We start from the raw sequence: 111,318 nt of genomic DNA, 5'->3' as shown, positions 1-111,318 counted from the left end.
TCTATGCCATTTGTGATTCTACAGACTGCTGTTGAATCCTCTGTCAGCCATCTGATGGCTGAGTCTTAATGAAGAGTCTTAATCTTTTTGGTTTACTATAAAACAGTTCAATAACCTTTATCATCCTTGATTTAAGATGGGGATATAAAAGTACACAAAACTCTCAAAGTGCAGGAAATCATATTTATGTTTAATTTGCTTTCCATCCTCCCCCCCATTTCTTTTCATAATGCTTACAGTTCTGTTTCCTAATTTCAGTGTTCTTGGTCACTAAACTGAACTGATATATTTACAAACTATTTAATTCCAATGTTTCTGGGTAACAGGTCATTCATAACCCCTGTTTATATAAATTCAGCTTTTGTTTGTTTGTTTGTTTTGCAATGTGCATAATTTTATACTTACTGGCACTTTTATATGCTATTTTGACAACTGTGTACTCAATTCCACAAGGTCCTTCTGCAAATAGCTCTATTTTGGCTGAATTGCTTAACACCCTTTTCTTGAAGGCTTTAATCTCATAGGCAAATTTCTCCTTTCTCTATTTCTCTCCATTTTCCATTTTCTCAACTCTCTTCTGTTTCTTATCCTTAAACCCATTAATGAGAGCAACCATAAAAGCACCTTTCTTGGGGGGGCTTATTTTCTACGAGCCTTTGGTAAGAGATTTTGTCAAGTCCTTTGGAAATTCAAGCAGATTGTATCCATTGGACTTCTCCTGCCTGCACACTCATTGAATCCTTCAAAGAAGTTTCTAGATGGGCAGGTCAGGATTTCCTTTCAGAAAAGTTATGCTGAGTCTACCCCTCCACGTGATATTTATCCACTTATCTTTTTGCATTAATTATTACAGGTTGCACATTTTCTCCAGACTCACTTCAGTGTCCTGAATCCCTCTGGAAGAAAAGTTGTTTGACTGCAGTTTTACTGTTTCCAGAGCTCAGCTTGCCAGTCTGAACAGTATTGTGCTGTCAGCTTTTTTTCTTTTTAAGTTCTCTGCAACATGCATTTCAAGTTATCCTTAAATTACTGCCTTAAACTCCTGAGTTACAGAGCAGAATCCGTGGCCTGGGCAAAACTAAGAAATAGAAGAAGGAAAGGAAAGGGAAAGAAGAAACATTACCTGACCTACAGAGGATCTGTGCAAAGCCAAACCACCAAGTTACCTAGGATATATAATAAAAAGAGATTTTTTATTAATCTTTTTATTTTATTCAGAGCCAAATTGCCCCTGAACTTGCAAATTAAAAATCAGAAAAGGGATACAAAACTCAGAGAAGCTACAGAACTTACCTTAAAACTTGCATCTTGCTGCAACATATAAAAACCTGATGTTGCCATTAGTAAATGTGCCATACAGACATATTTTTGCAGTGTTGGTTTGTATTACCTTGGTCTATTACACTTCTTTATGTAACACTCCAGAAGTTATAAGGCAAGGGGCATTGCCTCTTAACCTCTACTCCTTCCCTCAGTTGTACTGATCCATCAGTAAGAATTTACCTTTTCTCCAGTTTGAATATTTCATTTTCATAGAACAAACCATTGTTCATTTCAACACCATTTCATTTTCCATTAACACCAAGAATTCTGTGAACGCTTTACAGCATTGTTAAACTTTAGAAGTTTTAATGAATAAATTTTTCACAAATATGAGAGAATTAGGTAATTTATATGCTCCAAGTCCAAAGTATTTCTACAAGTTCTAGGGATTCACAAGGGGAAGAGTTTGTGTCATGCACATTATCCAAACCAGAGCTGAGTAAACTCACCTTTAAGTCACAGAAATATGAGGAACTGCTCTTGTGAAAATGAAAATGCTCTACAAAATAAGGCCAAAGGAGGAATTCTGAAAGAGGAAACTTGTAATTCCATAATTCTACAAGGACAGAAGCCCTTCTTGATACATTTTCCAGGGTTTTTTCTCACAACCCTGGTCTGCATAAAGAACTTGGTTGAAGGTGGGTAGGAATCAGGTTTTCCATTTAAGAGAAAGCTGGCATTCTGAGAAGTTTTTTTTCCTACTGAAATGGAATTAAAACTTCCCATAGTAAAGTGTGGGAAACCAATTTTGTTTCAAACAAAAAATATAATTCTGAACGAAATCTGTGTTTCACTTTGATCCTGATCTTTTAAAACTTTCAAAGCTCTTTGTAATGTAAGTCCTCTTGAAATGTGTTCCAAAGTTATTAAAAGAAATTGTATCTTTTCAAAAAAATCAGAATGTTATGTTTTGATCTTTTTGAAATACTTTGCTTCTATTTAGCTTTTGTACTAAAACACAGTCTTTCATACTTTCTACAACTGCATGTAAGTGCATTGGCACAAAACTTAAAATAAGGAAACATGAACTTTCATCTACAGTATTCTTCAGGGAAAGCCTGTGTCTGATTTCAGCCACAAAACTAAAACTCACAAGAACAATCAAGAAGGTAATTGCAGGATATGATTTCCATATAGCTGCCTTGCAGAACTGGGAACACAGTTGTGGAAAGTTTTTTAAAGTGAGGGAAACAAAAACCTTTGGATGAGAATCAGCTTGGTGCTGTAGAAATTTCCTAGAAGAAAAAAAATATTGTGTAAGTATTATATGTGTATATACATAGAAAGTGTTAGGGGAAGATGATTTTTAAAATTGTTTTTACTTCAGGGAAGGACAGGTCCTTTAAATTCTTCTGTTTGGGGCTGCAACAGAATGATGAGAGAAGCTGAAATAATAAGCCATATACACAGCAAGCAGTGGTTGCAATTATTAGTCCTCTTTTGGGAGAGGAGAGGAAAGTTAAAATTCTTTTGTAGAAAGATGAAGGCACTATTGGCTGTCTCATAGTCACAGGCACAGAACACCTTGTGGAAAGGCTTGAGTGGGATGCAAAGTTTCACTGGATGGTATTTCCAGAGAAACAAGATCTTTTTGGAGCCGCACTTTCTCCTGGTGCTCATTCCCATCCTCTTGCCGTTTTTTCATCTCCTTGGGCATGTCAATTCCACCGTGTGTGGGCTCTGCTGTAAAATGGATTAGGAGAGGGATCTGGGTGTAAAAACCACAGATAAAAAGCCCGGGAGTCGGAAGTGATTGTTGTGGATGCTAAAGGGCAGGAAGTGTCTCAGCTGGCGCCCTCACAAAGCTGTACAGGCTGCACAATTACACCCGCAGAAAGAAACGTTGAAAAAGGAGAGTTGAGAAGAGATAAAAAGGAAGGCAGCCTCACAACATCTGACAACCAGGAAAATGCTAAAAAAAAAAAGGCTGAAAGGAAAAGTCGTGCATGTGTGAGGGTAATTGGAACCAAATAAACACAACGTCTCCTGCCCTTTCATTCCCATCCTCTCAGGGAAACAGCACTTTATGCACTCTTCCTAAATAAGCATTTTGTGAATGTGTCACTTATTTCTACCTCAAGAGGCAAGAAAAACATTGCGCTCTGGGAATTAACCAAGAAGTTTGTTTCCAGCATTTCTTCCAGGTTTCTGTCTTCCAGCTACTCACCTCACCTCTTCTCTCCTCTCATCTGCCTCCCCATGAGGCTCTTCCAGAAGGTTCTGTGTAGCCACACCTTCCTCACCTCAGCAGGGCCTGGCTTCCTTCGTGTCACAGAAGGTGAAGTGTCAGTCACACTACAGAGCAAAGCCTTCAAAAGGCATTTAAACTCCCTCTAAATGCCTTCAAAGGGCACTTGAAGTGTACCAGAGGTGGGAAAGGGGGCACGGGGAGATGCCATGAGCAGCAGCAGTGGAGCCCACCCCAGCTGGCTCCGTTTGAGGCTTTAGCACCTGGACCACGTGAATGAATCCTGAACTCTAATCAAAATCAACCTACTCCTTCACATTTGAAGGGAAGCACCAGGATTCCTTGCCAGCCCATTTTCCCCCCTCAAGGTCACTCCCAAGATTCCATAATTGCTAAGTCACTTCTTTGTACCCCACTCAGGCCTGCTCGAAAAGTGGCAGAAAAGTGAGAGAGGGGAAACATTTGATGTTTTGTGCTGTTCTGGGTTTTATTTTAAGGGGGGAAAGAAGCAATTTGAGGCTAATTCTCCACACAAGTTCATAGAGTAAGAGAACTGTTTAGGTGGGAAAAGGCCTTTAAGATCACTGAGTCCAACCATTACCCAGCATTGCCAAGTCCACCACAACCTCCCTGAGTGCCACATTCACCTGTCTTTTAAATACCTCCAGGGATGGTGACTCCACCACTTCCCTAGGCAGCCTGTTCCAGAGCTTGACAACCCTTTCAGTGAAGAATTCTAATAGCCAACCTAAACCTTCCCTGACACAATTTAAGGCCATTTCCTCTTGTTCTGTCACTTGTTACCTGGGAAAAGAGGCTGAGCCCCAACTCACCACAACCTCCTATCGGGCAGTTGTAGAGAGTGTTAAGGTCACCCCCTGAGCTCCTTTTCTCCAGGCTGAGCTCTCCTCCTTCAGCTGCTCCTCATAAGACTTGTGCTCCAGACCCTTCCCCAGCCCTCTTGCCCTTCTCTGGATGCACAAAGTTAGACAGTTAATGATAAAAGCCACTCAGCCAGGGCACATGGAAGACTCACTGCAGAACTGCCTGGTTTCAGTATGAAAACTAAATATTTGAAGACTGGGGGATTGGTGGGTTTTTTATGTGTTTTTGCTTGTTTGTTTGTTCTGGTGGTGTAAAACATTTGGGGCCAAAAATGCCTTTTATTTCAAAGCAGTAGAATTAAATTGCAGAAATCAATGTGAAATCTTGATTTCCCTGATGTTACTGGAGGAGCTTTGGAGTGCCTGGAGAAAAAGGAGGCAGCGAGGCAGCTGAGCTGTGCCAAGTGGAAAGCCTGCTTTCCCATCTCCAAAGTACAACCCGATTGCTTCAAATCCTGCCAGCCCGACGCGGGGCTGACACGCAGCATTCTGGCACCGACAGCTCTCTATAAAAAGCTCAACATCCTCTTTGTACTTTAAAGCCACGTTGAGGTTCCCTGGTCTAAATTAAGTCAAGCTTAGAAAGGCTCCAGAAGCCACAAACCAGCCAGGAATTTTCAAGCTGTTTCCCAGGTCCCACTTACCTGCAACAGGACTCGGAGCTGTTGGCTTGTGGTGCAGCTGATTCAGAAGAAGACAATATAAGGTATGTTTTGCCCTTGAGCACAGGAGACATCACCCCATGACCCCTTGCCCAGGCTTTGCTGGCACCGTGCTGGTGCTCACAGGGAGCTGGTGATCCCCCCAAGTCTCATCGCCACTCCCACCGCCCTCACCTCGGGAATTTCGCTTCCTCGTGGCTCCTCCTGGTGGCAGCGGAGAGACCCCTGACCGCAGGACCATCACCAGCCAGGAACTCAATGCTTCTATAAGATACCCCGAATTTATATATTTTTATAGGAGATCCACCACGTTCCCCAGAAAAGCGGTGCTCAGTGGAAAACGGTACCTGCTGCAAAGCACACAGGAGCACAGATGGATTTTGGCAAGCACACCTCTGGGCATGGGCTGCCTCTGGGGGTAAACTATTAATTAAACTACCATTAATGACTTGTAACCAACGCTAAGTGCATTTCTATAAACAGATATTGGTCCATATATAATCCCAAATTATCAGTCGTAGCACTTAATCTGAGATAATGAATTCTGCACCAAATTACTCCACGTCAGTCCTGTCATTTTTCTGTAAATTTTTGTATGTTTGAGGAGGATGCTTTAGCATATAATTGTGGTGAAATTAGGCTTGGCAAGGGATTACAGCAGCTGCAGAATCTCTTTGTAGGGCTAAGCATGTGATCCAAGTCTTCTAAAAGATGCTTTAACATGCCAAGATCAATACCAGAGGGGTAAAGCTTAGAATAAATGGGCCACAAAGGACAAATTCTGCTGGGTAAATCAGTCTGGTAGTGACACACTAGTGATGTCACAGCTGGTAATGGCAATTTGAACAGCCAAAGCAAGCCAGGATGTGGCAGCCACACAGAGACAGGAGTCCAAGGGCTGGCAGTGACAGTGACCTCTGAAGAGGCAGCTGGGAGACACAAGTTTGGTTTAGGGACATGGACTCTACTCTCCACCCTGACTGATAATCAAAAGAACCAGACAGGCAACAAGTAGATGAGTCTGTGCCTTGAAACCTGGTGAATCAAAAATTTAACTTAATTCCATAAAACCTTGATTTTGACATCTGCCACAGGGGCAAGACTCTTTTCTTTATGTTGCTTTTGACAGAGACTCTAAACTACTGTGGCACCATACTGTGAGCAGTAACAAAGCCAAAGTATTCCTGGTTAATGAATGGCCTCTAGTCACCGAAGAGAATGAGCCATGAGCTATGTACAGATTAAAATTATACCTTATACCTCTCACAGTTTAACAAATGTAACCAGACATTGCTGTGAATTTGTTTTCTTTTATATTAGGAAGTGTCAGTTCTTTGGAATCCTTACTATAGAACCAACTTTGGTAAAGGTTAGTTGAGAGGCTGGAACTTTAGTCAGAGTAAGTTCTGAGGGCACTAACTGGCACATAAAACCAACACACCACCTCAGCAACCAGTTAAAATCCTTGCTTTGCTGTTCTGCTCCCTCTGAAAATGCTCAACAGTGGGCTGGAAGTTTGCTGAGCACCATGGAATGGTAAACCTGCTTATCAGGTCACTCTCTAGCATACAGGGAACTCATGGTCATATCCTTGAACTAAGCTGAAAGTCTGCTCTAAGTTCTAGACACGTGCCCTTTTTCTTGTGAAGTTTCACAGTTATTTCCCCGGAAAGGAGGTGGTTTAATAAAGAAACTATTTCCCACATAACAGTAACTTCTACATTTTGTTGAGATGTGTTTAAAACTGGAACACGAAAAACTAAGGGCATGTTTAAGTAAAAGGTTTATTGTAAGAAAGAGAGAAAACCTTTCCATTTAAGATTAATCCAAGACACTATTTACTGTAAAAGTCACAACAGTGTACGATAGCCAAGCAGTAACAGCATGCACCCCCTCCCTTTTGGAAAGGAAAACTTACCAAAAGACTTTCTTCAAATGTGCATGTAAAGAGACACGAAGACAAATTATAGAAAAAGGTACCCATTTATTCAAGGTATGACAAGGATATTTACAGTATTCATTTGCTCAGAATAAGATCCATCCTCATGAGTTTTAAAGCAGCGATTATAAATTACATTTAAAAGGGGAAACGTTCCAAGCATGTTTCTGTTAGAGATATTTTTACAAGGACAGAAACACTTTAAGGCTAAGTTGTTTTGACCTTTGCTGCCACCCACATTTATCTTGGCAAAACCGTCTCAAAGACAACATTACCTTGAGGGATAAAGACTATGCTAAATTCAACATACAATTCTGTTCCCTCGGACACTTTTCACAACAGTTCACGTGTGACAAAAAAGTGACTTTTGATTTAAAACAATGACTCAATTGTAAGTGAGATGACCTGCCTATATCCTGGATTTTTCAGAGAGCTAAAACATCATACACAGCAACACATTAATCACCTCAGAAATACATCATCAGCTTCCCTGTCGATGAAGGTACTTCAGCTTACCAAGCAATTTGCTGCCAGCCAGGGCTCCATAGTCATGTGGTGCAATCCACCTTTCCCATCACATTATTTTTTGAGAGACAAGAACAAAACTTCCAGCTGACTTCTAAACTAGATGATGAACTCTGCTTTAAGCAGCACTTGGCTCCCACAGCACAGACTAGTGCCCTACCAGAACAAACAGGATGAGTTTGCTAAGCTGCTGTAGTGTTATTCTGTAGTCACTGTAACACACAACAGATCTACAAGGAGCAGTCAAAATTGGGTTATCTAAAATGGTTTATCTCTTGAGGTAGAGCCCACAAATCATATTTAGTCCTGTCTGTAAACTATACCACACATGCCATCAGGCAAATATAGCCATTTTTGGTTATTTATAGAATAAACCCACTGATTTTTTCAGATGTCATTCACTGTAAATATAACAGCTTTTTCTTTTTTTTTACTGAATAATTTTGTGCCTGTTTGAGAAGGAAGCAAATTTAATATTGACAATAGTGGATTGTAGCCATTTATATGGTTGTAATGAAAATAAAACGTCATACAAACAAACTGCACAGCAACATTCAAAAGAGTTGATATATGAGGATTCTTTTTAAGTTAAAGTTATTTTGGAAAATTTCAATTTTAACAGCACAATAAAGAAAAAGAAAACAACACCAAAAAAACAGTCATTAGACCTGTAAGGCTACATAGCTACTTGAAAATACTACTCTGGGGTAATTTGTTTTAGGATTAAGTTTGAAAAGACAGTGAAACAACAGAAACTCCCAAGGCCTATAGAAGTACAATTCACTGAGCAATCCTGGTTTCTTAGGTGAGGACACTACATAACTAAGTCTATTGAAAGTGCACAACGTTAACATTCCAATGACCTATTGAAAGTGCACAACGTTAACATTCCAATGACCCGTGCATTAGTAGGGGACATTTATTCCAGGTTAGCCAAGAATCCTCTGTAACAGCAAAGCTGTTGCTGTGACGGATAGAAGTTTTAAGTTATTTGAAGATAACCCAAGTGAAAAGCTACAAATATATGGAGATTGGCACTTGACCTTTAGTCGGCCCCAGTTGCTCGGTTTTCTCCCCAGAGACTCACGTACACAGAACTTTAAGTTTCCATTTTATTACTGTAAAAAATAAAGTCAATGTGTAGTTCCAGAGTAAACAAAGAAACCTTAGTTTCGAACTGTTTAAAAACAAAGGTCCAAATTCTGATAAGTTACATTTCACAGGGTTCACATCAGCACCTCAACCTAATGCATTTTTTTTGTGAACTAAGCATATCTTACACAGTTTTCATGTTACTGACAAGGGGCTACATTCTCCTCTGGATGCACATGTAACATGACTCACGGAGAACAACCTGGAGGGAATGCAAACCAGCTTCCACAGTTCCCTATTGAGTTCTACATGTTCAGAACCAACATTTAAGACCGAAGTTATTAAAGATTGACCTTTTGCATATTCCGAAACGGAAGGCAAATACAATCAACTAACATTTGGCTTTGAAACATTAAGATAACAATGTTTTATTTCAGCCACATATTTACAAAAATGTTTGTAACAGGACTGCGTAGGGTTTCCTTTTTATTGTCATAATACACTTATAGATGAATAGTCATCTTAACCTTCATGCAAAGACGCATCTCTTGTTACACAAGAAGTTTCCTGTTGGATTTTTTGCACTCTGAGGATAGCAAGCAGAGGGTTGGGTAAGTTTGGGTCACCCTTAAAAATGTAGGCCTGTTTGCTCTACTGCACCTTCAAAATAAGGAGGTAAAGCACAGGCACCGTTAATTCCACAAGGGTTCATTGCCTCTAGCATGTTTTCCAAAACCAACAAAAATAGTCTTGAACAGTTGTAACATGGGTTATTCCATGACTTTCACCTCTTCAGTTTACTTCCTGAACTCTGGAGTTACTTTCCTAGAAGCACACTTGCCGAGCTTCTTTTCTAATGTATTTTGTTGACTATACATTTTAAATTAAACTGTTATGTAAAGAACGTAACAAGCTTTTTCCTTTGTACACAACTTAATCTTTGTGCTGAGTATTCTTCAAAAGGATTTTATAAATAATACAGTAAGTTTAGAATCAGTCTTCGGCCCTCTCGTCATTATACCATGTTGTTGCTCTCTCCAACTTTATCTACAAGCTGTAGAAAAGGAGACAAAAAGGTTTTAAGCTGATGAAGTTTACGTACAGTGAAGCTACTCTTAAATATTACTTGCTACTTGCACAGTTAGTATGTGACTGGAAATGAGAGTCAAGTAGTACTCACCGAGGTCTCATGGTTTAGGATTGTGAAAATTAAAAAATCTTACATTGCAAATTGTGTTTCTGCATGACATGTTTGTCTCATATAGACATCAACAGTGCAACATGAAGATGCAACAGAATGAGAAAGGAAATAGAAGAAATGCAGATAACACTGCCAGCTTAATGGTTAAAACAAAACAATACAGTCTCAGCCACACATGCATTAGTAGACCAAGGAACATATTTCAACTGACCATTACTGTGGATTCTCTTCTGAGCCTACGTAGGCTTTGAATAAAACATTAACAATTATCTTTTTAAAACAAGATTTAACCCCATTATGATCAAATTAAATATGACTAAAAGAGATCAATTGACAAATGAAACACTCAATTGATCATGAATTATGAGCCAGAACTTGGCCTAACTGTGAGACTGGAACAGATGATCTTGAACACTCATTTTTAAAAAACAGCCTATCCATCTAAGTAATTCCCCCTATTAATTTTATTAGCAGCTACTGAAACTGTTGCTTTCAAAACTAGAGTTAAAAATGCTTGTGTTAAAACATACAGAAATTAGCACAGTAAAAGTAGTTGACTGAAACACCCTAGATTACCATCTTTCTGGCACCAGTTAATTGTCTTCAAATCCCTGATTATTTTGTTAAGAAAATGGAAACCTCCATTTGAAAAAATACAAATTGTAGTAATGGCAAGATGTAGCCTGGTGCAGTAAACCTTAACAAATATACCGGATGAATGATTATGGACCATGAAAGTTTCTGGATTTGCCATACAAGCTGAAACTTAACACTGTACTCTACTGTTTGCTTTTACAGGCCACTTTTTGTAAATACATCCAAACACTGCACAAAGAGAACAGCGTCCTCCTCGTCCTATGGGCAAAAGGAGAGGCACAGGGCAGTGGCAGGATTTGCCAATCTGGTCACCCAGGGCTAAGAGTGAAGCAGAGAAAACCCCAGAGTTCCAGGTCACAGTCCAGGGCTCCTCCCACTTCACAACACGTAAGCAGAGGCAGCTTCTGAAATGTGTCCTTCTGTTTTTACATCTAGAAGTCTCTCCCTGGGAATGAATGTGATCTGTGGGGTGCAAGCAAGAACTATACAGGAATGCACTCAAAGTCATTGCTCTAAAGTTATATTTGCTTTATTTCTGATGCATTTCTACTGGTGCTGTATGAATGGAATAAAACACGGTAGAAACTTCAATTGTTGCATGAAGTACTGAACACTTACCGAGCTTATACCAGGTAAATTCAAGAGATATCCAAGAACTGGAACTCTTCTAATAAAGCCAACCACCACAGGAAAGAACCCCCTTCAGGTAAGATAACAGAAGATTGCATTAGTTGTTGTAATTAAGCAATTCTCACATTGCTATAACATGAAAAAATAACAGCTGTTTTTAAACCAATTAATCTTGGAACTTGTTAGCAGCTCACTAGTTTACCAAATATATCAACAGACATTCAGCAAAGAAAGGAGAAAACCAGGAAAGAAACACCTTATTTTTAAACTGACTTAATTTCCTTCATAGCTGGCAACGCTCAGTCAGCTCATGAAAAAATAACTCAGGAGAGAATACTCAACTTATGTCAACGAAACTGACGCTCCCAACTGATTCCTCAAAATTACCACACATGTTTCGAGATAATTTCTTTTTACAATATAGGAAATACATTCTTGTAAGACCCAATATAGAAACAACTGAAGTTAGTTCTGAGTAATTAAAAGCATATTTGGTACTCTTTACACTAACTGAAGAAAATAAGGCATGACAGAGTTGCGTATTCACTTATTTCCCAAATTTATATAAAGTTAGAGGTTTGAATCATGGTGCCTGTCATAGCTGTCATAGTGTAGGCCTTGCACTGTCCACTTTGTCTCTGCAGCAGGAAAACAGATTTCCTATGGCAGTGTCTCAGCTGTTTGCAGCCAACTGCAGCAGCTCAGCTGGGGGTGGCATTCCCACTGATCCCGTGGTGAGAGATACATTCCCTGAGTACAGTAAGGACTAACGTGCAGTGAGACCTCAGCCACAGTGAAACAGTGAAGGTTGACAAGTCATCATCCTCTTCACCACACTGCTTAAAAATATTTCGTTGGGTAATATCAATACCAAAAAGTTTTTCTTGGAGATTTTCTCGTTTTGAAGATTGGATCATTTCAGTGGGCCAGCAAATTGTGATGCAGGGCACACAAACCACTTGTAGCGGATAGAAACAGCTGGTGTGGCCAAGAATAAGGAATAGTCAGTACAGGAAGGATAATAATGTCAGCCATAACTCTGGCTGCCTGTAATCTGAACAAGGCTCCAAAAGCAGCTTAGATCACAAGAGAAACTGTCCCATAACAGCCAGGGAAGTTTCTGCTATGCAACCAAGCAACAGGATCCTGAGGGATCGGATAAAATTATGCTCGAGGAAAGGTTCCATTTGTAATTTCTTCAGAAGGGAACAAGTTGCTGAAAACACCTGAACAAGACTGAAGCAAAACAAAAAGCTTTGTTTGAAGTAGTCTCCAGCCAACCTTGAGGCAAGGGATTCAGATTCTAACAACTATTAAGCAGTAGAAAAAATGGTCATAGAATCAAAATCATTAAGGTTGGAAGAGACCCTAAAGATCACTGAGTCCAACCACTGGTCTCCAGTGGTCTTGAGATGTTTTGAATACAGATCAGATAAACATTCCCACCTGGAATTATCTATCCCTTGTTGATACTCTTCAGAGTAAGGGATAGTTCCAGTGAACTAGAGATAACTATTGACCTCTTATAAACCCTCCAACATTATTTTACCCTGTAGCCCCTGGCTAGCACCACTAGATAATCCATAACCCTACCTGCCTAGACATTGTAATTTATAATTCTTTTGAGATCCATTAAAAGGAGGGTGTTTTGTTGGAAACACACTCTACTTGCTTTGTACTGGCTGATTAAACCCAAGTGCTACGTGACAAGAAGTGACAATGTATTCAGTGAAATACTGTGATTATCAAAGCACTTGCAGTGATAGAATTCAGAGTAACACAGAGTAGAATAAGAAACATATATTAAACACGAAAAAATTCATTTTCTGAAATCTCACTGTCTTCAGTAGGAGCCAAGTTAAGACTTTTTAAAAAAAACATTAATCTAAACTAAATAGAAGATCAGCAAACAATTTTACTGAGTGCAAAAAGAACACCATGAGAACAGTGGTCTGACTTTGGTTAACAGCAACTGTATTATTTAGCCAGTTGCTGAATATTCCAGCGTCTGTTACTCAATCAATAAGCACTAATGAAACAGTCTTCATCTGGACAGAAGTCCAAGAACAACTAAAAGCCTCCCTTTTTACTTCTTAGCATATTCTGTGCTTTGTTCTGTAGTGAGTACGGAAGTTCAACCATGGAAATAAAGATAAAAATACAGATATGTATGCCAGTTGTAACAAGTCAAATTCTTTCACCATTACAGTTGCATTTATGAAGAACTTAAATGACACATTGTGAAAGTTACAACATGTATCAAGTTTGCTGTTAAAAAAATTAGAATTCCCATTTTTTCCTTAACTCAGTTGAGATGACACTTAACCAAACCAGCAGTTCTGACTCTATTAGGGCACAAGTGTCATGAAACATGACAGAAAACATCTTTCCACTGGGCTGCCATAGTAATGAAATGGTTACAAACCTAAGGATGGCAGTAACCAAGTATTTTGCCACGTTTGTTAAAGACAAGAATAAACTCTCCACCAAAAAAAAATACCAAGTATCTGCTTTTTGTATGAGGAAATACTTAAACTTTGAACTGCTAACAATTTGGGCTCCCAGCTTTACAATTCTTTGGTCAGACATCAACTGAACAAAGTCAGTTTAGCATATGCCTCACAAACATTAGCAGATTTGAGTCTTGGAAAAATATTTATCAACTTTCCACCTCTAGCAAATGTAAATTAACAACTTCATTTAAAATCTGTCAAAACAAACATTTAAAGGATGCTGCTTTGTCAACTGTAACACAGAAGCACTATATGAATACATTTATTCCTAGATACACCAACACAGAAAGTTATTTTGAAACAGGACTTACCTGAATAATAGGAAGAACCCATAAATTTCAAGGATCATTCCTATTAAAGGCCAACCAATGAGAACTATGAGCACACCACCCAGGAAGAAGCCTGTTGCTTTCATTTTGTGTTTTTGAAAGAAGAATCTAAACGTTCTTTCTAAACCGATAACAAAAGACAATCCAGCCACAAATAAAACCTGGAAAAGACCAAAGAAAGAAAACAGCTAATTATGTCCCCAAGTTTAGGATGTAAATATATATGTGTTTTACAAAATTAGACTACATTTCTTGCACCAATTCTTTTAATACCAGAAGACAGATGGTGAGAATGAATTTACTATTGATTTTCTTTTTGTAAAGTCCATCCTACAGCATTTGTAGCTCTCAGCTGCTTAAAAAAATGAACAGTCTACCTTTGTGGTCTCTGACAAACACACTCAAGACAAAAGACCTACTGACAACAGTTACATCTGTCCTGTCACATAAGTACAATCATTACCACAAGTGGTGCTGAAGCTTAGTACCACTGACAGGAAAGGTTCCTTCAAACTAAGAACATAAAAGCACCTCTGTTCTGTAGCATTGACATATTCAACAGCTTGGACTGATCCACCTCATAATGCAAAGGCAAGAAAGGAAAACAGCTGAACAGCATTATCAGTTGTTCTGGGTTTTTTTACTGTGTAGAGTCTTTCTACTGTTTATTTGTTCCAGTATAGACTGAACACTATCACTCTTGTCCCAACCAGTTAGAACTATTTGTAGTGTCCTGCAGGAACAGGACTTGAAATTATTTCAGCATTTAAGCACAAATGATAGTGATAGTATCTCAGATTTTATTAAGGATTATAGATGAAGTTTAAGTTGATATTATTTAATAAATCACTTTCTTAACACCTCCTGCCCTTCCTAACTTCTTTAAAAAACCCCAAAAGAACCTTTCTGCAAGGATACAGTACCTTTTCTTGCATTATCTTTGGTTAACACATAGCCTGCTTTTGGCTCTTCCTACCTATGTTTTCATCATTTTCCCTAAACAGGATCTTGTATTTCCACCTTACATTAGGAAAAGAAAAAAATAAGCATTGTTTTATTTTTTACTCTTCCACTACACACTTGATGGATGGTTCATAGCAATGCTTCAGCTAATGCACCCAAAGTCAGATACACAATTTCCTATTTCCCTTCAGTGAATCTCAGTATTTGACTCAGAATGAACCTAATCAGTTTTGCCTGCAGACTTTTAGGCATCAGCAAAAGAGGGGGTGAACATCTACCAGGCTGTTCTTGGGCTGGCTGGTGAAGCTGAGAACAGCAGAGGCACAGAGATTAATTATCACATGCAGAAAACACCCTGTCATTTTATATTTGCTTTGGATTGGGAATTTTGTGTACCAGACCTAGGATTTATTTTCTGTGCTGCTTTATGCAACAACTTTGACTTGGTAAAAGCTGAAGATATTAAATCTCTCTATTATGAAGGCTCTTCTAAACCCAAACTACCAGTAATTCATACTTCTTTCTTTCCTTATAAAGCACAGCAAAGCTACATTTGCCAGCACACAGAGAACACATCACTATTCTTATCCAAATATATACTTACAATTGACAGTTATCTTACAAGATCACAAAAAAGCGCCTCAGTAATGACAGCCAATCTAAAAACCACATTTGCAGCAGCACAGCAACTGTAGAACAAGCTGCTTCTTGTCTAACCAACATCCCTCAGGCCTGACCCAAGGTATGATATTTAGATCAGTGTGAGCTGTTCTAACTTCAATCAGGAAAAATGATTCACTCACATCATCCAGCATAACTCTTCCTTTATACCAAATTCACCACAGCAGTTCTTGTGATCCAGCTTCGAACTGATAACAGACTGTTCTATTTTTAGTTTATCTTTAATGTATCACATACTTAATTCTAAGGACTGCAGAGAAGGCACTTACATTTCCAATAGCCAAAAGAGCTTTGTCAAAGAAGAGTATCATTCCAAAGAAGAGAAAAAACACTCCAAAGCCTGTTAGTCCCATTCCAATCTCTGAAAAAAGAAACAAATTTAGGCATGTAACAAAACATGGTACCAGGAAAAAAGTCATGCATAAAAATTGTGAACAAACTCAGGATGTCCAATCTAAAGATATTTTAAATTTAAATGCTTCCCCGAGGGTACAAATATAGTAAGTCTTGTAGACATCAATTAATTCAAAACCAGACAGATCTTTGGAAGCTGCTTATCAAAAAAGTCCATATTTGGAACCATGCACTGAAACTGAATGCAATCAAAAATCATGCATACATTCATATGGCAAAGACATCCCTTTTGATTTGTTGCTGGTGTGGAGAAAAGGATTGTTTTGTAAAGAGACAACAAAACTTTGTTTTCTGTTTCCAGTTCTTATCCCATTATCTTTATCCAGTAAGGTAAGTACCCCGGTCTTTTCCATCCTCCTGAGACTTCACATTCCACCTCCCATAACCTTGCACAGCAGTCCCACTCCCCCCAGCTTCTGGATGGAACTAAACTCAGATGAATCTGTAGGATTTTTCCAAGTTACACTTGTGCTGACAGCTATCAAACACTAGCCTGGGTCTCCAGACAGTTGCCAGTTTTCACCAAACTAGTAGATTAACTAAATATTGAGGGATTAATGTTCAATTATCATTTTCATGTTTCTTATTTCATTTTCCATAATTAAATGTTAGACTTTGATAAGATACATTATCTCTAGACTACTAGTGTTGCATAACAGTTTAATTTTATGTGATCTTACCATGCAGATTTAACTACCTTTTGCAGTTAATGTCTTGGCTTATATTGTGGTGGTCTGGGCAGTGCTGGGTTAACAGCTGGACTTGGTGCTCCCAGAAGTTTTTTCTAACCTAAACAATTCTATGATCTTTGAGTTTTGTAAAAGTTGCTCAAGAAATATTGAGAAGGCAAGAGAGTAGAATGGAAGGTTTGTGTGAAAAACTGGACTAGAAGTGTGAAGCTATGATTAAAATTACCACTTGACAATAGCCTCTAAGGTATCTTGAAGACCATACTTAGAAATACATCCTGCTTTCAATTTTAAACCTCTAAATCCTTCCTTTTGACTCTCACACAGGCTGAATGGGAGAGGAAAACCTGGAACAGCAGCAACACAGCTGCAAAAATCTTTGCATCTACCCATGCACTCACCCTTACATTATTGCTATCCCTGGGACCAGAGAATTTAGAAACCTTCAGAATACATAAATTCTATACCAGCCCTAATACCACAGACAGGCTGGCAGCCCAGGGTGTCTGTATATATATGTATTTGGAAGTTCCAAGTAGTTTTGCATAGTCTATCCTGAAACACAAAAAAAACCCCACCCACAGTGTCACAGCCTTCCCTGGTACTGTTGGCCAGAGCTACCTAAATATATTTTAATTACACTTTGGACTGCAATTGTAGATTGAGTTGATTGTTTGCTTGAAGAGCTCAGGAGCAAAGGAGAATCATTCTGCCTGTTTCAGAACTTCCATTTAGTTATTGCAAATAAATTTCCAAACAACTCAAAGAGGTTTGTTACAGCAACATTCCACTTCCCAGACTCCTGCAAGGGCTCAGCTTTCAGCAAGGCTGCAGGGCACGTGATGTTAAAACTGTAGCTCTACATTATCTCATGCCACTTTAAAGTGTTACTATGAGCATTTTAACAACCCACAATTAAAACCACTAAGTAACCTGCCAGAATCAATTTACTGCAGACGTTCTCAGCACTGGTTTACAATGAGAAACAGAATTGCAAAGTGCATTTTCAACGGATCTGCTGACTGAAGGCAATATAACAATTGCAATCTGCCCTTTTCTCCAGTACTCTTTGCTTCAGAAGAGCAGAAACAGTCTGTATTCTGGAAGGGAAACACTTGGAGGCAGGACTCAAAGGAACGAGCAGCTGCCAGAAAGACAAATATGCAGCCATGGGAAGTGAGCATTCATTCCTCCCGCAGACACAGCACAAGGTATGGATCTGGCAGGGAGGCAGAGGCCAACTCCCAACAGCTGCTGCAATCACCACTCTGACACTTCTGTAATCACTTCTGCTACAATGGGTTCAGATTCACTTTAGCAGCCACCCATATTCTCTAGTTAGTGGCGGGAAAGGGGGAAAAAAAGGAACACCGTTGTCATTGTCCCAAAATAACTGCTGGAGGATGATGAATGGTCCAGGACTATTATTCTCTGTTGCTAATATCTCAGCAGAAGGTATTACTGACTTGATTCATATCAGAATGTGGAATTATATTCAACTAATGTTCTCAGAGGAATTAAAAAAAAAAAAAAAAGGGCTGGCATTTTGTATAAAATCTTTTCAACAACAGATTATTAATATTTATAGAGGGAGCAAACTATTTTTAAATGCTTTCTCCTGTGCCAGAAGAGCTTTCCCACATTAGTCAAATACAACATTTTAATGCCTAGAACTGCAGACACATAAACTAGCCAGGTTGCATTTACTCTGTTTTGTTTTTTTTTTAATTTATTTTTAATTATTATGATTTCATGAGAGGAGTGAGCAAAACTTCATCAATGTTTCTGCACAAATCCCATAAGCCGTGCAAGAGAACTGCAGCACTGTGTCAAAACAGCTTAGTAAATATTAAGACTTAAAATTAAGCTACATTGCTTGTGAAAGTTCGGGGCAGGCAATGCACATTCTCTGCCTTTTGAGCACAAAATAAAATGGAAATGTGCACTACAGGCTCTCAGAAAACAAAAAATTACTGGAGCTTACAGATTATGAAAAGTTTCAATGTTTATCATTTTGCTAGCAGCATTTTTTAGTATTGAAAACTGAAGTTGCTAGGAAAAAAAATAAGTGCATTGTTTTGCAGTTACTGGTGGTTTATAACACCGTTCAATACACTGCTTAAAAATTATGCCCTAGACTGCAGCTGCAAATTTAATTTTCCAAGCATCAACCAATGCAGTGGTTCTCTCCAGGTATTTGACACACTACTCCACCAGTGACTCTATGGCTAACTCTATATTTTTAAAGACAGAAGTGAGTTTAAAAATGCCTGATGAAAAATCTTCAGAATTTCAGAAAAAAATGCGTAAAAAAACCCACATAAAGCCCCCTAAACTTCACAGTGTTTTATTTACTGCTCTTGGCTCTGACAGTTAAAGCCTACAGTGGAACTAGATAAGGTCCCAAATGAGGAACTAGGAAACAGTGAATCTCTTCCTGAAGATATTTTTCTTTTTTTTTTTTCGCCCAATGAATACTCTGGACAGGTTAGGGAATGAACAAAGCAAAGCCCACATGGATTTACTCAACCAGAAATCTCAAAAGTAACCCAAAGGGTTAGTACCCATCCCAGTAACAGAGCACAGCACTTGAATTTCTCAAGAAATCACTGACCCTGAATGCTGCTAAGCTTTGCTGCCTGTCTTCATCTTTGGCCTTGACTGGCACTCCAGTACCTCCATTTCCAGTATTCTGCTATCAAACTTAGCTATTTTAACTTTTTTTTCTACATTTTTCACACCCTCCTTCATAACTGATGCTGTGGTGCTTATCAGGCAAACTCCTTTCCTTTTGTGGCAATCAGGCCAGAAATGCACCATGCATGAGATGTTAATTTAAATCAAAGACCTAACAGTCTCCTTTACCTTGCAGCTTAAACTCTCATCACACAATCATCAGGGGTGGAAGGGACCTCTGAAGATCCAACTTCCTTGCCAAGGCAGGGTCACCTGGAGCAGGTGACACAGGAACACGACTAAGTGGGTTTGGAATGGCCCCACAGAGGGAGACTCCACACCCTCCCTGGGCAGCTTGTGCCAGGGCTCTGCCACCCTCAGTGTAAAGGTGTTCTTCCTCACATTGAGGTGGAACTTCTTGTGGTTTAGTTTATGGCCATTGCTCCCTGTCCTGTCGCTGGGCACCACTGTAAAAGGGCCTGGCACCATCCTCTGGGACGATCATCTGGCACCCGCCTTGGAGATATTTATGTGCATTGATGAGATCTCCTGTCAGCCTTCTCCTGACTAAACAGGCCCAGCTCCTGTAGTCCATCCTCACTAGAGAGATGCTCCAGACCTCTCATCACCTTTGTGGCCTCTGCTGGACCCTCTCCAGCAGCTCCATTTCCCTCTTGCACTGAGGAGCCCAGACCTTCACACAGCACTCCGGATGTGCCTCACTAGGGCTGAGTGGAGGGGCAGGATCACCTCCCTCGACCTGCTGGCCACGTTCTTCCCGATGCACCCCTGGATCCCTCTGGTTCTCCTGGCTGCAAGGGCACACTTATGAAACTCTTTACTTCGATTTCTTCATACTTTCCCCTTTAGCATATCTATTTCCAAGTACTTCTACTCACTGAAAATAAAACTATAGTCATACACAGGTAGTTTTTATTTCCCACTCCAGACTGAGTGTCTGGTCCTCACCTCGCAGCCCCCTCAGTGTCACTTGCAAACACCTGGTGTGATAACAGCACCAGAAATGCAGGGAAGCCACTCGCACCTAATTGTTTCCAGACCACTGACGCCCACAGGGAGGCACACGGGGAGACTCGAGCTAAGTGATACTTTTGTTTACCACTCGGCTTTCATTCATTTATTTATAAGGACCGGACAAGGAGCAATGGGTACAAACTGAAAGCGGGGAAATTTAGGCTGGATATGAGGATGGAATTCTTTATTGTGAGGTTGCCCAGAGAAGCTGTGGCTGCCCCATCCCTGGAAGTGTTTAAAGCCAGGCTGGATGGAGTTTTGAGCAACCTGGTTTAGCGGAGGTGTCCGTGCCCATGGCAGGGAGGTGGAATGAGGTGATCTTTAAGGTCCCTTCCAACCCAAACCTCCTGTGATTCTCACAGCGCTCGCAGCCCGATAAACGCCCACAGCGCTGGTGACAGAGCCCTGCCGAGGGGAGGGCCCGGCCCTTCCCTGCATCCCCACATCCCATTCCACCCGCCGCCTTCCCTGCCAGCTCCCGGCACGGCCGCGGCTCCCACAGCGCGGGGGTGCGGCCGGGCGAGCCCCGCCGGCCCGGGCTCATTCCCACCCCGCCGCTGTTCCCGGCGGTGCCCGTGGGATCAGCGGGATCCGCTCCCGGAGCCGCCGCCGCGCACAAAGGGCCCGCCGGGCCCTGCGAGCCCCCCCAGCCCCGCCGCCCGCAGCCCGGCCGGGCACCGCCGGCAAAGCTTACTCTGCGTGTCGGACAGGGAGATCATGGTGGCGGCGGGAGCGGGATGAGCGGGACCGGGATCGGCGGGATCGGGATCGGCGGGAGCGGCCACGTCTTCCGGAAACACGCACCCGCCGGGTGAGACGCGCCCGCCCATTGGGCAGGGCCGCCGCCAATCAGCGGCCGCCTTGCATCGCCGCGCGGACGCGGCGCCACGCGGTGATTGGCCGAGGGGCGGTGGCGGCGGAAGGGGCGGGGCCCGGTGCGGCTCAGGTGGGACCGGGATGGAGGACCGGGATAAGGGAGCGGGATAAGGGAGTGTGTCCCGGCACTAACTCGTGGGCTGGGCGGCATCGGCCCGGGCTAAGGCTAAACCCGACGTGCCTGAGGAAGCGGCACCGAGATGCGGAGAGTCCTGCTCCGCCTGCACGGCCCTGGCAGCCTCTGTCCCTTCCTCCATCCTTCCCTCTCTCCTTCCCTCCATCCGTCCTGCTCCGCCCTGCGCCCGATGAGCGAGTGCTTCTCTGCTTGTTCCTGGTATCCTCCCTCCCTCTGTCCGTCCATCACTCCCTCCATCCGTCCCGCTCCCCCCTGCCCCGCACCTGCCGTGCAGGTGCTTCCCTGCCTCCCTGGCAGCCTCCCTCCCTCCGTCCCTGCCTTCCTTCTCTGCCTTCCTTCCCTCCCTGCCTCCCTCCCTCTCTCCCACTCCGCCTAGCAGGTGCTCCCCTGCCCGGCCGTGCCGGCCCCGTTCCCGCTGCTGATGTTCGGGATGGAAAAGGCTGAGACGGCCCGTGTGTTTATTCAGGCATTGGAACGGGTTGCCCGGGGAGGTGGTGGAGTCGCCATCCCTGGATCTGGCGCTGGGTGATGCAGTTTTTGGGGTTACGGTGGTGGACGGTTGGACTGGATGGTCTTAAAGGTCTCTTCCAACCTTCCTGATTCCATGATTCTGTCAATATCCCTGTATCCACACCTCCCTGCTGCCGCTTTGGCTCTTTTGTGCCCTCCTCTTAATAGTTTCTTGTTGTTTTTCTTTTAAGGTGACCTCCCAGATTTCTGTATGGGGGATTTTGTACCCGGCTGAACTCCCGCTAAGGTGACACATCCTGCTTGTGTAATTTCAGGGTTCTGGGCATGATAACCCTCTGTTACCATCACTTCTCAGGGTTGGGGCAGGAGGGGTTTGGTATGGAGGCTGGATGAAGGAGAAGTAACAAGCTTTCCAGTACTGGGAAGGTGTTTTCTGTCAGTGCAGAGTGGGAGGTGATGCTGGTGACTCACCTGTCTGCCTCAGGCCGTTGTGTGTCTGCTCAGAGGCCTCTTCCCTGCCCGTGGGCTCTTTAGAAATGGGATAAATTCACAGGAGCTGAACTGTTTTTACGGTGGGGTAAATCTGCCAGATGGGCAAGATACTCCCACTTGCCTTTCCTCCACTGTGGTTTATAAGCTCTGAGTTCAACTTAAGTTTTATGAGCTCATGTTAAGTTTTCAGGCTGAGTCAGTTGGCACTTAGGGGTCTTTGTTGGCAGTGGTGGTACAGAATTCTAAGATATGCTGAGCTACTGCTTTTAGAGACAGGCACTAAATTAAAGACTTGTGGAGCTTTAGCAGCACAAAGGGAAACTTCCATAGGAAATTTTTATTCCCTTCCCACTGCTTGGATAAGAAAATGGCTCATGTTTCCTGGGCTCTTAGCCCAGTGATATTTGTGGGGTTCATGTTTACTGGGCAATAGCAGTAGTGTAATGCATTTTACAGTGTGTCTGTGCCACTCCTACTGATTTTCTGGATGTCCCTGCTTGCTCTGTACTTTGGGGACACTAATGTTTCCATATATGTTTGTGCAAGTGACAGGTGGTATAAAGACAGAACTGTGTAGCTCAAATTTTGTGTGTGACCTGGACACTGCTGAGTTATACAATAGTCAACTTCATTCTGAAGTGGGAACTTTTAACTTGTTTTTAATCATAACCTCTTCTGGCAAAGTCAGTGTTTTATTCACACGTTCTCTTTAATCTATATTTTCTCCCCGTTTATAGGAGTACAGTAAAATATTTGTTATGGTAGAATCAGCTGATAGTGAGGATCTGCTGAATTTGTTCCCTTTCACCTTCCCTTGGCTTCCATATATATGATAGTTCAGAATTCAATAACAGAGAGAACATCAAATTTCTTAAGTTTGATGTTGTTACCATATGATATGACAAAGAATGTTGTTCAAAAAGTGAGCCAATAAATAGAATTCTAAGTTAATTTCACTGATGATCTAATAAAAACTAATCCCCCTTCTCTGAATCAAACTACCTTTCTCCATCTTCCTAGCAGATTCTCTAGGTGTTATGGTGGCTGCTTCTTTAAGGGGATCAATATAATTTGTTCAGGCTTTTCTGTAAAATAGTATTTGAAGAGGCAAATAAAAAGATAGGTCAAAGGTATGTGAGTGAGTGGTCTGTGTATGACTCTCAGAAAATTTGTGGCTTGGATACTTATCACTTGGATTCATTTAGAAGGCTGTCAAGCTGTTCCCTTGGGAATTGGTTGTGAGTTTGTCCCTTTTGCAGAAGGGAAAAAGCAGTTGTCATCTAATGGGGCTTGTTTATGTAAGGAGATTAAATGAACCAGTACTTAAACTGTTATATTAACACCGATGTTAATGAAGAATCTCTTGCAGTAAACTTGTTCTAAGTTTAGAAAGTTTGCTTACAAAATATAGTTTTAAATTTATTGATTTTATTTTCTTCTTAGTAGCAGCTGCTTGGTTAAATAAGGTCTCCCAAGGATAACATTGTTAATCTCCAAAGATGACAGCTGTTGCAGGTAATCCACACTTAGTACTCAATATGTTCATTTTGCTTTCTTTAAGCTGACAGACACTGTCTCCTGATGTTACTGCTTGTTATTTGTATGAATTTAATGTATGCAGAAAAGAGTTTGTGGGGTCTATCCTATTATACTTCAGATTTGAAGGAAAAATTTCTTTTACTGGCTAACTTTTATTTCCTAGATAAAAACTAAAACAAAATGCCCCATCCCTGGAAGTGTTCAAGGCCAGGTTGGATGGAGCTCTGAACAACATGGTCTAGTGGGTGGTGTCCCTGCCCATGGCAGGGGGCTTGGAATGAGATGGTCTTTAAGGTACTTTCCAAACCAAAACATACTATGATGACAATCAAGCTTGTCAAGGAAGTTGCTTGGTTTTCAATATTCTGAAAACCTGCTTCATATTTTAAGATACTTTTAACTCCTGCTGAGGTAACAGTGGGCATTTAGGAAGACAAATGTCCCTATTTTGTGCCATTTGAAATGAGGATATCTTTTTCCATGTCATACATTTTTGCTTCCACAAGCACGTTATCATATCTGCTATGGTTGGATCAAAATCTCTTATTTTGGGGGTTGTTGGGGGAGGAAATAATTTCTTTTTATGTTTTTCCAACCTGGCTCTGAAATAGTGATACACACTTGGCATTCAGGGATGCGTGTTAACTATTCTTTTAAACCCTGAGGACTGGATTCTAGAATGCAATCTGTAATTCCTACAGATGCATAATAGGATGTAAAGAGGCAAATTCACTTATGTAGCCCAAGATTTTAGGGAGTATTTACTCACTTTTTTTCAGATGTGAAGGGTTGCTTGTCTTCAAAAAAGTGGTTTTTTTCTCCATATCCAAACCTTGTCCCTATTTCCATCCCCAGAAGATTTTAACTGCTTCTCACATGTAAATGCTTTCTATTAACAACGTTCTCATGTTTTGCTCACCTTGGGATTGGCCTCATCCTCGTCTTCATTGGAACTCTTCCAGCATTAATAACAGGCTGCAGTGTGCTTTCCACTGCTTGACACGCAGCTGCAGGAAAGAAAATAATTCCAGATGTTTCTCTGGAGAGGCACTGCTCTTGAGAAACTGGATTTTTTTTTTTTTTTTTCTCTATTAGTCAACACAGGCAATGATAGTGTTGCATATCTCTCATACAGTGTATCAGAGATGACAGCTTACAGTGCACCTGTGTGTATATGACCTCCTAACAGAAGAAATGAGTTTTTAAGCCTTGACAAGTATTTTTACATGGCATGTACACTGTTAGATGTTATCATCTTCTCAGTGCCCCTGTCAGGCTGTCTGTTTCTCCAGATGCTTTTTGCTTATGTTTAGTTTTGGATTGTTCTCAGCCAACAAATTACATGCAATTTAAAACTGGGGATTAGCACGTTACTGAAATCTCTGCTGTGCCTTCACCTTGCTTTTCCTTGCAGTGCTAGAGGAGGTGCTGGTTTCTATTGAGAATGAGCTGCAAGCAGTGGAGATGCAGATACAGGAGCTTGTGGATAAACAGCAGGAACTCATTCAAAAGAAGAAGAGAGTGAAGGATCTGATAAAACAATCCTCAGGAGACGTGGAGGCAGGTGGAAGTAAAGACACTGAAACCTCAGCCGAGGCATGGAACAAAAAAGGTTTGCAGAGTCAAATTCAAATATCTTAACAGAGAGGTGAACTAATTCAGTAGGGGAAAGTGCATTCATAGAGAGTTTTGTTTGGATAATTATATTGTCCTATTTAATTTTCATCAGCTGGGTGACCTGCTATCCTACGTGGGGTAACGTTTGTACTCATTGGACATTTCTAAATACTAATCTGAGTTCTGGGCAGAATTATTACAAGAATGGCTTGTCAGAACTACTTCCATTCTTTCCTTGTTGCAAAGTCACAACTTGATTTGATTTGCTCTAAGAATCCCAGAGTAAATTTTTATTGCAATGCTTGTGTTCTTAAATTATATTGCAGGGCTAAGAGTTGGACTTGATTCTTGTGGGTCCCTTCCAATTCAGAATATTCTGTGTTTCTGTGGTATTGCAATACTTACATTCCCACTTTGTGCTCTAGAAATAATTGCTCCTGATCGTCTCAAGATTTGAGAATAACAGTTTTGCACTCTGAGTTCTTTCCTGCTTGAGTGGGTAGGACATTGGTGGTGTTTGACATGGGTTATGCAGCTTCAGTATCGTTCCAAATATATGCAAATTAGATGGATGCTGACTGCCAAATTAATGTAGAATACATTAGTATGGTGGAGTTAGTGCAAGAGGCAAGTGCCCCATGGTGGTCTGAGGGCTGCTGTCCTTTTGGAAGTGCTGTCTTTTCAAGTTCAACATTTAACGAAGCCTTGGATAGTTGGTGGGTCTTGACCACATTATGCCTTGCCAAATTTGACTCAGATATTTTAATTATTTTTCCCCTCCTTTTTTACTTCAATTGCAATCTGGAAATGTCTGTATCTATTGTATGTATTTGCTTTTTTTGCTTTTTTTTAAAAATGAAATTATTTTGTAGTTTAATCCATATTTATCTATATTTGAGACAACTGCTATGCATATGTAAGAATACTGATACTTTATAATTGTAAATTGATGCTATTGAACAAATTATTTGTTTTGGGTAGCTCTGTGCCTAATTCTCTCCTCTTGTGCTTTGAAAACCAACATCTTTGCAATCCCGTGCTGAGTGCACTTTGAATAAGAGCAGTGGCTAAATTTAGACCCAGTATAAAGCTCATGGAAGTCAGTGGGAAGCTTTTCTTGGGTATAGAGAGCCTGGGATCTTGGCTGTGCTCTTTGTAAACTTCTTTGTGATGTCCCAGAATTTAATTCTTGTATTGCATGTGGTGTAACCTGGGGTTCCCACAGTTTTTCTGCATTTTAATTTTAATGGTATGAAAATAGTTCATACCATTGCATCTGAAATTTAAGTTTTTACAATATTATCTCTTTAAATAATGCAGTCTTTAGCTCTTTATTGAAAAAAATACATTGGAGTGATTATTTTGGGGAAGATTAAACTTTCCCCCCACCTTTTTAGTAAATGCTTATTATTGATGGAATATATGGAAAAAAAATGCATCCCTGCTTCATTATACTATTTGTAATTGCTGCATTTGTATGAGGGAAGCGTTTGGACAACTGTTGCAGGGCTCAGGGTCTGGTTTGATTTATTTCCAGGGTGGGCTTCTCATTTCCAGTTAATTTTGGACTAATGAGTTAACATGGTCGTTAGGACTTTGAAGTTCTTCATCTGCTTGTGAGTTTTTTTGCATTAGTTCACGTTTATGTGCAATGAGAGCTTTGATCTGGGGGTGGACTGTGTTTACATTTTATAGAGTTTCCAAAAGTCCACCCTAGAAACTGGTTTAAATGGACTCAGGCTGTGTATGGCTTTTTCTGTGCCATTATTGAATCTTTAAACACTTTCCCAGAACTTAAAATTGTGTTGCTTCCTGATTTAGTTATTGAATATGTAAATTACCCTTCCTTCTTATATTTCAACTTGCTTATGAAACATGTTTGTTGTTGTGGGTTTTTTTTCCCTTTAACAGATTTTCCATGGTATGAGAAGATAAAAACTGCACTGCAGGGCAAATTTAAACTCCAGAAGTTTAGGTCACTGCAACTTGAAACAGTAAATGCTGCAATGGCAGGAAAGGATATATTTCTTGTCATGCCTACAGGTGGTGGCAAGAGCCTTTGCTACCAGTTACCAGCTGTCTGTTCTGATGGTATGTAAGGAAAAAAAAGGACATACATAAAGAAATGCATTTATTTTCTCTCTTTTATAGGTATTTGGAAAATGACCACTATGTTGGTGTCTGATATCACAGTATGGGGGGGAAAAAAGAACAACTACATGAGATAGATTTGCTAGAAATATTTTCTTTACTCTCTTTATTTTCTCTGAAGGAGCAATAGCTGCTTTAAATTATTTAAATCTAAATCATATCTCCAAGGCACATATTTTATCAAGATTCTACTCAATACATTTTATTATTAAACACTGAAAGAACTTTTAAAAAGTTTGTCACTATTTTTCCTTTCTTTCCTTTTTAATTCAATACACAGACTGTAAAGTATTGAAGTATGGATATCTATCATTTGTCTCTTCCACTCTGAAGCTTGAGCTTCAGATTATTTGGGATAATAACTTTTAAAAATAAGTATCCAGTTGTAGTTTTTAAGCTTTTTTTGGTGGTTTTATTTGATTGGTTTGGTTTTGGTTGGGGTTTTTTTTTACATAACCCATCCAATTGCATGGAACTTTATTTATTTACAAAGACCAAATTTACCATTACCTACCACTGCTTAGTTCTGTGGTAAATTTACCTCATGACTGAGATATCCAACTTGCTTTGGTTTGTATATTGATTTTTATACTCTGTTTGTTGCAGCTCAGTTGCTTGTGGTCTAGATCCTAAGAGGAGGTGCATGTGATGGACATTTAATAAGAATTATCCCAGTGTGATCTGGCACTCACTTGTCAGCTATTTTGGAAGGGAGTCTGCTGCTGTGTATGAAGCTTAAGCTTACATTTGGCAGTTTCTTGAGAGCAGGGCTGATGCATTAGTAAAAAGTATTAGAGGAGATATTTGTGACATGTGAAGCGTTCAGTTGGCACAATGATTGATTGTTACAGGTTTCACACTCGTGATATGTCCTTTGATATCTCTTATGGAAGATCAGCTCATGGTTTTGGAACAGCTTGGAATTTCTGCAGCTTTATTAAATGCCTCAAGCAGCAAGGTATGTTTAACTACCAAGTCTTCGTGGTTTTTGTGCTGTATGTGCTGGTGTCTCACCTCTGTGTTGCTTGTGAATATTGAATGGATGACACAGATTTACCAGCTAATGCTGTCCTGTCAACAGTATCTTGCCAGCAAGGTGCTGTGATATGGGTAACATGAGTGAGCATCTTGTGTTCTTGTTTTAATTACATCAACAAACATGGAAACCAACAGCTTCCATGGAATAAATAGGTTTCTTGGGGCTGTTTAGAGGATGTGAAGTACCTTTGGCTGGTGTGTGTTGTAAATTTTTACTCGGTTTCTAGGCTTGGAGTAGGTGATTATTGTCAACTAGTAACATGATGAGCCCTGCAGGCTTTGACATTACTATTTATCTCTCTTTAGGATGGAAAGCTGTTCGATCCAGAGACCAAAAAGCAACTTATTTCCCAAATTAGTCTGTTATTAGTCAATTGCTTTTTAAAGTGAAATATATTTTCCTGACTAGCAAGAGGCTGGGATCATTAACTTTGCAGGTGACACTGGATTTGATAAGTCAGTGGCTTGATGCAATGTGCAAACTTGAAGCCTGCTTTGAGGCAAAGCACTTTGAAAATTCAGTAATAAAGACCACAGTTGTGTGCAAGAAATTATTTTACACTTGTAGTACCACTGGCATATTTGGTACATTATCATGGCAGGGGGGTTGGAACCAGTTGATCTTTCAGGTCCCTTCCAACCCAGGCCACTCTATGATTCTGTGATGATCATGCTTCTACTGTATGATCAGATTATGGCAGAGAATTATCCCAACTGCCAACTGTTACAGTTTACTGGGAAAATACTGATACCACATGATGAAGCAAAGACAAATTATTCAATACTCTGCCTTTTCAAAGTTCCACCAGAGATTTTCCAAGTATTAAAATGAACATTTTATATATAACAGTCTTCTCCAGAGGCTTATAGTAGTGGTAAATACCGTGTAACAGTTTGTCAGTCTCTGTTAATTACCCCTTCTGAATTGCTAATCACCTCGTAAGAGCCTTAGCACTAAGCAACTTGAGCGTGTTGTCCCAGTTTGTTACCCGCTGATGTCTCCTTTTGTTTTGAACAGGAGCACGTGAAGTGGGTCCACAGCGAAATGCTAAACAGGAATTCACAACTGAAGCTCATTTATGTGACCCCAGAGAAGATTGCAAAGAGCAAGATGTTCATGTCCAAGCTGGAGAAGGCTTACCAGGCCGGGTGTCTGGCTCGTGTTGCTGTGGATGAGGTCCATTGCTGTAGTCAGTGGGGCCATGACTTCAGGCCTGGTATGCTCCTCAGAAACCCAGTCTGCAGGGTTATTCAGGCATTAACAAATAATTGGGCCTGAAATAAAGCTGCTTTCTTCATGTGTTGAGTAAATTCTTAGTGTATCATTAGGACCTCTGTTGGCTCAAGGAATTTAATTCACAAATGACTGTATCCTTGCCCAGGAGCTAAGTGCGTGCAAATAGGGATGATTTCAAATTAGAGTTTTCTGTCAGTGTTCTGAAAAACTCCTTATTCATTTCACTTTAATTGGAGCTTCATAAAATCAAGGTTTTTGGCTGCTGTCTCTAATGTGGACAGTACAGTTATCTTTAATCTACTGCTACATGAAAAAGTATCATTCTGTACACTGTTCCCTGGCACTTTGGGTAACAGAGGTAGAGCACTTTGTAAATTCATGAGATATATTTTAACCACCTCTAAAGCAATTGGAAACAAATGCCCTTGACTTGCAGGGGAAGAAAGTGTGCTTCAGTCTCTTCCCTGTCTTGGCAGCTTTAGAATATTGTTACTGGTTACTGTTTCTTTGCCTTTGAAAGAAAACCTGATTTGAAGCAATATGAACTGTAAAATCAACCTTTGCAGTTTTGTTAAACAGTGTTGTCAGAGCCAAGAGCCATGACAGTTTAACAGGCAATGTGGCATTTGGATATGCACCTCTGGCTGCATTTCTGTTTTAAGGCAGGAAGTGATTGTCAGTATTGAGCCTTTAAATTCTTTCCTTATTACAGTCTGGTCTATGTATCCAAATTCCACATTGCTTATTTACTAGCAAAGCTGTGTTTACTCAAAAGCTGTTTGTAAAAACAGACTGGCAAAATAACCCAAATGCTGGTTAATGTGATGCCACTCACATTTTCCTAACTTGAAGAGCTTCTATTTCCAGATATCTTGCCTTCTGAATTGTCTGATAATTGCAGCCTTCCAGTACCTGAAGGGAGCCTACAAGATAGATGGAGAGAGACTATTTACAAGAAAATGTAGTGACAGAATAAGGAGGAATGGCTTCAAACTGACAGAGAGTAGGTTTAGATTAGATATTAGGAGAAAATTCTTTACTGTGAGGGTAATGAGGCACTGGAACAGGTTGCCCAGAGAAGCTGTGGCTGCCCCATCCCTGGAAGTGTTTAAGTCCAGGTTGGATGGGGCTCTGAGCAACCTGGTCTAGTGGAAGGTGCCTTGCCCATGGCAGGGGGGTTGGAACTAGATACTTTTTCATGTTCCTTCCAACCTAAACCATTCTGTGATTCTGTAAAATTGAATTAGAAGACGTCTACTTTGGTAACTGCAGTATTATCCCACTGGATACTATCTACATAAATATATTTTTTGAAGGTTGGATTTGTGGAGAGAAATCTCTTTATTTCCACATTGGTTTTTTTTCTGCTTAGACTACAAGTCTCTTGGTATCTTGAAAAGACAGTTTCCCAATACTCCCTTGATTGGACTGACAGCAACAGCTACAAATCATGTTTTAAAGGATGCTCAGAAAATTTTGCATGTTCAGAAGTGCATTACCTTTACTGCCTCGTTCAACCGGCCCAACCTGTACTATGAGGTAGGTCTTTGTTCAGCTGCATTGCTGTCATGTTGCCTCCTGTAAGGTACAGCTGATGAGTTTTAGAGTAGATTTTTTTAGTCTAGATTTTAATAATCAACAGCTTTTTAATGAATGATGGTGTTATTTGATTGCTTCATGTTGCTGAACCTGCTGACCTCTGCTGAGGGACTTGGGCTGCTCTGTCTGTGTGAGCAAGGCTTAGCAGACAGCAGTGTGTACAGGAGAGAGGCAGGCAGCAGGCTCAAACTGCTGCAACCTGCTGGAAAATATGTCCTCTGATGGCAAAAATTATTGTGTCATGCTGCATTTTCAATTTGGCCACAGGTTATTTTATTTTTCTTGATGATGAAGAAAACTTATGGGTTTGTTTTTCTGTGGACTTTTGAGTTGTAGTCTGACTGTACACAAAAAGAATTTTTGTTAAATGGCAGAATAGTTTTGTTTGTCATACTGTAAGAAATAGAATAACAGGTTTGACACACTGTGTGCTCACTTGAACTCTGACATATGTGTATTTTACTTCTGAGGTTCGGCATAAGCCTTCAAATAATGAAGATTTCATTGAGGACATAGTTAAAACCATTAATGGAAGATACAAAGGACTGTCAGGTAAAAAATGTCAAAAAAAGTGCACATATTATTTTTCATAATCTTGAACGTTACAGATGTTGGGATGTTTTCAACTGATCCTGAAATGTGTAAAGAAATAAATTCTACCTTCATATTACATTAAAGATCCAGCATTAGAATAAATGAAATTTCATAAGGTCCATACCTTGAACAGTTTCTCTCCTCATTTATTAGTGATTAAATCTCTTTACTGCCTACTTGTATCTTCTGAAGTATTGAAATAGAATGTTGATGTATATAGAACAATGTTCACATAGATAGGAATAACAGGAATTTTTAAGGTCATAAAAACAGGTGTACATGTGTCATTGAATATCTGTGTCAGGAGACTTAGTATCTTTGATGCTTCTTTTTCATATTTGATTATAAGATTCATCTATTATTTAGTGCCCCCAGTGGGTGTTATAGGTTGATTTGTGTTGAAAGCAGAACTGTGTAAGTTGGACTTGGTGTAATCAGTGAATTATGTATTGCAAATTAAGAGGAGGGACATCTTGCAAAGGCAACAGAACCCAGTTTTCCAGAGCAGCAGTCAGTCCCTGTCTCTGCTGTGAGCTCTGTGGATGTGATGAGCAGCTTCCAAGGAGCTGTGCCAAGATGATCACAAGATGATCATGGCCTTGTGTGTAATCCCTGACTTAGCCCAGACTGACTAATGACAAAAAAGCAGATTTATCTGAAACCTCAGGTGAGATGCCAAAGATGTCATAAGGAACAGCACCTCTTTACATAACCTTTCCTAAGCATTGTCCTCCATTAACATTAATAGAACGCTCCCATGATTATGTGGATTGACAACCATATTTCTTCTTTAGCCTACAAGTCCAAGCTGATAATTGAGGTTTCCTTCCATACTGCAGACTGAATAGACACAAAGACTGTATAATTCTTTTTATGCATTATTTTTAAGTTAATAAAACCTTCACAATTGTTTTTAAGTGTTGGGGATTGTTTGGCTTTTTCAAGGCATTACAATGATGGATCTTTCACTTTTGTGCAGGAATTGTTTACTGTTTTTCTCAGAAGGATTCTGAGCAGGTTACTGTGAGTTTGCAGAAACTGGGAATCAAGGCAGGGACTTACCATGCAAACATGGATGCTAAATATAAAACCAAAGTTCATAAAGGATGGGCAGCAAATCAAATCCAGGTTAAGTAGATACTTTTCTTGGACTTATGTCTCATTCAAACAAATTGTATTTTGGTACCCTAATGGTTTCTTAATCTCTTTTTTTCAGGTTGTAGTGGCAACTGTTGCTTTTGGCATGGGAATTGATAAACCTGATGTGAGGTTTGTAATTCATCATTCTATGAGCAAATCCATGGAGAACTACTACCAAGAGAGTGGACGTGCAGGTGGGAAATGGCTTTTGCAAGGCCACCATTTACATCCATTAAACCAGTAAAATTGTACTTCAATTTTTCAGCCATTTGTGCAAAGTCTCCTGTCTCTGAGACAGGTTTCAAAGTGTATAATGACACTGCCTCTGTAAAGAGGCTTTAAAGCAAATATAAACTGCATTCATGATCTCAGTCCTCTGTTGCAGTATAACAAGGAGTAAGTGGGTACCCAGCCCTTCACTCAGCATTTTTTAATTACTTGATTTTTATGACATTTGTGGCTTACCAGAATGGATATATGATTTTTTTAGTTATTTTCCTCTATATAGCAACTGGCATGTGTGATTTGCTCCAATTGTCTCTAGATGATGTACAATCATTGTATGAATTTCAGTGGCCACAAGAATACAAGTAGGATGGGGAGTGTGGAGCAGGGAACTTTAAGGATTGATCAATGTATAGCAGAATAAATAGCTGTTATGGCTAAAAAAATGTTTAGTGGTGTTCTGGTTTTTTGATCTTATGCATCATTACTTTTTCAAAAGCAGAGTTGAATCTACATGGAAAAAAGCTTTTCAGGGACCTTGAGGGGCAATTGGTTGAGATTTTAATTTTGTGTTCATTTTAATGCATTGCAGGTAGAGATGACCAAAAAGCTGACTGCATTTTGTATTATGGTTTTGGAGATATATTCAGGATCAGCTCAATGGTAGTGATGGAAAATGTCGGGCAAGAGAAGCTCTATGATATGGTATCTTACTGCCAAAATATGAACAAGTAAGTTACTGTGGTGGCTTGGTTGCTTAGTCTTTAAATAGTCTATTTTTGTTAGGTTCTTTAGAGGGCATTTGAAAAAAAAAAAGCAAAACAACCCAAAACAAAACCAAAGCCCAACCCATCACCAAACAAAACCACTCACAAGAACAAACTTGACAGCTTCAGGATAAAATTTTGGAAGAAGTGAAATACCTGTCAGCCAACACTGTTTGGATTTCAAATCCCATCCAGAGGAAAAATTGGAATGCTTTGGTTTTTACTCTAATGTACAAGTGTTTAATGGCCATATAGGAATCCACATGTGCTTAATGCTTTATCTACTGCACTGAGCTATTGGGAATACTTCATGGAAAACACCTGTATCCATGTTGTGGACTTTGTTAGCCTCAGTATGAGTTCATATTCTTAGGATTTTTCATTCTATTGAAATTGCAGATTATGCTTTTCTGCTTTGACCAAACCGTTCCTACATCGCTGTCAGCTCATTATTCCTGTTGGCATAACTGACAGGGAATACTGTGTTGCAATATTTGTTTTCTGATTTTTTCCTGAGATAATTCTTCATGCCAGTCTTGAGATATGAGCTGTCCCAAGGGCCCCTCTTGTTGCCATTCTCATGGTTTATAACCCTTGGGTTCCATAGTCCCTCTCTGCTCTCCCAGGTGTCGCCGGGTGCTCATAGCCCATCACTTTGATGAGGTGTGGGATTCTGCAAACTGCAACAGAATGTGTGATAACTGCTGCAGAGAGAACGGTGAGTAAAGGACAGAGAACGTGGGAAAAGATGGCTTAAGGAAATATATCTAGTTTAGAAGAACTGTAAGCAAATTTTGTGAACTGTGCTTGTAATACCCCCTGTTTTCGAGGCACAAATTTCGTTATGCATTTCAGCTTTTGGTGTTGCCGAGTTCAGGGTGTTTAGCAGGATACCTCCTGGTTTGGTTTTCTGCCAAACACTTTGGTATCCTTCAGCCTCAGCTGTTCCCCTGTTCCCAAAAGGTAAGCTGGGGCAAAGGGAACGTTGGCTTACTTGTTTAAAAAAGATTGTGGTAGGAGTCAGGTTTTGTTTTAGGGTTTGGGTGTAAAAGGTTTATTTGAGGAGGAGCCCCTTGCTTTCTGCATGCCAAACTGTTCATATTTAGGCTCTGAGAAGGTACAGTTTGCACATCCTCTCACTACTTCCCTGGTAAAATCCCTGAGGATTTCAGTGCCATGTGCTCATGAATTGTACCTGTGTCAGGACTGTGCCAGACAGGTGTGCAGAACAGCTGAGCACACTAACTCAGGGCTTTGCTCTGTGTTAGCCCTAACAGTACAATGTCTGTCCAGCCTGTGCTCTTCCTTTGGAAAAAAGCTGGGATCATAAGAGTGAAGGCACAGAGGGAGGTTGGGAGGTAAGCCAAAACAAGACCAGCTGCATGATAAGAGGATGGTTTCAGTAGAACATGGTTCTGGGATATCAGTTCTTTTGCTGTTTTGGCCACAAACATCCTGAGGTTGCTGGGGGGTCATTCTTGCTTTAATTGTCATTTTTGGTACTTGTCAGAAAGCTGAAAGTCACAAAAGATGCACAAAACATCTGTTGCTGCATTTATAAAGTGAGCACTGTGGTTTAGACATAGGAAAGCTCCGAAGAAGCTAGAAACTCTGAAAGTAGTGCTGAGAGAAAATTGGTCTTGGGCATCTCTAACTGGACACACAAAACCACCTTATAATTCTTTAAGGACCAGGTGTATATTTGTAATATGAGGAGATGGTATTTTGCACATATCACATACCTGTTGCAAAAAGGATTTGGATAATATAGTGATCAACACTTGAAAAAACTTAGGAACAACTCTGTATTCAAAGCTATTCTCATAAGTAGACCTAATTTCCATCTACATGTTTTGGGATGTAAAGTAGACAAAAATTTAACTTTTTTTTTCTTTATACAGTTAATTATATTATAAAACTGTTTTGCAAAATCATGCAAGTGACAATGTCTTGTTATCTTCTAGTTAGAAATGGGGTTTATTTGAAATTTATACTGGGATCAGAGGTTGGGAAGAGCACGGAACTGGCTTGTACCCAAGGCTTACAGGAGCCATGTGGTGAAATATAGTTGAAATATATCCTGCTTACTGCTAGTTCACCCCCAGGGCCTTTTGATACACAAGCAAGGTCTGAGGAAACCTTGCAGCAGTACTCGTTTTTCAGTACTTAATTCTTAGTATTGGAGGAGGCAGTTGGGGTAATTCTGTGCCATAATCTGATCATGCACAAGAAGGGTAATCATTATGCTTAGAATAATTATTGGTGAAGCTTATTTTTATAATGTAATTAACACCTTTTTTTCTGTCTCATTTTGTCCATAAGTGTCTTGAGAGAATAAATGTCTCACTTTTATATTCTTCACTCCCTCTGTGCTCTCTGATCTTATCATAATAAACACTGTGGGTGAGGAAAAGGGATCCAGCTGTAACATAGTAACCACCTTGCAAATTCTGTGCTTCCTAAATGCTTCTTTGAAATAATCTATGTCATTTGTAACATTAAATACAAGTAGAAATGTTTGCCAGATTGGAGTTTCAATAATGAAGTAGAAAGACAGATGTGAGTACAAATATATCCTATGGTCAAAGGGGAAAGTTACAGCTTTATTTGTTAAGTTAGTTTTAAAACAAAAAAAACCAAACAAAACAACAAAACAAAACAAAAGATTGCTATTATGCAGCAGATATGTATTTATCTATCTCTAAATATATAAAAGTATATACATCTATATATGGATACTATCTAAATAACCATAAATAACTTGCTATTTAAATATTCTTTCACTTTTATCTGCAGCATGTGAGAAGATGGATGTAACAGGATACTGCAGGGATCTAATCAAGATACTTGAGCAAGCTGAAAGCATGAGTGAGAAACTCACCCCACTGAAACTAATTGATGCATGGTCTGGGAAAGGTGTGTCCAAGTTCAGGGTGGCTGAAGTTACTCCACCAAAGCACCCTCGAGAGGAACTGGAGAGAATTATTGCCCATCTACTGCTGCAGCAGTATCTGAAGTAAGATGATTAGTTTTGTTTTGTTTGTTTTGAATTTTTTAAACATCTAGTAGTCATTTTTCTTTATTCTTTTGTTACTTCTGTATAGCATTAATGGATACATTCCACAGTCTTGTTGTTAGCCTTTGTTTCAGGTGCACTTAATGTATTTTTAAAACTCCACACATATTACTATGTTTCCACTTTAAAAGTTGGAGGAACATTTGCAGTGCTGCATCTTGGGCAATTTTAAAAAGCTGTGGATAAGGAAAGCAAAAGGGGTTGTCCACATAAAGTCTAAGTTGGGACAGGCTGGCAAATGTGGAAAGTGGTACCCAGAAATGTTAAGAAAGCATAGTGAAAATAACAGTCCTGCTTTTGTAAGTTGGCTGTCAGTGTTTTTTCTGCTCTACAAGTTCCAAGAATATGTAAAAATCAAATATTTAATCCTTTTATTTTTGTCTTAATTCTTTTTTGCATCTGTTTGTACAGCTGACTTTTTTCATACTATTAAGAGAGTGAGAAGATGACTTACTACATTTTTTTTTCCTCATTTTCCTCCATGTCTTCCAAGAGGTGTCTGAGTGTGTGTGTAAAGGTCCACAAACTGAATTATGTTAAGTGTTGACCAGACTGGCTCGAAGTTAACTGACTGTCCACTTGAATAAATAAAGCAGAACCAAGCTGGTATTTGGAACATTCAACAGAAGGGTCCATGTGTCCCTTTTGTCATGGAAAGGGTTGTCAAGATTGAACAGGATGCCCAGGGAAGCGGTGGAGTCACCATCGCTGGAAGCATTCCCAGTATGTGTGGATGTGGCACTTGAGGACGTGGTTTAGTGGTGGTGCTGGGCTGATGGTTGGACTTGATGATCTTAGAGGCCTTTTCCAACCTTTTAATGATGCTGTGATTTTTCCCCTGCATGGTCAAACCTGTCTTTATCTCCAGCCTTCCCTTGTAACACTGATTTAATTCATGCAGGGAAGACTTCAGCTTCACGGCATTCGCTACAATATCCTACCTGAAGGTGGGACCCAAAGCCCATCTGCTGAGAAACGAGACCCATGTCATCACTATAGAGGGGATAACAAACAGGAAGAGTGTTCACAAGGTATTTATATCTCTACTGATTTGTTATGTAGATATCTGCTCCATTATAGCTTATTTGAATAGTTTGGTATCTGCTCAAAGTATTTTTGTAGCAATGCAATCAACAGGAATTTAAACAGACCTCATAAGTATTTTCTCTGTCGTGCAGGAACGTGGAAAAAGAAGGAAAACAATGTTAGAATTCTAACAGAATTGTTTATAACTTACAGGTCAAACCATCTCAACCTTCAAATTCGAAAGGAAGCAGCGAAAATGCTCAGACTGTTTCAAAGGCTGTCCAGGATTCAGTGGGGAAGAAGTTACAGGAGCATAAGCGGCCTGGCTGTGGGTCTAACTTAAAAGCAAAGAAGCCAAAGCTTGAGGCAGGTGGAGTTGACCAACCAGTGGTTATTGACTGAGTTTTACAGACTGCATTTAGGATCTAATCACGTTTACTTCTCCATGGACAATGCAGTAAGTTCAGTTTGTGCTTTAGTAATTTCTTTTGCATTTTTTTTTTAAATAAAAACCAAACAGGGAAACAAGTTATCTAAAAAAGTCCAGCACTGAAGGGAAAAATGTTTCATAGAATCACAGAATCAGCTGGGGTGGAGGGGACCTCCGAGATCATCAAGTCCAACCCTTGATCCACCACCACCGTGGTTAGTGCCATGGTCTAGTAAGTGCCACATCCAGTCTCATCTCCAGGGATGGAGAATCCACCACTTCCCTGGGCAGCCCCTTCCAATGCCTGATTACCCTCTCTGTAAAGAATTTCTTCCTAATAACTAACCTAAACCTCCCCTGGCACAGCTTAAGACCATGCCCTCTTGTCTTGCTGATGGTTGCCTGGGAGAAGAGACCAACCCCCACCTGGCTACAACCTCCTGTCAGGGAGTTGTAGAGAGTGATGAGATCTCCCCTGAGCCTCCTCTTCTCCAGGCTGAACAGCCCCAGCTCCCTCAGCCTCTCCTCACAGGACTTGTGCTCAAGTTCCTTCACCAGCCTTGTTGCTCTTCTCTGGACCTGCTCCAGCACCTCAATATCCTTCCTAAACTGAGGGGCCCAGAACTGGACACAGCACTCGAGGTGTGGCCTCACCAGCGCTGAGTCCAGGGGAAGAATCACTTCTCTGGTCCTGCTGGCCACACTGTTCCTGATCCAGGCCAGGATGCCATTGGCCTTCTTGGCCACCTGGGCACACTGCTGGCTCATGTTCAGGTTCCTATCAATCCAAACTCCCAGGTCTCTTTCTGCCTGGCTGCTCTCCAGCCACTCTGTCTCCAGCTTGTAGGGCTGCAGGGGGTTGTTGTTACCAAAGTGCAGGACCCGGCACTTGGCCTTGTTGAACCTCATCCCGTTGGAATCAGCCCAACTCTCCAGCCTGTCCAGGTCCCTCTGCAGAGCCCTCCTGCCTTCCAGCTGATCGACACTCCTCCCAGCTTAATGTCATCTGCAAATTTGCTGATGGTGGACTCAATCCCCTCATCCAGACCATCAGTAAAGACATTAAACAGGACTGGGCCCAACACTGATCCCTGTGGGGGACACCACTAGTGACTGGCTGCCAGCTGGGTGCAGCTCCGTTCACCAGCACTCTCTGGGCTCAGGTGGGAAGGGACCTTGAAAGGTCTGGACCAACCCCTCCTGGAAAGAGAGTCTAGACAAGATTATCAGCCCGCTGTCCAGTTGTAGAAATACATCCCTGCTGCCTTCCTTTGAATATCAGTGTTTCCAGGAACAAGTGGCTGTGCTGGCAGCCTGGTAAAGATCCACCAGCTACTGCTGACTGCAAGCATTGCTCAGCACACACGAGGTTGGGTGCTAGATTCAGTTTTATTTATTTAGTGACTTTCTTGGCAGCCAAAGATCAGAAAGGCAAGTTCAAACTCATTAATAAATGTTAAGTTCTAGGGGGTTGCATTTTGGTTCTCCCCCCATCCCCTAACATTTACACGTATAACAACTTAAATATAAACCAAACATCATTCTCGTCCTTCATCTTTATTTTTTTTCTGATTAAATCTTGACAGTGACTAAAGCTCAGTATTTCATCCATCATTTAACTGAAAACTTTGCAAAACTTGGAATTAATTTAATTTAAAAGAGTCATTCTCTTTAGAGTGATTTTTCTGGGGGAAGTCTCAATATGTACTGAGACCTTTGCAGTTAGTGGAGTACAATAAATTGTTCCCAGTGTGACACTACATAAAGAGCAGGTCCCAAGTAGCAACTGCAGAACCAAACAAAAAGCTAGAATGAAACAACCCATGTCCCTGGGTGGCCCTATGAAATCCATAAAGGACATTAAGCATAGCTTAAACTGTTGGGCTTTATCACCTAGGCACTAAATTAAGCCTAGCAACTAAAAAAGGAGGAGCTTGGTTGAAGCAGGTCTGTCCAGCCACATCACTATTATTAAAGTGCATCTTGCATAACTAAACATGCAGCCACTGGGCCAGTTACTACTGAAAACAAACAGCTTAAACCCCCATGGGCACTTAATAGTAGATATTTTGTCAGTAGTTGTAATTTAGTTACGATCACATCAAGTCAAAGTGGGAGTCTATACTTGCAAAAATTCCTTCCTGGAACCAATGTGCAGGACAGTGGTAAAGAGGAGCAGACAGGAAGTGACCAGGACCTGTATTCCCCAAGAAGACTTTCATTAAGCAAATGTAGTAATTGCCTATTACAAATCCCATCGGGATCTGGGACTGCCATTCAAAATGGCATCTTGTACCATCTACCACCTCAGCTGGACACCTCAGCCTGATCCACAGGGTCCTCCCAGGGAAGGCTGCTGCAGGTGACCCCTGCCAGTGCTGCTGTGTTATCCTGGGAGTGCACTCAGCCCACCTGTCCTGTTGGAGCTGGGATGGGATGCACCAGTGCAGCTCTACAACTGGAAAGCTGAAGTGAAAAACAGTTAAAAAGCTGCTCTCACCTGACATCTTGTCATGCAAAGTGTGTGTTCTGTACTTAGCTGAGCGGTAAATACATTTATTTGAAAAATAAACTTATGGGGGGAAAAAAGAAAAAAACAAAGGATAAGGCATCCACCTTGCTGTGTATTTGCAGCCCATATTCCAGGTGGTGAGAGCTCTGAGCATCCTGTATCCTAAAACTGTTCATCTGAGCCAGCTGGACAGAGCTGTGGCAGGTACTCACTGGTGTGAGCAGTGGAGTGGTGCCAGTGGGATGGCAACAGGCTGCCTGACTGCTTGTAAACATTCACCTGAGCACATGGTTTAAAGAAGCAGAGGCTTTCCTGACCCTGGCCACGACTCAGCTCACCCAAGGCTGGAGGAGCTTTTGGCAGGTAAGGCCACACCTTCACATAAAGGCATCCTGGCTCCTGTGGTGGCTCATGGGCTGAGCTGAGGGAGATGCCCAGAAATGAGCCATAGGGAAACTGGGCTCTGGTAACCACAGCAGGTGGAATGGGTGGTTTGGGGAAGGGAGCTACGAGGCAGGCATGGGATTTAACATGTTTTTCTTGCCTTTAAAAAGGCTCCCTCACGTTCCAGTGAACACAGCACTGTCTTAAAATGTGGCTTTCGCTGTGCTGCTGAGGCTGTTACAGCCCTGTTTTCACATGCTCATCTACACAAAAAGTGTTTGCCAACACCAACCCACTTGCTTTTGTTGCTGCACTTCTACACAGATTAAGCTGCCAGTCAGTATTTTGACAAGATCAACACAAAATCTTAATAGGGAATTTCGTTTATCCCTCATTTCTGGTAATCCCGAGAAAACAATTTTACTTTGTATCAAAACTATACAAAATGGAAATGAGGTTTTGTTCAATCAAAATAATCTTCTATATCGACATCTGGGTTCAGGAGATCTTCACCATAGGCTGAAAGATCCATCTGATTTAAAATTAAGTTTTCAAAGGTTTCTTCCAAGTCCGTTTCACCGATCAGCACAGCTCCCACCATTCGGCCATTCTGCATCACTACCTTCACGTACTCCTGTCCCTTGGTACATCTCAGCATCAGTTCATGGTCTGAGCCCAAGCCCTGAGCATTGTACTTCCCCAAAACCACCACCTAACAGAAGGAAAAGGAGAAAGGAAAAGCGCTCATAAGAACATTGCAGTGGCTTTTAGTATTTCTGCTGCCAGCAGTTCTAGGCCTCAAAAGACTGATGTAAACAGGGAAGTATTTGTCCTTAGGGACCCTCCCATAACAAAACCCACAACAGACTCAAAACTCTTCACCTTGAAATATCATACACAAAACCCTACAGTAAACGAGTTATCATGCTGAACTGTGTTGAATTTATCCATGAGCAGAACCTTAATGAAATGGAATATATACAGGAATACAGGCAGATCAGTTGTCATTCACCAACTGCAATTTGTAATGTATCTGTAAAGATTTTAGCTCTTTTCAGTTTCTGCACTCAAGGTTAGTATGAATGGAGACAATCTGAGCTAACATTACTTACTATGTAAAGAAAACTGTTTTGTCAATATTAAAGCACCTGCTCAGTGTTAACAAGTGAATATAAACTAGCAATATGTGTTACCCAGTGGTTTAAGACCATTAGACTGAATTTACTTTACCTTGTAATTGAAAAATTTGGTAACATGAGCAAACAGTTCAAAGCTGAAATCCATTTCAATAGATTCCCCCAAAGTATCTGCTGCCATGCATTTTGCTGCATACCATCCCATCTGCCGAGCTTGAGTCCACAGTCTCATCTAGAGAAGAAAATGGGAAAGATTTAAATCACAAGACACGTGTGGCTGTGCACAGGCCGACACTCGCTGCTCTCCTCAGTGCTCACTGCGTGTTTCTGGGATGCTCAGGAGGGCACTTCCTGCCACCCAGATAAAGTTACTTGTCATCAACACACCCAGGATTAGCTACTTGCCTAGACTTTCCCTTCTGGGAGTGTGTCACAGTGTGTGATTTGCTCTGTGGGTCAGACTGACTGTCTCAGACACTCGTAGGGTTGGACGTACCTGGTGCCACACGGGGCTCGGCTCCCAGGCTGCCGTGCAGATGTCTCCAGCTGCGTACACATCTGGCACCGACGTGTGCATGTGTTCATCTACTTTGAGTCCTCCATCTTCCCCTACAGCAAACTGAAGTATTTGCACAGGTCAGCAATGAGAGAAGTAATAATTTTAACTGTCATTCAATTCATCCACATTAAGCGATCATTTCCTTTGTTACTTTATTATTTAACATGAGACTATCTCCTCCACAGAAGGTACAGAGCATTAAGATTATTTCTAGAACACAGCACAGGTTTTTAAAATACTATTACTCATACCTAGGCAGGGAAGTGACAGAGCTTGCCAAATTTCAAATCACACTACGTGTGTTACAGGGACACCCAGTCTTAAGATTTCATTTCGTATTTTTGCCAAGGTGAGAAAATACCAATGTAAAAACCTAATTCCTGATCTATCCTTATAATAAAGGCCTGGAAATCTCTCATGGTTCAACATCAGATCTATGTTTTCAGCATTTTCTTCTGCTTTAATCAGAGCATGGCATTTTACTTCCTAATCAGACAGAACCACTAAACATCAAATACCCCAACATACTGGTTCTGTCTGGGATAATTTTCTTAGTAGTAGCTGGTATGGGGCTATTTTTTGGATTTGTGATGAGAACAGTGTTAATAACCCAGGGATGTATTAGTTGTTGCTGAGCAGAGCTTACCCAAGACCTTTTCTGTTTCTCCTGCTGCCCTGTCAGCTCTAAGGCTGGGGCTGCACAAGAAATTGGGATTGGAAGCAGCTGGGGCAGCTGACCCCACTGACCAAAGGGGGACCCCAAGCCACATGATGTCCTCAGCAAGAGAAGCTGGGGGAAGGAGGAGGAAAGGGGGACATTCATAATTATGGCACTTGTCTTCCCAAGTAACTGTCATGCCTGTAAACCCTGCCTTCCTGGGAACGGCTGAACATCTCCCTGCTGATGGAAAACAGGGAATGAAATTTTTCTGGTTGTGTGCACAGCTTTTGCTTTACCTAAATTGTCTTTATCTCAAAGTGAGATTTCTCACTTTTAACTCTTGTGCCTCTGTTTCCCCTCCCCTCTGTGGGGACCCAGCAAGCAGCTGGGTGGGGCTGAGCTGCTGGCCGAGGTTAAACTGGACACCGAACATGGACACAGAATGATCCAAAGGCTGAAAATTCTCATGGCAGCTACGAACTCTGGAATCATCATCCACGTTTGGATGTTGATTCGATGTGACTTCCCTTGGTGAATATGAGCACTGCTATAGCTCAGTGTCCCAGATGAAGAATACTGGAAATAACTGCTTCCTTCCCAGGAGAAGATGTTAAGATTCGTAAGATAAGAATACGCTGCAGAATTAACACAAAAATTATTCTACTTTTTTGCCACATCAGCCAATTATACAAGTGTTTTTCTCTATTTGTATAGACTTAGTTTAAGAGCTTATACTGCACATATACTGTGTATATACAGATGGGGAGCAACATAATAAGCCAAGACCAGAAATAAAATACATTTTTCTCATGCTGGATGTTTCAATATCAACATACCCGCCTCATTTTGAGATGCTGCACAGTATTCAAAACCTTTAGCAATCTGTATTTCACACCAGAACAGAAAGAAAAAACCCATAAAGCTTCTTTCACCTTTCTTAAAAGAAACTTAAGCTCCAGAAGAAATCAGTATACTTACATTATTGCCATCAAGGAATGGTTTGACATTTGGCACTACTCCAGTTGCACTGACAATGAAATCGCATCCGTAAATTTTTCCATTAGTTAATTCCACATATACAGGCCACAGCACTGAAAAAGGGGAAAATTTTGCCCTGAGAATGTAACCAACAGAAATTATTTTATTTATTATATCTCATAATAAGATATGAAATAAAAAGAAAAAAAAAATCTTTTGAGATAACTGTTTAGGTAGAGAAAAGGAAAAATGAAAAAAAAATAATCAGAGGTTACCTATAACATTTCTTACCTTCACTCAGGATTAGAGGAAAAAAATACATTTTGGAGCTTAGCTCCAACTCCCACTATTAAGACTCTGGAATTTTCCTAAATCAAAGCCCTTATTTGTAGGGAGATAATACTGTGTCCTCTGAGATGTTCTCTGAAGTATGCAATTGCCAAATATTCTTTTACATGTAAATTTACAGATGCACAGGAGACGCCTCAAAAGCAAAAAACATCAGAGATTTGACTTCCTAGAATCTCATGCTGGAAGTAACTGGCTATTAAAATGTATTTAAAATATTAATTTTCATTCAGTGGAATTTATAGATAGAATTATTCATGAAACAAGGAATATTTTCTTCTAGTTTCAAGGTTTACTTCAGTTTTCAAACAAAATGTTGGTAGTTTTTTTTCTTCTTTTCTAACTAGATTATTAAAATGTGACTTTACTGGACTGGGACAAGGAGGGAATGTTTTGCATACAGGATTTCAGTGACTCTATGGAAAAAAGGTCTGACCCATGAAGTTTTGTAATTTAACTGTAGTCCATAAATTTGACACTGTAAGTTGCTAGACCCCCATTTATAGAGATAAAGGATTTATGTTCCAAATCTGTATTTGCTTGCAAACAAGATCAAACATGCTCCAGCACTTTATCTTCAACACATTATTTTTAATCAGAACTGGCACTTACCCTGATCTGGTTCTACATTTTTCTCTTCTTTAGGAAAAGTCAAAGAAGTCCTCTGCAGTTGTATAAATTCTTGCTGTAAGTGTATGTTCTTCACTTCACATAATATTTCAATATGTACTTTATGAGAAAACTAAAGAAAGACAAAGTTGTAAACATAATGATTAGCAATAACAAGATTTTTAATAGCAAGTATACCTTCACCTAAGTTGACATTACTAAACTGGAAAAAACCCCCACCATATATCCCATCCCAAAGCATGACACATTAGCCAGGTTCCCACACTTTTTCCTCTTTTTGGCCCAGATCTAACCATAGCCAATGGCAATTTACCTGCTTTTTCAGATACATGATTTTTCTGGCATGCCAGAAAACATATTCAAGTTCCCCTGAGCTTACAGGAAGAGAATTCAAAACTTATCAGAACAGAAGAAAGTAAATTCATCTTTTCTATTTTTCAGGATTGCAAATACTTCATTTTTCTATCATGAGTGAAATTCGGCTAACAATATTAAGTTTATGGTCTAAAAGCCATAAAAACATATTCTATTCCATCAACCTGTGTTTCAAGCACTTACCCCTATTCTGACCTCAAAACAGAGGGTGGAGTTCCCTGTTTTTTGAACTATTTTGTGGGTTCTGGCCTTGATCTGCTTTATTCTCCACTACAGAAACATTTCCACAGCCTTCAACAGCCAAACCACCACCAATGAAGCTGCTGAATATCCTAAACATCCTTTAGTTGGTGTTCTAAAGCCACTTCTGTAGAATCTATGACTGATCACCTTTAAAAGGTCATTTCTAAAAATGCAAACCAGATGCAAATACCTAACAGCTGAGAAATTAATAAATAAAAGAATGGATTAAAAATATGCAATGTGAGGATTTTTACTTTTTTTCAAACATGAAACTCCATGTCCATGTCCACTACTGATTTTGCATTTTGTTATCTCCTGTGACAGGAGGCTGATGTTCAATCCTACTGTTCCCTTTTGCACATAAGAAAATGTGTATGTGGCAGCTAAAAATCAGGACAATAGAAGTACCACTGCTTCTGATCAAAGCTAGGATTGACACCAGTCTTACAGAAATATGCAAGCCAACATTTATGTTTCAGTCTGAAGAGTAACTTGCTAAAACTATGCCAGTGGATCCAGCTAACCACCTTTTTCCTGAAGCAGAAAATTTTACTTTATTTGTGTTAATGTATTTTGCTGTTTACTTCTTACAGGAGAACCAGTTCAAGCACATTTTATTTTTATAATAACCCTGAATGTGACATTTTGTGTTCTGTCCTCACCCAGTTAAAGCAACATTCAAATGAATGTGTAAGCAAGACTGTTCCACACCTCTTTAGTCCCTTTAAGATGCAAGCCCTCGTGCCAGTCAGGGCCTAAGGCACTGCCCAGTTTGTCAGATGCTGCTGTAGGTCTTTCTTTTTCCTGGCTTCCTGAAGGAAACAGATGGAGCATATCAGATTTAGTGTGCATACCTGCTTGCCCACAGAATTCACAACAAGGATTCTCAATTAATAGAAATACCACTGGGCTGCCAAAAGAGAAGACAAAAGTGTAATATCCAAAAACCCCCACAATCATTTGCAGACAAATCAGACTCCAGACCAGTATTTTTAACACCTTTCAACTTCATATCTCTCATTACTTCAATGTCTCTGAAACAACCATGCCCCTGTTATGTGCCTGCACTATCAGCCAGCCAGCCCCCAACTGCAGCAGCTTCTGGAGTCCCACTGTAGACACTTTTTTGTAGCTTAATATCACTCATATTTAAACTGATGTCTGCTTGCTAGCAAATGTGCACTTCCACTGCACAAAACATTACTAAATTAACTGATTTCAGGACTCTCTTTCACACCAAATGCTGCTGCTGCAGTGTTAGGAGTCTAAAGCACCACACCTTCCACTGTGTACTTGGTTCTTTTACACTCGATCGGAGTCTCTCGTTCCTCAGCAGTCAGCTTTGAAATGAGAAATTCAGCTGCTCCTGCATCAAAAAAAGTGTTCCCAATGGCTTTGTCTTTGATAGCCCAGATGACTTCACAGCCTTGAATTTCATACCTGTGGTCATTTAAACAAGGGATAAAGTGACAGACGACCTGAAAAGCAGCATTTTTAGAAGTGTGTCAAGTTCCCTTCCAGAAGCCAGAACTAAAGGGATCCAAGACTTTTAAACCTATCAAATCCACTTCTAAATAAGGAACCCATTAAAAAGAAATCTCCTCAAGTTGACAGGTCATACTTTCTCACCAGCACAACCTTGACTGAACCAGGGCAGGGGGTGAGGGGAGGTAGATAAAATTTATAATAGTAATACAATTTAGTATTTCCTGCTCCCCATAATGTAAAAGAAGTTCTGGCATTTTTGCCAGGCTGCCCACTGCTAAAAACCAGGCATGTGGATCTCATTTGTACTATATGGAACGTGAACTGCATATTCTTGATATCTGTGTGTCAAAGCTTCTTTGGAAGCTTTCCTAATTGTGTCATTAAACACCACTGGTTTATGTGACAGTAAGCACCACCATACTAAGAAAAAAATAACTGTAATCAGTTTTGCTACTAAATGCTTTAAGAGCTACAATTTTGAAAGTCAACCTTCTCCCAAACTCACGTTCACTAGAATTAACATTGCACTGTTAAAGATTTTATTTAAATATGTATCATTCAGAATCTTAGTTGTTTACTTACACTAATTCAAGGGCAATCCCACCATTTCCTACCACGACTATTCTCTCAGCTTGAGCCAAATTCTTCTGAAAAGCCTGCATTAAGAAAGGAAAAATGTCAGTTACAACTTCAATCATGTTCCTTCACACCAATGAATTATACCCTTTTCAATTTTTTCTTGCTCTTAAGTCTTATTTTGATTTTCTCAGTCTAATGCTACACACATAGGCTGAGATTTGTAACAGAAGCTCATGAAACCTGTGAAGGGATGAAGTAACTGATACAGCCTTACAAGCCTCAAATTGAGATAGGAATTAAATAATTACATTTAAGCTGACTAGACAGAGCTTTTAGAAGTATCCTGGATTCTATTCTCTGTCCTACTGTTCCTTCAGTAGCTTTTCACTGTAAGAAGCAGCCCTTTGTACCATGTACCAGACACACCTTCCCAGGGAAGTTTCTACAGGTGCCTACTTCCTCTTTATATTTTCAGATTGGATTCTGCCTGAAGGGTGAAAGAATATAATTTGTTCTATATTATCGTGTTAGAAATACTGTGTATGAGCTATCTATAAACTTAACAAATTTAGTGGCTAAATAATTTATTAAATGGTATTAATAAGGCTATTTTTCTGCTACTGAAAATGTTCCTATTTAAGGATGTATAATAACAAACATCATCTTCTGTTTCTTCATTTTACTCCACAATGATTTTTAGTATTTTGCACCAGATGCAGGACCACATTAAACACTTTTAAGTCCAGAACACACTTACCTGTGCACTGTCAGTATCCCGGATTCCTAATACATATGGGTTTCCTTCAAAAATTAATTTTGGTTTTGCTCCAGCACACAGGCAAAGTTTTTCATACACATATTCCTTCCCATCTTCGGTGAAAATTTTCTGTTAAAAATTAAGAAAAAAGAAAAATCAATTCATTTAAGAGAATTCCCCTAAATCAAGACACCTAAGAGAACTTCAGCTTTCTTTTTTCTTAATGTCAGAGTAATTTGCACATATTAAAAGCTGTAACTGGCTTCTTAATGAGCAAGCCTTCATACAGCCACTGATTGTGTGACATTTATTTGCAGCACACTCACCACAGACCTAAGTATATGACCAATAAAATGGCAAGTACACAGTGCACTCCGAGAAAGACCAAGTTTACCACTTGGTGGCACTTTGTACTCACTAGCTGTGCTAAAAGAAAACTATGTTTTCTGTGTGACAAATGTCCCCCTGGCCCCAGTAACAGAAGCAGATTACTATATACTAGCAATTAAGAATCTCATTCTAAACATTTCAACAGCAGTCAGCCTGTGTTAACCAGGCACAGGCTAGGACACAGTTTAGAAAGACTGCAAATTCTGTTCTTTGGTGAAGAAAAAGGGAAGGCTCTAAAGCTATGTCATTCTGAAAAAATAAAATCTTAAATGTAACTATTTTATGACCTTACTTCTTGTTTTAGAAACTAGAAGCTACATAGTGGTTTTGCACAAAGAGAGTTTTTAAAGGTTTTGGGCAAAAGAACCTCCAATTACACAAATTATTTACATCCACAGGGACCTAAGCTAAGACACCATCACATGTAAGAATATAATTAGATTCAGAACATTATTAGAATCCAACTGGAACCATATCTCTGAGATTTAAAGTGAGTGAAACCAGTTTTGGATCTGAATGTGAGTTTCTGATAAATGCTGAGGTGAAAAGTAACATGTTGACACAGATGCTAACGAGGATCTGCACATGCTGTGCACTGCTCATACTTCCAATGTATTTCCTGCTAAAAGAAAGGAAGAAAATGTGGAAATGCTGGTTTCTCCAAGAATTTTTTTTTTTGGCATCACAGAGTTGTTAACATTTTGGTTTCTGTGGCAAGAAACAGTAATTCAGGAATAAGAAACATCTCCAGTCAAGGGTTACAGAAATTTTCACATTCCTATATTGATAGACAGTATTGGTTTCATTGCCTGTTTTCCCTGCTATTCCAATCAGATATTCAATGCAGTATCTCTAAGGTGTCAGAGATTTAAATCTAAAAGATACAGTTTCTTAATTAACAAGTAATTTTTGATGGGACAGTTTGGTCCCCTGTACATATTTCTACTTGAAAAACAGTGTAAGCAACAAATGAATTAAAGTTAGGAAGTATTTTCTTTTAATTTTGGTAACTTAACACTTCAGTAACCAGAATGTTCTCACCCAGAATTTTTCTGACCCAAAACACTCAACTGCTTCCAAAATTATTTTTTTTACGAATAATTTGAAAAACTACATAAAAAGAAAATATTAGCTTACGTGTTCATCACTTTTCAATTGTTTTACTCCAGACTGTATAACTTTAATATTGGGGTATCGTTTTTCTAATATGGAACTTGGTTGCTCTTCTACATCAAATTCCTCAAGTGTTTTGGAGACCTGTAGGAAAAAGACAGGTGCTTAAAAATATGGACCATTTATCCCTCTCTTTTTCTAAAGCTTGTAACAGAATGTGTTATGTTCATTTCCAGTAAATAAGTTTTCACAGGGTAAAGCCCACACTGCCTGAAAACATGTTATCATGTCACTGCTAAAAGTTCCTTTTTCTATACAGAATATTCTTACGCCTATTCCTGGTTAAAAAGTCAAAGTACTACAGGGAATTTTAACCCTAAGGATAGAGATTAAGTTCTTTCAGAGTGGGGAAGAGAGCAGTGTTTTCCAAGATCTGAGTACCTCTGCAAAACTAGCCTAATGAACCTACTAGCCAGAACTCTGAATCACGCAGGGATTTTATTTTCTTTTTCAAACCAGCAAGAAAGAGGTCACTGAATCACCAGCTGCTGGAGACATAGATGAACCTCGAGGCAACTTCCCAGAAGGCTATCCCTTCTTTTGCTACTTTGTCAGAAGTCTGATTCTGTCCCAGGTTCAAACACACTGCTGTATATGAGAACCATGGGCAAGACCGAGACACCATTTCAGTGCTTAAAATGGAGCAGCCACTACTAAAGCAGTGAAATAAAACTTCAGTAGCTCTGAAAACACTTCAACCATGTAAGTACCCAGTTCAACCTTTACTCGAATGGTGTGAATACACTCACCAGTTACTAATGATTCTGAATCACTATAAAATAGCTCATCAGTCCTACTGACACCACTGCAATCACATTAATGTGGAAACAATTTCAAAGTCACGGGCATTTTCAGAACTGGGTTCTAAATTATCTGTACATATAAACTTTGAAGAGGTCTTGCCATAGGAAAAATCAAGTCTCTCTTACCTGTTTGAAATTAGTTACAGCTTTTATAACTGGGGAAGCCGTCATTAAAAAAATGTCTTCTGAGGGGAATTCCGTGGCCAGCTTGTAAAGAAACAGAAAAGTGATGAGAGTCACCATCAGATTTTGACTTTAAGACAATAAAATTACTGATGAAAAGTAATATATGTTAATGCATTACTTTAGTCTTGTAAAATCCTATTGTATAAATATGACTTCAAGTTTGTGGAAATGAAGAGAATTTGGAGACCCAGTATTTCAATTAATTCACACACAAATACACCTTCAAGAACTGCAGCCATGGCATAAAGGACTATTTATTCCCACAGTATTCCAAAGGCCAACCTGTGGAACAGACTATGATCACGTGGTGTCTGGAGACACCAAGTTGCTGGATGCACATTTTTCTTATTGCACAGCAGTGACTAATTGTTTATAGGTTTTTGAAAGATGAAATGCTGATTTCTACTGGGTATTTTAAATGTTATTTAACAGATTATCACCTTCACTAAGTAACACAAGACTTCTAAGGCCCCAAGCCAAAAAGAGAGTTCCCCTTTTAAACTCAGCAAGTTTACAGGTAACCCGAGCCAAGCAATGCTGTCAATCTGAGGGAAGGGATGTGATCCAGAGGGAAGGGGTGCTATCCTGACATCACCAGAGATGATATATCCGAAACACAGTCTTTACACTGCTCTGCACTTAAGCAATTAAAATATTCTTCACCGAACTAATATGCACATCATTTCATTCCACATTACAGGTACAAAATTACCTCCAGTTACTGTTACCTAAAAGACATCAAGAACCTTGAAACCAAGAAACAGGACTAATTTACTTTTAGAGGTTTTGCTCACAGGGAGCTGAAGAGAGCTGGACAAGCTCCACAGGTGTATGGCCTTAAAAAACTGATCCAGTAAAAACTGAGCAGTATTTTTATAAAAAGGAGAGCAGCACAGCAGCCTTCACCTTGGCTGCAGCAGAGTCCTTTGTGGCTATGAGGAATAAATCCTGCAGGGCTCCCGCACCTCCCTGAGCTCTGGACCAGCACACAGAACGCCAGCTTTCTGCACCTATGAAGTTTTAGCCCGCTTTTTATGGAGCAATTGTAAGCTGCTTCAAAATCACCCTATCGGGCTGTTCGTAGCACAGTTTGAACCTCTTGAGAAGTACTTCTAGACAGATAAATACGATTATACTACAACACTGCAGCCCCGGGGCTAGGTTTGGCTTTCGGCTTTTTTTTCAACTGGGACAAAATATCTGTAAGAAATGAGGGTGGCAGGTAGGCCACAGTATGGAACAACTGTATAAACAAGAATACTTATGCAGTCACTATGTAACTCTAGCGAACTGTTTCTACGGGAAAGCACAAGGTGAGTCTGTGAGGGGCATTTATATCTCTTGAGTAACCGCAGGCACTCGGGCGGTCCCGTCAGCAGCGCAGCCCGGTTCCACCAGAGCACGGCCGGCCCAGGCTGCTGGACGGGGTCGGTGGGGGCCCTGAAGTTCCGCTACGGGGCCGGGGAGCCTCCCCACCGCGGGTTTCTTGGGGACAATTCCCGCCTGGAGCCGAGAGGGGCCGGCGCCCGCAGGGACAACATCGCGGCCGCTCGCGGGCAAGGCGGGAAGGGGGAGGGAGGCACTGTCTTGTGCGCACGCGCGCGGCGGGGGCGGCGCGGCCCCGGCCCCTTTTACCTTCTCGGCGCAGGTGACCCCCGCGATGCCGCCGCCCACCACCGCGAACCGGCTCCGCGCCGCGGCCCCCGCCATCTCCCCGCCCGCTCCCGGGAGAAAACAAGGCAGCTGTTTGTCCCGGCCACGTCCTCGCCGGGGCGCGGCGGCAGAGGCGGTGGCGGCTACGCCTACGGCGGCCGGTAGCGCCCAAAAGTCCTCCGCTCCCGCGGAGCCGGGGCGGGTGGGGCGGTGGTGACTCACCGGTCACGGACCCGCCCTGAAACCAGGCTTTCTGCTCATTTCCTATCTATTTCTGTATTGATTTTAAATAATAATAACAGTGACAACAATAATAATAGTTTCTCCCTTTGACGGGGCGAGGACTTCGCGGTCCTGAGCGCTGGAGGATTTTGGCGGACTTTGTCACAGGACCAAAGAGAACTGGTAGCTAATAGCTACGATAAAAATTAAAGGCAAAACTATACATTCAGGCCTTTAGTCCTTCCCTAACAAGCAGTCACGGGCAAAAACCCCATGGAAGTGTGAGAGTCTACGTTTTCTCCACACATACACACCCCCCACCCCATCAACTTTGGACGCAATACTAGAAGTATAATGTAGACCACGATGTGAAGGTCTAGATTGGATATGAGGACAAATTTTTTCAGGGAAGGGGTGTTCGAGCACTGGGAGAGGCTGCCCAGGGAGTCACCAGCCCTGGAGGTGTTGAAGAGACGAGTGGATGTGGCACTTGGGGACGTGGTTCAGTGGTGGGCTTGGCAGTGCTGGGTCAGGGGTTGGACTTGGTGGTCTTAGAGGACTTTTGCATCCAAAAGGATTCTGCGATTCTATGATTCTGTTGAGCTGATATGTCTGAGATGCTCCTCTCCCTACCTGTATAGCCCTCCCTTCACAAGTTATAACCTTTGGGTCTCTGTTGCTGCCCAGAAAGGGCACAGTGCCTGGGTTTGGTGGTGGTGAATCCACAGTTTTCTCTTTAGTCATTGAAACAAATGACTTTTCTCTTTGTTTTTGAGAAGAGGATAAAAAGTGTGGTACTGTAACATGAGAAGTGTGTCAAAGTATGGAAATAAATTTAAATGTGACATACTGCCCAGCAGTGCCTGTAGTTTGAGATTAGCTGCTTAAAATTACTTTGGGCTTTTGCAGCCTGGTTTACCTTCGAGTTTTCAGCATATTAGTAAGTATGATTGTCACTGTAATGTTGACCTTCAGTGATTTTTTTTTTCCTTGGAGGCAGGGATTAGGTATGAAAGATAATACTACTAATTGCTTACACTACACAAGATGATGCTATTTTATGGCCAAAGACATTCCTGTAGTTATTCAGGGCATCAATCACAGCCTTCAAAACTGTTGCTTCCTGATGTCAGTTAGTTACAAATACTTTCATTTTGTCTTTTTTTTTTTTAAGAAGTGACTTTTCCCCTAGCATTGAAGGTAATTGAAGTCCAGACAATTGCTGGCCATTTTGGTCATAAACTAAATTCTCTTCTCCAGACACATCCCATTCCTCTGTAAATTGCCTGAGTAAGTGACCTGACCTAAATGGTGCAAGAAATTGGATAGACTTGCGTCATCAAATGCAAGAATACCATCCAAGGATTTTATTCTGCAGTATATGATAAATGATGGGAGAAATTCTCATTTTGCTTAGAGCGAGTGTTTGCTTGTGCAAACTAAGGAAAGTTGTTACTGCCTCCATTCACAAAAATATGTGAAAAGCCATTTTGGATATGGTGGAGCAAAATAAGGCCCTGAAAATATTTGCTCACAATTAGTGTGCCTTCGTAGTTCCTAACTGACTGCAGGGAGGTGCTCAGTGCAGGTCTGTAAAAACTTTTCCAGATTAATAGTGTCTAATTTGTGTAGGGGATTTAATGACCTTGGCTTTAGTAACAGTTACCCATTGCAAATTCATTCCTGGCACTTCTTACCAAGGGTAGTGTATGTGCACTGGAATGGGGCAGCAGAGGTTGTGAGACCATGAGAGCAGGTGGTAGTCATTGAGTAGGTTTTATTTTTTATTAAGCAAGAACTCTTATTGTTCTCTGAGGAATTCTGAAAATCACTGTGCACCCATTGTAGTGCCTATGGCACTTACAACAGTGTGTGCATAACCTTCAATGCATGACTTTGCTTATCTGGCACTCACAATCTAAATATAAATATGACTGTCACCCCAAACTCCAGTACCCAAATCCTTGCTGCAGTCCATAGATGGAGCAGCTATTGACCTGGGAGAGTCCTTGCAGAAATTCTGGAACAAATCTTCTTGTCTGTAAAGCACAATAGTTTTTCTGTGAAGGAAAAAACCCCACTTGCACGGTTACAGGTTGACTGTGTCTCTAGTACCCTGCATCCTCTGCTAAATGGCAGAGCAAGGACTGCTGGATCATGGCTTTGTTGTGAGAAGCCAACCATTGCCTGCCAGTGGTGATACACTTTGTATTTCTATGAACCTTCCCTTCCTGAAAGTGTTTTTGGGCACCTTGGATGAATGTAGACCTCTGTTTGTTTGGGCCAGGATGGTAAGTTTTGTCTGGGAATATGAGTAATGTATCACTCATGAACAATGAATTAATGTACAAAAAAAGCCCTTATAGCGATACATGCCATAAAGAATTCTTTGTCTTTCACTGCCTTCCATTTCTCAAGCAGATGGAAAAATTGCTCAGACGTTGAGAGCAGAGGGAGGCATGAGGTCCCAATCCACTGATTAAATGATAAAGATGAACAGAAAATTACACACTATTTGATTGGCCTTTGGAAGGGGATCAGAGAAGTAATGAGGCCTTAAAAGAGCACAAAACATTTTACAGGATGAGTGACATTAAAGGTTCCAGGAATATTTTTTTTCTCAGTTTGTATCTGATTCACATAAAGGTGGAAGATGTAATATTATCATTGTGGCTAATCTGAATGTTTTTTAAAACTACAGACTTGCTTCTGGAAAAAACACCTGAATGTTTTGGCACCAGGATGTGCCAGTTCATTATGATCCCAGTAAGAAAAACACTCGACTCTATAAAGTATCGCTTCAAATGACATTTATTGTAGCTAACACTGTAATAAAAAAGAGGATAGTGTAGGCAATTTTACATCCCTCCAGATGCTGGGAGCCCTGAGCTGTGCAGCACTGGATGAGTCTCCAGTAAGGCACACAGGCTGTATGTGCAGCACTGTACAGCACAGCACAGGCTTAGCCCATCCCAGGTCAGCTGTTTTGTGGATCACTAACTCCTCGATGTACAATGATCTTCCGGCCAGGATAACTAACTTCCACCCCTTGATCCACACACAGTTGACCTTTCTAACAGATACAATAAGTTGCAGATTATACCAGTAAATATTTTTGGCTATTAGAAACATTACTTTACAAAAAACAATTACTAAAATTAACAATACAAGAGTAATAAAACAAATACTGATTGTGAAAACAAATGTAAGATAACAGTCACCTTGGAGCTAGGACCATCAGAGAGGTCCTGCCATCAGGTTCCACCCCTAGTCCCATGTCCCCTAAGACACAGTGGTGCAAATTTCACCAAACAGTCCAAATATGTGATGTAGGAGATGAAGAGGAGCTTTGGTGCTGCTGGAGGGCAGAGATGTCCAGCACTTCATGATCACTGATACACAGCAAGCAGAGATCAAGAGCAACACTGTGAGGCTCCACACAACAGTTCTGCATGAGAGAGAAAACAAAGACCTTTTGTTATATACAGCATAAGTTCAGACATGTAATGAGGGATGTCTGCCTGCTCCTTTAGGATTAAGTGTGTGGCTCCTGGTCCATGTGTCCCTGTTACACCCTTGTCTAGAAGCTCCAAGCTCTTTGATTCTTCAATACCTTGACTTCATGTCCGGAGAAAAATTACACATTTTTCTGTAAGAGATTTCTTTACATTTGGTGAGAAAATAGGCATTTTGGCAAGAAATAAAATGCAACTTCCCAAAAACATTACAACAGATTACTGAGGCTAGCAAGCATTGCTATAGCAAGGGAACATATGTGTGGATGTTTCCCTTGATGAGCCTGGTGTTTGCACTTGCCTCTGACTCTTAAGGGCTCACTACGCTCTGTCATCATAGAAACACCCTGGACTGTACCTCATAGTGCTGTTGTCCCAGCAGAAGACTCTAGGATAAAAGTGAAGTCCTAGAAGCGTGCTTTACTATTAAAATTCTTTGCAACCCCTTATGCATAACTGTTGGCCAGTTATGGAGAGTGTGAGAGGGGAGCTGTGCATGCACCTCTTAATAAGGCATTGCTTCATCCCATTGGATCAATTCCTCTGGGGTGATAGGTATGTAATATACCCTGTGCCCTTCATGCTTGGCTACCCACTGTTGAGCCATTTGGCCTCTAAAATTAAGTCCATTGTCTAACTGGATGCAGGCAGGTGAGCCTATCCACTGGCTAAGGAACCACAGGCCTTTCAGACTTCCTCTCAGGTCAGGAGGTGCAGCTAGGGACACAGCAACATAGCTGGTGTATGTACCTACCATCAACAGCATGTTCTGTAATCCCTGTGCTTTTCATGAAGGTCCTGTATAATCTGTCTGTCTGAGACAGAGCATCAGGAGATAAAATAACACTCCTAGTCCGAGTGGGCAGATCTGCTGCAGCACTATGCTCCCTCTCTTCCCCAACACCTGGAGTGATGTAAGAATCAAAACCTGTGGGTCAAACCCACAGGTTTGAATGCCCATATCTTTTTTGCCTTCTGCTTCCATAAGTCCTGATACCACAATGGTTTCTCATGTACTGTCCAGTTGTCCACTTGTCACTTACTAATCCCTATGGCCCATGATTTCTACACTGCTCACCACTCTGCACTTGTATTGTCCCCCTTCCCTCTTTGCTGCAGACTCCAAGGTGCCATATCATCACCTGATACTAGGACTAACAAACGTTTGTGGGGTTGGCTGGTACCTAATACAACAACATGGGAGATATCGTGTTTAGACTGTTCAAAAATGGCTTTTTCATCATCTCTCCATGATGATTGATTCTTCTGTTTTGTTAAATTATTTGGGGTGTTTTGGCCCAGGACAATGATGATTCTTTTTAGATCCCAACAAGAAAGGCACTAAGGCTAACACAACAGGAAGAAATCATAACCCAAAAAAGGTAATAGCAACTTATAAAATCTTATGTTTTGTCTGATGCTGAGATGATACACCATCAGATGGACCTCTGACTAGAGCACTACATATCTATATCTATCTATATCTTCATCTGTATATCTACCTATGTAGAGAGCAAAATATATATACCAAGGAGTGTAAAAATATCCCTGTACTTTTTATTTATACCTAGATACACTTTATATAATGTATATACATATGTATATATAAAGATATGTAACATATATAATATACATGTCTATAAAAGTGTTGGTATAAAACATGCTTTAATGAGAGCTAATGAAATTAGTAGCTGAGGTTTAAATACCAATGGAAAGGAACTAAATAAAAGTAAAAAGTGGGAGTGGGACTGCCACTTCACAAAGTTGCTGAACAGGCTTGAGCATGGCTGGGGAGGGGGACAATCAAGAGGGCAGGGAGTGTCACAAAGGTGGGGTGTTGATGCATGTGTTGTATGGCAACAACACATTTGTGAACATTTGTCTGGGACAGTAATACCACTATGGCCCAAGACATTTGTCTGGATACTGTACAAAATATTTGTCATTTTGAAACACATCCTGATTAAACTCCTGCAACTGTACTTGTATATGTTGGAAATGGATGTGTTTGTATACAAACCTGGGGGGGAGGGGGGGGGGAGATGGGGTCACGCACAGCAGCACAGCATGTCTGTCAGTAGCCTGGCACTTATCAATGAAGCAATCAACACAGACCAGATTATGTTATACCCCTGTGTGGTAGTTTGGTCTAGGCCTTCCTTGGTGACCAGTTTGTAACCAAGGAAGGGCCCAGATTTACCCAGTATTCCCTACGATTTTTACATAAGCCAGGCCATAAGAAGAAAGGAGGAGAGGCCTTCGCTCTCTTTCCTTCTGGCGGCTTGGAGGTGCAGGTTCCCTGCTGTTGAGTCTGTCGTGTTGGGGAGCGAGGCCTGGTAAGGCCTTGCCGACCTTGGGAGACGGAGGTTGCCGGCGATCATTCCAGCGTGACTCTCCATTGTCCCAAGGAGAGTAGTAAGATAGTTTTTTGCCAATTCTTTTAGTTGCTAGATATTGGACTACTAATCGGGATATATATATTTTATTTTGGTTTTGTTCCTTTTTTCCCTTCCCCCTTCCCTTTCCCTTTTCCTTGTAAAATTGTATATATATTTCAATTGTATATAACAGTAACATAAGTGTAAATATATTTATATATATTGATTTAGCTCTCTCTCTCTCTTTTGTTTCGGTTTTCTTGGTTGTTTTTTTCTCTCTTCTCCCTGAGGTTTGGGGGGGGGGGGGGGGGACTTCTTGTGGTAAGGTTTGGAGACTTGGCAGGGAGCCAGCTTCCAACCATATCACCCTGAAAGGAGGATGACACGCAGAATGCAAAAAAATATAAACAACTTTACCACAAAGGAGTCTAAAGACGCAAGAAAGTTTCCTACTGTGTGGCATCTTGTCGTTGAATCGCTGCAAAAGTTAAAAGCTGAGTGGCGAGTATCTTCAGCTGCATATGCAGCTCTGGTGGGAGAAGGTGGATTGACAGGAAGCTGAACATAAGCCAGCAGTGTGCCCAGGTGGCCAAGAAGGCCAATGGCATCCTGGCCTGGATCAGGAACAGTGTGGCCAGCAGGTCCAAGGAAGTGATTCTGCCCCTGTACTCAGTGCTGATGAGGCCACACCTGGAGTACTGTGTCCAGTTCTGGGCCTCTCAGTTCAGGAAGGATATTGAGGTGCTGGAGCAGGTCCAGAGGAGGGCAACTAGGAGTGACAGGAGGGTCTCAAGAATTGTCAGTAGTAGAGGCGGACATGAGCTTGATGGGAAACCAATGGGAAAAGCATCCCATTGTGACAGGGCCAGAAGCCCCTTGCATCCTTGGTATGGACTACCTAAGAAGAGGATACTTCAAGGACGCAAAAGGGTACCGGTGGGCTTTTGGTATAGCCACGGTGATTGAAGAGGAGTCCAAGCAATTGTCTGCCCTTCCTGGCCTTTCAGAAGACCCTTCCATTGTAGGACTACTGCGAGTTAAAGATCAGGAAGTGCCAATAGCCACAACAACTGTACACAGACGACAGTATCGGACAAATCGAGATGCCACCCACAGATGGGCACGAGACCGAGGGGTGGACTTAATTACGGCGGATTGGGGATATTGGGGGAGACCTCCAGGCCTTATGCTGCTTTCCCCATTACCTGCGAGGTGTATGCCCTTCCCCCCACCCCTGCACGTGGCCCGGTGACCCCGCAAGGAGCACACACAGACCACCTGGGAGGGACGGACGAAAGAGGAAGTTTATTGTGGGGTTTGGGTTTATAAGGCTTTTAGGAGGGTCAAAGGGGACCAATCACAAGTTCAGGGTCACACAAAAGAAACCATCAGGTAAGGGGTCAACAACCAATAGGAAGGGGTTAACAGGGGACCAATGGGACACCTCAGGACACCTTGGGTGGGAGACAATAGCTTCACAGGGGGGTGTTGGGAAGAGGGAGACAGTGACACTGCAGAAAATACACAAACATGTTGAGACATGTTTAAACTACAGTAAAAGCTTCTGTTTCCATAGGGTTAGAGCTGTTTTCCTCACCAGTCCATCTCTGACAGGACTTTTTCCACACAGCATATGGCAAGTTCATTGCCACACTTAACCATGGATATAATTTCTGAAGTTATCCATGATTGTGAGACTTGTGCCGCTATTAAGCAGGCGAAAAGACTGAAGCCCCTGTGGTATGGTGGACGATGGGATAAGTATAAGTATGGAGAGGCATGGCAGGTTGATTATATCAAACTGCCACAGACCCGCCAAGGTAAGTGCTATGTACTTACCATGGTGGAAGCAACAACGGGATGGTTAGAGACTTTTTCAGTGCCCCACGTAACGGCCCGGAATACCATTTTGGGCCTTGAAAAGCAAGTCCTGTGGAGACACAGGACCCCAGAACATATTGAGTCGGACAACGGGACTCATTTTAAAAATGAATTAGTCACCACTTGGGCGAGGGAACATGGTACTGAATGGGTGTACCACATTTCCTATCACGCACCAGCTGCTGGGAAGGTTGAGAGATATAACGGACTGTTGAAGACGACTCTAAAGTCACTAGGTGAAGGAACTTATAAAAACTGGGACAAAAACTTAGCCGAGGCTACCTGGCTAGTTAACACCAGGGGTTCTGTCAATCGAGCTGGCCCTGCACAGGCAGAATCCCTTCATATTGTTGATGGAGATAAAGTTCCAGCAATCCATTTGAGGGGAATGCTAGGGAAAGCTGTTTAGGTTACCCCTGCCTCAGGCCAAGATAAACCCATTCGTGGGATTGTCTTTGCTCAAGGGCCAGGACATACGTGGTGGGTAATGAGGAAGGATGGAGTCATCCAGTATGTGCCTCAAGGAAATTTAGCCTTGGGGAAAAACTAATTGTATATCCTGAGTTGTGTTTTTACAGGAAGCCAGTCACCAGATGAGAGAGAGAGAGAGAGACCTGAACTAAGCTGATGCTGGTATCCAGCGATGAGACAGTCCAGTGATGAAACAGCCATAAATCAGAACTGTAATTGTGACTGAGGAGACCAAAGATCTGGACTGAACTGAACTGACATTGTTATTGACTTTCCAACGACGAGACAACTGCGCCGAGAGACCAACAAGAACTATATATATATATATATGTATATGTGTATATATATGCGCGGGATATAGATGAACACAATGTACAGGTGTTACGTAAAGAAATAGTATGGAATAAGGGGTGGAGAATGTGATGGTTTCACTCTGGGCCTTCCTGGAGACCAGCTTGTAACCAGGAAGGAACTAGGAAAGTGATCACGGAAGTATTCCATGCTATTCCTTTACGTAACTTGAGGTATAAATAAAGCCAACGGGAGGGACCTCGCTCTCTTCCTTTCCGGCGAGGTTCGAGAACGGTGGGTCCCTGTCTCGGTCTTGCTTATCTGGAGCTGAGGCCTACAGTGACTGCTGTGTCTGCCACGCGTGAGGGGAGAGCGCTGGGCCGTGTCTAGCCATCCTGCCTGTTCAAAGGGAAGTGGTGAGATTTTTGCTAGTTTGCCTTCAGTTGGCTGGTTGACTTGCTCGGTCTTGGCCCCTTTTTGTCCTTCTCCCTTCTCCCTCCCCCTCTTCCCTTTTTGGGGAGCTGTTTGGGATTTCTGGAGTTGTGGTGTGTGGTATTCTCGTTTTGTGTATCTGTCTCATATGTAAAATATATATATATATATATATTTTTTTGCTATAGCTTTGGCTGCTTGGGTTCTTTCTTTTCTCTTCCCTCTCTGGGAGGCGGGTCCTTGTTGTCAGGTTTCGGGGGCTTGGCGGGAAGCCAGCTCGAAACTTGCACAGCTGGTGAAGGGACTCAAGCACAAGTCCTATGAGGAAAGCTGAGGGAGCTGGGGCTGTTCAGCCTGGAGAAGAGGAGGCTCAGGGGAGACCTCATCACTCTCTACAACTCCCTGAAAGGAGGTTGTAGCCTAGTGGGGGTTGGTCTCTTTTCCCAGGCAACTATCAGCAAGACAAGAGGGCATGGTCTCAAGTTGTGCCAGGGTTAGATATTAGAAAGAATTTCTTTACAGAGAGGGTGGTCAGACGTTGGAATGGGCTGCCCAGGGAAGTGGTGGATTCTCCGTCCCTGGAGATTTTTAAGATGAGACTGGATGTGGCACTTAGTGCCATGGTCTAGTAACCACAGCGGTAATGGATCAAGAATAAACCCTATATTTAGAAACACCTTTAAGCAAAAGTTAAGGAGCACAAACCCTGAGGTCAACAAGTTGTTAAGTTTGTTAATGGTGGTGGTAATTGTTGTTATTATATGTAAACAACAAAAGAGGATGTTATCCAGGGTGTTAGAAACCACAAGATGGGAGGGCCTGGAAATATCAGAGCACGTGCCTTGGATAGGTGAGCCAATAGAGTTATAGCTTTAGCGCATAAATAAACGGATGTAACCAATAGATAGGTAGAGTAGAGCATGTAAACCCTGTAGGACCCTATATAATTTGTGTAATTTTGCAATAAAGGGGAGCATTGACTGTACCTCCATGAGAATGTGTCTTTGACTCCGGAGCTCCTTTTTGCATCTTCTCATTTCTAAAGTCCACCTATCAGCCGTGAGAATTGCGGTTTGTGTATTTGAGTTAATCTATCTGTGTAGAATACGTGTGCCTAAAAGACTGTATTTAAGGAGTTGTAAAAGCAGCTCCGCATCTGCTGCTGTTTCTTTCCAATAAACTTTCTTATTGGATACTTTGTGTCGCAGTCCATTCCAACAGCGACAGAAGACAATAGGGTTTACTAGGCTGTGTGGATTCGATGGCCTGGCACATCGGATCCTCAGAGATAGCGAGCCTTAGTAGATACTGGTGCCCAGTGTACTTCGATGCCATCAGAGCATAAAAGCACAGAGACTGTTTCCATTTCTGGGGTGATACGAGGGTCTCAAGAGTTGTGAGTGGTAGAGGCCAAAATAAGTTTGACTGGAGAGAAATGGGAAAAGCATCCCATTGTGACGGGCCCATAACCCCCTTGCATTCTTGGTATTGATTACCTCAGAAGAGGATACTTCAAGGACCCAAAGGGGTACCGATGGGCTTTTGGTGTAGCCACGGTAAATAAAGAGAAATCCAAGCAATTATCTGCCCTGCCTGGCCTCTCAGAAGATCCTTCCATTGTGGGATCGTTGTGAGTCAAAGATCAGCAAGTGCCAACAGCCACTGCAACAGTGCACAGGTGACAGAACCAGACAAACCGAGATGCTGTGATCCCCATCCATAAGATGATTTGGAAGTTGGAGAGCCAAAGGGTGGTCAGTAGAACTCACTCACCCTTCAACAGCCCCATCTGGCCTGTACGTAAGTCTGATAGAGAATGGAGATTGACTGTGGATTATTGTGGCTTGAATGAAGTCACACTACCATTGAGTGCTGCTGTGCCAGATATGTTGGAGCTCCAGCACAAGCAGGAGCCTAAGACAGTGATGCCTTAAGCCCCTAATGTTTTTTTATTATTTTTCTAATAGTTGTAAGACTGGTAAGAATTGTAGGTCTTAAAAAGCAGAAACCCTTTTGTCCCCTTGTTCCTTTCCCTTGTTTACCCATTCCCTAACCCTTTTACCCCATTCTATGCCTTCCATATCAACCTACCCCTGAATCCAGTAGCAGTGTTTAGTCTTTCGTCAAGGCAAAGGCCTAGACTGTTTGGAGAACAGCGTATCAGGGCCTAAACCATAGAGTACGGTCAAAAACTAGGTAACAATGTGCCCTTTGTACTCTGATGAAGCTGAAGATGATGAAGTAGGTGGTCCCAAAAAGACCCCAGACCCAATTCTCAGGGGGAGGGCCCGGGGCGGTCCAGAGGAAGGGCCAAAGGGTGGACACATCTGGGATTGGATGGATAATGTTATAAAAGGTAACCTTTCGGGCACGGCCGGCGCGCGCGTCTATATCATCTATTGCCTTGGCAAATAAACCCTTTCTTATCTCACCCCCAATTAACTGCTCCGGAGATTTTTTTCAGAACCAAAATACACCGGCAACAGTGGTGGAACCCGCACGGGGAGAACTGGACCGGGGACTTCTTCAGACTGGAATTTTCATCAGCAGGAATATTCCTCAGCAAGCCGGCTTTTATCTGAGAGAAATTCCCGCCGGTCTGAGAAGCCCAGCTCCACGGAACCCACGAAAACAAGCACGGAGCATAGAGGTGAGATAAGGAAACGGTACCTATCTGGTTAATTAGCAGCTGCGGGAAAGTTTTGTGTCCCGGGATAGGGGGCACGGATTCCTGAAAATTTTGACTTGGGCCCTCGAAACAGTCTAGAGAGTCAATTTTCAGGGGGAGGCGAACGGGTTGGTTCGCCAATTACCCAGGTCAGGGCGGGAGTTCAGCCTAGGGGCTGTTCTGGTTTTGGAGGGGACGCCCTCCGGTGCTCTGACGCTGTGGGAGAGCCGGTGGGGCTCTGGAGTCGGTGTGACTCGGTAAATAGCTGAGAGGTTACGTTAACAGCCTCGTGACCTAAAGGTTGTCATCTCGAGACCCAGTGTGTTTGACTGGTTTGCTTCTGTTTTGCAAGCATGGGTTGTGTGGATTCAAAATTTAAGATCCCTAAAGAAACCCCCCTTAGTTTGGTTCTAAAACACTGGAAAACTTTAGCTGGTTCTGAGGCACCTTTAAAGAAGGAAGAGCTGTGTAGGTTGTCTCTAAATATTTGGCCGTTGTTTGGACAACTGAGAGGGATAGCATGGCCGAAATTTGGTCCGTTTGAACTCAATACAGTGCTTCGATTGATCTCGCTTCTTCATATAGAACAGAGGTGGCACGAAATTCGATATGCAGAGCTGTTCTTGGTTTTGTTAACACGCCCTGAATTGGGTATAGGAGATAAGGAAAACGAAAGTTCAGGAAAGATGGAAAAAGCAGAAATGGTTTTAGGAAGAGGGAAAAGGAAAGATCGAGTTAAAGCTGCTCCTATCCCACAAATACTATTTAAGAGCACCGGAGAGGATGATTGGGATATGTTGATATCACCTGGCAGGAGAGAAAGTAGCCCGGGAGCTCCACAAATTGGACTCCCTGCTGCAGCGGCGGTGGGGGGGGTTGGAGCTGCCGGGGCGGTGATTGCTCCTCCTGGACCGGCTCCAGCTGGACAGGCGGGAGCCGTGGGGGGGATCCCTGGCGCGCGCATGGCTGCGCCGGGGGGAGTTGGAATCTCCGGAGGAGTTGGCCCCGGGGCGGCGGGAGCTGCTCCGGGCACAATCAGTACAGGACTTGCTGCCATGGCAACAAGTACAGGAGCAGGCACTGTGGGAGTAACAGGTCTGGGGCCACCCCCAGCTGCTGCGGCGGCAACAGGGGGAGGGGCTACAGGAGCAGTAGCAGGAGGAGCAGGAGCGGTGCCAACAGGCGGAGCCTCTGTCCTGACTGACTTGGGAGGTGGGGCTGGAGCCGGCCCCTTTCCCACGCCTCCCCCTCCCGAGGGAGGGGCTTCCATCTTTGGAGGGGGGGAAAGAAAAGAAGAACCGAGGGAGTTTCCAATCTCTGCCTCTCATGAAGAGGGAACAGAAACGCACAGACAGGGCAAGCCGATTCCAGCTGCAGAGAGAAGGGAGAAGCGAGGGTTACCACCGTTTGATAAGGACACGGAAGCAGAGGGTGAATTAAGTGGTAGCTCGGGGGAAGGGGAAGCCGACCAGCCTGTAGTAAAACCGAAAGGAAGATTGGCTCGCGAAGCGTTAGCTTTCCCCGATCCGGTTGCAAGTAGAACAAGGGCAAAAGACAAGCCACCGTTAGAAGCCCCCTTAAGACAAGCCGTGACCAATCAAGGCACGGTATTAATAAAGGCTCCTTTCTCACTGGTTGAGTTACAGCAATGGAAAGATTGTGTGGGGGCTTATAGAGATAATCCGGAAAAGATGGCAAATTATGTCCAAAGAGCAATCAAATCTCAGAATCCTGACTGGAATGATCTAGAAGTCATGATGGATACTTTATTGGACCAAACAGAGAAGGAAATGGTGAAAAGAGCTGCTCAAAAGGCAATAGAAATGCAAAAAACCTCTGGGCAGTTTCCAGGCGAAGATGTCAATGATATCTTCCCCCTCACGGATCCTGGATGGGATCCTAATGTGGCAGCGGGTTTAGGAGCTTTGAAACGTTATCAAGACTGGGTAATTTATGGATTTCGGCATGGAGTTCCAAAGGCAGTGAACTGGTCCAGAATGTACGAGGTTAGACAAGACATAAATGAGTCACCTACTGATTTTCTAAATAGATTGAAAGATGTTATCAGAAAATATACGGATATCGACTTAGAGTCAGAGTTGGGAAAGAAAATTCTGTTATACTTATTTATAGGGCAGTCCACAGATGATATAAGAATAAAACTGCAGAAGGCAGGTGGTGATAGAAGGAATATTAGTGACCTGTTGGATGTAGCCTGGACGGTATATCAAAATAGGGAGCAGAAAAGGAAAACAAGGGAACAAGAAGGTAGCTACAAAGAGCCTTATAAACGTAACCCCAAGTATCAGAAGTCTAACCACCGGCAGGACAGAGCAGATGACAGATGTTCTAACTGTAAAAAGAAGGGACATTGGAGAAGAGACTGCCCGGAGCTGAAGGGAACTGAAAACGCACTTCCCCCACCACCACCCCCAGCCCCCCAACTGACTGTGAGTCAGAATGTATGAGGGGGACCGGAGGTTTCTTCCCCAGCAGAGCCTCTGGTTACAGCTAAGCTGGGAGGGGAGAATGTTGAATTTTTGGTTGATACAGGTGCGGCATACTCTGTATTAAATACTTTGGAAGGGAAACTGAGCCATGAAACTGTAACTGTGGTAGGTGCTACAGGGGTAAGTGAAACAAGGCCATTTTTTAAACCTTTAAAATTTAAACTGGGCAAACACTGGGTAACTCATCAATTTCTCTATATGCCAAATTCTCCTAAGCCTCTACTAGGTAGAGACTTACTGGAAAAATTAGAAGCTGAAATTAAATTCACCAAGGGGGGAGACATAAAGGTTATAATCCCAGATACTAAATATATCGAGGCAGCTGCTTTCTTTATACAGGAAAAACATGGAGAGATCCCTGCAGAAGTTGAAAATGCTGTCATACCTTTAGTCTGGGCCAGCGAGTACCCTGGGAAATCAAAGCAAGCTGAACCAGTAAGCATCGCACTCAGGCCAGGAGCAGCCCCGGTAAGGCAGAAACAATATCCTTTGAAATTAGAAAGCCGAAAAGGCCTAGCACCTATAATTGAAAAGTTCCTTAAATTTGGTTTACTAGTAGAATGTGAATCCAGATTTAATACCCCCATTCTACCCGTGAAAAAGGCTGATGGCAAAAGCTATCGGCTAGTCCAAGATCTTAGGGCCATTAATAGAATAACTGAGGACATTTACCCAGTGGTAGCTAACCCCTATACACTGTTAACCACATTGACAGAAGATTTAGGATGGTTTACTGTACTCGACCTTAAAGATGCCTTTTTCTGCATTCCTGTACACAAAGATAGCCAGGAGATTTTTGCCTTTGAATGGGAAAATCCTGAGACAGGGAGAAAAACGCAACTAACCTGGAGAGTTCTTCCACAAGGCTTTAAGAACAGTCCAACGCTTTTCGGAAATCAGTTGGCAAAGGAACTGGAGGACTGGAGAAGACAGCAGCAAGAAGGAGTTGTCCTGCAGTATGTTGACGACATCTTAATTGCAGCCAAAACCCGGGACCAATGCATCGAGCTCACTGTAAGTCTCTTGAACTTTTTGGGGCTAAGTGGGTATCAGGTCTCGAGAGAAAAGGCACAGATAGCCAAGGAGGTAGTCATCTACCTGGGACTTGAAATCTATCGTGGGCATCGGCGACTCAGTACAGACCGAAAAGAGGCCATTTGCCGTCTCCCAGAGCCCCACACTGTACGAGAGATGCAGGCTTTCCTGGGAATGGTAGGATGGTGTCGGCTGTGGATAGCTAACTATGGGTTGCTAGTCAAACCTCTGTATGAAGCCCTGAAAACGGCCAAAGAGGGAGTTATAACATGGACAGATGAGACCAGAGATGTGTTTAAGCAACTGAAACAGTCCTTGATGTCAGCTCCAGCATTAGGACTACCAGATTTGACTAAACCGTTTGAACTGTTCACACACGAACAGTTAAATGTTGCTCTGGGGGTATTATCACAAACTCTGGGAAGCCAACGAAGAGCTGTGGCTTATTTCTCCAAACAGCTGGACAGTGTTAGCCAAGGGTGGCCGGGGTGCCTGCGAGCTGTCGCAGCAACTGTTATCCTGATTGAAGAAGCCCGGAAGCTCACCCTTGGGCAGCATATCACTGTGTACGTACCCCATGCAGTTCAAGCCGTGCTTGAACAAAAGGGAGGCCACTGGCTGTCCCCCAGCAGAATGCTTAAGTACCAGGTTGTGTTGCTGGAACAGGACGATGTTACCCTAAAAACAACATCTATCGTAAATCCAGCTATGTTTCTGTCTTCAACACTAACTGACAGTGTCCCCGAGCATGACTGTTTGCAGACTATAGAGGAGACTTACTCCAGCAGACCAGACCTGAAGGATGAGCCTCTGGAAAATGCAGACTGGGAACTGTATACAGACGGAAGCAGCTTCATGCGAGATGGTAAACGCTTCACAGGGTATGCAGTAACAACCAGAGACAAAGTGATCGAGGCAAAAGCCTTGTCAGCAGATGTGTCATCCCAAAAAGCAGAATTAATTGCACTGACAAGAGCCTTGGAACTGAGTGAAGGAAAGAAGGTAAATATCTGGACTGACTCAAAATATGCATTTAGTGTTGTACATGCCCACGGAGCCATCTGGAAGGAGAGAGGACTACTGACAGCCCAAGGCAGTGGAGTCAAGCATGCAGACCAAATCCATGCACTCCTGCAGAGTATTTGGAAACCAGAGGAGGTAGCTATTATGCATTGTAGGGCCCACCAGAAGGGGAAAACAATTCCCGAGTTGGGAAATCAGTTTGCTGATCAAGCAGCAAAAAGGGCTGCAGAAAAAGGCATCTTGGCAGTAGTGCCACAAAAAGAAATTGATTTGACAAAATACACCCCTAAGTATGATGAGAGAGACAATCAGCTAATTAAATCATTGAAAGCTGAAATCAAAGAAGGGGGGTGGGCTGTTACCCCTACCGGGCAGGTTGTAGTCCCACCACCACTCCTTAGGGAAATAGCTCAACAGGAACATGAGGCTACCCATTGGGGAACGGAAAATCTCCTGAAACATCTAAAGAAAACAGTAATAGGAACAAATATGACCGAAGCTGTGCAGTCTACGGTAGGTAAGTGTGAGATCTGCAAACGAAATAATCCAGATACATCAAAGAGAGTGGTACTAGGGGTGACAAAAGCTGGAGACCAACCCGGAGATTACTGGCAAATAGATTTTGCTGAGTTACCACCATGGGGGGGGTACAAATACATCCTTGTACTAGTTGACACTTTCAGTGGATGGCCTGAAGCATACCCCTGTCGCACTAATGCAGCAAGGGAAGTGGTAAAAGCTTTATTAAACCACATAATTCCAAGGTTTGGGGTTCCTCTAGGAATGGCATCAGATAGAGGAACACATTTTATTGCGACAGTAGTAAAGGAAGTATGCCGCATCCTGGGAATTGTTTGGGACCTACATACCCCCTATAGACCTCAGGCTAGTGGCAAAGTTGAACGAATGAATGGCACCTTGAAAATGCAAATTAGTAAAATTTGTCAGGAAACATCTATGTCCTGGGTTCAGGCTTTGCCACTAGCTCTGCTGAGAATTCGTATCCAGCCGAGGCGGAGGGATAACATAAGCCCCTATGAAATATTATATGGAAGACCATATCAGGCACCACACGTACCAGGGGATGTACACTTGAGAGGGAGAGCCGATTTACAAAAGTATTTGATTGCTTTAGGCTCTACTTTGCAGAAGCTGCAGAAGGTCGTCGAGTTATCCAGACCTATAGGACTGGACACCCCTGCTCACCCATTCCAGCCAGGAGACTGGGTCTACGTCAAGTGGTGGAATAGTGACCCCTTGCGAGCCAAGTGGAGAGGACCTTACCAAGTCCTGCTGACCTCCCTCACCTCCGTCAAAGTTGCTGGCAGAGAACCCTGGTTCCACTACTCTAGAGTTAAGAGAGCATCAGCTCCTGGGACAACCAACCAGACAGAACCAGACACCGACGACGAGGATGTGGAATAGACTGCTTGTTCTGTGTATTCTGTTCATGCAACCGGTAACCATGAACCGAGTTTGGGACCAAAAATTGCATGTGACCCTAGTCCAAAACGTATCTAAAATTCTCCGAAAAACGGAATGCTGGATTTGTACTCAAGTACCAGCAATCGATGATGAGAATAGTGAGTGGCCCCTAATTGGCATTTTACTAAATGAGACAAACTTCGGCAAGTCCATGATGAATTTCCCAGGGACCTGGAAGCCAGTTACAGAGGCCTATTATCCAGTGGCCTTAAGTAATGTAATTTCTAATCAGGACGTTGTTCCCTGTATGATCATAAACGCTACAGGAAAATTCATTCTCCCCCCTTACTGTGATAAGAACAATTTAAAAGAAGAAATAAACTCAGAAATTGTTGCAGGGATGGCACAGTTCCCTTTAAGATTAATTCCTCCCCAGGGTTCGGGATGGTATTGGATTTGTGAAAAGGAAGCTTGGAAAGTTTTGCCTCTTGATAAGGATCGAGCCTGTGCTCTGGGGGCAGTGATTCCAAATATAACAATTCTTGATCCAATTGATGAACCAGAATGGGAAAGACCCTATCCAAAAAGAGTGAAAAGAACTAGCAATCCCCTCATTGAGCGCCCTACGATTTTCCATAGCATAATCAGAGCTTTAGTCCCATCTCTAGGAGTGAGTGAATTGGAAAAGGCAATCGTAAATATTTCGGCTGTTATGGAAAACATAGAAGATCACACTCTGGATGCAATTGAAACCCTGAAAGAACAGTTCCAAAGCTTGTCTCGTGTGGTAATACAAAATAGAATGGCCCTCAATTTTTTGCTAGCCTCACAAGGAGGCGTGTGTAAAGTCATCAATACCAGCTGCTGCTCTTACATAGATCAGACTGGTAGAATTAATAATGATTTGGCCGCAATTCGGAATCAAACCAAAATTTTTCATCAGATATCTCTGGATGATGTCTCCCTGGGTTTAGGAGATGTCCTCAACAAACTCACCTCATGGTTACCGAACTGGACATGGATGAAACAACTGTTTATCTTAGTATTGTATATACTTAGTGTTAGTGTAATAGCTCACTGCATGTACCGATTTTATAGTTGTTGTAAGTGTAGGTAGTAGAGATTGGACAAAGACCTTTGGGTTTTGTCCAGTCTCTAAGGGGGGAACTGATGCCTTAAGCCCCTAATGTTTTTTTTATTATTTTTCTAATAGTTGTAAGACTGGTAAGAATTGTAGGTCTTAAAAAGCAGAAACCCTTTTGTCCCCTTGTTCCTTTCCCTTGTTTACCCATTCCCTAACCCTTTTACCCCATTCTATGCCTTCCATATCAACCTACCCCTGAATCCAGTAGCAGTGTTTAGTCTTTTGTCAAGGCAAAGGCCTAGACTGTTTGGAGAACAGCGTATCAGGGCCTAAACCATAGAGTACGGTCAAAAACTAGGTAACAATGTGCCCTTTGTACTCTGATGAAGCTGAAGATGATGAAGTAGGTGGTCCCAAAAAGACCCCAGACCCAATTCTCAGGGGGAGGGCCCGGGGCGGTCCAGAGGAAGGGCCAAAGGGTGGACACATCTGGGATTGGATGGATAATGTTATAAAAGGTAACCTTTCGGGCACGGCCGGGGCGCGCGTCTATATCACCTATTGCCTTGGCAAATAAACCCTTTCTTATCTCACCCCTAATTAACTGCTCCGGAGATTTTTTTCAGAACCAAAATACACCGGCAACATAACACAGTGAGGGAAGTGGTAAAGGCTTTGCTTAACCACATAATTCCAAGATTTGGGGTTCCTCTAGGAATGTCATCAGATAGAGGAACGCATTTTATTGTGACAATAGTGAAAGAAGTATGCCGCATCCTGGGAATTGTCTGGGACCTACATACCCCCTATAGTGGCTATAGTTTGCTAGTGGCAAAGTTGAGCGAATGAATGGTACTCTGAAAATGCAAATTAGCAAAATTTGTCAAGAAATTGTCACCGGGACAGAGAGATTTCTCTGAAGAATTTTTCCTGCACTCTGTAGGCCTTGCTTGCCATGGAAGTGTCAAGTATGTATTGTTTATACTTATAGACTGTGTGAAAATATGTGATGCTTATACTTGTTAGCTGTGTGTCTAATTATAAGGTTTGAGAACGTAATATGTTTATAGAAAGAAAACCTTGAGAAACTGAAGATAATGCAAATTTAGTAAAACCCTAAAAGCAGATTAATTAGAAAGAGGTTTCTATGCCAAGGATGATTTCAGATCGCGTGGACAGAACATCAGGTCCAATGAACTGGAGACATGAGACGCGTGCACAGACTGAGCTATCCAATCACCTTCTTATAAGCATGTGTCCCAAACAAACTAAACTGTATAAAAGTTAACTGATTTAAATAATAAATTTGACATATTGCCCATCCTAAGGGTCTGTGAGCCTATGTTTGTGCCTCCCCATCGATAACAAACATCTATGTCCTGGGTTCAGGCTTTGCCACTAGCTCTGCTGAGGATTCGTATCCAACCATGGCGGAGGGATAACATAAGTCCATATGAAATACTGTATGGAAGACCATATCAGGCACCACACATACCACATACACATAAGAGGGAGAGCTGATTTACAAAAATATTTGATTGCTTTAGGCTTTACTTTACAGAAGCTCCAGAAAGTCATCGAGTTATCCAGACCCACAGGACTGGACACCTCTGCTCATCCATTCCAACCAGGAGACTGGGTCTACGTCAAGTGGTGGAACAGTGACCCCTTGCAAGCCAAGTGGAGAGGACCACACCAAGTCCTGGTGACTTCCCTCACCGCCGTCAAAGTTGCTGGCAAAGAACCCTGGTTTCACTATTCCAGAGTCAAAAGAGCACCAGCTCCCTGAACAACCAGCCAATCAGAACCGGACACCGATGAAGAAGATGTGGTATAGACTGTTTTTACTGTGTATTCTGTTCGTGCAGCCAGTAACTATGAACCGAGTTTGGGATCAAAAATTGCATGTGGCCCTAGTCCAAAATGTGTCTAAAATTCTCCGGAAAACTGAATGCTGGATTTGTATGCAAGTACCAGCAATTGATGATGAGGATAGTGACTGGCCCCTAATTGGCATTTTACTAAATGGGACAAACTTTGGTAAGTCTATGATAAATTTCCCAGGAACCTGGAAGCCAGTTACAGAGGCTTATTATCTGGTGGCCCTAAGTAATGTGATTTCTAATCAGAATGTTGTTCTCTGCATGATTGTAAATGCTACAGGAAAAATCATTCTCCCCCCCTACTGCGATAAAAACAATTCAAAAGAAGCTCCAACAGAAACTCCGTGACATCCAGAACAAGTGGTGGATTGATCTAGATGTAAAAACTCAATTATGTGCAGATACGGGTGATCACAAAGGATTCTATGAGGCCCTGAAAACAGCGTACAGGCCTACATACCAGGTACAAAGCCCTCTACTCAGTGCTGATGGGCAAATGCTTCTGACAGATAAAACCTCCATTTTGAATCAATGGTCTGAACACTTTCAGACTCTTTTCAGTACCAACCGTGTAGTCCAAGACTCAGCAATTCAGTCCATCATGCAACAACCGGTAAAGTATGAATTGGATACTGCCCCCACTTTAGGAGAAACCCTCAAGGCCATACAGCAGGTGAAAATCGGCAGTAGATGCAGATTTCTTCGAAAGAGAACTGAGATCTCCCAGACGCAGGAGGTCTGGAGTCCATTTCCAGGATGACAAGAAAGCCTCTGAAAAGCCGAAGCAAAGATCCGACAACGAATGCTCTGACCAGAACCAATAGAGGGGCCCTGCCTTCTGCCAGGAGAAGGAGAGGGATGAGGAAGATAACAGAGTTTACTGGACTGTGTGGGTTCGATGGCCTGGCACATCGGATCCTCAGAGATACCAAGCTTTAATAGATACCGGTGCACAGTGTATGTTAATTTTTGCTGCCCAGGCTTGGCTCCTCCTCAGAACCGATTAAGGTGAGTGGGGGGGGTCAGGCTCATTAGCAGGCTTGTTAGCAGGTGATAGGGGAGGCGAAATAAGAGCCTCCAAGAGAGCGTGAGCGACCTTCGCTCACACACCCCACAGGAGCGGGCAAATAGGGGCGTGGCACGTCAGTGAGGGCGTGGCACGGCAGTTTGCAGGGCAGTTCGCACAGGCAGGGCAAACAGGCAGGGCAAACAGGCAGGGCAAACTGGCAGGGCAGAAGCCTAAGGTATTTCTGTGACTTTTTTTTTTTTTTTTTTTTCCTCACAGCTCAAGGCAGTCATGCCTCCCAAAAAAATGAAAGCTGTTGCTCCTATTACCAGTAGAGGGGTGTCAATACAGACAGAACCCTCTAAAAAGCATGCAGCCACTCAGGGCTCTGGCTGCACAGACTGTTTGAGCCTGGAACTGCTACCAGAGGACAGCGTGAGAAACACCTGCATACGATGTGAGCAGGTGGATGATTTGCTATGTCTGGTGGCAGAGCTAAAGGAAGAGGTGGAAAGGCTAAGAAGTATAAGGGAGAGTGAAAGGGAAATTGACTGGTGGAGTCACACCCTTTTGATTCCTAAGGAAGCCCAGCAGGAGGCAGTGAAGCCCAGCCCCCCCTGCCATCAGGCGGACAGAACGGACAATATGGATGGGGAGGAATGGAAACAGGTGCCTGGTCGTAGAGGCAAAAACACCCCCTCTCGACCCCTTTCACCTGCCAGGGTGCCCTTAAAAAACAGGTATATGGCCCTGGTTTCAGAAAGTCTGATGGAGGACAGTCAGGAGGAAGATCTGTCTACAAGGTCTTCTGGTTACACCCGGTCTACTGGATCTGTTACAACTACAGGTAAGAGGAAAAAGAGAAGGGTTATTGTAATTGGTGACTCCATTTTGAGGGGAACTGAGGGCCCTATATGTCGGCCAGACCCATCCCACAGGGAAGTTTGCTGCCTTCCCGGGGCCAGGGTGAGGGATATTACAAAAACACTTCCTAAGCTTACTCAACCCTCAGACTATTACCCACTGTTGGTTGTCCAGGTTGGAAGTGATGACATCAATAACAGGAGTGCCAGGGTAATTAAAAAAGATTTTAAGGCTCTGACCCGATCACTTCATGGGACAGGAGCACAGGTAATTGGCTCAGTTCCTGTGCTAGCTGGGATGAATGAGGAGATAAATGAGGAGAGGTTTAGGAAAGCACAGCTTACCAATAGGTGGCTTAGAGGATGGTGCTATCATCAAAATTTTGGGGTTTTTGATCATGGGGCAAACTCCATGTTGCCTGGTCTCATCAAACCAGATGGGCTTCATCTATCTGGGAAGGGCAAAAGAACTGCAGCCCGTAAGTTGGCAGGGTTAGTTAGGAGGGCTTTAAACTAGGTTTGAAGGGGGAAGGGGCGGCAACTGGGATCTCCAGAAATAAGCCTAAGGGTGTAGAGCCCGAGTTGAGAATAAAATCAATGGCCCAGCTGAAGTGCATGTACACCAATGCACGCAGTATGGGAAACAAACAAGAAGAGCTGGAAGCCATAGTGCAGCAGGAAAACTATGACATAGTTGCTGTCACAGAAACGTGGTGGGATGACTCACATGACTGGAGTGCTGCTATGGGGGGCTACAAGCTCTTCAGAAAGGACAGGCAGGGAAGGAGAGGTGGAGGGGTGGCTTTATATGTTAGAGAGTCTCTTGACTCTTTAGAACTTGAAGTCAGTAACAACAAGGTTGAGTGCCTGTGGACCAGAATCAGGGGGAAGGCCAACAAGGCTGACATCCTTGTGGGTGTCTGTTACAGACCGCCCAACCAGGATGATGAAGGAGATGAATTATTCTACAAGCAGCTGGCAGATGTCTCAAAATCTCCAGCCCTTGTGCTTGTGGGTGACTTTAACCTGCCGGATATCTGCTGGGAGCTTCATACTGCAGAGAAGAGGCAGTCAAGGAGGTTCTTGGAGTGTATAGAGGATAATTTCCTTCATCAACTGGTAAATGAGCCTACCAGGGGTAAGGCCCCGCTAGACCTACTGTTTACAAACAGAGAGGGGCTGGTGGATGATGTAGTGGTTGGAGGCCGCCTGGGGCATAGTGACCACGAAATAATTGAATTTTCAATCCTCAGGGATGTAAGGAGAGCCATCATTAAAACCTCTACTCTGGACTTCCGGATGGCAGATTTTGGCCTATTCAAAAAACTAATTCAGGGCATAGCCTGGGAAACAACCCTTAAAGGCAAGGGGGTCTAGGAGGGATGGACATGCTTCAAGCAGGCAATTTTGAGTGCACAGGAACAGGCTATACCAGTGTGCCAAAAGGCCAGCCGGAGGGGAAGACGGCCGACTTGGTTAAATAGGGAGGTTCTGAAAGAAATCAGGGATAAAAAGAAAGTTTACAGACTGTGGAAAAAAGAGCTGGCTACTTATGAAGAATTTACGAAGACAGCTAGGTCATGCAGGAAAAAAATTAGGGAAAGAAAAGTGGAATTTGAAGTTAATTTGGCTAATTGAGTTAGGGATAACAAAAAGTCCTTTTATAAATACATTAATAGCAAAAGGAGGGGCAAGGAAAACCTCAATTCTCTGTTGGACTTGGAGGGAAATATAGTTAACAAAGATGAGGAGAAGGCTGAGGTACTTAACACCTACTTTGCCTCAGTTTTTAGCAGTAAGACAGGTGGCCCTCAGGACAACTGGCCTCTAGAGCGGATAGACAGAGCGGATAGGAGAGGGATGAGAAGGATAACAGAGTTTACTGGACTGTGTGGGTTCGATGGCCTGGCACATCGGATCCTCAGAGATACCAAGCTTTAATAGATACCGGTGCACAGTGTACGTTAATGCCCTCAGGACATGTGAGCACAGAGACTGTTTCGATTTCTGGGGTGACAGGAGGGTCTCAAGAGCTGTTGGTGGTAGAGGCCAAAATAAGCCTGACAGGAGACCAATGGGAAAAACATTCCATTGTGACAGGGCCAGAAGCCCCTTGCATTCTTGGCATGGATTACCTCAGGAGAGGATACTTCAAAGACCCGAAGGGGTACCGATGGGCTTTTGGTATAGCCGCGGTGACTGAAGAGGAATCCAAACGATTATCTGCCCTGCCTGGTCTCTCAGAAGATCCTTCTGTTGTAGGATTACTGCAAGTTGAGGACCAGCGAGTGCCGACAGCCACTAAGACAGTGCATAGGCGACAGTACCGGACTAATCGAGACGCTGTGATGCCCATCCATAAGATGATCTGCAAGTTGGAAAGCCAAGGGGTGGTTAGTAGAACACACTCACGCTTCAATAGCCCCATTTGGCCTGTACGTAAGTCCGATGGCGAATGGAGACTGACAGTGGACTATCGTGGCTTGAATGAAGTCACGCCGCCATTGAGTGCTGCTGTACCAGACATGGAATGTCCATGGTTGATGGAATTCCACCTGAAGTCTGGAAACATAGCGGCCTTGCACTCCATACCAAATTTCACGAGTTTGTGGTGCGCTGTTGGGAACTAGGCGAACTACCATCAGACCTTTGTGATGCAGTCATCATCACTTTGTATAAGAAGAAAGGAATTAAATCAGATTGCTCAAATTACCGTGGTATTACTCTGCTCTCCATTGCAGGCAAAATCCTGGCAAGAATACTCTTGGACAGACTAATACCCGCTATAGCTGAAGAAATTCTACCTGAAAGTCAGTGCAGTTTCAGAGCCAACAGGTGTACCACAGACATGGTATTTGTTCTCAGACAACTGCAAGAGAAGTGTAGGGAACAGAACAAAGGTCTTTATGTAACCTTTGTCGACCTCACCAAGGCTTTTGATACTGTGAGCAAAAAAGGTCTGTGGCAGATTTTGGAATGTTTAGGTTGTCCCCCCAAGTTCCTTAAAATGATCATCTCACTCCACGAGGATCAGCACGGCCAAGTCAGATATGGCAACACACTTTCTGAGCTCTTTCTAATAAAGAATGGCATGAAACAAGGCTGCGTTCTCGCTCCTACCCTATTCACAATCTTTTTCAGCATGATGCTCCAAAGGGCCACGGCAGACCTCGAGGATCAGGGTGGTATCTACATTCGATATCGTACTGATGGAAGCCTATTCAACCTAAGGCGACTGAAGGCCCACACCAAGACCTTAAACCATCTTGTCCGGGAGCTGCTTTATGCTGATGACGCCGCCCTTGTCGCTCACACAGAAACAGCCCTGCAGCGTTTAACATCCTGCTTTGCAGATGCTGCTGAGCTCTTTGGGCTGGAAGTCAGTCTAAAGAAGACAGAAGTTCTCCATCAACCTGCACATCAGGAAGTCCCCCATCAACTCCACATCACCATTGGCCAGTCAGAACTCAAATCAGTCCAGCAGTTTAATTACCTAGGCAGTCTCATCTCCTCGGATGGTAAGATTGACGGGGAGATAGACAACAGGTTAGCAAAGGCATATAGTGCTTTTGGAAAGCTTCATAAAAGAGTTTGGTGAAACAAACAGCTGAAGAAAAGTACAAAGATCAGTGTTTACAGAGACATAGTGCTGCCTACTCTTTTATATGGATCTGAATCATGGGTCATCTACCGCCACCACCTGCGTCTCCTAGAACGCTTCCATCAATGCTGTCTCCATTCAATCCTAAACATCCACTGGTCAGATTATGTGACCAAGACATCTGTTCTAGAACAAGCAGCAGTCACAAGTATTGAGGCCATGTTGATGAGAACACAGCTGCGCTGGGCAGGGCACGTCTCCAGGATGAAGGACCACCGCCTCCCTAAGATCTTGCTCTATGGTGAACTTGCCACTGGCTGCCACAAGAGAGGAGCCCTGAAGAAAAGATACAAGGACTCCCTGAAACAACATCTCAGCCTTGGCCATATTGATCATCATAACCGGTCTACTCTGGCCTCCAGTCGGGAGGCCTGGAGACACACCATCTATAACGCTGCTGCTTCCATTGAGAACGCCCACAGGATCACTCTCGAGGAGAAAAGACAACTGTCAGAGACTGAAATAGTTAATGATTTATGCATTCCAGGAGTTTGCAGGTTTTGACTTTAGCCCTAAAAAGGCAAGGAGATGCCTCAGGTGGACTAAGCCCTAAAAAGGCAAGGAGATGCCTCAGGTGGACTAAGCCCTAAAAAGGCAAGGAGTTGCCTCAGAGGGGCTAAGCCCTAAAAGGCAAGAAGACACCTCAGGTGGCCAGTCGGGCCCATCCCTCCCTCCACTGCTAAGCCCTAAAAGGCAAACAACCCTGTCGCGACGGAAAGCTCTAGACACCTCAATGTGAGAATCCAGGAACTTCGTTTATTGTAGATTGACAACAGCTTAATATACACTCTATAATAGGTTCATGAATATTACAGAAATTAGGCTCATTATTGGTGCTCAGTTAGGTGGTGATATCATCTTAACTGTCTTTCATTGTTTACACAGGAGGCTCGTTAAGTGTCTCTGTTTTGGTAATGCCTAGCTCCTGTTTTTCAGCCCAATTTAGAATACCCAAGGACGCTGCTGCTTTCTCAGGGCCCTGCTATGTCACACTTTCTCATGGGCCTAGTCAGACTGCATCTTATACTTTAGCAGCTCATCCATAGCCTTAGCCATGTTCATATGTCCTCGCATTTCTAACCAATCCTCTACAATTTCCCCCGTTTTTATTTTGTGCCAACAATGCTTTCTTTGTCGTAGTATTTACACGTCTAGTAATACAAGAAAAGGCAACACGAGCTATTACTAAGATTACAATAACTGTCAATATCTATTGTAGGCCTTCCTTAATATAACTTAGAGCTCATTCAGAATAAGGAATCACTATGGTTCAACAGAATCACGTTACACATCTCTAAAATCTTGACACCGGCAGAAAGTATTTTTAAGTTTACACATTCACACATTCATGTAGCTTTTTTTCTTTCACACAGCATTCAGGTGGCCACCTCAGACACGCTCCTCAATCACACACACATTTTCAAGTGGTCATTGGCTGTGCACTTCTTGTCAGTTTCATAATTCAAAGGAAATTTATGGCATAGCCGCCATCAGCAATCTGCAAATCCTGCATAACTCTCCATGTAAAAGACGAATACAGCAAGAAAGAACAGAATATTATCTTGGAAATCTTCAACCCTTCTTATAGAGCAATGCTATTTTATCATAAAGGCAATAAAGCTACTTTTGCAGGGGGCAAGACTATATCCCCTTCTGTCTCATCGTTCCGTCTCCAAATCTTCTACCTGCACCCTGCCCCTGGGGGAAACAGCCAAATTTCATGTAAGAGAAGCAAAATGGCAAACTATAGGAAATTCTTAACAACCTTCTGCAATATGCAAAAGCTAAGCACGGATGTCGCGTTATTTCTAATCTTACTTCAAAGGATTTTTCGTCAGTCTCCCTTTCTGTTTTTGAAGAAAACATTTGAGAATGCCACGAGCACACTGCATGCTTAACACCTATTGCTGTAAAAACAATGCAATCTTATTTGATTTATAAGTTGGGATATTGTTAATTTTAAGTTGTTTTTCTCTTTTCCCTTTTTTCCGTGTTTTACCGTCTTTGCCTCCCCCCACGCTCCTCATTGCCGAAGGACGAAGGAGGGGAAGGAGGGGCTGGGCTCACCCAGAGAGATCAGCAGAAGGAACTTAATCACAGGGTCTGCTTAAGAAAAGACAAAAACATAGGAGAGGGAGAGAACAGCTGCAAACAGGCACGTTTCAGAGAAGGGGTGATTGGTGTAACGGGGAAAAAGAGAAACAGCTTTCCCCCTCCCCCGACTGCACCCCCCAATGTTTTTGCTACCGTCATTAACTCTAGGAAGAGGAGCAGCACCAGGGAAAAACCACTCGCTGCAAAGAAGGGAAGGGGAACGCACACCCCCCGGGACCATGGCTGTCAGCAGTGTGGGGGAAACAGAGCCCCCCCGCCGCCCGCCGCGCCCGGGGCCGCCGGCGTGCACACACGCGGGGGCACCGCTCCGAGCCAGGGCCGCGCAGGCGGCGCGACCACCGCCACTGCCCCGCTGCTCGGCGCCGCCCCGTAGGCACCCGGCACAGGCGGACAGACCCGGCGCCGGCACGGGTTCACTCAACACGGCGGCATAAGCACACAGCGCCATGAACACAGCCACAAATGCGCGGCGCAGCCCCGCTGCACAGTTCAGATGAAAAGCTGGAAATGTCTTAAGGTGGAACTCAGTCATAGTGTTCGTAAAGTTTATCTCTGGTCTATCAGCAGTACTTTCACACTGCAGCTGTCGTCTCCGATCGTCCTGGATACGCACTGCCGAGGTGCTAGCACCGCGTTCATGTTGGCGGGGCCGCTCCGTTGTCTCCGGCCCCGCTCCGCGATCTCTGGTCCCGCTCCGGCTCCCTTCAACTCCGCTCGACTCCCTTTTTACACGATTTCTCCGTATGATGGTATCCAGTAGCATCCTAATGTCCTCAGACTGTGCTTTAATGCCTTTTACTGTTCCAGATAACAATCGCCAAAATTGTAAGGAGGGAAGCAGCAACCTTTTCTCCCTTATAGGCAGCAGTAAAGAGTTTATCACTAAGTTCTTTCCAAGTAGAGATAGTAAAGGCAGTTACAGTGTTCGCTTCATATCCCTGGCCCTTACATGAAAGCAGCATCTGCCGCAAAGCCAGTTCGTCTTAACTCCCCGCTTTCCCAGAAAGCATTGGAGCAATGATAGTGCCGCCTGTCCCTGAATTACCTAAAAAACGTGTTACCACGCTTTGTGCAGCCCTTTCCACGAGACTTTGCGGCTTTGTCGGCGGGCCTCCTTCTTCAGGAGTCGTCCCGGGCGCCGGGCCCTGGAAGCACGGAACTTAACTCTTTTGCCGTCCGAAATCCCCGAAAGGGAGGCGTCCGGCGGCGGCAAGTTGAGCTCTTTTTCATCCAGCCCTTTCGCCTTCTTGTGCTGCACGGCAAGACCGACCGAAACTCCTACGTCCGACCACGGCTGCGAGAACCCGACTTGGCTCTCGGGAGTCCGACTTGACTCCAAGTCCGACTTGACTCCGACCCAGGAGATCCGACTTGATCCCCTAGGGACCCCCCACTGGTCCCTGCACACGGGCGCCAATTTGTCGCGACGGAAAGCTCTAGACACCTCAATGTGAGAATCCAGGAACTTCGTTTATTGTAGATTGACAACAGCTTAATATACACTCTATAATAGGTTCATGAATATTACAGAAATTAGGCTCATTATTGGTGCTCAGTTAGGTGGTGATATCATCTTAACTGTCTTTCATTGTTTACACAGGAGGCTCGTTAAGTGTTTCTGTTTTGGTAATGCCTAGCTCCTGTTTTTCAGCCCAATTTAGAATACCCAAGGACGCTGCTGCTTTCTCACGGCCCTGCTATCTCACACTTTCTCATGGGCCTAGTCAGACTGCGTCTTATACTTTAGCAGCTCATCCATAGCCTTAGCCATGTTCATATGTCCTCGCATTTCTAACCAATCCTCTACACAACCCCTCATCCCAGGGAGGTGCAAAAGCATGCTGAGGGTATATAAACTGACTGGTGACTTTGAGAATTCGGGTTCTCCTTCTCCCCCACCGCCTGCGAATCAAGACCATCGCTCTCAAGCATCGCTGGATCCAGTAGGCAGTGACTATGTCCATTTCTTTTATACTCTCAGCTTCTCTTTTCTCTTACTCTCATCCTGGTTTTCCTCTCCCCTAAACAGTTTCTCCCCCCCAAAAAGTTATCTCTGTGCTGTATTGTTTTATGACAACACCCAAACTGCTAGCATGCTTGTTGATACAGAATTGTTAAAATAAACCTTGTCAATATATGTTTTCAAACACCGATTATTCAGTGTCGTTTCACTCTAATCCACCCCAAGGGAATTATTGATAAAAACCTGGGTTCCCCCCCTCCCTTTTTCTGGGGCGGGTCATAACATTTTTGGCGTAGTCGGCAGGATCCTTTGGATGTAGTGGAGTAATCGGTGTAGTCTAAAACTGGTACTGAGGGCGAGTCAAATGGTGACTGCCCCCTCACTGTAAAGTTATAGTAAGAATTTTTCTCCTCTCGGTGTGACCCGGGCACATTGGACCTGTTGAAAGGTTTCCTGGTGTGGCCTGGACCTGTTGAAAGGTTCTCTGGTACCTGGACCTATTGAAAGGTTTTTCCAGGGGAGAGTCAAGCCGACCCTCAGAGGGTTAAGGGGAAGAAAGACATTAACCTAAGCTGGGTTAATGACTGAGGCAAAGGGGATGGCACCCCCGGTTGAGTTATATGAGGATTATTCCCTCCTGATGTTTGTCCTTGGTTTAGGACTGCTTCTGGTAGGTGCTGTTTTGGGTGTTGTCTTTAGAACTGTGCGAAAAGAAAGATCGGCTATTCAGAGATCTACGGGTGAAGTGATAAGATCTCTTCAGGAGTCAGTGAGGACATTACAGGAACAATTAGAAAAGGAACGCTTGCAGTTAACTGCTGAGCGTGAGGCAGCACGGGGAGAGAGGGAGATTAACTTGTTACTTCGGTCAGCCCTCCAAGATGAGGAGGAACAAAAGGAAAGGCTGAAAAAGGTACTAGAAATGAAAAATTATGAATCACGAGATATCAATTTAAAATATCCTAGACCGGTGGATGTCAACAAATCCCTGTACCCCTCTGGGGAATTGGAAGAGCTTAAGCAAAGTTATCCAGAGGAGGAGGTAATACATATGCATCCCCTCATTAAAACTGAAACCACTGGCCAGGGGACAGATTGTCAAACTACCACACGAACTACCCCGTACACGGGGGAAGCACTAGCCAAAATTCAGGAAAAATACAGCCGTAAGGCCAGTGAATCAGAGACTGAATATGTGTGGAGGGTGTCCCTTACCGGGGAGGATCGGATTTTGCTGAGTGAAGATGAGGCCAGAGGATTTTGGGGCCCAGGGGTTTTCCTGACCACAAATGATAACCGAGCCCCGTGGTCCCTGACCCAAAGAGCTGCCTACTGGGCAGGCGGGTTAGACCCTATAGAAAGGGGAGATCCTCACACGATTAAAACACCCACAATTGGCCACATTGTAAAAAGTGTACAAAAAACCGCATGCCTCCAATTAATGCATACAAAATTATTAGACCCACAACGAAATTCCCCAATGGAACTCGAGGCGGATCCACACAGAAACAGCCCTGCAGTGTTTAACATCCTGCTTTGCAGATGCTGCTGAGCTCTTTGGGCTGGAAGTCAGTCTAAAGAAGACAGAAGTTCTCCATCAACCTGCACCTCAGGAAGTCCCCCATCAACTCCACATCACCATTGGCCAGTCAGAACTCAAATCAGTCCAGCAGTTTAATTACCTAGGCAGTCTCATCTCCTCGGATGGTAGGATTGACGGGGAGATAGACAACAGGTTAGCAAAGGCATATAGTGCTTTTGGAAAGCTTCATAAAAGAGTTTGGTGAAACAAACAGCTGAAGAAAAGTACAAAGATCAGTGTTTACAGAGACATAGTGCTGCCTACTCTTTTATATGGATCTGAATCATGGGTCATCTACCGCCACCACCTGCGTCTCCTAGAACGCTTCCATCAATGCTGTCTCCATTCAATCCTAAACATCCACTGGTCAGATTATGTGACCAAGACATCTGTTCTAGAACAAGCAGCAGTCACAAGTATTGAGGCCATGTTGCTGAGAACACAGCTGCACTGGGCAGGGCACGTCTCCAGGATGAAGGACCACCGCCTCCCTAAGATCTTGCTTTATGGTGAACTTGCCACTGGCTGCCACAAGAGAGGAGCCCTGAAGAAAAGATACAAGGACTCCCTGAAACAACATCTCAACCTTGGCCATATTGATCATCATAACCGGTCTACTCTGGCCTCCAGTCGGGAGGCCTGGAGACACGCCATCTATAACGCAGCTGTCTCCTTTGAGAACACACGCAGGATCACTCTCGAGGAAAAAAGGCAACGCAGAAAGAACCGTGTCTTGCAGAATGCACCATCTAAGGAGTCTTTCTGCTGTGCCTTTTGCAATCGGATATGTCTATCTCGTATTGGCCTCATTAGCCACCAGCGTGCCTGTAACAAATGTGGATAGAGCCTTCCTAAATCTTCATTCATGAAGCCTAGCCACGATGATGATGTGTTTCCTGGATCCTGTGCATTCTGTAAACCTGAATACCATTTTTCCCTGTAATTCCCCCAAGATAAAATGGGTTTTCCCCTATGGTGTATGTGTTAAGACCCCAAATTTGTTAACCTGGGCTTCCCCCTTCTATTTCATCCCTGTAAAAGCCCCCAGTTGTAATAGAATGAATATGCAAACCCACCCATGAATATGTAGTACCCCAGACCTACAAAAATACCAGTTTTTGTACGAATAAACCATTCCAGTTTCTTGCCCCCAGCTGAGATTGTCTTAGCTTTATTGACCTCTGCAGGGGTGGGCTGCTAAGCTATTCCCCCCACCTTCTTCTTTGTCTCATTCCGCAGGTGCCCGGGAGGACACCCTTGGATGGCCCCACAACCGCAGCAGAATGTGTGGGTGATGCAGCGCAGGGGGATTTCTGCTTACATAATGGGGGGAGGGACTGGAGACCTCTAGCTGGGCATGTGCTGGCCACATATGCCCAGATAGACGTCACAGACCAATTGTGTGAAAGACAGACAGTTCCTGCTCCAGGCTGAGGTGTTCTAAGACCGAGGACAACATTGCCTCTGCAGGGACGTCCGCTAAGCGTGTTAAGCCTACCAAAGCCCAAGGATCTAGCGGCTAGTCATACTGGGAATCTTGAGCATATTGGGGTCGGTATGTACAGCAACTGTGTGAATAACACATGAGTGAGTGGGAGTTGTCTTGGAGTTTGTTTTTTTTCTTGGTTTCTCTTTTTGTTTGCTACTTCTTTGTGATAAATGTTGCTTTCTTGAATTTTAAACGGTGTCATTGTTTTACCTCCGGTAATAGGGAGATGCTGTAAATTGTTGGTTTCTTGTACCCTCTGTCATAGGTATTGTTGCTGTAACTGTTTGTTTTCTTATATTTGCTGTTTCCGGTAAATTGTTCTTGTGTCAATAATAATAATAATAAAGAGGGCCTCTGGTGGTCTAGTGGTTAGAGTGCAGGACTCGCACCGCTGCGACCCGGGTTCAATTCCCGGCCCCCCGGGCAGCTGGAGCTCGTCAGCCTTGTATGGCAAACCAGCTACGTCCTGGGGACCTCACTGCCACTGTCCAAGCTTTGCTCAGCCCCGGCAGATGAACCTCAGGATTAAAGGGTGGGCTCAGTTCAGCGCACGCTGTGTCTCACCTAAAAAATCCACTGCTCAGGCTCGAAGGGTTTATGACCTTTCCCAAATCTTCGCTTGCGAAGACTGGCCATTACTTACTCTTGTGTCAACCTGTGATCTTTCTTATGTCAACCTGTGACCTTTACCTTTTGTGCCCCCAATTCTCCTCTCCAGGCCACTGCAGGGGGAGGGGGAAGGAGGAGTTGGGGGAAAGTGAGAGAGCAACAGTGTGGTTTGGAGAGTCCCAGTGGAAGCACCCTTCCTAAACCACAAGATCTGGTCAGAGAATATTGGGTCTGTTGGTGATGTAGTTAACTTTCCTCAGAGCAGCCCATGTAGTGTTGTGCTTTGCAGCCAATGTTTTGGCTGTTGCTGAACAGTGCTCATACATCATCCAGACTGTCTCTCCAGCCCCTTTGCTCCAAAGGCCAGTAGGTTGGGATGAGCAAGAGGTTGGGAGCTGACACATCCAGGAGTCTGACCTCAGTGGACCCCAGGCATAGTCACAGAATCACAGAATCGTTGAGGTTGGAAGGGACCTCCAGATATTGGTAAGGACTTAAAGAGCACAGTTGCCTGTCTCCAATACTGTCAAGGAACTTGCCATGAGATAAGCCAGCTGTTATGGGTTATAAATTAAAAGAGGAATTTTCCCTTCCCCTGCTTTCCCGGTAAGAGAAACAGAGTTCGAAGGGGGAAGGGAGTCAATTAGCCTTACAAAAGAACTGGCTGCCTAGGTTAATGGCCCATTTGGAGAGAGGTGGGGGGGGGGAGGGGGTGCTGTTCGGGAGGTGAGGGTGGGACGGCGTGGCTGGCTCCCTGGGTGCAGACAGGCATTTTCAGGGAGGGGGACCGGAGGTCTAGTTTTCTTTTGGCTGTTAATCCTGGTGAGCTCGACCTCTCATCCTGCTGGCTTTGACCTGCCTGACTGTCCCGCTCCCCGGAGCTGCTGTGCTTCATCGGAGAGTTTGCTTGCCCGCGGGAGAGGAGGAGGAGTTTTGAGACACCACCACCTGAGACTGCAGTGAGTCCTCGCCACTTGAGACAGCGGTGAGTTCCCGGGGAAGTGTACTGCCTGCCTTCCTTTTCGTCCCCACGGAGGCGAGGACCCCCCCCCCCCATCTCCTTCTTGGCTTCCACACATTTTCCTCGAGTAAAGCCCCTTAATTTGACATTACAATTGCAGAGAGAGAAGTTTGGTCTACCTCATAACTCATCTTCTTTAGCAAACAGTCCAGTCTCATCAGACTGAGACAGTGTGGCACAGCAGTTTGCACGGCATTTTGTGCAGGCAGGGCAAGCAGGCAGGGCACAAACAGCTGCCACTTCTGTGATAGCCAGTAAAGACCAAAGGAGAGATAATTTGCTTATCAAATTATATTTGCAACACTGTGATTACAAATTGCGATAAACAAAGTCTCAAGTTTCTATAAGTTTCAAGTAATAATTTCATTTAGTGTTTGTCTTGACTACCTCATGCACATTGATTGTATCATATACATGTATATTCTGTGGGGTTTTGGCTAAATGTTTAATGTGTAAGTTTTCTCACAGCTGAAGCTGAGAGTTATCTCTACAACCAGTATTCTTAGACGAACAGGCGCCTAAAGATTTAAAGTTCTATTATATTTACAGCTAAGGCTAAAGGAGCTATCTCTGCAGCCAGTCATAATTCATGTATTCTTGGACAAGTAGGTGCCTAAAGACTTAAAGTTGTACTATATTTCATTCTTAGGATAGTGAGAAAGTTTTAGGCCTTTTGACCTTGTGAGGGTCTGTTTTGTTTCCTTGTGGGGGTGTAGTTGAGTTTTAGAATCTATTTGTTCTGTTTTAATGTAGTCACCCATTTGTTTCACGAATCACAATTATTTATATATCACCCAAACCATAATGTTATGTTACCATAATTAGTGATATTTTGTTATGTTATGTAATAAGAAAAAGAACCGAAAAAGAGAACAACTATTTCCCAGCGGCAGGATAGCACATGACTACGCCAAAAGGATGAAGTGAACAGAGCCGAGCTTGTCTCCCAGCAACAAGATAACGCGTGCGTAAAGCCTCTTGGCAACAGAACAGAGCCTGCGCAGATAGACCTGAGATGACTCAGAACAAAGGAGGGGATTTTGAAAGAGACGTGCAGCTACAAACCTATAAAAGACAGATTAGCAATTATTAAAGTGTGCCTTGGATGAGCAAAGAAAGCTCATCCAGTCACCCAGCGCTGTTTTTGCTTATTTGATTTTTATATAAATCTATAATAAAACTTTTTGTTACGAGATTTGAGCCTAGTGCTGATTTTACTTATAACACTTCTCATAGGTGAGCGTGCTTTTTAAAGCTAGAAATGGTCTCCAGAAAAACAAAAGCCGTTGCTGCTGTTAATACAAGGAGCGTGTCTACACAGAGACTCCCCTCCAAGAAGGATGCATCCACCCAGACCTCTGGGTGTGCAGAGTGTCTGAGCCTGTCATTGGTACCAGAGGACGGTGTGGGAGGCACCTGTGTACGATGCGAGCAGGTGAGTGACTTGCTGTGCCTAGTGGCAGAACTTAGGGAAGAGGTAGAGAGGTTAAGGTGCATTAGAGAGAGTGAAATGGAAATTGACTGGTGGAGTCAAACCCTAAGGAAGTCCAACAGGAGACAGCGAAGCCCTACCCCTCCTGCCATAAGGCAGATGGAGCAGACCAAATTGATGGGGGGGAATGGAAACAGGTCCCTAATGGGAGAGGTAAAAGAACCCTCTCTCAACCCCCATCACCTCTCCGGGTGCCCTTGAAGAATAGGTATGAGGCCCTGGACCCAGAGAACCAGGTAGAGGACTGCCAAGAAGATCTGCCTGGAGAGCCTCTTGGTTGGACCCTGTCTACAAGACGGATTACAACCACAGCTACAAGAAAAAAAAGAAGGGTGGTTGTAGTCGGTGACTCCCTTCTGAGGGGAACTGAGGGTCCTATATGTCACCCAGACCCATCTCATAGAGAAGTATGCTGCCTTCCTGGGGCCAGGGTGAGGGATATTAGTAGGAGACTTCCTGAGCTAATTCAGCCCTCAGACTATTACCCGCTGGTGGTAGTCCAGGCTGGCAGTGAGGACATTATTGGAAGAAGTGTCAGGACAATTAAAAAAGACTTTAAAGCACTGGGTCGGTGTAACAGGGAAGGGACTAAGCCAAAGGGAAAAACACAGGTTCGAGAGATTCTGGTACGTGAATAAACCAAACACCGTTGCTAGTTGGCAAAAATAATAGCTATTTATTAGGAAAAGGTGGCCAACCAGGGAAAAGGGAGAAAACAAAACAGGCGCCTGAGAGAGAAGGATTGGGGCGGAGGAAAAAGTACACCAAAAAACCCTAGGAAGAAGGCTTCCCCCCCATACTCACCAAGGTATCACCTGTAAACAAGTCTTACCCATCCTAACCAATAATGAAATCCCCCTGCAGCAGCTGCGGGTTCATGGGGGGTGGCAGGCTCCCACTTCAAGCAGGCGTCCCCGCTGAAAGCAACTTGGTCCATCGTGAAGAGCTGGCCCCCCCAAGAAGCGTCTCTGCTTTTTTATAAAGTTTTTTGAGAGCACCTGCCCCGGAGAGGTGTGGCCAGCACCACCCCGTCAGGGCTCTGAATCCCACCCCTTCTGTTATGTAAGTGCACCCCTCCTGCGCGTGCGTGAGCACCTTGGAAATCCCCTGACGCAGGCGCAGTGATTTTGGGGGGGTCTTCCCAATTGAGTCTGGGGGATGGCCTTCAGCACCATCATCATCACTTTGTCCTCCAACTGCCCCTGACGAGCAATTGACCAATCACAACAGACCAATTAAAACAGTTTACACAGAAGCTCTCCCTCCAAGGCCAAGTTCACTGGTTTATCAGAAGACTTGGCAGGAGAAAGCATAAACTAACTGCAGGTGGCTAAGGCCAAACACAGACCAAAAAATAACATCCCAACTTCGTCCCGATACAGTCGGTCAGTTCATGGGACAGGAACACAGGTGATATTTGCCTCAGTTCCTGTACTATCTGGGATGGATGAGGAGTTAAATAAAGAGAGGAGTAGAAAAACCCAACTCCTCAACAGAGGGCTAAAGGACTGGTGCCACTGTCAGAATTTTGGTTATTTTGACCATGGGGTAAACTCCATGGTACCTAGTCTCCTAAAATCAGATGGGATTCATCTTTCTAGGAAGAGCAAGAGGACTGTAGTGCATAAGTTGGCAAGGCTGATCAGGAAGGCTTTAAACTAGGTTTGAAGGGGGAAGGGATTGAAACTGGGCTCTCCAGTGATCAGCCTAAGGACAGAAAGCCCGAGTTAAGAACGAAATCAGCAGCCCACCTGAAGTACATGTACACCAATGCACGCAGCATGGGCAACAAACGAGGAGCTGGAAGCCATCGTGCAGCAGGAAAGCTATGATATAATTGCCATCACAGAAACATGGTGGGTTGACTCACATGACTGGAGTGCCGCCGTGGATGGCTACAAGCTCTTCAGAAGGGACAGGCAAGGTAGGAAAGGTGGAGGGGTGGCTCTATATGTTAGAGAGTCTCTTGACTCTTTAGAACTTGAAGTCAGTAACAACAAGGTTGAGTGCCTGTGGATCAAAATCAGGGGGAAGGCCAACAAGGCTGACATCCTTGTGGGAGTCTGTTACAGACCACCCAACCAGGATGATGAGGATGATGAATTTTTCTACAAGCAGCTGGCAGATGTCTCAAAATTGCCAGCCCTTGTTCTTGTGGGTGACTTTAACCTGCCGGATGTCTGCTGGGAACTCCACATGGCAGAGAAGAGGCAGTCTAGGAGATTCCTAGAGTGTATAGAAGACAATTTCCTGCTCCAGCTGGTAAATGAGCCTACCAGGGGTAAGGCCCTGCTAGACCTGCTGTTCACAAACAGAGAGGGGCTGGTGGGAGATGTGGTGGTTGAAGGCCATCTGGGGCACAGTGACCATGAAATAATAGAATTCTCAATATTCAGGGATGCAAGAAGGGCCATCAATAAAACCTCTGCGCTGGACTTCTGGAGGGCAGATTTCAGCCTGTTCAAGAGACTGGTTCAGAGGGTAACGTGGGAAACAGCCCTTGAAAACAAAGGGGTCCAGGATGGATGGACATACTTCAAGAAAGAAGTCTTAAATGCACAAGAGCAGGCTGTCCCAGTCTGCCGAATGGCAAGCCAGCAGGGAAGACAGCCAGCTTGGCTGAACAGGGAGATCTTGAGGGAAATTAGGATGAAAAAGAGCCTACCGATTATGGAAAAAAGGACCGGCTACTCATGAAGAGTTCAGGAATTTAGTTAGGTCATGTAGAAAGAAAATCAGAGAGACGAAGGCAAGATTTGAACTCTGAGGGGACAACCCCCTCAGTCTAGGCTAGACAAAGCTGTGTATGTCTTAAACTTTCTGACCTTCTCTGGCGACTGTCCTTATTCACCTTCTTTTCGGCATTTCTCCTCTCTTTTGTCAACTCAGCCACTGCCTGGCAAAGCTCCTGTGCAGATACGGGATCTTATCTCGGGTCAGTGGTCTGGTCCACATGAGTTGATAACTTGGGGAAGGGGATATGCTTGTGTTTCCACAGGTGATGGCCCTCGTTGGGTACCTGCCCGGTGTATTCGTCCTGTGCTTAATGATCCTTCCCGTTGATGCCTTAAGCCCCTAATGTTTTTTTATTATTTTTCTAATAGTTGTAAGACTGGTAAGAATTGTAGGTCTTAAAAAGCAGAAACCCTTTTGTCCCCTTGTTCCTTTCCCTTGTTTACCCATTCCCTAACCCTTTTACCCCATTCTATGCCTTCCATATCAACCTACCCCTGAATCCAGTAGCAGTGTTTAGTCTTTCGTCAAGGCAAAGGCCTAGACTGTTTGGAGAACAGCGTATCAGGGCCTAAACCACAGAGTACGGTCAAAAACTAGGTAACAATGTGCCCTTTGTACTCTGATGAAGCTGAAGATGATGAAGTAGGTGGTCCCAAAAAGACCCCAGACCCAATTCTCAGGGGGAGGGCCCGGGGCGGTCCAGAGGAAGGGCCAAAGGGTGGACACATCTGGGATTGGATGGATAATGTTATAAAAGGTAACCTTTCGGGCACGGCCGGGGCGCGCGCGTCTATATCACCTATTGCCTTGGCAAATAAACCCTTTCTTATCTCACCCCTAATTAACTGCTCCGGAGATTTTTTTCAGAACCAAAATACACCGGCAACAGTGGTGGCCCGTACGGGGAGAACTGGACCGGGGACTTCTTCAGACTGGAATTTTCATCAGCAGGAATATTCCTCAGCAAGCCGGCTTTTATCTGAGAGAAATTCCCGCCGGTCTGAGAAGCCCAGCTCCACGGAACCCACGAAAACAAGCACGGAGCATAGAGGTGAGATAAGGAAACGGTACCTATCTGGTTAATTAGCAGCTGCGGGAAAGTTTTGTGTCCCGGGATAGGGGGCACGGATTCCTGAAAATTTTGACTTGGGCCCTCGAAACAGTCTAGAGAGTCAATTTTCAGGGGGAGGCGAACGGGTTGGTTCGCCAATTACCCAGGTCAGGGCGGGAGTTCAGCCTAGGGGCTGTTCTGGTTTTGGAGGGGACGCCCTCCGGTGCTCTGACGCTGTGGGAGAGCCGGTGGGGCTCTGGAGTCGGTGTGACTCGGTAAATAGCTGAGAGGTTACGTTAACAGCCTCGTGACCTAAAGGTTGTCATCTCGAGACCCAGTGTGTTTGACTGGTTTGCTTCTGTTTTGCAAGCATGGGTTGTGTGGATTCAAAATTTAAGATCCCTAAAGAAACCCCCCTTAGTTTGGTTCTAAAACACTGGAAAACTTTAGCTGGTTCTGAGGCACCTTTAAAGAAGGAAGAGCTGTGTAGGTTGTCTCTAAATATTTGGCCGTTGTTTGGACAACTGAGAGGGATAGCATGGCCGAAATTTGGTCCGTTTGAACTCAATACAGTGCTTCGATTGATCTCGCTTCTTCATATAGAACAGAGGTGGCACGAAATTCGATATGCAGAGCTGTTCTTGGTTTTGTTAACACGCCCTGAATTGGGTATAGGAGATAAGGAAAACGAAAGTTCAGGAAAGATGGAAAAAGCAGAAATGGTTTTAGGAAGAGGGAAAAGGAAAGATCGAGTTAAAGCTGCTCCTATCCCACAAATACTATTTAAGAGCACCGGAGAGGATGATTGGGATATGTTGATATCACCTGACAGGAGAGAAAGTAGCCCGGGAGCTCCACAAATTGGACTCCCTGCTGCAGCGGCGGTGGGGGGGGTTGGAGCTGCCGGGGCGGTGATTGCTCCTCCTGGACCGGCTCCAGCTGGACAGGCGGGAGCCGTGGGGGGGATCCCTGGCGCGGGCATGGCTGCGCCGGGGGGAGTTGGAATCTCCGGAGGAGTTGGCCCCGGGGCGGCGGGAGCTGCTCCGGGCACAATCAGTACAGGACTTGCTGCCATGGCAACAAGTACAGGAGCAGGCACTGTGGGAGTAACAGGTCTGGGGCCACCCCCAGCTGCTGCGGCGGCAACAGGGGGAGGGGCTACAGGAGCAGTAGCAGGAGGAGCAGGGGCGGTGCCAACAGGCGGAGCCTCTGTCCTGACTGACTTGGGAGGTGGGGCTGGAGCCGGCCCCTTTCCCACGCCTCCCCCTCCCGAGGGAGGGGCTTCCATCTTTGGAGGGGGGGAAAGAAAAGAAGAACCGAGGGAGTTTCCAATCTCTGCCTCTCATGAAGAGGGAACAGAAACGCACAGACAGGGCAAGCCGATTCCAGCTGCAGAGAGAAGGGAGAAGCGAGGGTTACCACCGTTTGATAAGGACACGGAAGCAGAGGGTGAATTAAGTGGTAGCTCGGGGGAAGGGGAAGCCGACCAGCCTGTAGTAAAACCGAAAGGAAGATTGGCTCGCGAAGCGTTAGCTTTCCCCGATCCGGTTGCAAGTAGAACAAGGGCAAAAGACAAGCCACCGTTAGAAGCCCCCTTAAGACAAGCCGTGACCAATCAAGGCACGGTGTTAATAAAGGCTCCTTTCTCACTGGTTGAGTTACAGCAATGGAAAGATTGTGTGGGGGCTTATAGAGATAATCCGGAAAAGATGGCAAATTATGTCCAAAGAGCAATCAAATCTCAGAATCCTGACTGGAATGATCTAGAAGTCATGATGGATACTTTATTGGACCAAACAGAGAAGGAAATGGTGAAAAGAGCTGCTCAAAAGGCAATAGAAATGCAAAAAACCTCTGGGCAGTTTCCAGGCGAAGATGTCAATGATATCTTCCCCCTCACGGATCCTGGATGGGATCCTAATGTGGCAGCAGGTTTAGGAGCTTTGAAACGTTATCAAGACTGGGTAATTTATGGATTTCGGCATGGAGTTCCAAAGGCAGTGAACTGGTCCAGAATGTACGAGGTTAGACAAGACATAAATGAGTCACCTACTGATTTTCTAAATAAATTGAAAGATGTTATCAGAAAATATACGGATATCGACTTAGAGTCAGAATTGGGAAAGAAAATTCTGTTATACTTATTTATAGGGCAGTCCACAGATGATATAAGAATAAAACTGCAGAAGGCAGGTGGTGATAGAAGGAATATTAGTGACCTGTTGGATGTAGCCTGGACGGTATATCAAAATAGGGAGCAGAAAAGGAAAACAAGGGAACAAGAAGGTAGCTACAAAGAGCCTTATAAACGTAACCCCAAGTATCAGAAGTCTAACCACCGGCAGGACAGAGCAGATGACAGATGTTCTAACTGTAAAAAGAAGGGACATTGGAGAAGAGACTGCCCGGAGCTGAAGGGAACTGAAAATGCACTTCCCCCACCACCACCCCCAGCCCCCCAACTGACTGTGAGTCAGAATGTATGAGGGGGACCGGAGGTTTCTTCCCCAGCAGAGCCTCTGGTTACAGCTAAGCTGGGAGGGGAGAATGTTGAATTTTTGGTTGATACAGGTGCGGCATACTCTGTATTAAATACTTTGGAAGGGAAACTGAGCCATGAAACTGTAACTGTGGTAGGTGCTACAGGGGTAAGTGAAACAAGGCCATTTTTTAAACCTTTAAAATTTAAACTGGGCAAACACTGGGTAACTCATCAATTTCTCTATATGCCAAATTCTCCTAAGCCTCTACTAGGTAGAGACTTACTGGAAAAATTAGAAGCTGAAATTAAATTCACCAAGGGGGGAGACATAAAGGTTATAATCCCAGATACTAAATATATCGAGGCAGCTGCTTTCTTTATACAGGAAAAACATGGAGAGATCCCTGCAGAAGTTGAAAATGCTGTCATACCTTTAGTCTGGGCCAGCGAGTACCCTGGGAAATCAAAGCAAGCTGAACCAGTAAGCATCGCACTCAGGCCAGGAGCAGCCCCGGTAAGGCAGAAACAATATCCTTTGAAATTAGAAAGCCGAAAAGGCCTAGCACCTATAATTGAAAAGTTCCTTAAATTTGGTTTACTAGTAGAATGTGAATCCAGATTTAATACCCCCATTCTACCCGTGAAAAAGGCTGATGGCAAAAGCTATCGGCTAGTCCAAGATCTTAGGGCCATTAATAGAATAACTGAGGACATTTACCCAGTGGTAGCTAACCCCTATACACTGTTAACCACATTGACAGAAGATTTAGGATGGTTTACTGTACTCGACCTTAAAGATGCCTTTTTCTGCATTCCTGTACACAAAGATAGCCAGGAGATTTTTGCCTTTGAATGGGAAAATCCTGAGACAGGGAGAAAAACGCAACTAACCTGGAGAGTTCTTCCACAAGGCTTTAAGAACAGTCCAACGCTTTTCGGAAATCAGTTGGCAAAGGAACTGGAGGACTGGAGAAGACAGCAGCAAGAAGGAGTTGTCCTGCAGTATGTTGACGACATCTTAATTGCAGCCAAAACCCGGGACCAATGCATCGAGCTCACTGTAAGTCTCTTGAACTTTTTGGGGCTAAGTGGGTATCGGGTCTCGAGAGAAAAGGCACAGATAGCCAAGGAGGTAGTCATCTACCTGGGACTTGAAATCTATCGTGGGCATCGGCGACTCAGTACAGACCGAAAAGAGGCCATTTGCCGTCTCCCAGAGCCCCACACTGTACGAGAGATGCAGGCTTTCCTGGGAATGGTAGGATGGTGTCGGCTGTGGATAGCTAACTATGGGTTGCTAGTCAAACCTCTGTATGAAGCCCTGAAAACGACCAAAGAGGGAGTTATAACATGGACAGATGAGACCAGAGATGTGTTTAAGCAACTGAAACAGTCCTTGATGTCAGCTCCAGCATTAGGACTACCAGATTTGACTAAACCGTTTGAACTGTTCACACACGAACAGTTAAATGTTGCTCTGGGGGTATTATCACAAACTCTGGGAAGCCAACGAAGAGCTGTGGCTTATTTCTCCAAACAGCTGGACAGTGTTAGCCAAGGGTGGCCGGGGTGCCTGCGAGCTGTCGCAGCAACTGTTATCCTGATTGAAGAAGCCCGGAAGCTCACCCTTGGGCAGCATATCACTGTGTACGTACCCCATGCAGTTCAAGCCGTGCTTGAACAAAAGGGAGGCCACTGGCTGTCCCCCAGCAGAATGCTTAAGTACCAGGTTGTGTTGCTGGAACAGGACGATGTTACCCTAAAAACAACATCTATCGTAAATCCAGCTATGTTTCTGTCTTCAACACTAACTGACAGTGTCCCCGAGCATGACTGTTTGCAGACTATAGAGGAGACTTACTCCAGCAGACCAGACCTGAAGGATGAGCCTCTGGAAAATGCAGACTGGGAACTGTATACAGACGGAAGCAGCTTCATGCGAGATGGTAAACGCTTCACAGGGTATGCAGTAACAACCAGAGACAAAGTGATCGAGGCAAAAGCCTTGTCAGCAGATGTGTCATCCCAAAAAGCAGAATTAATTGCACTGACAAGAGCCTTGGAACTGAGTGAAGGAAAGAAGGTAAATATCTGGACTGACTCAAAATATGCATTTAGTGTTGTACATGCCCACGGAGCCATCTGGAAGGAGAGAGGACTACTGACAGCCCAAGGCAGTGGAGTCAAGCATGCAGACCAAATCCATGCACTCCTGCAGAGTATTTGGAAACCAGAGGAGGTAGCTATTATGCATTGTAGGGCCCACCAGAAGGGGAAAACAATTCCCGAGTTGGGAAATCAGTTTGCTGATCAAGCAGCAAAAAGGGCTGCAGAAAAAGGCATCTTGGCAGTAGTGCCACAAAAAGAAATTGATTTGACAAAATACACCCCTAAGTATGATGAGAGAGACAATCAGCTAATTAAATCATTGAAAGCTGAAATCAAAGAAGGGGGGTGGGCTGTTACCCCTACCGGGCAGGTTGTAGTCCCACCACCACTCCTTAGGGAAATAGCTCAACAGGAACATGAGGCTACCCATTGGGGAACGGAAAATCTCCTGAAACATCTAAAGAAAACAGTAATAGGAACAAATATGACCGAAGCTGTGCAGTCTACGGTAGGTAAGTGTGAGATCTGCAAACGAAATAATCCAGATACATCAAAGAGAGTGGTACTAGGGGTGACAAAAGCTGGAGACCAACCCGGAGATTACTGGCAAATAGATTTTGCTGAGTTACCACCATGGGGGGGGTACAAATACATCCTTGTACTAGTTGACACTTTCAGTGGATGGCCTGAAGCATACCCCTGTCGCACTAATGCAGCAAGGGAAGTGGTAAAAGCTTTATTAAACCACATAATTCCAAGGTTTGGGGTTCCTCTAGGAATGGCATCAGATAGAGGAACACATTTTATTGCGACAGTAGTAAAGGAAGTATGCCGCATCCTGGGAATTGTTTGGGACCTACATACCCCCTATAGACCTCAGGCTAGTGGCAAAGTTGAACGAATGAATGGCACCTTGAAAATGCAAATTAGTAAAATTTGTCAGGAAACATCTATGTCCTGGGTTCAGGCTTTGCCACTAGCTCTGCTGAGAATTCGTATCCAGCCGAGGCGGAGGGATAACATAAGCCCCTATGAAATATTATATGGAAGACCATATCAGGCACCACACGTACCAGGGGATGTACACTTGAGAGGGAGAGCCGATTTACAAAAGTATTTGATTGCTTTAGGCTCTACTTTGCAGAAGCTGCAGAAGGTCGTCGAGTTATCCAGACCTATAGGACTGGACACCCCTGCTCACCCATTCCAGCCAGGAGACTGGGTCTACGTCAAGTGGTGGAATAGTGACCCCTTGCGAGCCAAGTGGAGAGGACCTTACCAAGTCCTGCTGACCTCCCTCACCTCCGTCAAAGTTGCTGGCAGAGAACCCTGGTTCCACTACTCTAGAGTTAAGAGAGCATCAGCTCCTGGGACAACCAACCAGACAGAACCAGACACCGACGACGAGGATGTGGAATAGACTGCTTGTTCTGTGTATTCTGTTCATGCAACCGGTAACCATGAACCGAGTTTGGGACCAAAAATTGCATGTGGCCCTAGTCCAAAACGTATCTAAAATTCTCCGAAAAACGGAATGCTGGATTTGTACTCAAGTACCAGCAATCGATGATGAGAATAGTGAGTGGCCCCTAATTGGCATTTTACTAAATGAGACAAACTTCGGCAAGTCCATGATGAATTTCCCAGGGACCTGGAAGCCAGTTACAGAGGCCTATTATCCAGTGGCCTTAAGTAATGTAATTTCTAATCAGGACGTTGTTCCCTGTATGATCATAAACGCTACAGGAAAATTCATTCTCCCCCCTTACTGTGATAAGAACAATTTAAAAGAAGAAATAAACTCAGAAATTGTTGCAGGGATGGCACAGTTCCCTTTAAGATTAATTCCTCCCCAGGGTTCGGGATGGTATTGGATTTGTGAAAAGGAAGCTTGGAAAGTTTTGCCTCTTGATAAGGATCGAGCCTGTGCTCTGGGGGCAGTGATTCCAAATATAACAATTCTTGATCCAATTGATGAACCAGAATGGGAAAGACCCTATCCAAAAAGAGTGAAAAGAACTAGCAATCCCCTCATTGAGCGCCCTACGATTTTCCATAGCATAATCAGAGCTTTAGTCCCATCTCTAGGAGTGAGTGAATTGGAAAAGGCAATCGTAAATATTTCGGCTGTTATGGAAAACATAGAAGATCACACTCTAGATGCAATTGAAACCCTGAAAGAACAGTTCCAAAGCTTGTCTCGTGTGGTAATACAAAATAGAATGGCCCTCAATTTTTTGCTAGCCTCACAAGGAGGCGTGTGTAAAGTCATCAATGCCAGCTGCTGCTCTTACATAGATCAGACTGGTAGAATTAATAATGATTTGGCCGCAATTCGGAATCAAACCAAAATTTTTCATCAGATATCTCTGGATGATGTCTCCCTGGGTTTAGGAGATGTCCTCAACAAACTCACCTCATGGTTACCGAACTGGACATGGATGAAACAACTGTTTATCTTAGTATTGTATATACTTAGTGTTAGTGTAATAGCTCACTGCATGTACCGATTTTATAGTTGTTGTAAGTGTAGGTAGTAGAGATTGGACAAAGACCTTTGGGTTTTGTCCAGTCTCTAAGGGGGGAACTGATGCCTTAAGCCCCTAATGTTTTTTTTTATTATTTTTCTAATAGTTGTAAGACTGGTAAGAATTGTAGGTCTTAAAAAGCAGAAACCCTTTTGTCCCCTTGTTCCTTTCCCTTGTTTACCCATTCCCTAACCCTTTTACCCCATTCTATGCCTTCCATATCAACCTACCCCTGAATCCAGTAGCAGTGTTTAGTCTTTTGTCAAGGCAAAGGCCTAGACTGTTTGGAGAACAGCGTATCAGGGCCTAAACCACAGAGTACGGTCAAAAACTAGGTAACAATGTGCCCTTTGTACTCTGATGAAGCTGAAGATGATGAAGTAGGTGGTCCCAAAAAGACCCCAGACCCAATTCTCAGGGGGAGGGCCCGGGGCGGTCCAGAGGAAGGGCCAAAGGGTGGACACATCTGGGATTGGATGGATAATGTTATAAAAGGTAACCTTTCGGGCACGGCCGGCGCGCGCGTCTATATCATCTATTGCCTTGGCAAATAAACCCTTTCATATCTCACCCCTAATTAACTGCTCCGGAGATTTTTTTCAGAACCAAAATACACCGGCAACATTTCAAAATGGCTTTTTGTATTTTTTGCAAAGTCATTGCTTCTTCTTCCTGACACCCCCTGTGAGGGACTTGTCTCTCATACAGGAATGTCCTGGGAAGGTGTCCTGAGGTGTTTCTCTTTGGTCCTTGTTAACCCCTTCCTATTGGCTGTTGACCCCTTACCTGTATTGTTTTATGACAACACCCAAACTGCTAGCATGCTTGTTAAAATAAACCTTGTCAGTATATGTTTTCAAACACCGATTATTCAGTGTTGTTTCACTCTAATCCACCCCAAGGGAATTATTGATAAAAACCTGGGTTACCCCCCTCCCTTCTTCTGGGGCGGGTCGTAACAGGGTGTTGGGCCATTTTCCATGGGAGCAGTGAAGCTAACTACATAGTTCCCATGGACACAGCCTTGAGCTGTGCGGCTGAAGTGCAGGTGCACATTCCTCAGTGTTTTTGTGGAAATATGTTTGTGTTGTGTGTGTGGGAAAGTAGAAGTAGGAGAACCTAATAAAAGGCTGCCTGCTGCGCTGAGCAGGCAGACATCTCTTTGTCTCACTCCCTTGTGTGTGTTGTGCGTCTTCTTCCCCCCTTGGACCGAGGCCCTTCGACAGATACCCAGCGACAGGGACACTTCTTCCCCACCAAGCTCTCACAGGACACAGATGCATTAGCTACACTGCTGAAGCCTTGTTACATACAGGTTACAAGGGCTGAATTAACAGGGTTGGTACGGTTCATTAAGGTAGCTGTACCAGAACTGCCTCTGGTTGAAGCCCTCCACATCCACATTTGGGACAAAATAGGGAACCTTATAAAACTCAAAGCTCAAGGGGGAGACCCCCAAGCGAACAATGCTTACCCAGCCTGGCAAGCTATAATGTCTGCATTAAGCAGAGCACTCCAAAGAACACCCCCGCTCACGCTGCTCGCAGCAGCCCAACTTTTACGCGCCGCAGTTTAAACACACAAAGCCCGGCGGGGGGAGGGGGTGGAGCCTTTCACGATTCCACTACGGGGAAGGGAACCGGGAGCCCGAGGGACACGGGTCGTCGAGAAGGGACGGGGCCCCAGATGCAAGGTCCCAGTCCATGGGACCACCGCAGGGGGCCCCGTGACGGCAATGCGGGGGCTAACCCAGCTTACTCGCCAACCCATTCCGCGGATGAACGCCGAACACGCGCCCAGGGGTGGGCACCGCCATCTCGCCCGCCACGCAGTACGGACACCGACCCGTCCTTCCCCGTCCCCGCGCCGTCCCCTCCACCCACCACCACCACCCACCCTCAGGGAGCCGCTTTCGCCGAAGCTGCGGGGGGTGGAGATGGGAGGAATGGTGGGATGAGGAGGGAGATTTCGGGATAGCTCTGCCGAGAGGGGACGAAGCAACATACGGAGAGGGATCGATTGATAGATGGGGTTTGTGCAGAGAGGAGGCATTGCGAATTGGGGACTTACAAGTGTTACATGCATGTCCTGTAATTATCGGTCCACGCCAAAACCACGGGTTTCAGCCCTTGCCACATGAACTAACCAAAGAGCTGAGACAGCTGATAAGAGAAACTGGTGTATCTTCCCCTAACACACTTGCATTTTTAGAAACACTGAGCTCCACATACATTTTCATGCCACATGACTGGAGAACCCTGTTGAAAATAAGCCTCACTAACACACAGTATAATGTATGGCTGAACGATTTTAGAGAAATCTGCTCTGCTTATGCTAATGACCCACAAGCAGGGGTAACAGCACACCAACTCACAGGGGATGGGAACTATCATTCCATAGATGCACAAACCGGGTACAACAGAGAAATATATGAAGTTATAGTAAAACATGCAATGCGGGCAATGAGAAAACTACCCACATGAGATAAAGACACAAACTTGTCATTCACAAAGATTATGCAGGGCCCAACAGAACCTTACACACAATTCCTAGATCGGCTGCAATCTGCTCTAGATAGGCAGATTGAAAATGAGGAAGCCAGGGAAATCCTTAGCAGGCGACTGGCTTTCGAAAATGCTGATGTTGATTGTAAAAGAGTTCTGCAAACCCTTCCTAAAAGGGAAACTTGTAGCATCTCAGAACTGGTTCGTGCCTGCCAGGGGGTTGGTTCCTTGACACACCAAACTGATTTACTGGCAGTAGCACTGAGTGCCCAATTAAGAACACAGGAGGGGGCCAGACCCAGAAATGGTTGCTACATTTGTGGGGGCCCTGATCACTTCCAAAGGGATTGCCCTAGGAAACCCCTAGTAGTGGCATCCCGAAAGCACCCCAAAGCAAGGAGGGTGCCAAAAAACTGGAGGTGAGGGGCGCTGTCTCACGCCCCGATACAGCAAACACATGTGACACAGGCTGGCAATTTGTGCCCCCCCACATCAACCAGCGCTGGGCTGGACCTGTCCAACAGGGACACAGTCTTCATAACTTCCTCTGAAGTAGTGCTAATCCCGACTGGACATTGGGGTCCCCTTAGTCCAGGGGTACACGCACTGCTGATTGGAAGATACTCCACCACCAGAATGGGTTTGTTTGTGCTGCCTGGAGTAATAGACTCAGATTCTCATAGCGAGGTTCTAATAATGGCATGGACCCCTTCACCCCCCTGCTTCATCCCAAAGGGACAGAAGATTGCTCAATTAATCCCCTTCTACAGTGCGTCGCCTGCAGGGGAGGGGGGGAGGGAGCGGGGTTCAGGGGTCTTTGGTAGCACAGGACACCCACAGGTTTACTGGGCAGCAGCCATCACAGCCACACAGCCACTCATGACGTGCCAGATTAATGGGCACAGATTTACAGGCCTTTTGGATTCCGGGGCTGATGTTTCCATCATAAAAGACTCAGAATGGCCGCTTCACTGGCCTACTGTTTGCCCAGCTGCAACCATCCAGGGGGTGGGAGGCACACAAAGGCCCAGACAGAGTGCCCAAATACTCACTGTCTTGGGACCAGAAGGACAATTAGCAAAAGTAGCTCCCTTTATCGCTCCAATTCCTTGTTCATTGTGGGGGAAAGACATACTTGGACAATTTGGCACAGTCATGCAAATTCCTCCTGCAGGCAGCCAGGTTTTTCAATAGGGGCCATTGGTCAGCCATTCCAAGCACCTATTAAGCTAGTCTGGAAAAGTGACCAGCTGGTCTGGGTAGATCAATGGCCTATGAAAAAGGAACGGCTTGAACATTTAAAAAAGCTTGTAAAAGATCAATTAGAAGCAGGACACATTGTGCCAACAGTCCCTGGAATACTCCTGTGTTTTGCATCCCCAAAAAAAGTGGCAAATGGAGGATGCTACAGGACTTAAGAGCAGTAAACACAATCGTAGAATCGATGGGAGTGTTGCCGCTAGGATTGCCTTCACCCACTATGCTCCCAGCAAATTGGCTGCTAATAATAATTGATTTAAAGGACTGTTTTTTTACCATCTTCCTACACCCCGAGGATGCGCCAAGGTTTGCCTTTTCCATCCCGGCCTTGAACAATGCACAGCCCATGCAAAGGTATCACTGGGTTGTTCTTCCTCAGGGGATGAAAAATAGTCCTACAATATGTCAAACAGTAGTGGCAAATGCTATTCACCCCATCAGAAAGCGTTTTCCCTCTGCCATCATCTATCACTACATGGATGATATTTTAATTGGCATGGCCACAGAACATGAACTGCAAATTGTTGTTACTGCTCTGACTGATTGTGGTGGTTTGTGCTAGGCCTTCCTTGGTGACCAGTTTGTAACCAAGGAAGGGTCCAGATTTACCCAGTATTCCCTACGATTTTTATGTAAGCCAGATTATAAGAAGAAAGGAGGAGAGGCCTTCGCTCTCTTTCCTTCCGGTGGCTTGGAGGTGCAGGTTCCCTGCTGTTGAGTCTGCCGTGTTGTGGAGCGAGGCCTGGCTAGGCCTTGCCGACCTTGGGAGACAGAGGTTGCCGACGATCGTTCCGGAGCGACTCTCGGTTGTCCCAGGAGAGTAGTGAGCTATTTTCTTTGCTAACTCTTTTAGTTGTTAAATATTGGGTCACTAATTGGGATATATATATATTATTTTAGTTTTGTTCCCTTTCCCTTCCCCCTTCCCTTTCCCTTGTGAAACTGTATATTTTAATTGTATATAAGTGTAAATATATTTATATATCTCACTTTGGTTGTCTCTCATTTCGGGTTTTTCTTAGTTTTTTTTCTCCCTCTTCTCCCTGAGGTTTTGGGGGGGGGGACTTCTGGTGGTGAGGTTTGGAGACTTGGCAGGGAGCCAGCTTCAAACCATATCACTGATGCTGTCCAAGAAGTGGGGTTGCAGGTTGCACCAGAGAAAATCCAGCGATCGCAGCCCTGGACTTATCTCGGATGGAGGATGCAGTGGTTTGAACCAGGTTTTCCCCCTGAAGCTAAGAAAATGGTAAAACCCCAGGGGGTGGTGACCCCTGGAAGTTTTGAAGTTTTGTCCAATCTGCGCTCCTGCGAAATGTAAACATACCACAAGCAAACGGAACAGAAGAGTTGTAGTCTGGTTGTAGAACTGGTAGCCATGTTCTGAGGCCACGAGGAGCAGAGGGCAGAGGATCACACAGCAAGAAATGTCCCTACAGCCACTGCAGCTCGAGGTAAAGGACACTTTAACTTTACATGAGTTGCAAAAACTCCTGGGAGCCATTAATTGGTTAAGGCCTATTTTAGGCATAACCACAGAGGAGCTACACCCTCTATTTGTGCTGCTAAGGGGGGACTCCAGTCTAACATCTAACAGGTCTCTGACAGCAGAGGCAAAGCAGGCATTAGACTATATAAGCAGAATATAGGAATATAAGCAGAATATAGGAATAGAAGTATAAAGGAAAGCACAGAGAACCTTGCCAATACTTAGCTAGGATGCACTGCCAGAACTTACGGATAGAGGTTATATGGTACTGTACACTGAAAGAATGCACACACACCCAACTTAAGTAAGATAAGGGGGCAAAGTGAGGCTTGAGTCCAAGAATCTTGCAAAATTCACCATGAAGTCTGCCAAAATGAAGAAAGTTGAAAAGTTCATGAAGATGATGGAGCCTGGGCCAGGGGTTGATAAGGATGAAGAACAAAAACGACGCTCCTAGATTCTCCCCAAATTGAAGACCACGCCCCCGACTCTGCCTAGACTCCACCTATTATGAATATTATAATCAGATGTTGCAATCATATGAATATTTATGTAAACATGTTGCAATCACCTGTAGAAATGGTATAAAAACCTGTAAATTCACTGGAGAGACAGAGCAGTTTTGTCCAGTGCGAGCTTGTTGCTGATTCAGATAGCAGCAGTGAAGCAAAGGCGTCGGCCCCGGGGGGGCGACGGCCCCAAATGTGTTTGTAGAGGTTGGGCGAGTAGCTCAGCACCACGGATGGGTGCTCAGGCAGTTGATTCTATCGGTGGTGATAGCGACATGAGAGCTGTAAGAACGGGGCTGCATGCCCCGAGTGTAAGAGAGACCCCAAAGTTTGCTGCAGGCTGTACTGTTGTAGAGGAAAAAACAAGAGAAATGAGTTGGGTTAAAATGTGTGAAACCAGGCAAAAAGCAAATGAGTCGCCCACAGAGTTTTTGAGCAGACTGAAAGATGTTGTTAGAAAATATAGTGATATTGATTTAGAATCAGAAATGGGAAAGAAATATCTGGTATACCTGTTTGTGGGACAGTCCACAAACGATATAAGGAGGAAATTGCAAAAGGCAGGTGGTAGTGAAAGAGACATTGATGAACTATTAGATATAGCCTGGGCAGTATATCAAGAGAGAGAGCAGAAAGCTAGTACGGTGGGCGGTGAGGCGATTATAAGAACAGCCGTTGCCTCGGCAACGGAACTCCTGGCTCAGAGAGCAGGGGAGGTTTCTGGAACGCCTGTTACCATGGCGACGGAACTGGCTGGCGCACTAAAGAAAAAAGTGTTACCTGTGTGTGATACAGCGGGAATGTGTGTGATGGAGAAAGCGAGATTGGGGCAGGGAGCGATCCCGAAGCTTAGAACTGTAGCGAGCACAGTAGAGTGGGGACAGGAAAAACTAGTCCCAGTTGTTGCTCCGACTAATGAGGAGGTTTTGGCTCCTAATACCCAAATCTTCGTTCGCGAAGACTGGCCGTGAAAGGACATGAAAAAGGACATGAAAAGGCTCCTATTAGTGTGGTCCAAACAGAGACGGCAAATGCGAGTGCCATGAAAGCTATGGGACCGTTGAGTGTAGCAGTGAGAGAGAGAGCTGGGGCCGCTGACTTTGCAGGAGTGGCGGGACCCAATTCTGCCCTTGCTGTTTCAGGAACAGCCCCAGGTGTGGCAGGTGTGACCAGAGGTCGGCAGGTTTGCTGCTTGGCAAACCACAGGCGTTACATTCTGGAGTGTTTTTGTGAGAACATGTTTATACTGTGTGTGTGAGAAAGTAGAGGTTAGAGATCTTAATAAAAAGCTGCCTGCTACGCTGGGCAGGCAGACATCTCTTTGTCTGACCATCCTGGTGTGTCCTGTGTGTCTTTCTTCCCCCCTCGGACCAAGGCCTTCGACAGATACCCTGCGACACCTTACAGTAGATTAAGGGGGCCAGCAAGAAGGCTGGAGAGGGACTTTTTACCAGGGCAAGGAACTGGTAAAGGCTGGAGAGGGACTTTTTACAGGAAAAGGGGGAGTGGCCTTAAGAACAAGTTCAATGCTAGGGAGGTTGGAATTAGGTGATCTTTAAGGTACCTCCCAACCCTAACCATTCTATGATTCTATATAAATACATGTACATATACATACACAGTGTATCTAGGTATAAATAAAATATATCTACAATATATATTTGTACACTCCTGTATATATACTCTCTCTGCATATATAAAATGGACCAATATATATCCAATATCTATACCTACACAATGCTTTATATATATACATAAAACAAAAGTTTAGTTTTTGTCTATGGACCAAATGAAATGGAAAGCCAGTCTAGCCAAGGGCACTCTTGAGATCATTTGAGCATTTCAGTGTCAAAAAATAGCAACAAGCAAATCACAAAACAATATGAAAACACACAGCAAGTGATATTGTCAAAGAAGGCAGTCTCCACATATGTAGTGAGAGGGGGCTTCCTTTTCTGACGTATTTCTGAGTAAGCTCTTTAAAGCAGCTGGTTTTGCCAGAAAATTATGGGGCAATATGAAAACACATGGGCCATAACATTATCAAAAGTGCACATGGATAAATTAGAAGTTAATTGCACATTGATTAAATGGACAGTGATGAAATGGACATAAAAAAAAGACATCTGTTAGAGGTAAGTAGAAGTCACGTGCAATTCATGTCAGAGGCATGTATATACCTGCATACACATCAGATAGGGGGCTGCACACTTCTCCACACCAGATGCTGTCCATCTGCAGCCTGGGGAAGGCCTGGCAGGGTGCTTGCCAGAGGATTCCTAGAAACTTTACTTCAGCTGCTAGCCCTTTTACTGCTGCAGGTTTACTCCCAAGCTTTACTCTCTCACATGCCACAATCCACCCAGTTTCTCAGAGCTCCAGCAGGGCTGTGCCAAAGGGAAGGTGCCCACTGGCAGCCCCACATTATGTTCCAGGAGGGGCCCAGTGCACTCGGAGCTGTGGAGTTAGTACCCTGCAGCACCCACACTTCTCCAAATCCCAGAATGTGGTCTCGAGTGGGTGATGCCTTGAAGGAACATTTTCCCCATTAAGCATTAAATTAGGCATTTCTCACCAGTGGTACTAGACATGCTTGATCATCACCCACGATCAACTGGGCCACTCCCATACTCCACATAGTACTGTGCATCCCCCTGGCTGTGAGTGAGAAACTTCTTAATCCAGTTTGTCTGCTCCCCCCACTCCCTCCCCACCCCACCACCACCCCGCCCCCAACCTCCCCCCTTCTCCTCCCCCCCGTATATTAATATTCATCATTTTATTTTTGGTGCAATGGGTCGCATTTCTATCAGTCAGGGTCTGCATAACCCTAACGGATGAGCTGTAGAAAAGCCACAACCCATCGCCAGCCTCCAGACATCCCGGGGAGGGGCTGCCCTTCCGTCCGCCCCCCATCCTGTGCTCATTGCGGCCCAGCCGGGGGAAACCAGAGGGCTAAAGAAATACCCCCCCCCTCTTCCCCCCCCCCTTCCCCCCCGCCCCAGACACACACACACACACACAGACACTTCCCCCCACCCTTTTCCCCGCTCCCAAGGAGAGCCGCACTAAAGGACAGCAGGACAGCCGTGTCTGTCCCGGCGGCTGCGGCGGCTCCCGACGGCGCGCCCGCCTCTGTCCGCTCCAGCGGCCGCGTCCCGCACCGCTCCTCCCCGGGGCGATGGCCGCGTCCCGCACCGCTCGTCCCCGGCAGCCTCCATCGAGGGAGCCCCAGCTGTGCCGCGGGGGACGCGGCTGCCGGCCGGGAGTGATGGAGCCGGGAGATGCCGCCCCGCGGTCGGGTCAGGGCCCCTCGGTCCCGGTCACTGCCGCGCTTCGCGGGGCTCTGGCGGGCTCAGCCGGGCTCTGCCAGGATCTGCCGGGATGCCGCTCTCGCGCCCGCGGGGAGAGCGCTGTCCAGCCCCAGCCCCTGGGTCGAAATCCCGGTGCCCCGCGCCCCGTGTCCCGTGCCCGCTCCAAGCCGCGTTTCCAGGGAATCCCGCCCGCGGCGCGCCGGGGGAGACGCTCGGCTACGGCCCCGGCACGGGCTGGAGTGCCGCGTAAACGCTCATCGCCGGAGCTAGGGCTGAAAGGCAGAAGGGAACGAGTACGGGTAATCTTACGTCCCTCCAGGAGCTGGGAACGCCGGGCGGTGCAGCATCGGCCGGGTCTGCCGTCGGGTCGGGGCGCAGCACGCGGTGTTGGTCGCGTCGGTGGAAAGGTTGCCCAGCGCCGTGGTCTTTTGGGTTTTTATAGGGTTCTCCTGCGAGAAAACAAGTCCATTCATCATTCCTACTGTCAAACAAAAAGGATGTTCTCATGAGAACTCCTTGCTCCACTAGATAAAGGCAAGGCCACGCAGGTGGTGTAATCGCCCGTCCTGAGGAGGAGCTGACAACAAACTCCTCGTTACAATTAGCTGGATAAAATCGTCTTGTGGCCAAAGGATGTGTGCAGCATGGCACGGCCTGGAGGGGGCACACACCTGCTTCTGCTGAGCCAGGACAGATGCTCTGTGCAAGGCTAATTCCTACATGGACAGGGGCCTTCAGGACAGCAGCACTAGGCTGCTTGGAAATGCCTTTATAATGTCCTTATGCATTCTATCGCCACTTCACTGCATTCAAAAGCAGAGTTTGCCTGCTTTTGATGTATCCTTCAACAAAACATCTAGATATCAATAGGTTTTCTTTATTTCTGAAATGATTGCTACTAGGATTTTCTCTCAAGAAACATCTGTGTGCCAAGTATTTTAATTCTGACACATTGGACTTGAAAATAAATTAATGTACAAGTTAATTAAATTAATTGAAAATAAATTAATGCATAATACCAGTTAAATGAATGTTTTATGCCGTCATAATATTTTTATTAGTTGAAAGTCCAGCAGTTAGCAAAAACATGCAGGAATTTGCCAGTGAAAA

General features: G+C 43.9%; 4 protein-coding genes and 1 long non-coding RNA gene across 11 annotated transcripts; 2 read left to right on the top strand and 3 right to left on the bottom strand.

Moving 5' to 3' along the window:
- Positions 1–7,021: 7,021 nt before the first annotated feature.
- Positions 7,022–21,204, bottom strand: GOLT1B (golgi transport 1B). 3 transcript variants are annotated; one of them, XR_010430586.1, is made up of 6 exons: positions 21,036–21,204; positions 15,797–15,888; positions 13,866–14,044; positions 11,030–11,111; positions 8,420–9,667; positions 7,022–8,384 (listed from the first exon to the last, which is right to left on the bottom strand). XR_010430586.1 is itself a non-coding variant. In XM_064654439.1 (6 exons), exons 1-5 carry the CDS (start codon positions 21,169–21,171, stop codon positions 10,051–10,053), a joined length of 498 nt encoding a protein of 165 aa, XP_064510509.1. In that variant the 5' UTR covers positions 21,172–21,180; the 3' UTR covers positions 7,022–9,667; positions 10,026–10,050. The 3 variants fall into 3 exon arrangements, 2 of the variants coding, with proteins under 2 accessions (XP_064510509.1, XP_064510508.1); XM_064654439.1 differs by adding an exon at positions 10,026–10,059 and having other exon boundaries at positions 7,022–9,667; positions 21,036–21,180; XM_064654438.1 differs by having other exon boundaries at positions 7,022–9,667.
- Positions 21,205–21,274: 70 nt separating this feature from the next.
- On the top strand, positions 21,275–42,834 carry RECQL (RecQ like helicase). 5 transcript variants are annotated; one of them, XR_010430585.1, is made up of 16 exons: positions 21,275–22,110; positions 23,760–23,831; positions 25,270–25,467; positions 27,384–27,563; positions 28,475–28,581; positions 29,680–29,878; positions 31,271–31,437; positions 31,968–32,049; positions 33,071–33,219; positions 33,308–33,425; positions 34,049–34,187; positions 34,850–34,941; positions 37,020–37,239; positions 38,201–38,330; positions 38,539–38,782; positions 41,390–42,834. XR_010430585.1 is itself a non-coding variant. In XM_064654435.1 (16 exons), exons 3-16 carry the CDS (start codon positions 23,816–23,818, stop codon positions 38,725–38,727), a joined length of 1,986 nt encoding a protein of 661 aa, XP_064510505.1. In that variant the 5' UTR covers positions 21,275–21,551; positions 22,055–22,110; positions 23,763–23,815; the 3' UTR covers positions 38,728–40,299. The 5 variants fall into 5 exon arrangements, 4 of the variants coding, with proteins under 4 accessions (XP_064510505.1, XP_064510504.1, XP_064510503.1 ...); XM_064654435.1 differs by lacking the exon at positions 41,390–42,834 and having other exon boundaries at positions 21,275–21,551; positions 22,055–22,110; positions 23,763–23,831; positions 38,539–40,299; XM_064654434.1 differs by lacking the exon at positions 41,390–42,834 and having other exon boundaries at positions 21,275–21,551; positions 22,055–22,110; positions 38,539–40,299.
- On the bottom strand, positions 42,019–53,760 carry PYROXD1 (pyridine nucleotide-disulphide oxidoreductase domain 1). Its single transcript, XM_064654437.1, has 12 exons — positions 53,593–53,760; positions 51,898–51,978; positions 50,933–51,052; positions 49,406–49,534; positions 48,652–48,725; positions 47,861–48,021; positions 47,293–47,393; positions 45,946–46,075; positions 44,986–45,098; positions 43,284–43,406; positions 42,882–43,019; positions 42,019–42,363 (listed from the first exon to the last, which is right to left on the bottom strand). Exons 1-12 carry the CDS (start codon positions 53,665–53,667, stop codon positions 42,115–42,117), a joined length of 1,494 nt encoding a protein of 497 aa, XP_064510507.1. The 5' UTR covers positions 53,668–53,760; the 3' UTR covers positions 42,019–42,114.
- Positions 53,761–56,625: 2,865 nt separating this feature from the next.
- On the bottom strand, positions 56,626–109,551 carry LOC135414117 (uncharacterized). The gene is made up of 2 exons (XR_010430587.1): positions 109,075–109,551; positions 56,626–57,280 (listed from the first exon to the last, which is right to left on the bottom strand). It is a non-coding gene; the product is annotated as an uncharacterized LOC135414117 (long non-coding RNA).
- LOC135414112 (uncharacterized) lies at positions 93,489–100,241 on the top strand. The gene is made up of 2 exons (XM_064654431.1): positions 93,489–94,016; positions 99,738–100,241. The coding sequence occupies exons 1-2, from the start codon at positions 93,569–93,571 to the stop codon at positions 100,025–100,027; spliced, it is 738 nt and encodes a 245-aa protein (XP_064510501.1). The 5' UTR covers positions 93,489–93,568; the 3' UTR covers positions 100,028–100,241.
- Positions 109,552–111,318: the final 1,767 nt, after the last annotated feature.

The sequence above is a fragment of the Pseudopipra pipra genome, chromosome 5 (genome assembly GCF_036250125.1).
Source record: "Pseudopipra pipra isolate bDixPip1 chromosome 5, bDixPip1.hap1, whole genome shotgun sequence".
NCBI lineage: Eukaryota > Metazoa > Chordata > Aves > Passeriformes > Pipridae > Pseudopipra > Pseudopipra pipra.
This window is presented reverse-complemented; position numbering and strand designations above follow the sequence as displayed.

What these genes read in the sequence shown, in the direction of transcription:
- GOLT1B (XM_064654438.1), bottom strand. Translation starts at nt 21,171, where the DNA reads ATGGGCGGGCGCGTCTCACCCGGCGGGTGCGTGTTTCCGGAAGACGTG. An exon ending in CTCTTTTGGCTATTGGAAAT is followed by an intron (nt 14,045 to 15,796) that starts GTAAGTGCCTTC and finishes GGTCTTTTCCAG; the next exon opens with GTTTTATTTGTGGCTGGATT. An exon ending in GGGTTCTTCCTATTATTCAG is followed by an intron (nt 11,112 to 13,865) that starts GTAAGTCCTGTT and finishes TCTTACCTGAAG; the next exon opens with GGGGTTCTTTCCTGTGGTGG.
- LOC135414112 (XM_064654431.1), top strand. Translation starts at nt 93,569, where the DNA reads ATGTGCCCTTTGTACTCTGATGAAGCTGAAGATGATGAAGTAGGTGGT. An exon ending in AACAAGCACGGAGCATAGAG is followed by an intron (nt 94,017 to 99,737) that starts GTGAGATAAGGA and finishes TGATTGCTTTAG; the next exon opens with GCTCTACTTTGCAGAAGCTG.
- PYROXD1 (XM_064654437.1), bottom strand. Translation starts at nt 53,667, where the DNA reads ATGGCGGGGGCCGCGGCGCGGAGCCGGTTCGCGGTGGTGGGCGGCGGC. An exon ending in CGAGCCCCGTGTGGCACCAG is followed by an intron (nt 43,020 to 43,283) that starts GTACGTCCAACC and finishes TTTCTTCTCTAG; the next exon opens with ATGAGACTGTGGACTCAAGC. An exon ending in CCAAATTTTTCAATTACAAG is followed by an intron (nt 42,364 to 42,881) that starts GTAAAGTAAATT and finishes TCCTTCTGTTAG; the next exon opens with GTGGTGGTTTTGGGGAAGTA.
- RECQL (XM_064654435.1), top strand. An exon ending in CGAGGCATGGAACAAAAAAG is followed by an intron (nt 25,468 to 27,383) that starts GTTTGCAGAGTC and finishes TCCCTTTAACAG; the next exon opens with ATTTTCCATGGTATGAGAAG. An exon ending in GGGCAGCAAATCAAATCCAG is followed by an intron (nt 33,220 to 33,307) that starts GTTAAGTAGATA and finishes TCTTTTTTTCAG; the next exon opens with GTTGTAGTGGCAACTGTTGC.